This window comes from Coturnix japonica, chromosome 6 (genome assembly GCF_054131305.1).
Source record: "Coturnix japonica strain WE chromosome 6, WE-NBRP24, whole genome shotgun sequence".
Taxonomy (NCBI): domain Eukaryota; kingdom Metazoa; phylum Chordata; class Aves; order Galliformes; family Phasianidae; genus Coturnix; species Coturnix japonica.
The window spans coordinates 27,140,956-27,285,134 of record NC_140668.1 but is presented as its reverse complement, the minus strand read 5'-3'; the positions used below and the strand labels follow the sequence as shown (position 1 = coordinate 27,285,134).

At 35.4% G+C, this 144,179-nt stretch overlaps 1 long non-coding RNA gene across 1 annotated transcript; it reads right to left on the bottom strand.

The window, feature by feature from the left end:
- Positions 1 to 28,551: 28,551 nt before the first annotated feature.
- Positions 28,552 to 139,146, bottom strand: LOC146760539 (uncharacterized). Its single transcript, XR_014947472.1, has 4 exons — positions 139,087 to 139,146; positions 136,602 to 136,649; positions 125,432 to 125,520; positions 28,552 to 28,621 (listed from the first exon to the last, which is right to left on the bottom strand). It is a non-coding gene; the product is annotated as an uncharacterized LOC146760539 (long non-coding RNA).
- Positions 139,147 to 144,179: the final 5,033 nt, after the last annotated feature.

Sequence of the window (144,179 nt, the reverse complement as noted above, 5' to 3'; positions counted from 1 at the left end):
AGTTTCTTAGGAAAGTAAACCAGTGAGAAAACTCTGTCATTCTCCTGCTGCCACAATATGGTTAACTTCATCAGAATTAACTTGAATTCTAAAATCCTTTGCTTGTAAGACTTTACCTGAGATAAGCAACTTAATTTATATAGGAATAAAGAAAGTAAACAACAAAAAGAATTTCTTCCAAGAGGAGAGTAGGAACAACTTTTCAGAGGAGAGACAGATTTTGAGGTACCACTCACACTGCAAATCTGCTGACACAGTCCAAATTTGCCTGTTTTCCAATTGCTCATCCAGCAGCTCACATACCATTACTGCCGAAGAATTAGTCTGAACAAATTAATGCAGCACAGGCTAGAACGCTATGCAAACCTCATTCCCACTCTTCAGTGAAGAATTAAATATGTGCTTCTGTATGCACAGGTGAGTTCTGCATTAATTCTAGGGCATGAATTCTCTTATATCACTATTCTAGGGCATAAGTCATCATCTGCCATCCATTCCTAACACCAGAACAACCACTCATCTAACAGCACTGTAAAAAAACTGTTTTGTAAAGAAGATTGTAAGACATTGCATAAAGAAAGCCCAGGTTAAGCTAGCTGTTATCTATCCACACCAATCTTCAGACTATGCATGAACCCTAAAAAATAGACCATACAGTAACAGTAAAATTAGACTATACGGTGAGGAGAATTTCTCATATACACATTTTATAAATGTACACAATTTCTACCTGCAGATTTCCCGAACAGGCTGAGGCTGTGTAACATTTGTATCATAAATGAAACTTTGTGTACCCTGTTAGCTCCAGTTCAACACCCTCACACTGAGTTCGCGCTGAGTTAGATTTTTAATACTTTGTAACTCACACGGAAGTTTTCTTGTAGTTTCTAAATAAACCATTTCCTCAAATTCTCGGTGAGTTTTGTTTGGTTTCTAAGGTGAATTATTCATTAATCATAAACAAAACATGATTAAATCAAGGACAAATCAGCAAATCTTGTAAAAATGAAAGCCTACAAGAACCTCATATTTCATATTAACTTGATTATATTTTTATGTGAAGTCAGAGAAGCTGGCTATCTCGGCTTCTTTTATAGTGCTTAAAGGGACTGGTTAATCACTATTCTGAGTTTTATTTTTCCCTTCAAGTTAATATTTCCTCTGAACAAAATTGTATCATGTGAGTATTCTTCATGCAGTTCCATAGCTTTATGCAAGTTAATGGTTAAACTACTTCACAAATAGCACTAAAATTGAGAGGAGTCCAGAGAAACCCTGTTAATTAAGTTGGGTCTGAATTACTCTGACCAGTTTTTAATAGGAATAACAAAGAAAACTCACATGGAGATGCACGTGATAGAGAAAAGGAGGTCAAAGTTAATGTGTCTGTAAATGGCAGGATGATCTGCTGGCTTGCCTAGCTCCTGAGTGCAATTCAGAGCAGGTTCTGTAAAAGAGTCCCCCACTTTCTGTTTACTTTCATTTACTAAATTGACCAATTCGTTGAAATAACAACATCTATGTTGCAGCTGCCCCTGAGAGGGGAAACAGGGTCATACTTTTCATAGTTATCATTATTTTTATTAATAACAGTTTTAGGGGGACGTGCAAAGTAATAATTTGTATTCCCAAGATAGACATCTGTACCTATCTCCTTCATACATATTTTATAATCACTTTAATAAGACTGGTGTTGCTGTATATGGAGTACGCAGAGCAAATGTATGGTCTAGCACAGGCTACTGCTGCAGAATTCTGGGAAATGCCCATAAATGTACAAAAGCATCATCAGAATGCCTGTGTCTGTTTGGACATTCCGTTTCAGGAATCATTGGCAAACATGGTTACTAATGAAGTAGTTCACTGATATTTTTTTTCCCTCTCCAAAGAGCGTGTATGTCATATGAATAATACAATAGTGAATCTTCACCTACTAGGACAATAGGACATGCAGGCAAGACAAACTGGTTTGCTAACTATTCTGACAGAAACACTGAATGTGTAAGACCCACAGAGGCTGCATGAGATGCTGCTGATGAGATGATTTAGATACGGCTAAAAGAAGCATTTGGCCTTAGGGTGCACTAGACCATGAAGTCCTGAATCAGGAAACTATATTCCAGGTTTAAAGTGAAATGGAAAACGACGTGAGAAATAGTGGAAAGAAAAAAAAGAAGATAGTAGCTCCTAAAAACTACTGTAACTGGCTTTACAGTATGTTTCAGCATCAAGTTTCATACAGATGGTTAAACTGCAGGGCTACATCCAATACTCATAATGTCCTAACTGCTAAGGTAGCTCCCAGATTCAAAAAAAAACAGTTATTACTACTCAGTCTCATAAGCTACAATGTATGCTTTGAGTAAATATCAAGGCTAACCACACTGAAAACAGAACCACAAAAAATCCTAACCACGAAAGAGATCTACAGCCACATTTTAGTGCCAGATGAACACAGAACATGTAGGACAACTATAGAAGGAACTTACTTTTCAAGGATCTTGAAGTATCCCTCTAAAGAAATGCATGAATGAAAGAAACAAAACCAAAAAGACCTGAAAATATAGTATTGTGTCATACGATTCACGTTCATGTTTTCCACAATTAAGCTGAAGAACTGATGTGAGTCCTGGAGGGCTGCTATAGTATCTTTTCCCACATCTTATCCCCTGAACCTCCATCCGTTAATAATTAGCTACGTAATGCACATGTCATGTGATATAGTCATCAAAAAGTGATGTACCTGCACATAACACATACAAAACAATATGAGAAGATACTTTTAAAAAGAAGAGAGAACCTTAAACATTAATAAGTAGCAAATCTGTGAAATCAAAGCATTTTCCTCCTTTTTTTATAATAGCCTTTCATTCTTTTTATGATTTGTCTTTGAAAGCTCTTAAGCTCTTTCTGTGGATGACAGTTGATATTGTTCTTCCATCCTGCTGCAGACAGCATAAGGGAGGGAGGGAAAAAAAACCCTATTGTACAGCTTTTCGTCTCTGAAACATGATTTTTATAATTAATATATACAACCGAGAAGAGAAAGGTACGTTATAATGAAGTGCAATTAAGAGGTGTTTGTTCCTGTCCCACACATAAGATGACTATAATTTCCTTGGCTGTTTAGAAGTCAACCATTATCATTACATTTCACACATCTTTTCTATTTTTTTCTTTTTTGCACTTCTGATTTTGTTTATTTTCAATTAAAACTCCAAATAAACATGCACACAGAAAATCTGATATTCAGGTAACATCATCTTTTAATTATACCTTGCAATGATCATTAAACCTAGTGCTTATGCAAACCTATTTAGATGTAATTTCATAGGCATGAATGAATCTGTCCGTTTTTGCACTAGATTTAAATTCATGTAAGGGAGAGCACAGCATGTATCTACCCTATGTTGCCTGTAACTACTTATATATTACATAAGAAATTTACATTAAATGCCTAATTTTGAATCTCCTGCTTCTTTTATAATTACCTAAATTCATACCACAGCATATATATATTTATATTTTAAATTGCATTAATATTATTTCTGTTAGTGAAAACCACCTCTAATATTATATTTGCCAAAGAAGTAATCCCTGCCTTTATAACAATACCAAGTGAAGATATAAAAGGGATGAACCATGGAGAAGTAGACAGATTCTGACTGTGATGCTGATGCTGTTGTTAGCCTTAAATGATTCACCACCACGATGGTTACTTAACAAAGACATTGAGGTTGAGTTCAAACTAGGCTACCTAAAGTCTCCAGATCAAACATGGGCGCCCAAAGTCTCCAAATCCAGAAACCAAACCATTGATGAATGAGGAATTTCAAGATTAGATCTGAATCTGTATTTCAAGTTGAATGGTCATTAACACAGTGAGAGATTTAACCAAATATTACCAATCCAGATTAAATTTGGAAAACCATCCTAAACTAAACCCATCAGGTTCTACAAAGAGTCAATTGCTGGCAAAGAGAAGCAGACAGACAAACTGAAAATTATGCCTTAATTATAACCCATTGAAATGTATGGAAAAATTACCATTAAGCACCGTGTGCTTCTGCATGGAGGCCATTCAGCTCAGTAGGAAGCAAATGAAGCAGGTGTTATCCTATCTCCAAATAAGATGAACAGCTTCTTGTTCAGGTATTGCTGTTACTGAATTTACCACAAAATGACTTCATTTGTTTTTTCATTTCTGCTTATTGTTATTATTTTTGAGAAAATTTTGATAGACATAAATGTCATTCTCTATGTATACTTGTGCCAATTAAGCTAAATAACTCAACTATTGATTCAAAAAGAAACCCAAAGATTTTTAACTGAAGTAAATATTTTCTTTCTATTGTTTTTGAATGCTTTTCTTTCTGCAGAACACTTCCTGAGAAAAACAGTCCATTTTCAGTTATAACAATTTCAAGCTATGCAAAACATCATTGCAGCTGTAACTGCTGTTTCTGTTTTAGAACTACATGGATATAGCTGTAAAAAGATCTAAAAAGATAAGTTTAATTAAATTTTCCATCTTAGAAAAATACATATTGTCTTTTCACTCTTTTAAGGTTCCGACTTATCTTCCTGCTTGTGCTCCCTCCCTCTCTTTATATACTCTTCCAACAAGTAATTTGCTTTACTTGATTGAAAAGTTGATATAAATTATAAGACTAGCTTCTATACCTTAAATTCTTTAGAAAACATTATCCAGATGATTGTTCCTCTATTCTCTATATTAAGTGCTATAACTTCTATTTATTATTTTTTTCTGACTTTTAAAACTGCTTTGTTCAGCAATTAATTTAACTGGATGGAAAAGACTTTCTGCTAGGCTGAAATATTCATAGAGATTGTGCAGTAGACCAGGTTAATGTTATCTGCTGTTGATATGCTGTTATGCATTGTTTCACCTTTATCTTCTGTTTTATGTTAGAATAAGTCATAAAAACTTGTATTGTAAAAAGCCAACAGTTCAACCAGCTCTTTTCCAGCACTTAAAAAATCTCCAGTTGGCCGAAGCATGGATCTTTGGTAAGAGGGATTACAATGACCATACAGACTTCTCACTTGTGTGATGAAAGACAGAACTGGTGGTATCTGTCCTTTTCTCATTGATTAGAAGCAAGAATCCAGCCAGAGCCACATTGTTCAACAGCTACTGAAGACGAAAATCTATAATTTAAATATGAGCACACAGCATAGGTTGAAAAAAATAAAATAAAATCTAGTCTTAGTGATTTCATTCTTTGGGCTGCACAGAAGCAGTAAAAAGAAAAACACCTTCCCACATTCTCTAGACTTTCCAAAAGTCCTATTAACCCTTCTTTCCTTCATCTGTACTTCCCATTTTATTCTACTGTCTAAGAAGCATCCAGAAGTCTTTGAGGGGAAAAACTTAAAATGCATGGGATAAATGGCAGCTGCCTGGCAAATCTTCATGCAACCAGTAAACAAAACTCCAGTTACCTGCTCTACTGAGTTCAAAAGGATTATTACTGTGAATAAATGTTCTAGTGTTCTAGCACGGACAAAACCTAAATCTACATGGAGCAGTGAGAGGGACTTTGGTTCCTGCTCCTTCTCCCATTTTGGAAAATGTCTTTGAGCATTTACATGCTGGTTATTGGATTATTTTCCTATTTCTCAACTAGTCAGACTGACTTTTATACTGACACGGAGCAGATCTCTATCATGCTATTAATCAGTCTCACCATTTCTCCTGTAATGTCAGAAAACACTCAGTGAAAACTCAGTGTCCCATAACTATAAGTTGTGTAAATCATGTATAAAAATGCTTGAAGCATTCTACCATTATAAACTGGATTGTTCTGAACAAGAGATTTCACAATGCATTTTCACTCCTCCTCCCCCCAAAGTACTCTTTAAATTCAGGCACAGCACACAGTTCAAGTTGACTTTTGCATAGAAAGGTTCTAAATACTCCCTGTAGCACAGCAGGAAGCTCTCTTAAAGCAGTTCAGATTGGTGGGTGGATAGAGAAGGCATGAGACCACAATTATACTCCACTTCAATGACATGTCTGGAGCTGTAGTTACTCCAGACAAAGATGTTGAAGTGTATGGAAGCTGATATGTCTTCAAGACAGACCTAAAAATATCTGCTGGAGCTGCAGGTTGGAAGCTATTACCAAGAGCACTCCACACACTGTTTTCCTGCTGGGAGCCAAAGATGCCACTGACTCATTTACAACAGACTGTTTGGTGCGCTGGCTGTCACAGAGAGCGAGGCAAAAAGCTTTGCTTCTCTACGTTGTATAAGCCTCTATACCTCTGTTTATACACCGGTAACTACAAAAGGATTTCATTTAAACTCCCTCCCTCATGCTCTCTTTTCTGTACTCTGTCCCCTCAGTATTCTGATAGTGTTTCTGAGGCATAGGAAGGAAAATCTGTGAACATTCAGAATACATCTGAAGCTATGGAAGCAGGCTACACGTGCAGCAGGTCCTCGTCCATTCAACACATCCATCATGCACATCCTACAGAGCTACATTAGCAAACTGGTAAGGGAAGAAGGTATTCACGTGCTACTCACCATGAAAAGAATTTGTGTGCACCTTGAGAGTCATTTGAATTGAAATACTGTTCAGATCAGTTCTATAAATCAAGATAAATAGAAGAGTATAACTTAAGTTGTAACTTAAGTACTTTTACCATCTGATTATTCCCACTGCAAGCTTTTCATTAGCAGCATATCACTCATCATTCATTCCCATTTGCCCTGAAAAGAAGGTATTCATATTTTCAAAAGCTTTATCATTGAGATTTTTTCAGCATTTTCTCGCAAAATTTACAGCAAAGAACCTGTTTGAAATATTTCAACTTTTTTTGTTCAGTGCACACAAATACCACATCCACCAAACAAATGAGAAAGTTTTCCATTTCAGTGAAAGAGTAACATTCGAATATATTTTGAGAGATAAAGTTCTCAAAACACTTTCAGCACTACACACTGCTAAGAACATTTCCGTAACTGGTTTTGTCTATAGACATGCTATGCAGTGTTACTTTTCAGAAGAAATACCACTTTTCTTTTCTTTTCTTTTTTTTTTTTGCATGTTAACCGAGGTACTGGGAATATGGAAGTACGTGATAATTGGCCTTACTGAAAGATATTCTGATCAACCTTAGTGAGGCTAGTGTTTCTTGATGGCAAAGAAAACACTACTGAAAACATATAACCCTCCAGAATTCAACCTTAAAATGGTAACAGAGTAACTGCTGAACTGGATTTCGACAGTGAAATTCCATTTTGCAAAGGCTCTTTAGGATGGAGGTAGATGAAACTTAATTCTTTGCAAATCCTTTCATTAGCAGCAAGACAAACATTAAGAAATAGTCAGAATAAGACAGATACAGACACCAGAAAAATACAACTATAGATGTTGATGTCAGCTTTGACAGCTACACTGCTGACTGGCATGTGCATGTTGACAGCTGAAGATGAGGGGCTAAAGTAGGAGGAGAAAAATATTCCAATTCAATTTAATTGATGCAAATGACTAAGACATAAGTAAAGTATAACATGAGCTATGAAACAGGAACACCAGATGCATGCAAAGTACTTTGTGAATTCTTATAATAAACATATACTGGTATGTGATCAAAGTTACTCTACCTGGAAATGTTTTTCATTTAAAATTAAAAAAAAAAAAAAAGCAGTAAAAAACATTGCATTTACAGTGACTGAAATGAAGGAAAGATGTGAGATTGGTAGAGATACTTCATCCAGAAATCACAGGGTTCTTATAGTGAAACAGAAATGGCTGATTACATGCTGCAGCAACCCGTTTCCTAGATTTATCCCTATGCTCCCATTTATCCCCATGTCTAAACAAATATCCCAACTCAGTGTTTTGCAAACAGGAAAGCAAGAGAGAGATTCCTTTTTCCCCACAGCAAATTAGTTTCTTTTCTTCTGTTTTACCCTGTGCTACTTGGTACACTGCAGGCTAAGGTGAGTGCTTGGAGATCTTGCAGAACTCTGGCAAAAATATGAGAGTTTCTGGAAGATTTTCCAAGAAGGCATTGCCAAACTTTATCAGCACTAACTGCATTTGTAACAGTAAATGAGTTTATCATTTCAGAATGGAATTACAGCGAAGCCTATTCAAAACACCTTATTTATATAGAATAGTCACGCAAATAAACAACTATCAAGCTTCCCAAAACTTTGATTTTATCTCACCTTCCATTCCAATTTCAATTACAAACAAATTAGGGATTATTTTATCCACAGATGTGCTTTGAGGAGAAAAAACAAAATACAATTCAAGAAACAAAATTCAGGATGCATCAATTTTTTTTGATGACCTGGGTTAAGAAAAGCCCCTTCTCTAGAAAACCAAACAAAAGGAAATCCCCAAAAACTTTCTTTGGCACAAATTTCAATGTTTTCTTTGGGATATTTTAATTGCTTGTTAAAAATACAGTCTTCTGCATCTTGTAAATAGAAGTGTGAGATACATGAAGGGAGGAGGGGGCAAACTCACAAAGTCCAAGGACCCCTAGAGAACTTGCAGAGGTTGGAGTCTAAAGCTCAAAGCCAGCATTTAGATGAAGCCAACAGGATGTCTAAAGCCACAGCGTCTCCTTGCCATTTCATAGAATCACAGATTTATCCAGGTGGGAAAAGACCTTATAGATCATCAAGTCCAACCGCAGCCGAACCACAGTACCCTAATTTCCTCCAGTTCCTGAGAAACGCTGCTCTTGTCTGTAGCTACTGGCATCCCCACTGAACAAAAGGGTACTGTTACCTCTGGCTGTCATGTATTACATAAAATCTAGGAATCTCAACACAATTTTTGAATATACCAAAGGAATATACTCAGCATTTCTGTATTTCTTTATATTCTTTTTTCCACTTCAATGTGTTTATTTTGTATTTGCAAGGAGAAAATAAAAAACAATAAAAGTCAACCAGATGTTCTGCCAGATAGAGGATTCTGAGTAAACACCTCAAACTCTGTATTTTAAAGATTTGCCATAAAAGAATAAAAGTAATAGTAGAGTGAACTATAGGAATTTTCTGTCGCTTACAGAATCACCTTCCAACTCTCCAAGATGGTTCTCAAAAGCAGATGATCTATTACAGACCCTTAGGTAAACCACCTGCATGTGCCACCTTGGACAGAAAGCACCCAGGAATGGATGTTTTCCTTTACAGGACAGGCTGTACCTCTGTTCTCTCTTCATGACCCTGAGCAGCCTCAACAGTGAGTGTTCAGAAACACACAGAGGGAAGGAGGACTGCTGATGCCAACTGCCCATGGCTCCATTCTCCCTAAGACCCCACAGTGGGAGCTGAGAATAGGCTGGCTGGGTGCTCCCCAATGTTTCTACAGTATCCTTCCATGACACACCTAGACTGTATACTGATGAAGGCAGGAGGGCTTAGTGGCTATGAGTGGACTCTGACCTCTGTGACACCTGACCTAGACCATAGTCCACTCTTGAGAACTTCATTATAAGCTGTCAGCTAAATTAACCAGTACCTGCTGAACAAGAATTCCTATACATACGTGTGGCTTAGCTGATGCCCAGACCTTACAAGATGCTGCTGCAATAACAGCAGTGCATTCTGCTCTGTAATTCAATGAGAGTCAGAGGACGTAGAGCTGAAAACTGAAATGTGATGACCTGGACCTCACTTAAGTATTAATCTAATAGTCCAATGTTTGAGAATAAGGAAAACAAGGTATATTATTATTTATTTTTTCTTACTTAAACACTGGACACAAACAGAATTAATTCAGGTAAGCATACACCATTAGAGGGAAGCCTGTTTTTTGAGTGCTCCTATTCTGACGGTTCACTATTCATGAATGAAACACTATTTTAGTAAAATCTGTGCACAATTTACTATGAAATGTTGATTCATAATTCTTCTTGAGCTTTTAATGCAGGAATTATAAGTATATTTTAAGATCAAGATACAGGCCACTTCATAAACACTGTCTTTGATGCAAAAGATCAGACAATTCTTACTGGCTTTTATTAGCGGAGAAGGAAAGTGAGGCTTGGCGTCAGCAGACAAACTATTGTATGTAAAATATCTGTGACTTAAGTTTACTCTGACTTGGCTCCTTTTTAAATTCCCAGAGCTCTATGAAATCCAGTGTTGGGGCTGATAAAAACACTGAAAAATAAAAAGGCATCCAAAAAAGCATTTTATAAATGCAACATATTTTATAAAAAGCAATTTCAAATCTGCTCCAGGTAGACACATAAAATCTTATGAATAAGTTCAAAGCACGGTTAGAAAACTTTTATGCACTCCCTTAAAATAAAAAAGAATGCATAAGCATGTTTTGGAGAATCTTTGATATAGGTATGTGTGTGCATACAACAGAGTTTGAATTAAATTGTTTTTTTTTCGTATGAATATGTAAACGTCAGCTTTTGCTAATAAATAGCTTTCATTTTTTCTCTGACAAACAGATGCTCCAACAGCAGCATACACTTATTAAGCACTTTCTGCTTGACTCACAGTATAGTTTGTTTTCTGGGGAGCTCCACATGGACCAAGCTAGCACGATATACTGACCCAATGGCAAACTTGGTGGAACAGCCCCTACAGACTGCTTGTGTAGGGCAGGAGCCACAGTGAGACCTGATTCATTAGACCTCCCAGAAAGCAACTGTGCTGGAGACCTTTGTATATTAAACGTAAAGGTGAGCCTTTGTAGTCAAATCTCAAAGAAGTCGCTGTGTAAATGTTGAGGTATCTCTGTTCTCCTCAGTTCAACCTCAGCAGTAGAAAATTATACCTCTATGTGGTATATGAAGGTAATCAAATTTCTCAGTGCTTAGTAACATAAAGATGCTTTTTTTCCTCCTTTGTAAAAAGTATAATTTATACACTAAAAGTATTTATGACCTCCAAATACATTATTATGGATTGCTTTTAAAACAACTTCCTACTCACTAGCTATCAAAATTGGACCAAAAAATGAATCATAAGCCTTTTAAATTCCTTCCTCAATGAGAATGGGAAGACGGGGGCTGTTAGCATGCTAACTCTTCCACTGAGAGACAAGCAGAATTTGTGTATTCCCATTGATTTATGGTTTTGGTTTTTTTTTTTTAATCATTAAACATTCTTATATTATTGGCTTAACATGATTAGGTAAAGAAGAATATTTTCAGCTTCCTTTTAATGTATACTGCTAAAGCTTTCCAAGCTATATCATCATTTAGCAAACTTGAAGTAATATTGGAATACCAGGATTCAGCTATTTGGCAGAGGAAATGCTTTCAAGGCAAGGACTCCTAACCTAAGATCCTAAATGTGAAGTTCACAAATTACAGCCATGCATGGCATATCTGTTAATAAGACACCTACTGCAAGTTCATCTAAACAGGTATAGTTCTCATAGCCACTCCCACATTATTGGCTTTAATGCCTTCCTACACAAAGCCTGGAACAAGTTGAAGAAACAAGAATAACACAAAGTAGCACTACTGCCCTCTAAAAATGTGCAGCTATTCATTAAAGTCACCCTAATGGAAAATGAAAATACTTTCCTAAAAAAATAATAATTAAAAAAATGCACAATGTTAAGCCTGAGTTTATACGTGATGATTTTCAAGGAAAAAAAACCACACAAACACCCCAAATCCACCCCACAAAACACTAAGAGGTTCTATGAAAGGAAAGGTAGTAACATTTTTGGTTGGGTTTGAAATGCTAATCTTTTAAAATTAGATTTCATTAGTCCAGAAAATGAAGCAAAAGTGAGAAACAATTCCCATTCTTCAGCTATCTAATTTTCTGTTACTAGCAACCACATAATACACTTAAAACATGCTTCTGAAATGCACAAAGAAATACTCTGAGTGAAATAATCCCTGACAGTAACATAGAGAGCATTCAAAGAGATAGATGAGCAGATAAAGTGAGGTACAACAGCAAAATGTAATTTAATCAATCACAATTGCAACATGGCACCCTCTGAAACAACACTGGTACATGGGAACCTCCCATAAACAAGGCAAACAGGAAGAAGGGGAATCATTCATCAGTGCTCCTGACCTCCAGAGAGAAGTAAAAATATCAGAGGCTGGGAAGTAGCTGCTTAACATCCCTTTATTTACCCACTTCATTTAGTAAATGTATTAAATTAAACTGCAGATGTTCTGCTGTCAGCACGGCAAGCTCGCTGCCGTGTCCTAGTGGGCTGTTTCCTGATGGAAACATTTTATGTACTGTAAATAAACAAACACTATTTTGTTAATTAGTAAATGAATTATTTTTTCAAAAATGCTCCATTAGGCTCTTTATAGCCAAGCTACTGTAGTTCCTACTTTTAATAGAGATCTCGCAATAACAGAGGGAAAATGTTCAAGCTCTTTAAAATTGCAGCTCTTGAACGACTAATTATCACTATTGGAACTGTGTTTTAAGTTATTATACATCTCCTGCAGTACTTCTGGAATCAAAATTGCAGAAACTGTACTGGAAAGAAAACCAGACTGAAAGGAAAAAAATACCCATCCTTAAGAGGGATGCTAGAAACATTAAGTTTATATTTCATAAAAAAAAAAAGAAAAACAACACCACCACAGCAGCAAGAAAAAATCCCACCCTTTAATAGCTAATGGAATTCAAGATGTAGATTCACATCAGTTGTGCACGTATTCTCATAATAAATCACAGTGCAAGACTGGGGTAAAAAAAAAATAAATAAATCCATTCATAATTGAAAGAAATTAAAACACGCAGAAAATCAAACCAAAGTCCACCTCATACCTGACAGTTACATTTCATTGCATTCTTGCTCTCGTTTGTTCCAACTTGGTAGCTCAGAAAAGTTTTAATAGACAGATGGCTAATTTTATAATTTCAACCCAATTTCTTACTGGACCAGCTCCAAGGACCCAGTGTTAGTGTAATGTCATGGATAAAGGTCAACGCAATAAGACGAGAACATATGCTAATGTCAGCATTTCACATAGTCGTCTTTAACCGAATATACAGTGCTAAGCTGAGGGATTTGCACTGGCTCAACACTAACACCATATGGGTGGCCTGTTGAAAAGTAATGATGGCCTAAGCATAGAATCTTAATCAGGTACTGATGGCCAATGAATCAAATAGCACCACACAAGTAATCACTAGGTGATTAGAAAAATTACAGAAGATGTATTGCTGAAATTACTCTGCTAAATAGAGAAGTGATTTTGTCTTAGCTAAAGCCTGTCACATCATAACCCCTTAATCTTAACCCCAATCTTTTTTTCTCCTCACTCAAATCTCTCTTTTTTTATTGTTATAAACATTCACGTGCGTAATGAAACTTGCAATTTGATAACTCTCCATTATTTATTACTAAGAATTTCTGGAGGGTGTACATGAAGGGTTTTATTGATAGCAAAAACCAGAAAAGCTCTTTGCAGATTTAATAAACAAATTAAATTTCACTTCAATTTTTTTGTTGTTTTTTGTTTAAATTCAAAGTATTACTTGATTTCCTTAGGTGAGTGAAGTTTGACTCGGTAGTATTCAAATAATAACTGTATTAGACAGGATTACTGCAATTCAGGTTAAAATTACCCCTGGTACACATAGCAGCCTCTACCACTTAACAGAGGTCTGCACTTTACACAGTAGTAGGACTTCTACGTACTTTTTTTTCCTTTAGAAAAAGATCCACGCCTGCTTAGGAGAGCCTTGAAAATGACCAGCAAGGTCCATTATCAGAGGCAAGGCCATAGTATGGATGACTGGACAGAATCTAGTTCCCTGAACCAAACCAAAACAAACCCCCAACTATTAATTGCAGCCAGTTTCTCAACACACTGTGGAATTTCCTAAGGCATTACTCCATCATAGCTGTAGCCCAGAGTCAAAAGTGAATTTTACAACACACCAACAGTTCCATGACATAGCTCAGCAGGAGCAGTGTCATTTCATAGCTAAAGCAATCTAAGTAAATCAAATCTCAGAAGTGGCAGTCTCCCCCATTCCCATCTGGTTAGCTAGCTATTTTCAGCGTTCTCTTCTCAATCAGGTTCAACAGGAGAGACCTATTAGAATACTGATCATTTTTCTACTGCAGATGGAAAAACACAGAATTTGGATTGGCCAGAAGGTACATCCATCTCTGAATGAAATGGGGAATACAGGGGAAGCTGTGTGCAGAGCTACCTCCTTCAACGGTACCATGCAAGCTGACTAACATAAAATGTCTCGGTGGTAAAAGAAACTGAAGCTGATCTCACTACATCTGCTGAGATTACATAATTTCATAGTTTTAAGCAAATAGATGCTTGGCGTGTTCACTGTTGAACTGTAGGCATTTCATGTGGGGGCATGGGGTGAGTGAGAGAGGGAAAAGAGAAAGAAAAGGCTGGGCAGGGAAGGGCAAGACAAGGGAGTGAGAAGCGGAAGGGAAAAAAACGAAAAGGAAAAAGGAAACAGGAAAACAAAAGTAAAAGAATAAAGAAGAAAAAAAGAATAAAGAAAAAAGAAAAGGAAAAAGAGGAAAGTGGGACCAGAATGCTTTTTCTTCAAAAGCTGCATATTCATTTAAAACAAAATTCTTCAAGTAACTGAAGACCCTTAACTTTATGACTGTGAACACAATGCTTAATAATACAAATGCAAAAGATTTTTGTAAATAAGAGTTTTGCATTAAAATCATGTGCTTCTATATGTAGAAACAGGTTTATTGTAAGAAACACTTAGCAATGCAGTCAGGTCACCCTTACAAAAGGTGACAAGAGTCCAGAAATGTCTCAAATCCTCTTTTAGGAAACCTCGATCGACTCTAAATGAAAGCTGCCTCTGCGGATTCTGCTCCCTAAATTTCACTTCCTGAAATGACTACCAGCCCTTTCAGGCATGCCCACAGGAATTTATTCAAAATGAAATAAGTACATGGAACAAAGCCTAGGATTCTGCTTATGGAAACCAGACTTCAATTATGCCAGGAAAATAACCTAAAAACTCAAACTTTGTAAATAAATGTTTGTATTGTACTACTCTGAAAAGCTTATTTAAATATACATAAAGCACGGTATTTCATTCTTACCCAACAGGTAATGAAAGCAGATTCTCTTACAAAAAAAGCCTTTTTGATTTATATTTTCTATTAATCTAACAAAATGAGAGCCTTCCATTCTCAAGAGTAAAACTTCTAAATAAAGTGCAGGATCAACAAAAATAAAAACCCATTTGCAAGAGATAAAAGTGATTTACAGCAGAAAAGCCTCAAGGTAACTCAAAGATTATTCTAAAGTAGTCAAGGAATTAAATCTTTACAAGCATTTTAATATTCAAAACCAAATAGTTGTAGTCTTTCTTTCTGCCGGTAATCTGAAATGTTCTCACTAAATTTAAATATTGTGAAAAAACATTCAGACTAAAAACAAAACACAGCTTAAAGAAACGTCAGACATGTACAAAATTACTGTGAAAGAGGAAAAAGAAGAAAGAAAACCCCCCAGAAATTAGGCCAGTTTTTAGGCTACAAGCCAACTGTTTGCTCTACTTTGCTTTATTTATTAGTTCTTAAGGTATTTAAAACTTGAGCATTAAAACTGGAGAATGATTTGCAAATGAATGCAGTTGCAGTTGTGAAAATATAACTCACAGCTGAATGTGGGTTATTCAGACAAATGGCTGCTTTGTTAGAGGAGGGGAAGTGAAGTTCTGTGTTAATTTATTACAAACTGCAGCATTTCAACCCTGATGTCCAGGCAACAATGTTTTTTATTTCGAGTAATTTATAAGTACTTCCCATAGCACTTAACAGCGATGTCTTTGGCTGTTTCACCATGGTACCAGTGTGTATATGTATTTACTGTGGGAATTTGTTTTTAATAAAACTGTTGTAAGGCATTTTTATTCCTTCTCTTTGTTACATTAAAAACATTCACTGCATAAGTAATGTATTTGATTCCTACTTGAAGGGCAGCATATTATGGCCAGTGCTGTATTTGGTTGTGTAAAATAGTGATAGCCTAAGTGATTCCTCAACCAAAGCAAGTTATTTCAGTAGCCATAATAAGTTTTTAAATTATTTTTTCTTTAAACACTGGTGACAGCACATGGCTTCTGTATGGGCCCCGTGCTGGTGTAACCATGTCAGTCCCCAGACTAGATTTGGTTGAAAACATTAGGAAGAAAAGAAATGCAGTGTCTGACAAATCAAAGGTTACTATGCTATGACCTTCACCAGTTTTAATTGTAGGGAATCTGGGGGCTCCTGGAAACTTTTTCCTACAAAAGATGCATTCATGATAATAATAAAGTCATAAACAAACAATTACTATCATTTGCTCTGATGAAGTGATGGCAAGTCTGACATTTACATAACTAAATTTGCTTCAGAAGTTAATTTTGCTGGTATATGTATATATTAACTAATTAATTAACTAATCTTGATCTAAGTTCAGCTGAGATGAAGATCCAACCAATGAATCTGTTACTCTTTTGTAAGGTCATAAAAAAAGCAAAAAACTATACAGCAGAAATGCCTCATCCACAGAGGTTATGCATCACTTAGAACAGCTCTGGAGTAGGTTTGTTCTCATGCTTTGACACAATTTGTTTCACAAGTTATGTAAAATTGTTTCAGCCCGTACACCAGAAATAATATTCTCACCACACTTCAACTTTGAATGTCCTATCCCAGGGCATTTGAAGAATTGCAGCAACTTACAGGTCAAATACACTCTCTGACACTGGGTAGCATAAGTTCATCTGAACAATTTGATTTTTTGTAATACTAGATTACATTGCTCTAGAAAGAAGAATGTTGTATATAATATTGTAATAAGGGTTTTGTAACTGCTTAAAAAGAGATGACAGATACTGAAATACATTTAAGTTGTAGGTAACTCAGTTTGTTATCTCAGATGAAATAAAAGACATCAACTTTCTGTTCCTCTGCTCTAAGTAGAGACTAACAAAGTCTGAGAGAGACACTTGGCAATTGTAACCAGTTTTTAGGTTGGTTTTTGTTTTGTTTTGTTGTTTTTTTTTAAGTTCAAAATAAAAAGATCACTGAAGTGAAAGACTCAATACTTCTGTTAGCAGAGTCATGCCTGGAATTTTCTTGCCCAGATTCTAACATTCAGCCTTTTGTCAGCTACTTTATTTACTTCGTACCCATCTTAAGCCAGTTTGACATTATTTATGGGAAACATTCTTGGACACTTGCATAAGAATTGTGCAGAAAAGTTCTCATCACAGAGAAAAAAAAAAAACAACACCAAACCTGTTTAATTTGTTTGTTTCATCTATTTGCTTAAACTTCTTCTAAGCCAAGAGAAAAAAGTCCAAAAAGTATTCCATAAAAATTACTTTCAAGATATAATTCAGAGAAATATAAAGCTTTATTTCAGCCTCCAAGCACACATTTTGCAGGTTTTTAAGAGTCCTTTTCATTAAGCTATGTAATTATCTGGAAACTTTGCTCTCACCAGGGAAAACTTCAGCTTCTCTCTTTTTAATTAATTGTAGTGATTTTGAATAAAAATGATCAAGAGGTGCTTCCCCCCCCCAACTCCCCACCACCCTCTGGCCTCATTCAACAATTTAGTGAACAAAGTGAAATACTATTTTTCTCCACCTACTTCTTAATTATTCTAATGTGTCATGAAGGAGCAGGTCCTAAACCCTGCCCGTATACGATTGTACCAAAGTGGCAAGGCTGGCTCTCTTGTGCCCACTGCCTAACCTCAGAAGAAACCCAGGCAAGCAGTGTGGGGAAGAACACAAGAAAACTGGAAGTATTTGCCAATGATACAACTGAGAAACCACAAAATGTGCACAGAACTTCATAGGAGAAGTACAAAATCCACAGGAAAAAGTCCAAAGCATCAGGCAGTACATGTACATGCTCAGAGGGCCGGTTACCAATGTAATGCCTCTTTCAACAGGTGACCTAGCAAAACTGGCTGTTGTGTAGCTCGTCACCTTTGCTCATAGAGAAAATCTTGTGGGACTGTCAGTAATGAGAGATCTAAATGCAGTGAAGAGAGTGACTAACAGACAAGTCTGCTCAGACTGAGGGGAAACAGTATAAAGAAAACCATTTTACAGAAAGAAGGGAAAGCAAGAACTTTATCTCTGTATAGAGAAATGTGCTGTGCTTTCCTGCTTATCGTTACTTCTTATCTTAAAAACTTTAAAATTAAGAGGTTATATCACTGACTGACCAATTTTCAATTTTTATACTCGCTGTCTTCTCAAATTTTCAAATGTTGCCTTTCTCAGGACAGAATTTTCACCCTCTGCTATTCTAAATACGACCTTATAGCAGAAAAAGGCAGTTTTATCTACTTACAATCAATAATCATGTATGCAGGCTTATTATTAATTTATTTTTAACTTAGACAACCTAGTTCAAATGCCTGCCAGATGTAACACCTGGAAAAAGATGTGAACACAAGCACACTCCCACAGTTGTTCCACTGTAAAATGCATCAGAAGCAAGAGGGAATGTGAGGCATGATTTGTAGGTAATTAATGTTTTACTTACAGAATAGGAGAAGACAAGCAAGTAAAGCATCAAGCTTGTGATTGTTCCTGTATGTTCCAAACCCACTAGATGAAACCAAAGAGAAGGGAGGTCCCTTATCAATACATGGCTTCCTATGAAGTTTTTTGAACTTTGGAGTAGATCACAAATGAAGAGTCCCAACAAAATTTGCTAATATCACATGATATGCAGGAACACCTGAGTGTATTCACAAATTCCATGCAGATCCATTGGAATCCTTCAAAATAGAAAACTATTCTAGTGCAACATAGACATTAGTGGAAAGCCAAGAAACGGCATTTAGATGAAAGCAGCAGTCATAAAGGAAGTTCACCACCTTAACAACACACTTGGTACAGAACAAGGAACCTGTATCATGAATATCTTAAACCTTGAATTATGTTGCATTTTAGCAAGAAAACTAATATATTCTTTCATTTACCACAGAAAAACTCATGACTGTATGACACACGGCTTACTCAACAGCTTGGCAGTCAGAAGTATTCATCCTAGTTCTAGAAACTTTGGAAGCTGAAACTTTGGAAACCTGCACATCACGATGGTGTGCCTACATACTCTTTAATACATAGAATACTTTCAGAAAAACTTGAGCCATCTGAGATGATAAAGACCATATATGCACCTCTTTTAAATACATGTCTCTCTTTTAAATAAACTTCTCTGCAAGCAAGAAACTCCCTATGATGAATTCTTCCTGGCAATGTCTAAGTAGTGAAATTCAATACATATTTTAGTGCCAAGTAAGTTTAAAAGTCAGATGCTAGTGGGAATAAATGCTGTTTAAATAACTGTCCATCCACTGCCATAACTGCCTTCAACCCCTTTGTGGAACCACTTTGAGTGTCTCCGCAAAACCCAAAGAAATAGTGGAGTACTCATTTTTAATACATTCTCAAAGTTGGCACCTGTTAAACCTGTGCATGCTTTGTGTATTTTTCAGGAGTGAGTAAAGGAGACAAAAGTAATGAAGAGAAAATATCCCATTTCAGAGTGTGCTTTTTTAGCAGATCAGCTTACATGAAGTTGCACACTATGCTACATTTATTATCTCCAGACAGTCTAGACATGCACACAAAAATTATGACAAAAATTCTGAAGCACGCAAAGTCACTGAAAGTGAGGGTCATGCCAGCATTTCAAGACATCTCTGCATACTTCAGATGTCTTGCTTACATGCTTGATTATACTGCCAGTGTTTTTTTCCCTTCTTGCTTCTCATTGCACTTCTTATTGCTACTAAAAAATCACTGAGAATGATCTAGGAACTGTGAAATAGGCCGTAATACAAAAAGATCTTAATCTGCCTGTTGGGATCTCCACTGTTCACATTTGTGATGTTCAGGGGATTTCCAGACTTTCCTTAGAATTAGATACTCAGTAAATTCTCTCTGAAGAGTTCCAAAATTGTGTGCTTTGAGAGGAACAAAGCACACAACTCAGCACACTGCTCTTTGCAGAGCTGACATGGCTCCAAGATGTTTTGTCATCCACAGTTCAGTGAAGAAGCAAATCTGTAAAGCTTCTTAGAAGGTCAGGTTGCCTGAAGTATTAATAGTATGTTTTACAGTCAGAAACGTGAGGCATTCTGTATGCAAGTGTTGTATGAGGTACAGAACAATTAATCGCATCCACTATTACTCCTCTGATCTAAACTGTAATCTCAGAATGCAGAAAAATGAGATTTACTTCCCAGAAAAGAAAAGACAGATTGAAATGGAGTCATTTGCCCTTCGGACCACAGAGTACTGGGGACACAAACATGAATACTGCCAAGAACACATCCACTTCATCCACCCTCATGCTGCAAGCTTTTCCAATACAAGCATCTTATAGATACAGTCAGAAACTGTTGTCCAGAGACAATTATTTTAAAAACAAAACAAACAAGACCTATTGATTTATTGAAGATGAAAGAAATCACAGCAGCTAACACTATTGCTGCAGAAGCACAGTCCTTCACTATGCCTGAGAAAAAAACACATTTGAAAGAGGAAATAATGTGGTCCATGGAACCGAAGCTTCAGAAAACTCAAATTTGCAAGGCAGTGCTTCTCATTCCTCCTACCTTTGTTAGCCCCGCTAGAAGCTAAGGAGTTCAGTACTAGAATCATTTGAAGTTGGATTTGTAACTACCCTCGCAGAAACAGGATATTAGAAGTATGCCATTTTTAAGGAATTTAGATTTCTCCATTTTGAATGTGCATTTAAATCACTGAGATTAAAGGAGCCCCCTAAGAGACCCTGTGAACAAAACTGCAGGAACCCTATTTGAAGACAAATAGAGCTCATTCTTTTTCTAATAGGCATGCTCACAATAACAGGGCATAGCATTAAAATTGTTACAGATAAATGACACTATGCATACTTCGAATGAATCAGGGTGAAGAATGGAATTTCTAAATACTGGGATTTTAAGAACCAAAGGTCTACACCCAGGTGAAAGCTGTTCAAGTGAGCCACGATGTTCTCAAATCACGAGCACAAATATGTGCATTTTAGTCTACGTTTGCTGTAAGGATGAGCATCCAACAGCACTAAATTGACTGGGATGAATGACAGTGAGGAGATGCAAAGTCTCCTTTTTAAAACCACCCAAGGGCTTCATCTTGACATAAAGGCTGATACTGTTTAAAGTGTGGAAATACAAGAACTGAGAATTTTCAACACTATCTCCAAGGTTTATTGTAAACTCTTCATTCTTCCTTATTTTACAGTCAGATTAAAATACATTAAGCCAAAAGAATTATGTGCCCTCAGCATCTGTACTCCTCATAGTAAGACGGACTGACATTGTACTTAAGCTCTTTTTTCCTACCTATGTTTCTGTAAACTAATGCTAAGTAAATATTGCTGGTTTCCACTAATTACTTTCTTGCTACTTTCTCTGAAAATACTGTAACAGTAGGTTGACACTTCAGAGCCTTGATAAACACAGCCGCACTGAGGAACTAAGGGAAATGACAAAACCAGAGCAACTCCTTGCCTCCCTTCCCAGCAGCTATTTGGCATCCTCTCCAGCTCCATCCTCCAAGGAGCATCTTGCAGGCACCAAGCACACCCATCACCTGGGCAGCACCACGCTGAGCAGTTCTGACCCTGCACTTCCACCTGTTGGGTGCCCAGCTCCGTGTGCTGGGTGTTAAGACCTGCATTGCCTGAGCTGCTGAGATCATATTATGCGCGCTGGAAACTTTCTGCTCCGTTAAAAGTTGTTCATCAGTTGCTTTAAAACCATTTTAAAGCCAGCAAGTGTACATACACAGATTTCTGTGGTCAGGACATCTGCACTTTCTCAACTGTTTCTAAGCAGGAAAAAAATGCCTATTAGTATAAAATTTGAAGAAAAATTGCCCACAGGAGGAATGGGCATTAGGCATGCTTCACTTCCCTCCTTTTTGTTGACATATGAAGCACTTTTTTTCTGTTCTTTTCTTTCCAATTCACAGTGGGTCTAAAGAGGTGAATCAGTGCACAGAGCAAAACAGAGAAAGAGAGGGGAAAAAAAAGAAAAAACCCACAACCCTCTTTTTTTTTCCAGGCTGGGTATGAAATATGAAGGCCCAACAATTGTCTGAGCTCAGTGCATTGGAATAACATTGGTTAAATTATGGATAGTTTTGAATAGTGTCACTTTTTTTTCTTTTTTTTTTTCTTTTTTTTTTTTTTCTCTGCAGATGGTTGTTCACACAAGGAGTCTGGCCTGCATAATTGTATCACTAATAAGCAGTAAGGCAATTAGTTGTGTAAGTGTGCTATAATCATTCTAACAGAAGAGATGACGAAGAGACAAAAAAAGGAGGGGGGACAAAAAATGTCTTTTCTCAATTCATCAACTGACAGCCATAATTAGATATATATAATTGAAAATTCCACAGTAGGGGGGCCAGCTTATACAAATGAATTTTCTTTGCTTCTCTTATGCATTTTTTTTCCTTTTGCCTGAACATTCCCCCCAAGAAAAAGGCAGAAAATTTGTCATTCCAGGGGAGCACATACTGTATGAACCGCAGGCTGCTCATTCAGAGCAATGATGTCAGAATAACATCTTTTCCCCCCCACTAAGAAATAGACGGCTTTGAACTGAGCCTTTATTAGCTGTTTTCAGCCAGTAGCAAATTAAAACAACAACACACACAAAAAAAAAAACCTCAGCACAATCTCGGATGATCTATATCAGTTTGCAGAACGTGAAATGTAAAACTCTGAGAGTAGAGGTCACTTCTTATTTTTTTCCCTTGACATGAAGACGGCTTGTTTTTGGTGCTGGGGGAAGAGTTCTGAGTTATAATAGAGCATTACATCATCAAGTATTATGGGAAGAAGGGGATTTCTTTTGTGTGAAGCCTGATTATCAAAGGCTATAATTAAATTTGGGCTAAAAATGCCCAAGTGCTTATGAGTTTGTGGAAACTATGCACAGAACAGCTTTCCACTGAATTAATCAGCTTGCAAGTTTTCATTATTCTGGAGCTTCTCTTTTTAAACTGTAAGCTCACAATCACAGTCTTTTTTTTTTTTTTTTTTTTAAATCAACAAACTCTCCTAAACTTTAATTAGACAAACCTTAACTGATTTTCTTTCCCCTTAAAGAGAGAGAATGTTAAGGCTCGAGCGTGTTAATTAAGATATTTAAATGCTCTCAGCTGTGCAATAAATTTTCAAAGCTGCACAACTGCATATTTATTCTTTTTTAACATTTGTTGTCTTTCAGTTTAAAACAAAATTTGGACAAATCCCACAACAACAACAACAGAAGATTTGAAAAGAAAATTCTCATATGTAAGGAACGATTCTGGCCGGTCAAAGAAATGGAAGATTACGAAATTGCAGCTGATTAGAATTTAACTGCATGGTATGGATCGTTTTCAAAGACTGCCATTAATTTGTTTATTGTAAAATGTTTTATCTCTAGCACTTTAAGAAGGCTGTGTCAGATCTGCACAAGGTAAAACATCCCATGTAGTTGTTCTGCAACAAAATCCACCTAACATCACTGAAAAGTTGGTTTAAATATTACACAGAAAATTTCCACAAATTCTCAGACCCTATGCTTGATAAGTTAAGTCAACAGAGTTCTATTATCTCCAAAACTATCAGAGGCCTGATTGCAAACCTGAAGGTCTCATAGTAACACCATGGAGGCAACATGAAAAAAATGCATATCAAGATCCTATTGCCAGTACACACACACATATACATACATGTATTCATAATTAATTACCCACATTTTTCTCATTTCATTAGATGTAACATCAAAACCAAGTCATCCTCTGTTTAAAAAGAAAAGTGATAAAATCTGTATCTTGCTGGGAAAATTTATTGCAGGTAATTGTTCATACTATTATGATCAATATCACTAACAAACTTATGGTACTTTTAAGCTGCTCAGAAATCCTTTCAACCAAAGAAATGACGCAATGCCATCAGAGACATCAAAAAATAGTATTTTTTATCTGTCAGATAGCAAACCAGTAACGGTCTGCCATGCAGATTGCCATGTTGTCTCTAAAGGAAAGAGATGAACTGGAGTAGCTGTTCTCTGAGCTGGCTGCAATGACAATGGCCAAGAGAAGACATCATGGCAGTTGACCACTCACTGGTCAAGTTTATCCAAGACTGGATAAGTTTTTCCATGCTCCAGTACTCATTTCACAGTCATTATATTTCCTCTAGACTCAGGTGTAACAATTGGCATCACCCCAATAAAGAAACTGGTGTGTCAACTGATCCCTTTTAAGCACAGTCCCAGGAGCTCTAGTGATGACAGCCCCCCCTCTGGATGAGTGCTTTTTCATTCACAGAAAGAGCAACATATTTTTACTCTACTCGAAAATCTGCCTATGGCTATCTGCCTTGGGGAGCACACACAGGCATGAACCGATCTCATCACATGTCATCCCAACATAAAGAGTTTGGTAGATCAAGACATACAGAGTGAGTTTTTGCCTTTCCCTCTCTAGTTTACAGTCGCATCCAATCTAACTAAACCTAACAGATTCCCAGAATAAATGCCTTTTGCTCCAATATGCCACAAGACAAAAATTCACATTACCACACTTGGAATTAAACTACCAATTTGATATCCCAATAAGCACTGATCAATATGAAGAACATTTCTGAATAATTTAAACTACACCAAATGTTATGGCTGATCCCAACCCACTCCCATGGACCCCACTGCCTGCGTGAATAGACCCGCCATTGTCAAGCTATGAATGTTTCTTGAGTCCCAGTATCAATCACATTACAGAAAAGCACACGAATCCTCAGTTCAGTTCTTATTTGTTCATTATTTTAAGCTCTTCCTTATAAGAAGATATCATTTTTCAGTAGCAACAATACAATCAGACATGCACAAAGGAATGAGACTTATTTTGGAAATGCCTTTTTGAAAAACGAAAAAAAACTCCTGCATTTTTCCTTTTGTTGCAGCAGCTGTCTCAGGTGTTCTCTCTCTTTTGCACATAATATAACTGATCAGATATTCTGAAAATATATACTTAAGAAGTTAAATGAATAGGCATTCTACTGTATTATTTCTCTTAAAGAATTAAAGGTTTTATTTTATCTTAAAAGATTCTTGGCTGCATTTCCATGGTACACAATGACACATTTGGTTCTTTGTATTTCTAACTAAATAATGACATAGTTCCACTAAGCCATGAAAAATGTTGCATTTGACCAAACAAGAATGGATGAACTTCTGGGAAATTCTATTCACAGGATCTTGAATTAGACCCAGAACACCGGGATGAATCCTTTCTCTCCTGCAGCCTCCTGCCAAACCTGGCTATAACTGCAGAGCCACTGCATTGCTTCCTCCTTATTCACTGGGTACCGTGGTATCAACACAAACTGTACTCAACTGCTGAAAGCTTGATTCTCAAACATATGGATATGTTGAAAATTAAATTGCAGGGTTTATTTGAATTTATAGACAGCTCGATGAATGTATTTTTGAGATACAGTCTCCGTCAAGGAGATAGATGTCACCTGCCATGAGGAACATGATTGTATAACGTTAAAATGCTACGTTCTCTTTGTAGGTAATTCTATTCAATCACTTCTTGCAAAGATTTGGGTAATGAACACTTGAACATCTGTGGTTTTTGTTTCTTTCTTTTTTTATTTTTTTCTTATTTATTTATTTTCCAGTTTCTCATTTCTCAAAATCTTGCTTTGGATTTATATTTTGTTATTAAATATGAAACTGCCCAGATTCTTTTCCCAAGCTTCTTTTTGCGTTATATTACTGGGATGTTTCCACCCTGTTGTGAAATTTCCTACTCTTCTAAACAACAACAAAAAAGCATTGCACGACAGAGTAAAGAGGATCCATGTGATGTGGGATTATTGAGAAGTGAGAGAAAAGTCATTCTCTACAGTCAGACAACACTGTGGGATCAGTCTAATAACATCTCAGTAAAAGTGCTCCATTCTCTTGTTTCTTTAAATTCAAAGATTTCTCTCCCTCCTCTCCTCGTCCCTTTAATCATCTGGACAGTAGTAATTTGGCATCCCATTATACAATTTAGATATAAATCATCTTCCTCAGATCTAACTTATATTCTGAAAAATGCAGCTGTTCTTAAACACTAGATTATGTCACAAACAAATATGAGTAAAAAGCTTGCAGTAAGTAATTCAGTGCAAGCAACCCTTCTCCTCCCTGGAAAATTTTCTGTTGCTTTTACCTCTCTCTTCTACAGAAGGCTTTCTGGTTAGATTAGAAAATCCTGATCAAAGTAATTTAAAAGTATTTTCAAACTGGAGTCTAAGATTACTTCAATTGGTGTAGAGCTCAATAAAGAAAGAGGGAACTGTTTGCAATGTATTCACAGGAGATATTTTTTCTTCAGGATTCTTTTATTATTGGAAAGGTCTTATAGAGGTAGTCAAGGTCTTCTGACAAGAACTTGAACCAAGTCAGTAAGATTTGAACCTTGCATTAACTGAGAGAAAGAAATGAAGGTGTAGATAAATTTTTGAGATGCAACTAAAAAGAAATTTGTGTTTTAAAACCATGCAAAAACTTGTTTTAGAAATGCCAAGTATTCAGTTTTGAACACTAAATAGTTCCACAATATCAAGCAACCCTTGTAACCTTAATTTGACTCTCCTATCATAAACATTAATTTTGTGGGCACGTACTGTTTTTCTCACTAGTGATTAAATTAATGTAGCACAGGCAAGAGCCACTGCTCTTGCTCAAGTTCTGAATGCCCAGTTTGGCAACATTATGTTCCTCTGACATGGGTGTTCAGGTTGAAACTCCTAAAAGTAGATAAAGCATTTCCCATCTTCTCATGATTTACAGGCTCTGAAATTACTGTCAGTCTCTTAACAACAATCCCAGCTTTTGGATGCTGACAGAGCTGCAAACTAATGGCAAAATGCTGAAGTGATCAAGTATCTTACAGAGCTGGTATAACAAATATGCAAATTAACCTCCTCCTTACTTCTGCCATCACCCTCCCCCACTCCTAAAACCTTTTCCAGAAACAAACAAAAATCAAAACAGTAGAAAGAGGAAAGTAGCCTATCTTAGAAGTGAAAATGCGACTCAACCAAAATATGCAGAACAAGCAAATATAATAGACAAAGCAGTAAACGCATAAAGAAATTCCTGACTGAAACACTTCACACACTCAAATCTTTCCAAGACAGCAGTAAGGTGCTTTTAGCTCCCAAACAAAGCAGAATGATAACCCAGATGTAGCATATTTGGTATGCTAACATGGTGGCAGTGAGAAGCTGTAGTGAAGCAGTAGGTCAGGCAGTGCCATCTCCAGAATGGGAAGAAATGGGTGGGAGAAATGTGAGACAGGTCAGCTCATCAGGGAACCTTCTATCCCATTGGTTAATTTTTACTAGCAAATCTCCTGAAAAGCTCTGTGCTGTATCAAAAGCCTTGATGTTTTTAAAACAAAGAATTTATGGGCGCTGCAAGTGCAACCTGCCTTCCTTTGTTCACTGAAATACATCATCATTTCATGCATTGTGGTAGCAAAAGTAATTTAGAGGATTCTGACAGAAATAATATATATATCATTAAATCTGTCCATTAATATACTCATGGTATTATAAACATAGCGGTTTGTGGATGACAGAAACTAAAACCAACTCATTTGTTTGTGTCAGTATTAAAATGTAATACATTTTCTTTTCAGATTCCAGCCAAGTGAACAGAGCTTTCTGCACAGAAAGTTGTCACAAAAAGAAAAGAAAAAAGGCACAAAAATCTCAGAGGTTAAAATATAACCTTTGAACATCATTTCCAATTTGCTTCAGCTCTTAGGTAGATTGAGATCAACGATCTTAACCCAGATCTAAGTTCAGGTTGCTCACAAACAAACAATGCTCATTCTCATAAATAATTTTCCTATTTGTAAGAGAGTTATAAACTGTGACACCAATGCTTCTAGGAGGCCAGCCTGACATAATCAGAGACTAGAATTATTAACTTCTATTTGTTAAAAAGAATCCAGTGTGGTAAGACAGAAATGAATACTAAGCTACACAGAATCCATACCAACAATTCTCCAGTCTATCTACTTAGGCATGTTAATACTGTATGAAGCCCACACTAGTACTATCTACCTATACATCGGGCGCAATTATGTGTCTATTAACGCACATAAGAATAATAAGGACAAATATGCAGGGATTTCATAGAGAGAATTTTAGCAACTGGACTGATGATACACAATTTTACCAAGAGGATGTGAAGAAAACTGATTGAGGGCCATCTGAACATTTTTGCACCCCTGTAGGATTGCAGAAGTCTTCTGAAGAAGACCAGCATCAGACAAATGACTGGTTATAAGTAGGATATCACGCACAAAGCTACTCTGGTCATGTTACATTCAAAGGCCATTTTTACTCTGCAGGTATTTCAGACTCTCTTTACATATAATGTCTGTAACATCCAGCAAGCATAGCAACAAAAACCTGTCAGGAAAAGAATCAAATGTGCACTATATCATTATTATTATATATTATTATTAATAACATACCTGGAAAAAATGTCTAATGCATCCTCGTAGAAATCCTTGGTAAAGTTTGTTTACTTTATAGACTTTTGTACTAGAAAGAAAAAAAAGAAAAAGAAATTACAAATGCTGTAATCTCAGCCATGCTCTCTCTCTCTAAGAATTCTACAGAAAGCAACAATATACCATGCCTGGAAACATAATCTAATTTCACCATGGCTATACATCTATTGCCTTTAATGGAGTAACAGCCTTCCGCATTTTTCCATCTCCTTTAGTTTATGTCTTAAGGAACACGATAGTCATAAATATCCCATGGGAAATTCCTAGTGGCTAAAAAATTGACCAGTTATCTTTGTATAGAGTTCTTATTTGTGAACATTTGTCATCTAACAGCAGAAGAGCATACAGATCAAGAAGAAGGACTAGTATTGTCTACAGAAGTGTGAAAATAGTAACTTTTAGTGCCTGTGATCTCTTATTTATTTAATGAAATATCAGTAATCAGGCTTACATGTTTGATTGCCACAGTTCTACATACAGCAAAGCATAGCTGCAGCAGAACTAACTGCTCTCTATTCAAGCAAACAACAATAAAAACAAAATATGACTGTTTGATTTTGTATCATTAAGGAAAAAAAAAAAACCACAACAGACACATATTCTAATAGAGCAAAAATACAACATGGTCTTTTGAATGATTCTAATGACGACTCTGACTGTATGAACTGTCACTCCTAAAAATCATTGGACCTTAGTTCTCAGCAGTTATTTTTCTCTTTACAAACCTATAACACAAACTGATGTAAAAACAAACAAACAAATTGAGACAATCTCTAAAAGAATTTAAGAAATTCAGGGTCAAATTATGCAAACCATTCAGTTCTCAAAATGTCTTCGAGTCTTTGGTCTTTTTTAGTAAATACTGAGAAAACAGGACTATTTTTCAGATCAACACCCTTGTCTTTAGTACTATTTTCTACTAGCCATGTTTACCAAAAGCAGTAAAATTCATGAGCAAATGAAAATCACTTGAAATTTCAATATTTTTTTTCCAAAGTATTTCAAAGCACTTTATCCCATGAAAAAAGTACATGAAGGAGCTCAAAAAAAGATAAGACCACCAACTTGACCCACTGCTATTTTGACTTACTTAGGTTCACTCACCAATAAATCAAACAGTATCTATCAGCAAGGTGCAGAGCTAACACTTCACTTGACTCCTCACAAAATGTTAGGACAAAAAATGCATCCCTAAACCAGTATTTTCAACATCAGTCCTTGTTATGGTACTTGATATCACAAGTATAACTTCAGCTAACAACTGGTTCTCACTGGCCATGTAATACTTTCCATTGCCAAATATTGGATATAATGACTTTTATCTAATTTTTAATATGAGACCAAAATTTAGGCAACAGAAATACTACATCAAGAGCTGAAGAGTCCATGCCAGCAAACCTCTGAGAGCAGAGGTACAATTATTTTCTAATTAAATTCCATGCAAGTAGCATCAACAGGAAGGAAGCTGAATAAATATTGACTAACACAGGTGTTACACCTTTACCAAAATTACTGGCAAAGCTTAATGATAAACTAGCCAAACAATTCAATGTGACAGGATTTGTGCTAAGATCTCCCACAGAGATCTGGCAGAACAGCTGACAAGCAACACGAAGACAGCTGCTGCATTTTCTTGCAGCATGTGCTCCAGCACAGAAATTTGCGTGGCTGAAGAGTTTAACTCAGACAGTAAGGAATCCCCTAGAAAATTCAGTAATTATTGTTCAGAAGCCATTTTTCTCCCTAAAAAAACACACCTTATTCAAATGTTTTGTTTGTTTCAGCATACAATCTGAAGCACCAGTGCTCCCTGCAATAGGAACTAAATAAAGATGTTAGTGTTCTCATTTATGCTGATAATGTAACAAACCCAGAACTACTAATGAGGCACCATGTGTAATTCATTAGTAGTAATGAGACTTGAAATTCACTGCTTGTCAGTAGCAACAGTTTGAGAGAGCAGCTACCAAAAGAAGCAGAGCCACACCCCAACATCACCTGGCACAGCCAGCTGAAAACCGCCCAGCAGTTTGTTCCCCTAAAATGGTGTCACCAGCAGAGATCTGACTAGAGGATGACATTCATCACAAAACATAGTCAAAGTATTAATAACGGTGCTCTGAAGAGTTCCACAGAAGCAGAACTGTTTCCTGGTTCCCATTTTTATTGTATGTGCATGAATGCATGTACTGAACAGCAGGGATGCTTCTGAGGTTGCAAGAGCCAGGTTCTTCCTTAGCCTGATTCAAAGCAGAGATTTTAATCTCAGATCTCTCTACCTCAGACAGAGAAAAGACAGGAACCTTCTATAGAAAGTTTACAGAAGATACCTTTACCATTCTCAAGCTAATCCTAAATATTCAAAAAGGATAAGACGTTTTCTACATCAGCTCTGTGCCTCAAAAACTTTGCCAAAACACACATAATTTAGCAGAGGGGCAGACTTCCACTACTCGGAAATTCTAGCAGAATTGTTTTTGCTAGGTGTAATAAAACCAATTAACTTTCTGATATGGTTAGGGAAATAGATGTGTTTAAGCGTTATCATGATCATCTAAAATGAGTATGGAAGTTCACCTCTAGAAGTTTATCTTTCTAATTAATTCTCCTTTTGTAACATCTGTGCACTGCTCAGTTACATTTGTAATTCAGATCTTCTTTATGTTGGTAAGTCAGGGAAAAACACCATGAAACTGAATTAAAAATACTTGTGGAACAACAGAGAACATTGCAACTAAATTGCAGCTTTTTGAATTCATCACCCTTTGGTAATACAAAATTATTATATTTTAGTATGTTGAACTGCAGACAAAAGTTCCTTACCTGCTTGTTACTGAAAATCTACCTGAAATACTTTTCTATTTTATGTTTTATAGTACATACAGAAATTTAAAACCAACAATTAAATACTCATCAGGGTTAGCTGGATTCTCTACATTTTGTGCAGGAGTGCATGAAAGCCCTACTGGAATAATAAGAGCCCTCTAAGAACCACGTGAAAACGTCGCAAACAAATTTACAGCACATGCAATTAATGTCTTGAAAGCAACATGCTCAATAAATATAGATTTGATTTAGCTGCTGAGTGTTAACAAGATTACTATTCACAATGGCCATCCTGCAAAGACCTGCTTTTGAAATTCTTCTAGAAAAAAAACCTTCCCACAATAAAACATGAACTCCTGGCAAGCTTAAAGTGCATATAACCCAATTTCTATTCTCCCCCTCCCTCTTCCTCCCTGTTCTAGGAATCAGCTATCATAAGTAGCAACCCAGCAAAGGTTTAGATCAGGTAAAGTGGAAAAGGTGGAGCAGATCCACACTGAGGCTTGTCTGCTCTGCTCGGAAGGAAGTTACCTCACTTCACATATCTTCTAAGTGGCTCATAACAAGAGAGTTTTAAAAGACACTGTTTCACAACACTCATATCCAGAATTATTGTACTGTATGGTTTATTACTGCAGGCCTCCCAGTGAACTCAGCTTGCCAAAATCAGAGTGGTCTATCTGTATTCCATTTCTATTAGCCTATAAACAAAGCATCAGTGTTACATAGGAATCAATGTAAAGTGTGCAGTTTCTCTTTTTGAACTCAGATTTGGTTTCAAAATGTGTTCTTTACTATGCTTATATAAATATGGGTATACACACATGCAATCCATAATATTTATAGTCACACCAAGGAGAAGTTGACCCTTAAACTGACTTCTGTAGTTATTTTGCCATTTTATTAAAAGAATGTGACTGAAATTCTATTCTCAGTACAATGTAGCATGCTCTGGCAGTCTTGATATGAGGCATCTTGATCTTTTTACTGAGCCTAATTTAGAAAGGAAAAAAAACATATATATTTTTTGGTCTTTCTGTCCCCTCCTCCCCCACCCAGTGAAGGAGACGTTTTCCCCCCCCTTGTGATCAATTTCATGCCATTTTCTTTAAACAGAGATATCAAATTGTTAAACATTTTAAACACAGTATGTCCCGGTAATTCAATCTTTTGCATTTACTTGGGTGTCCCAAAGTGTTTTGAGTTCAAACAGCACAAGGAAACTGCAGTGCTGGTCAGTCCCCTCTTAAATCTTCTTATGGATTTCATTTGCTGTGTGGCCTGAGAGAGGTCAAAAGGTTTTGGCACAGAGTAGAATTTGAGAAATAATCACCTTATAGACCCACTAAATCAATCATAATTAATGCACTTGCCTAGTTCTGTCAGAGAATTGCTGCTAGAGGGCAAAATAAAGAGGCCCCCTCTAATACAATTTGAAAAGAGATCAGATCTGTCATTTCATCTAATAATTGAGCCAAATGAGAAAAGAGAAGGGTCAGAGTTCATTTGGTGACCTTATGTAAACCCAATAATACATAATTCATTTTCATTTTATGGAATTTATAAGATGCTGTAAACTGTCAGAATACAGACTCATCTGCTTTAGCTTCCACCAAAATCTTCCTGCTCATCATGCAACACACTGAGCTGCCAAAACTTTTAAGTGGTATATTCTGGCAGAATAATCCAAAAGCCTTCATCAGGGACTGGTATTTAATTCATTCTTCCAAGCGTGTGAAGTTAATAACTGAATAAATCACTCGCAGCTCTTTCTGAATGATATAAAACCTGTAATTTATTTACTGAGTGTTACAAATACAGTTAAAACATGTTTTCATGCAAAAGGGTTTCTTTTCTTTTTTTTTATTATTGTTATGAAAGGCTTATTTATTTATTTATGGGCATGGGATGGAAATACATGCCCTCAGAATGGAATATTTCATTCCATCTCAAGTCTCAGTCAACCACATTCAGGACTCATTTCAGTTATTACCTATAAACTGAAAGTGATCCGAGGACATACTTAGTAAACAGTTCTCAAAAAAACAGGATACTTTGTTGTTGTTGGTTTTTTTTTTCTTTTTTTTTCACTCAATGCTAAATATTACTTGAAAACATCCAAAGCATTACCTTTCCAGTGCGCCCTCCCTCCCTTTTTCAGTTTCTCTGCTGAGCTACATTCCTTAATCAATCAATCATGCTGCCACTACCAAGTCAGAGCTCTATCTGAGTAATAAAGGTGAATTGATGGTTTATGAGTTATTCTTCACTGCTTTGTCTCCTTTAATGTCAACACCACCAACACGTATCAGAGCATCCGGGCATTCCCAATAGAATTTCCCAAGGTGAGGACAGACTTTTGGAGAAACAATTTTTTTTAACCAATCAACATTTAATTGGGGGGGAAAAAAAGCAACAGGGAAGATTTGACTGATTCTGCTGTTGGAAACTGAAGCAGCAAACTTTGAAAACAAAAGCTGAGAGTATCCCACAAGAAAAGGTAGTACTATCCATATCATTCTTGCATTGACATAATTGTGACAAAAGTAAGATTACAAAAAAATTAAAAAAAATTCACTAATTCACTCCCCCCTCCCCCAGCCCCCTCCCCCTCCTCTTCTGATCCTACATTTATTTACAGATCAGTTTGGTTTGGTTGTTGTTTTTTGTTTTTATATTGCTTTTTAGATAACTTGTAAAATACCCCAGACTACAGATGGGGATCAATACTAAGTGAGCCAAAGTTACTGTAGACTATATTCTCCTGCAAATTATGCTGAGCAAAAGATACAGTATTGCCTGGTGGTTCACTAGCTGGACACAATTAAGTCTCAAACATCCCATGCTGACCTGATCTGTACAGTTGTGACTAAAAAGCTCCATGAAGTTCAACAGATAATTGTCCTTGACACAACACATTTCTATACTAATGATATCCTACATAGGCCATGTGGAAAGTTGGGTTAGAAACACCTGCAGAATTCAAACCATGTTCAGGACAACTCATACACTGCTCTGTTAGGTTCCATTTATCCAACCAGCATAACCTAGAAATGTCTTAAATTATGACAAAGGCTGTATCAGTGCCTGGTCGGTCAGTGTAAGGGAAGCACAAAGTGGTCTCACATCTTTCCTCTTTTGGTTGAAGATTGAGCCTTTTATGGCTCCATAATAGAGCTCCACAGAGATTGCTATAACCATTAAGAAAAAAAATAGTTCCATACTCAAAGTAAACATACTATATGATGACATGTTTCCAGTTAGATGGGCAATATATGAAACAGCTACTGAAGAGCAGTACGAGTAGCCAGTTCTGAAAGGCTTTACAAGGAAACATATTCACTGATATATATGGAGAAGTAAAAGAAGGTACAGAAATGAACTGTTATTTTGCATGGAATATCAAAACTGAAACCAAATCTTGTGTTGGTTGTTATCTTGTAACTTATCAGTAATCTTCCTTTCCAAGTTTTACCTCATGCAACAAACCATAGAAGATACATTACTTGCTACTGAATTTAAAAGACAATTTTTTATATATGTATAACTGTAAGAAATATGTATGTCAATCTCAAGTTACCCTTTATCTATTTACCCTTTTTTAGTTCAAAATGACAACATCCTTGTATTTGTCATATTGTTTAAATCTGACCTCTGATCCTCAGGGTCACTGCACTCCCTGAGGTCATCTGTCCATCTGATTAACACATTCCATAATTTCAGAGGTGGCCAGTTTAGTAGTCTATCCCATTAATCATGGCAGAGGCACCAGGAGCAGCATGAAAAAAAACACTAAGGTTATCAAATCCCCACAAGAGATTAGGAAGTTAGATAAGAGCACGAAGTTTAACAAACAAAAAGTACATGGACAAACTAAAAGGCATTCAAAGGCCTGAAACCCGACACAAGCAAAGCAGCATGAGAAAAACAAACATATCAGCAACTTTTCTTCTTGCTCATTTCTCTCATAGTAAATTTCATGAAGCTCTGATATTTCCTCCTACAGATAATGCCCCTTCTAGGTCAGAGAACAACATGAAATAATCATCATTGCCAACACTGCACAAGCTTATGGAACACTGCAGAGTTTAGCTGTGTACAACACAGACAAGAAGAGACAACAGCACAGGATTCACCTGCAAACGGCCCCAAACCAGCACAAGCACACTGCAGCCAGCAAGGGGATGCACACAACTGAGGGCACAGGTTATGAGTTTGCTGATAAGGGGAAAAATGCATTTCTCATAACTGCCTACTGTAGAGTAAAATGAGCATCTTGGCTAAAATAAATTGGATAAAGTTTTACAGAATAGGACATAATGCTGAGAATAAATAATGAGGAGACAAGAATCAAAGTGTTATTTAGACAACTTACTGCAACAGTTTCAGCTTTTTACCTTCCTGTGTTTTTCAGATAGCAAGAATAGGGACTTGAGTACTCAATGCTCTCAGTTGTTAACAATGGGATTTTCCTTGATATCTTGAACAAACACAAGGACAGAGTTCAAAAGGAAGTGTTGGCAACTGTCTCACACTGTTGGTCTTCCTTTGCATCTAATAAGCATCCAGATGAAGTTTCCACTGTAGTGACATTTCCTATCAAAGCCAATTTCAATCCTTGAATTTGTTTGTGGATTTTTTACTTATGTTTTTGTTGTTGTTTTTAAATTAAGCACTCAGTTCATTGAAATGTATCCATTCCCCGTGAGGAATTATTTCCCCAATTTAAATAATTAAGTTTCTCATTAAATGCATTTCCAAAAATATGTTTTATAATCAATCACACTCCAGTGCTCTCTTTCAGAGAGCAGTAATCAACCCTTTCATTTTATATATTTATCATTACTTTTTTATTATAGATTTTAGAATTAATAAAGTATGTACATTACAGAACACTTCTATTGGCCCATTATATCTGTATGTCATTAGATGTGCGTTCAAATATATTATACTGCATTATATAATATCGTCCATTCATAACACTAGTGCTAATATTACATTACAGTACAGCAATGAATAGATTACAGTTTGTTTGCTTTAACTTATTTTTGAAATGTACTGAAGGACCTTATCAACATTTTGATATCAAAAGCTCCATTTTGTCTGTCCTAGAGCAATATTTTCTCTTTTCATGTACTTTATGCACTATAACTTTGGCTTGTTCTGAAATTTAAAAATCTGTATAATAACAATTTTGCCACCCAAAGTCTAAAGAAATGCTGATCTAAATGAAATATTTAGGTTTTTTTCCTCTTTCTTTCATAATTATGAAAGTAAAATATACTTTCTGAAGTAATTAATTTGTGGAACCAGCTTTTACCAGCAGGAAGTTACAATGTTGAGATTTGACTAGCTTTATCTACTACCTTGATGGAAATAAGTATGGGGAAGCACATTTTCCAAACATAACAACTCTATTAGCATAGGAGAGCTATTTTGTTTTTCTTTAAAGTCACAAAATCTTTGCATTTTACCAAACTCTTATTTTATAAAGGTGTTGTAATCTCTTTTGAAAAATGCTTTGAAAGTAACACTAAAGAAATGAATCTGGAAGCTTTATTCATCTCTAGTAGTTTAATAAAGGCTCTCACAATTTATAGAATGTAAAATTAATGATAAAGTATGTTCTACAAAGTTGCTCACAACTAACATCCAGGACAAGAGAAGAAATCTCCAGCTCAGAATATTCCATCCAATCCAGTCACACACAGTTATCATTTTCTAGGAATAAAAAGCAGACAAGATGTGAAGGAAACAAATTGCTTGCTCACAACTGGGTGAGAATCAATGTGACTGATTCTGGCACCAGCTTCTTTGAGCTGGAGACGCTGCAGCAAAGTTAGCAGCTTCAACAGTTGTCTGACAGCTCTAACACAACTCTTTGCTTGAGCTGTAAATCTGCCCTAAATGAATACACATCAGCCAGGACAGCAGCATCTCAGAGGAATGATGCTGCAACCAAAAGGCAGCTAACAGATTTGAAATGAAAAGAAAAAAGACCCAGCTTCCAAAACCAGCACTGTAGTTACTCGACTTTTTGTTGCCATTTAGCAAATGCTCATGTCTCTCCTGCAGAGACTTCACCCATCTCTTAGTCCATTCAGATATTATTGGTAAGACTTAAACGTGTGCCCTCAATTTCACACATATACTCATTTGTACTAAAAAATGTGCAACAGCAGCAACTTCTCAGATCATCTTGAAGCCCAACAGTAAAAATGCTAATATTTTCATCACTTCACATTGCTGTGCTTCAAAACACGTCAGGGCATTCACCAGAGCTTGTCTGAAACACATCCCCCATCTGTGGCTAAACATTTAATTGAAGTTTACAAAGAGGTTTAAGATCTGACTCACATGACAGACAGCAGAGACAGAAATCACTATAGATATAAGCAAGAGCAAATAATTCCATTTCTCTTATAAGATTAGGAAGAGACTTAAGCTGCTTGAAAGCATGCTTGCAAACTTTATCTGACATGGGAGGAGGGGGCAGCTACCAGTGTGTTTCTTTAGATGATCCTAGTGTCCCCCACAGCCAACCAAGTGCTCTTCAGCTGCTTTCCCAAGGACATTTGTTTTTCTTTACTTGTAGCTGACTGTAAAATTGAAACCAACATAATCTCAATCTCTCTGTTCATTTTATGGCAGCCTGGAATACTAACACACAAAATTACAGAATGGTGGGAGTAAGCAGGATCTGTACCTGAGGTATGCAAGGCAAAGCCCATCAGGAAGAGCCTTCAATCTCCTATCTGAGCAGGTAAGAAAAAGATGCTGTCCAGCCTCACATGAACATCTGTGTACACAGAAAATCTTTTAGTGGCCAGACATTTCTGGGATCAAACAAATGATCAGAGCAGACCTGAGTGCCAGGATTTCAAGCAGCTGCCCTTATTCCTGATAATGCCCTCTGTGCTGCTTGCTAATAATTCTCTTGCTAGTTGGATACACGGGAAAAAGGCTCAAGCCACTTCTTAGTCAGATGCACAGATTTCCTGAGGCTGTTGTCTACATGAGACACGTAATCATTATACTATCTATTAGCACTGTGGTCATATAAATTCATTTGACAAATGAATTTATAGTTCTGTATGTGTTTCATAGAAGTATGCTGTTGAGAATGTTATAAATAAAACACTTGCATACATTCAAAATTACCATGATTTGTTTACTTGCCCAGCTAAATCTGGGCATCCATCTCCTTGGCTTAGGATGGAGGATGTCTTTGGGATGGCTCAGACATGCTGGTTGGGAAAAGCAAGGCAACTCGTGCTGATTAGTCATGCAGCTATTGCGGAACTACAATGGTGTTCCCCTACTCTGCTCGAAGTAATTGATTCAGTCACTGGAGATACTAAATGCCATCTCCAGCATGAGACACAGCCAAGCACAGGGGCATGCAGTGCTACAACAGAATGGGCCCAAGCTGTTTTCAAGGAAGGCAGGATGAAGATGAGGACAACAGGCACCTTAGCATCGAGCACAGAAAGGAGAACCCACACATCCCTGAGGAACTTTCAATTGGACATTTACACTCAGCCATCAAATTTCCAAAGTTTCAAATACGAACGGTAAAAGTTCCATATTAGGTGACAATTTAAGCACATGCATATCCTTCAATACAGTGAGATTTCAGCAACCATTTTATCACCACTAATATCCATTTTCTCCAAATTTTTCATAAACAAGAGAGAAAAAAAAATCAATTCTCTGCCTCTGAAAATTTGCCTCAAACAAAGTCTTCTTGATTTTTACCCTAAAGCTATGATGAACCTGGACTGGACTTCTGTAGTTTAGCATGTGAGTGGGATATCCCAGGCTCCTAAGTGTCAGATTATATTGTTGCGGACAGTGAGAGGCTTACAGGGACACAGGAAAAAGGCTTTATTCCCAATATTTCCCAAAATTTGTTCCCTGCTATTCTACACTAGTCTGTTCAAGAAGCTACAAGGACAGAGATTCTGAGCACAAGAGACAATGAGGGATTTCAAAATTTGGTGTGGAAGCTATAAAACATTTTATTTGTATGTTGATTGAACTTTGTATTATCAGTAAAATATTCTGTCCTACTATTTGTTAGCATTTTAGTCAAGCCTTTGCTAGTACTAAAATATAGTTGAGAGCTTCTCTGCAAACCTAGAACATGACAGACAATTGGCTGTTACCTGCTTAGATTATAGGAAGACATTATTTTGCCTGTTCTATTTGATTCAGGATTCAAATCCTCTTAAAACTTAAAGATCCCCCTCCATTCAAGGGCTAAACAAAATAAATGAATCAACAATGAGTAAAAAAATGTGCAGTCACAAGCTGATTTGTCCTGACTTTTTTCTTCATAGGAGGGACAAAGACAACAGAGAATGTCCTTTTTTTTCCACAGAAAGGTTCGCTTCACAGTCTGCAAAGTGTAATGATTCAGATGGCTTTCAGTTGCTTTTTGTTCTCCTCTCTTTTTAACATTTCTTCTGTCCTTGTCCCCTAAATTCAAATTTAGTGATACCCTTAACTCTCTACTTATAAACATGTCTATTCTCTCTGAGTACTTTGGAATTTTTAAAGACATTTTTATATCTTTACAACACTGAGATAATGAAATAATATATTATGTTGATGGAAGGTCTTAGAGAATGGGTGTCTAAATCTGGATCTGGATGACAAAACTTGGGCTCTCCAATTCCTATCTCCCAGTTGCCTGCCTGGGTACTTGATGCAGAACTACAATGCCTATATGGCAACTGCTCCTTGAGGACTTGATTTTAAAATTCATATTGCAGAAACCTCAGTCCAGTTACATGGATGTACTGGACAATCTCGTTCGCTCCTAATATCTGCTCACTTTCTTTCAGGAATTAAACACAATTATTTTCCTTATTTCTATCTATGGTTAAAGTCAAACTAGTGGAGCAGAGTTTGTGGAAGGTGCAGGAACTGAGCTGAAGCTTAAAATACCTACATCCCAGACTGTACTGACACTCATATTAGCTCTTATCTATATATACACTCATATGTACAGGTAAATAAATAAAAGTAAATACCCACAAAATTCCATCATTTCTATTAAACAGTTCTTTAGAAAAACACTATTGACAAACTTATATTTCTTCTTAATATGGTAGGTACTCTGCCTAAGAAACAAGAGCTTCCAATTCTTGCTCAAATCAGGGTTTAGGCAATTTAAACAAAGACTTGCATCAGAAGTTTTTAAGGTTTCACAGAAATGCCATTCAAATCACCAGCAATTGATCCCTCCCATGCTGTAGTGATGCTCACATTTAACAAAGCAAATGGAGAATTATGATTGTTATCTAAAGCAGGGGCACAATTAAAGAAAATGAGATTTGTTTATAGAACAACATTGGCTTGTTTTTTTCTTGGTTACTAATCATGAGTTTAATTTTTAATGGAAAAGCATTGCTAGCACAATTAACACTCAATTTACATGAGCATCCATAGACCCAATTAATTAAATTTTATTGATGCCTAGTTGCTCTTTAAAATGCGTTCCAAATGCCTTCAAATTGATTTTAAGTGGTTGATAGTGAAAGCCTGTATGCTTCTGGTAGCAACCCTACAGATTTCCATACCTTTATTTATATATTTTATCTACATTTTTGTACGTGTAGCTTACATACTATAAGTAATCACTGCTTTACACAATACTTTTTCTCAGAACATTCACTGTTCTGTAATAGAATTTAAAACAAAGTTATGGAAGAAGCTCTTAAATATCTTGCAATGAAACACAAAATAGTAAAATTAGAGGTTTTTAAATATAAACTAAAAAATAATTTGAATAAATAATTTGATTTCCATGGGCTGAACATCTTACTGATGTTTGAAAAGTGCCCAAGCAGAACACAAAACAGCAGCATTCAGTGAGATTAGTGGAAGATGGGTTACCTCAGATAAAATAGCACCAGAGAATCTTAGCAATAAAGTTATTGAATGACAGAAAATTGGTATTATTTGTGCTTTACACCTTAGGAAACAAAACACAGAAATTGAAGAAGTGATCTGAGATCATCTGAGGACAGCAGGAATTTGCTGCAGATTTTTGTATTAGGTGATTTTCCATAAGTGACAGAAGAAATCTGAGTGGTCAGAAATTTAACTTACATTGTTTACGCCTAAGCGCAGTATCCTTGCGCTTGATATATGTATTATATATATATATATATATATATATATATATATATATATATATATATATATATATGATATCCTTGCTTGATATATGTATTATAGATATCATTTCAAGTAATTCTATTTCATTCGAACAAGTTTCCTTAATTATCAGTCTGAAAGTCTAGCTTTCAGTCATAATCCAGAATTAGCCCTAATTTAGAGTTAATAGTTTAAAAAACAAGAAAAGTATATAAATGCTTGTACATATATATCTTATATAAATATATTACTAAGATGTATTTCAATTTTATATATTCACACCCACCATTTAAACAAACTTTTTCCTAATTTGGGTTGAGTGCAAGATTAAACCTGAAACAAATGCTACCCAGAGAATTAGAGACTAATTTTTCCTTCACTTAACATTGTGATTTAAGCAATATTAACCATCATATCATATCATTAACAGAAAGACAATCAAGATGAAATCTTAATTACTAACAAACTGTCAAGAGACATGAAGAATTTCATGCTGAATTTTATAAAAGTAATGATTGTCCTATTGCATTTCCAGTAATTTCCTTTCCTGATACCTATGATAGTTTCTTCACTCATTAAGCACTTATTTTCACACTACCAGGCATTTCATAGGTGGCCACATTAAAAGAAACAGAGAATGAGAAATCTTAGAAGATGATAAAGAATTATAAAGAAAAAATGGTTGATAACTACAAATCATGATTATAACCTTAAAGACTGAAACAATAAAACAATTTTTCTTGTCAAAATGGATACCATTATCAAAAGCATGATTTAATTGGTTTGGTGTTAGTTCCACACACTGTTCCTCCAAGAAAGGCTGAAGTATCTAACTCCCCAAAAACATACCTAATCCATTTTGCAACACTATACGTGAATCCCTGGTAGAACAAGAGACTCAGTATCAGCCACTTTGAGGTAGACAACACTATTTCCTTAAAGTGAAATATTACTTCTATTATTTTTTCTTTTTCACCAAGGAGAAATGAAAAATGTTAACTACTTTTCTGCTCAGACCAAACAAAACCTCCATCCAGAAAGACTGTTCAGCATGCAAGCCTAGTCAGGTGGAAGTAACCTTGGTAATTTCTACAACCATCCAGGATAATCATATATTTTTCAAGATCTGTCTCACTCAATTCAGAACAGAGACCCAAATGTGTTTATCCTGCAAACCCAGGGTAGAGCAGAGGAAGTACATTTGTACATACATGAGACTCTGACAGGTCTCATTTCATTTCAAAGAACTTAACATCATAATTGAATTTTTTTTACTTTCACAAAACAAGCAGAAAATCTTGTTGCAGTTTAAGGTTCATTCTTGGTACCTTCTTATTAAAATAAACAACTAAACCTGTATGCACAGTCTCTTATAATAATAGAAATTATTTAATGAATCTCAAGAAACATAAAAAGCTGGGGTTTATTAGCAGCTTTTGTTATTGTAGTAGTTATTTTTAAAGCAATAAAGATAGAAAAAGGAAAATATGGTCACATATTTGGAAATGTTTACAGAAAAGAGGTGAGATCCCCATATTATTTTTCTCTAAATTGAACAAAAAGAAATGCACCAATAGGATTATGAGAATGAAATCCACTTACAGTTTTACAAAGAATCTCTGAATCTACTCAAAGAGCTGTAAAATTAAATTCTGATGCTGTCTTCATCAGCTATCATTTTTTTCTTAGGTTCAGTCTAAAATTAGTTAAGGTCACCAGGTTAAAAATTGCTATGATTCTGAGCAGAGCCCCACTGAAATTTCCATATTAATGATTGGTTTTGTGGGCTGGTAATCAGGTGAGAGAGTCTCTACTGGAACCACTTTTAGAGTGAAAGAAATAACAGTAAATTTTAAAAAAAAAAAACAAAAGATAAAACAAAACAACCAAAAACTAGGAAAAAAAACCCCACAAAACCTCAACCCAAAACCACAAAAGTATATTTTCACAGTTGTTGCTTTAGAGAAACATACTGCACATATGTGAATTGTATGGGAATGTCACACCTAGGATTCAGTTCTGGCTACTTTGGGAAGCTGGATTTACAGAGCCCTCTTACAGAAGAGATTACATTAAAGACTAGGAAACAGAACACATACCAGAGATGCTATCTTTAGCATCTTTAGAAACCCAGACACAATGCTGTAAGTATGTCCAAGCGTGACATAAAGCCCAAAGACCTGCTTGGAATTCAGATGGTGTAAACTGAGAATGTAAAATCTGGGTCATCAGATTATCATCAAGGCAGAATCTAACTGGCTTTCAGGGTTTAGGAAAGATTTTCCCTTTTTCCATATGGAGATTATGCCACCGTCACGATGCAAGAGGGTTTGTGCATTTCATTCACCTACTTCTGAAGCCTGTGGTCAGACAGAAGATAAAGGATCAGAAATACACCCAGTTTAATTTAGCACAGTGGATAAGCACTCTAAAATTTCTACAGGCTCATCAACAAACACCCTCAATACACGCTATATCGTATTACCTTTAATCTGCATCATCCTTTTATACTGACATTCCAAGTAAGTAACAATGTCAGCAGAAAGAAGGACAGATTCAAAGGTTTTATTCAGGCTGGTGCTGCCCAACAGTTGCAAACTACGTCAATTGGCCTCTGTCTTGAGCAGAGCTTCCAGTACTCAGTGCATCTCCATTTTCCAGCTACGTCCAGGGCTTGTGGTGCTCATTTCATCTCCTCTTGACTCTGTTGACTGAATCTGGATGAAGTAGTTATCTGTATTCTGACATTTGGAAAGGTGACAAAGTCCTTTAAAGCCTCTCAGGCCACTACCAACATAGTTCCTTACACAAATGGAGAACACAGTCAAAACTTGTCAAATACTAACTGGGTGCTCAGTCCTGTGAAGATCCCAGCCCGAGAGGGACTGATAAGCTGGGTTTTAGGCAGACACAATCTTCTTGCAGCTCATCAACAGTTTTGATTTCATGGGCAGTGCTCAGGATACTGTGCCATTACCTTGCTGTTGGCAGCCACTTTCACATCCCTAATTCTTATAAAATGCGGCTTTCTGGCACTTAACCCCAGTTCCCAAATCATAAGTGGCCTTTAAGACAGTTTTGTGAAGCAACTCAGCATTTAACACTGTAAAAAATGTAATGTAAATAGCACGCTATGCAGCGTGCTTGATGTGAACTTAAACTTTCGTTTTCCTCTATTTTACTTTTTACAAGTTTTCTTTTAAATGGTCATTGTAGGGTGTTTCAGTTCCAGGTCAACAGAGCAATAGTGATGCTCTCATGGAGGCATGGGGTGGGAAAGTGCAAGTTAGAGTTATCACTTAGTGCATTGAGAGAATATCTTTAACTTTTATTCTAGGGACATTCTTACATTGTATCCAGATTTAAATAACATCACCTGCCTTAAAATGGGATTTAAAACTCATCTATACATCTTTCACCTTAAATTATTGACAGATCTATACTCCATACTGGAATTGCATCTCCCACTTCTTAATATTTTAACAGTTTCACAGTTCCTGTTGATTGATATTAAGAAGATTTGAGGATGCTCCCTCATTTCACTAAGTAAGTGTTGAATTAAGATGTTATAATAAACTTTTTGTGCAAGGTCATCTTTCTCAAATATTCATAATGAGTATACTTAAAACCTAGATGTTCAGAAGGTCCTTGTCTGATTTCATACCTTATATTTCATTTTTAAATAGTCTGTAACTTCTATATTTAATCCTTCTCACCTCTGAGGTACTTGTGCAAACAGTAACATTTTATCTAATAATAAGATGTAATAGGGAAACCATACATTGTAGCGAGTTCAGCCTTTACTGTGAAAATCTGAGGTTAGGTTTTTAGACTGCTTTATTATCCATCTGTTGCACTCAGTTATCTTTAACTTAGTATGTGTCAAGATCCATTAAGTCCAGCTGACATATTAACAACTACAGTTAATACAGTTAAATATCCATCTAAAGCCCTTTCGTACCTAGCATTACTGTGTGGGCAGCAGAGACAGGCATGTACACTTCCACACAGCTATATGCTTTACTAACAGTGAGCTAAATGTTCACTGGAAGTGACATTTTTACAAGACAGAAATTTGGATTATCAAGCACCAGAGTAATTTTCAGCATTATGTGGAGACTTATGAAGATAAATAACATAACATAAATCCACTTATGATTGTAAGCAAGTTCAGCAGTGTTATTTTAACCACAATATTCGAGGATACAAGTAAGGTAGAATACAGAGAAATAATGCCTTTTATTAGAAGAGCTAATATAGATGGGAAGAGACAACAGGTACTTTTGAGTGCAGAAGTTCTAAAGAAAAGCTCTTCTGCAGGAAAAAACATGTCCCTCTTACCCTGCCTAAAAAACCCTTCAGTCTAATAAACAAATTACTTCTACTGCAGCAAAGAAATCGTTAATTGATTATAAAAATTCAAATCATGGGGGAGTGAATAAAGTAGTAATTTCAAAAGATTTTTATGCAGCAAATAAGCTTGTTCACAAACAAGCAAAGGCAGCTTGCAGTATGAAAACAAACAACCATAATGATACCTGTTTCTTTCAGATGACTTACAGACAAATGACAAGATCAGGAATAACTTTGAAAGCATTTTCACTTTGCTGAGTAGGATCCCGTTCTGTTTAAAGAGAAGTACTTCAAAGAAGTACTTCACTTTTCATGTAAGTGAAAAGTTGCATAGATGTTTGTACTATTTGTTTTGAGTGGCCTGTTACCTAAGAAAGCCTTCTAAGAAAATGATCTGTAACACTATAGAAGATTAAGCGAATTACTCAATTCACCTAGCATGCTAAAATTTACATGCTACATAGCAAATAGACTTTTGGTAATTCTAATTGAAAAACTTGACTTCTGAATTCTGAGATTTACATGCTATCTGCTAAGAAGATTTCAGATATTAATGCAAATACACCAGATGGTGGAAATACACAGACTACACATCTGCCACCTTGCAGAATGACGCACTCCAGCCTAAATTTACCTAAAAAATACAGACATTTTCTTATGTCATAAGAAGACCGACCTATCTTACAAGGGGAAATAATGAGAAATGAGAGATCTTGTAACACAAAGTTCTTTAGAAGTTCCCCAAAAGTATCATTACAAAAGCAATAACCAGGGTGACCCTGTGGTAGGGCGCTCCATTTCTTTCTTAAAAGCTTTTGTCTACCTTTTTATTTATTTTTTAAAGTGGAAACTTCAGAGGCAGTTGTTAAACTAAAAACATCCCTCTAGGCTTGGGATGAAACTAAAAATAAAAATCTTCCTCACTGTAGAGCAATATTACACTCCTCCCCTTACAGACTTAATTCATAAAAATGTCAGCCATTAAGTTAACATTATTTAAAGGGCTTTAAGTTGTAGTTACTGAATGCAACATAAGCTATATCCATAAAGGTCTGACATTGATCCTTGGTTGTATAAAACATGATACAGAGAGGCACTAAATAAATAATCTGTATACAGTTTCCAAAGCATCTCTATTTATCACTGCGTTAATGATAAGGATCTGATTTAACGTGAACCTTAGTAAGGGTCAAATCCTAGCACAAGCTGTAATATGATCTACAAGAGTGCTGATAACCTGAAACAATATGAAGAAACCCTGTCAGATAAATAAAACAAACCAGTTGTCCATTAAACCGCTCAAAATGAGGCCAACAAAACCAAATGCGGATGGAGCCATTTCTCTTTTGTAAAGAAGCTGCACTTCAAGAGCAAGCCTGTCTTGGACTAAGCAAATAGTATTGTACAGAATAGCAAAGAGAGATCTTAAACTTTGTATCTCTCAGAGACCTCAAGAAAACCACGTACCCCCAAATAATCAAACACAAATGTTTTTAAAGTATTACTGAATGGCTAATAGTAACTTCATTTTAGAAATAAAAACTGTGATTTTAGGTTTAAATACATGAATTCTCAATATCTCATAACACAGTGAAGCTGTTGACTGAACAAAATTTCACCTGTCTTTTTAAAAAAGAAACAAAGCTCTCAAAGTTCTGGAGGAAAAACATGGAAAAAAGCATTTGATTACAGATCAATCATGCATACGTGAAAAACTACAGAACAAAGGTTGCCCTTTAATCAAACTCCACCCAATTACAGAACATTTGCCTAGCACTCTCATAGTATCAAGGTTTGGTTCGTAATGTCATTTCTGCTATGGCTATCAGCCAAAGCAACGAAGCTCAGGACTGAAATTCAGGAAATCCCATTGCACCTCCAATTCTGCCATCCTAAAAACTTTTCTTGAGCATGTGAAACTGAACAGTAAGTTCATCTTTTTGTTGTTTGTAATTTACACTGCATGGAACAAGGAATGTCCAATAACTTTAGGCACTGTCTGAACAAACAAGTACTTCTTTCGTATTGAAGATCACAAGATACAACATAGGAAAGGGAAACTAAAGCCCTCATAATTTATCCAGCTCTTACACTCATCTTCTAATTTGGAAGGGTTCCCAAAGGATGGTCAGCAGTTTTCTCTGACATTGAAATACCTTTTTATTAAAATGTATAATGGATAAAAGATTTCACAAAAATAATAATTTTAATGAAACCACAGATTTTTATTTTTTTTTACCTAGTAAAATTGATATTTCTGGGATTAAAGCTATTTTGTTCTAGCTTACACAATTTACGTATTTAAATTACAAATTTCATTATTTACTGAATAGTTCCAACTCATATTGAGTTCTAACCTATTTTTCAGACAGCTCCCATCTGTGGAACAGGTGGGATCAGGGTATTCCCAAGTCTTCTTCATGTGTTTTATTGCCATATTTCCCCCGTCTATTGTGTATCACCATTTAAAATTATTAGAGATCATATATACAGAAAGATATAGACTTTAGGCTGAGAGTAACCTAGAAAATCCCCTGGAATAGCAGTTCCTCCATCAGCTTACTTGACAGCCAAATCACAAATTCATAGACTGGCTTAGGTTGGAGCAAACTGTAAAGACCAAGTAGCTCCAACTCCCCCGCTACAGCAGGGTTTTCGACCACTAGATCATGCTGCCCAGGATCTCATCCAGCCTGGCCTTGAATGCCTTCAGATATGGAGCATCTGCAACTTCTCTGTGCAACCTATTCCAAAACATGATATATTAATTTCTAGGAACAAGTTTTTGGTTGAAATGATAGCTAATTTTGGCTCTGCCACTTCTTTATTCAAGTGCCAAATAATTTATTCAACTGAAAAGAGATTACAAACTGGGGTTTGTATTATTGGAGTGGACAGTTCTGTATTTACACTGTAAAACTACATGGTGAAATTTGGACATCACAAAGATACAAGACAATCTGTGAGCATCCACTTCCCCTAACAGACTTCAGTAAAGCAAATCTTTGTAGAAAGGTGGATGGCTTTCCATCCAACTTTATACAGTCCATGAAACTAGTTTATAGGAATATCAATTTAAGATAAAAGCAATGAAAATCTAGCTTTCATTTAAAAAACCTAACAACATATTAGAAATACAGCACCATTAAGGAGGTTACAGTAAAATAATTCTGTGCACATTATTTCTGACCCTGTTTCTTGGCTTTTTATAAAACTCTGCAGCCCTGCATACTGTGTATTTAGACAGAACATCTTGAAATATGGGAAGCCAAAATTTTGCATATTACTGGCCAATTCTATGGTCACTCCTAAACAACTAAATTTATAGCTTAGATCATTCCTAAACAACAAAATCTGATGTAATCAAGGGTACAGTATGTTCTCAGTGTGAAGGACACCTTTGCTAAGTTCACAGATATATCTACAGCTGCTTGTCCAAACAATTTTAAAGAAATGAAAGTTCAAAATAAAAAGATTGATGGAAAGTAATTTATAATTAGAGGAGTATTTCAACTCCATGCCCTGATAAGAGTACAGCCCTGCATGGATGTGCTGGGAGCTGCAAGTCCCATGACAAGAGGTGCCCACAGAACAGGCCCACAAGGGGCAGGCAGGGCAAGGGAGAGAAGGACATGTTGTTATCTCCCTCTGTTTCCCATTCAATGTCTGCTCATCTTGGTGAGCACCCCTATGGGCACCCTGAACTCCTGAGGAGGGCAATATTCAACACCTCAAACATTTAAAAATTTAATGCCAGTGTAGGTAAATTAGGCTCTTTTTTCCTCTATTCCACTGTGCATCCATCCACATAATACTTAATTGTGGCTACTTAGTTGCAAATACAGCCCTGGTTTTCACTACCAATTACCACAACTCATCACATACATATTTACATATCAAACTTTTGTCCCCAAATGTATTTTAGGAATAAGCTAGACTTCAAGCATGCTGACCCCATTATCTACTGACAGAGGTGCTTTGTATAGCCTGATAATTTCCTAAAACTCCCTTCTTATTACTTGATCATCACTACAAACATGCAGACCATAAGAAATGCCTGGAGTATATTGTAAACTCAACCTGAAACACTGGTACAAATGACATATTATTTGAGACCAAGCAAAATGTTTCAAGATACTTCTAAAGAAATCCAGGGACGTGTCAAACTACATTGACAATGATGTGAAGAAGAAAGTCATTATCTTTCCTCACATTTTATCCCCTTCTCCCTGGGAGAACACAAGCTCAAATCTCCCACTTCCTGGGAATGCCCCAATTATCTGGTTGTGGTAAATAGCTCCCATTCTTGCTGTTTTGTGAGCCTGCTCAAGAAGATGCTTATTCTGATGAAGTAGAAGAGGGTCCCATATTTCTATCTCCAGAGTCCCTCATCTGCAGCTCAAAAGAACCCCTTGGAGATAAAAGATGCAGACATCAATCCCACTAAACAAAAGTGATCTGAATTTTCAAACTTTGAATAAAATACTGCTACACAGAGACTGATTAGAAATCAGAATTGTCAGATGGATTTTGGGACCACTGAATCCACATGTTTGTTTGTTTGTTTTGTGTGTCTGTAACACTCAAATCAGTTCCAGCTGCTCTGCCAATGAGTTGGTCAAAATCTTCACCCCTAAAAGCCCACACATTATTTTTGTTTTACTGTTGCACTACATGTGGTAAAAAGAAATTTCAACCATTAATCACCTACAATAAACGTTGAATAATTTTATCAAAGAGAACAGAGACTTGTTTTCCACACAGACACAAATCTGATCCACTGACATTTACAAAAAAGCTACTTTGTGTTTTCTGCACAGATAAGAAATCCCATGCGCACATTCTGTGTCCCAGTGCAAAAGTAAGTCAGTCAGGGATTAACTTCCATATGTTCTTTTAATTGATTTAACAAATATAGATAAGATAAAGATACTTATGTGGTATTGTAAAGAGCACAGACTAAGACCTTGTCACCTTCTGCACCTTCCCTGACAGATCTTTAGGGGTATTTCTTGCAAAAGCAGCAGACGGTAGAGCAGATATTCAGGAATTTAGGAAGTACTGACACACAAGGGGGGAGAGTTTCATTTTAAGTTCTTATATGAAATGAGCATCACAATCATATTACTTAGAAAATAATTCCATAGTCACTTTCTTTACAGCTCAAAATACTAGCAGTATACTTCCAAGCTTAAGGTTTTACTTCTGTATTTGTGCATTCTGCATCTTAGCCCCTCATGCAACACACTTTAAAGTTGAAATCAGCTTTCTAGAAATTCCTGAGAAGCAGGAGCCCTTATAAGAATATTTTTGTGCCCCTTTGCTGACATGCTCACTGCCAGCCTGACTACTTTTCAGCTGTAATCTCTGAATGCATGCAGGCAGTTGCTTCTTTTTGGTCACAGCACATTACATGCTGAGATAGTGATGATCTGTGGGAATTCAGGAACCTGTTCAGAATTCTACATTTAATATGGGAGAAAATGTCAGCTGTGGTCAGCTCCCTGCTCTTTTATGGCTGACTTTTACTATTCACTCCTGCCTCTGACTGCCTACCTCCTGAGCAAATGTTCAAAAATTCTATTCAAATTGCTGAAGCTGGCTTCCTCTTGCAGAGAATAATACAGATTCAAAGGAGGACAAGTGTTGTTTATTAGCAATTACCATGAAAGTCCTTCCTGTAATTAACCTCAGCTTCATGGACACTACTATTTGCACTTCAGCTATCTCATAAACAGGGGCTACATTTCCATCATTGTTAGGGAAGATGAGTCACTGCAGAAGAATGCTTATCTCAAGTCAGTTTAAACTAGCTTTTGTCTGCATGAGATATTAGTCACTGGTACCTACAAGCTTACAAGAAAATCTGTGATCTGGGCTTCTTTTTTAGAAGCCCCTTTCCTCTTCCCCTTCATACATTTGCAATGCAACAGTAACAGCATCAGGGCTGAGAAATATATGAAAATTCTCTTTTCAGATAAACATTCACTCGGCCTGTATGATCACTGAATCATAGCCAACAAGAATTCCAGATTCTGCCCAGCTAACGAGGTCTAAAACACTGAATAACCCAACGTTTGCTCCGTAGGCTGTAAAAAGACAGTGGTGAAGGATGCTTTAATGCTTTCCAAGCAGTCAAAGAGTTGAGCTACAAATCAGAGCAGCAATGTGTGCCTTTTACCTGACAAAAAGGAGCCATAAATGGAAAATGCAATAAAATATGAAAATACCACAATGCACATGCCGACATTTTTGCCTTATACTTTGCTTTCTACTTATAACTGAACAGCCTGGACATTAAGAGGTGTTAATAAAAACGCTTATCACACACAGAACAGAAGCATCTCTCTTAATTCCTTGAAGCAAGAAATGATTTAAAAAAATTCAGTAACCCTCTAGGATGCTACATAGTTAGGTGCAGAAAGCATTTCCACATCCCACCACTGATATGAGCAGCAGTCAGTCCACACGAAGCTGCTGCAGGTATTCTGTCACAAGACTAGGGCCTTCTGAAGGGTATTCAAGAACATCTTTGAATGTTTTGCAGTACAGGAATGAGTTCAGAGGAAAGTTAAAGCTTTACTAGTAATACAGTATTAAACAACAACATAGTTGTGATTCTTGCAATTTGACTGTATCCTAAAGTAAAATCTGAATAAAGGACAAATCATTTGCCTTCCTTGCCTGTTTGGCAATCAGACTATGAAAGAGAACTCCCAGAAATAATAGAAAATATGAATTAAGACTAACTGGGACTTGAATTTCTTCTCACACTCACTGCTCTAAGAAATTTCATTTCACGTTCCTAAGTGCTAATTTCAGACACTTAAAGTACACAAAAGTTAGCATGAGCTGCAAGGTCACAGATGGGAATATTCCTTTACTTTAGACACAAGTTTATTGGGCATTTGTCATTTTATTGTTATTTTTCTCTTGTGGGAAAAAGGCTTTTTTTTTTTTTGCATTGCTAGGTAACAGCGACACAGGAAAGTAGACCTGGATTATTTCATGCAAAAGCATCTGCCTTTTTACATATACACCAATGCGAAGGCAAGTTTCAGAAAAGTCTTTTTCTCTTCCCCTTTTTCTCTTTTTTAAAGCATTATTAATGCTGCTGGTACAGATGACATTTGATCAAAATGAGCCTGAATACCATTGTCTTGATGAGATTTTTTCAATGTATACACTGAACCAACTGCAGACATAAATTGCACAGAGGCCTGTTTTTTGCTTTCCCAGTGGGAGTGGCAACAGAATCCTGGACCTTTGCCACACTGGTTGTGCAATTCAGATCACAGTACTTATAGAGACGGGATGGTCAGTGCACCAGCATACTAATGCATCCGATTACTAGACTGGCCATTGTTAGCATTTTATAAATTAAAGCAAACCCACGATTTAGTGTTGGAAAATACCATTCCATGTGATTTTATGATTGAAGCATAACTTCACTACTTACTTGTAAAGGATAGTTTGGTTAACTCACAGTTCAAGTTTTTAGCTGCTCTAAAAGTGGTGTTGACTTTGAAGTTCTCAAACAAGGTATTAGAAAAAAAGACAAACATTTTCTAGGCTTTTTTTTTTTCCCTCCCCTGCAGCCGTGAGTATGCAAGTCGATGGTTTTCAGTTGTGCATAAAGTTAGGCTAATCCTTCACAACACTCAGTTTCTGGTTAAGACAATAAAGAAATTAGCCATGCAGTAATATAAAAACAAACCTAAAAAAAAAAATAAAAAAAAAATCACTATTCCACTTAGGTAAATCCTGTGAAACATCAAAAGTATTTTTTTAATCAGCCTTCCTTTTTCAGCAGCTACACACTGCCATATTAATCTTAAACAACTTCATTTTGTTCTTATTGAAACATTAATATGAAATAAAACACAAACAACTGGGCTATAGCACATTACTTTTCACACTAAACACTGAGAAACAATCCGTCTTCAACATTTATTTGAAGTTTAAAAGGATTCACATTTGTAAGGTTTTAACCTCATTTTTTTTAAGGGGTAAAAGTATCAAGCAATAAAGTGGAAAAGCTTCTGTGAGGAGCTCTAAGTTTTCACTGAGAAGGGAAATATTTGTTAAAAGATATTTTATTAATTTTAGGAAAAAAAATACCTCTTTGCACAGATATTAGGAGGAAGAAGAACTTCCAGTTTAAAGTAATGGCAAGGATTATACTGAATAAACTTGGTTAGCTTTCCCTGCTGTCTAGCTTTTAAAGTGTACTTAATTATAACGAAAAGGCACTTTGCTCTGTCAACAAGTTGTGAAGCCACTTGCTCAACCTTTTTCCTCTCATTCCCTCTGCTATTCCTCTTCCCTGGTCCTGTTTAATTTTTTGCTTTTCCTGATTTTTATCATGGGAAAACAAAAGGCAGCTGCACTAAGTTACATGAAACAGAAAAGTGACTCTGCTAGTTAGTGATTTGCAGGTTCTAAACAGTGAGTTGTGTGAAATGAAAAGGGGAGTGTCATGTTGCAAAAACTCTTTTCTCTCCCCTTTCTACAGCTGTATTTCTAATCAGCAGAAGATACATCTTGCTTGGAGTCAGCCCCCTTTCTCTCTGCACATTCTTAACCTTCTATCTTATGCATGGATCACTGGTTAGCTTAGAAATGCACAGACACAAAAGGGGGAGCTGACATGTGAGGTTTGATGGCAATAATGGCTGTTTATAAGCCTAATCCATCACATTTAGTGGACACCTCCATTTTTGTCCCTCTGAAAAGGTATAAATAATAAAATGGTATAGCTTCAGCTCAGAGGTGCCTTGGTAAATATTTTAACTATTTACAAGATCACACCAACAACAAAAGAAGCATCTGTACCATCCATGCAGAGGCCTGTGAATCATTAGAATAGTATCCAGATGGTTCTTACAATTCATCCACAATAAAATGTCCTCATGACAGAGCTTTTGTGACATCACTGATATTTTTATGACACTGTTTAGTAAGAAGAAAAAAAAAGTGCAGGTTTCCCTGAGAATACCTTAGCAAATATTATTTCTTTCTCAAGAAACAAGAAAGTTAACTAGAAGGATCCACATACAAGGTAGATTCAGTTAAAATCATTCCCTACAAATAATAAAGTATCCAGCTTATTAATGTTTCTCTTCAAGACATTATCTGGAATACATCAAGGCCAGCCCTGTATCAAATTCCTTGACAAGCTCAGGCTGCTGTTGGCTACTTGGGCAGTAGCATTTGATAGCTTTTCTTTGATTTTACTTTGCTTGTATTAATATCACATCAAAACAGCAGCGTATCACACATAGTCACAAAACAGGAAAGAAAACTCCGTGTTCACAAAATGAATCCAGGATCTGACAGCAGGTCTGGGGATAAAACAATGCTGATTTTCTTCCTTCATGAAGCAAAAACTTTGAAGTAGTATCATATAATGTAAGCAACAGAAGAGTCCATGTTATCTAACGTGAAACTTGGGACACCAATTTTGGGGGGGGGGGTGTGCCAACTTAAAAAAACAAAAGGAATAACCCCAGCCATTTTGTAAAAGTGTTGAACACTGGCTAAACATCCAATAACTTCATAATGTGCCTTTACTCTCTCTGAGCTGAAATCTGTAACAATTTTTAATAAGGTCAGTCTCCAGTTTTTGGTTGCTGTTAATCTTACTCATGCATTTTATGAACCAGGTTAGGCTTTAAATGTTGTTGTCTGAATAATTTAGTCAATTTCTCAGTGTTCCTTAAAGCAGAAGTTCACTTGAGCTTTCAGTCACCAAATTAAAAATCTTTCTTAAATATTACTTCAAATGGTTTAAACTGATAATTTACAAAGTCCAGACACCACCACCGAATCCCAGCTCTAATTCATCAAAACTTTGATAAAACAATTAGAATGCACTCATTGAAGTCACACGCAACTGAAAACTAAAGTAAGAACATAATCAGAGGCTCAAAAGAATATGTTTCGACCCATTTGTTATTTGCCTGCACGTACCCTCACAATCTACGAGAAAGATGGGAAAACGTGAAGCAATGCTAACAGAAAATAACAGTATAACAGCCTTTTACTCTTTCTTTCCCCCTCCCACAACAGAAATATTCTTAGAATTTGGACCTCTTCTCCTTCCTAAAGCTATTGAAACAGTTATAGAAGCAAAGCAATTCAGGAGCATTCCTGAATATCAATGCTACCCCAATTGCAAAATTTGGTCAATAAAATTAACAGCCGTCTTTTGAATGGAATATCACACCTCTAAATGAGTTCAAGCTGGTGCTGTTATTGTCCAGTGGAATGTGAGATTTACATTTCACAGCTCCTCACCAAAGTAATGAATGAATCTGATCCTGTAAACAAACAATTCCAGTTTCATGTTATTTCAATGGCCCTCCAACAATGTGTGCCTCCACAAAGAAAAATATTTATCATGTTTGTGCTCTGCTCCAATTCTAAGCGGGATTGTAATAAAACAACACCATAAAAACCATTTTCACAGCCTAGTTTGCAATTTCATAAACAGATGCAAACAACAGTCTTTGGAGATCAACAGTTAAAAAAGAAACAAAGTAGAAGACTCCCCACATCACAACGGGAACAATTGAAATGGCCCCTAGCAATATGTAGTAGTCACAAGGTATGTGTCCTTGGGACTTTTCACAGGCTTCAACCTTTGAAGTACGCTGTCCTGACATCAGTGCAAATCAGTCAGATAATTTCAGGGAAAGGCTAAAAGTGATTTGTTTTGTTTACATAGTCCTAAATATTGAATAATTATTCCCCCAGCACCAAACACTTTCAGTTCTCTAAGTTTTCCACTGAAGTCAACAGCAACTTTCCCCTCAACATATCTGGGAAGTGTTTTGTTAAGTTATTTGAGTTAAATATCAATATAGTCTTTTAAATTATCATGAGAATCCCCTTATTTGTGATTAAGTTTTGGTGGAAGTCCCATAATAGGTAAATAAAGCATTGAGAGAAACCAGAGATATCCTCATTTAGAAAAGTTCAAAATGTTTGATGAGACTCTAACTCTTTGGATAAAATGTCCTGACAATCCCAAGCATGGAATCATCTTGATCTCCAGCATAATTCAATCACAGTAAGCTTTAGTGAAAGACTAGAAAAGCAGAAAACACAACACATGAAGCATTTTCAAGCTGCCCAGGTCACAAGCTTTGCCTACAAATTTTTGATTGGGATAAATGAGGTGAATTTTGAGGATCAAACCATGAATTCCTTTCTCAGAGATGACTTCCCCGCAGATTTGGATGGAACCATTCTGATAATTGAGCCAATGATTAAAAAAAAAAAAAACTTCAGTCTTCAAATTCTGCACATGCAAATGTAAAGAATCTCACTTTATATTAAAGAGAAATTCTTAAAGGAATCTTAAAAACTCAGGTTGACTGGAGTATAGTAAAAAATTTGCATGTATTCATGAAAGATTTGCTACTCCATGAGTGTAAGAGTTACAGGTTACACAAAAGTATCACAGGAAACAAGCTAAATGGCACACTTCTAAAGTGCTAGATACAACATCTTTATCTAAACACTCATGATTTATGAAGTGCAATATTTAACAGTGATTCAAAAATGTGCCTTTGTAATCCAAAATTAATGCCTTTGTAATTAAGAACCAGCTCAGAAAACAATGCTAACTTATGGCAATCACTAATTCTATCAGATTGTATTTTAAACTATGAAAGTATTCTCTGCTGCCCCCCAAACAAACAAAGTTATTCTGTATTCTTTTATGCTTAACATATGACTTAAAATAACAGGCTGTAAACACAAAACTGCAATGCTTTAAGCATCCCTTCAATACAGTCAGGTAGCCATCTGAGCACGCTACACTCTGCATTCTTAACAGTCTTGTCAGTATACAGAGAAAAATCCAAGTAGTAAATTGCTTCTCAAGTGATTGTTCAGGCTCTGATCCAAAGTTCACTTGTATAAACAGGAGCATTTCCATTTATTTTAACAGGCTTTGGCTCACACTCCAAGAAGTGCACCTTTAGTGCACCTTTCACTTACATTCCAGGTTACCACAAGTCCACTTAATCATTAAACATCTGAGAACTAACTGGACATTCCTATAGAGTAAAAGTTCCAGTTACTGATCAGAAAATAGTTTTCCCATGTGAAATTAATGCTCCTAACAGACGTGGTATCAATAGCTTGAAATTCTTTGCTTTGATATTGGAGGCTCATCCTTGGCCTTGTTGAAGCTAACGGCTGAACCGCTTAAGACAGTGACAGGATGAAGAGTATTCAACATCACCATAACCTCAGATCTTCAGGCTTTTTAGTCTACTGAAACTCGCTCTGTGCAAGCCTATTGTCAAAGTGGAAGATGTTATATTCAACCAATCAGCCGATACACATTAAATGTTGAATCCTCAGAGATGTGAATCTGATAAAAGCTGAGTCTCCATTGATAGATATAGAGATTTAAAGATCTGGAAGATCCCGCTTCACCCACACTAGATCAGTTAATATCTAGACCAGATGGAAGCTGCTGCACAAATGCTTGAGGTTTGACACAATTTTATAACTTCCGTCCACATTAGTGGTCACACATTTCAGTATTTTCAACATTGTTTGTAAGATATTTCAAACTTGAAATTGCTGTTTTTGAGACAACATTACTTATATTCAAAATTTTATCCAGCCTTACAAGCTTATAAATGGGAGGCAAGATGTAACAGAAATATTATCAACTACCCTTTCGCTTTTTAAGTTTTGGGCTCACAGAGGGTACACAGAATCAACATGTAGAAGAAAATGAAGCATTATCTGAGTAGCTCAGCAAGACTGACATTCTGTCCCTTCTTTTACAGCATGTGCAATTGGTTTTGATGTCAAATGGAAGCAATTTTTGCTTTCTCAGAACTTTCTTCATGTTATGGTATTTGTGTTACATTTGTTTTTGTCAGCTTGTCAGAAACAAAAACACAATATCCCATTAAAAGAATTGGTCTGGAATACTTAAGAGTTTCTAAGTATTGTTTTAGCCAATGGAGGAGCTGACTCAAAGGAAATTTGGTGAATTGTCATCAGTATTACTATGAGAACACAATTTGACACCTTAGCTCCAATAATAGCAATAAATTTGCTAGCAAAAGGCCCTTAAAATAAAATAAACTTTAGAATTGAAAAATACTCATAGCAATAGAACATGACAAAGATACTTAAGGATTTTGCCACCATCTTCATTAGGCACTGAGCATAGGGTTAAAAACAAAAGGGAAAAAACAAACTTTTAAGATTCACGGTCTTTCTCTGACAATGGATTCCAGTGGCCAATAGATGTAGCTCATGATTCTATGTATGTTTCTGTTTCCTTACTAGTTATCTGAGATTAATAATTTCTTCCTACAAATAGCCCCAAACTTCTGTAATCTTTGTGCACTGCTTTTAGTTATGTACAATAAATTATTATTTTTAATTTGCCAACAGCCAACACGGTTCAAATAACACAAAATCCACATGTTTTGTAAGTTTAATTTACTGATTTTAGTCAAAAACATCTTTTAAATTAAATGTTGCTATCCATTTTATTGCTCAGTTTGTACTTTGCTTACTGCTGTGAGCCTGCCAAATTCATCTAATCAACACAACAATCTAGCTGCAATCAAAGACAGTGGGAGTATTTATAAATCTAATCTGCAGCAGCAAATATGAAAGGATACAGAGAAAGAGCAGTACCTAGTAATAACAACCTATAGAGAAGCAGTATCTGCTGTTTTAAAAACATTTTTCTATTCCTTTTATAATTTTGTTCGCACTTTTCTTATGGGTAAACAGCCACATTATCTTTAAAAGCATATTGCATATAAGATTTAAACTAAATTAGCAAAGTCAAGAAAATTAGGAACTGCATATTTCCAATACTCTATTCCAACAGGGCTAACTGTTGTGCAGGAGAAGCAGGCCATGTACTTTCTGCCCATGGCAAGGGAAGACCACATGTTGGGGCTTATTTCCTGCCCAGATGTACGGTGCATCTCATCTCCTCTGGCCACAGCAGACAGCAGAACAGCACTTCTAAGGGTACCTGATTTATTGCAGAATAGCAGATCAGTTCTCAGGCAAGACACTGGGCAGCAGCCTGCTCCTTTCTCAGCTACAGACAGTGCTCTGGCAGTAGGGCAGCTTGGGCCAGGATGGCAACTGTCCAAGCATTCTCAGAGCCCTTCACACAAACAAGCAAGGAAAGGCTAAGGACACAGCTACTCATCTCTCCTGAGCTCAGGAGCTCCCCATGTAGAGCTATGTTTGATCCTGATGAAGATGGAAATAAGGGGAAAGAGGCATCCACCAGAAATGACTGACTACAGAGTGCTGATGCACACACAGGATGCACAATTATACAAAAAATGATATAGACTCTGCCAGTTCACTTAGTCCAGGCTAAGTATGCCAAAGGACCAAATACTTAAACTTAAGGTCTCCAAATCTAAGAGTAATTGGCAAACCATTATCATCACAAGAGAGAAAACAAGCACATAAGCTCAGTGAACAATCAGGAAGCTTGGTTGTGATTACTGTCTTGATTATGATATCACAAGATTACATGAGCTTGGCTATACAGCCTGTACAGCAGATGCAGAAGTTTACTTTAATACTTGAGGACAATATAAACCTTCTTTCTACAAGCAATGCACCCACTCTAATTCCTCATCTAGCCTGCTGCATTTTCTCCCCACTTTCCTGACAAGACACTGACTGTTTCCGATCTCAGTATGATCTGTACTAAGCAGAGACAACCCCAGTCAGTTTCATTGCATAAGTACAATCAGAAACCATCCAGAAGAGCAATAAAATTAAGGTATCAGATCAGGGTAGTTAAAAAAACATTTTGTACAGTGCTGCTTTTAGGAATGTTTTACATTTTTAATATGTTGCAGTTTTTAATATGTTGGGCCAGTTTCAGTCAGTGTAGATTAAACAGCCTTTGACTTTGAGGGATGATAAAAGGGATAATTCTGGCTCTCTGCACAAAGCAACTGCAACTTTCTCAATTTCTACCCTATCTATAACAGTTGAAAGACATTGTACTTTGGTGCTTTTCTAAGAAATTATTGGACTGTCACTACAGTACACAGAGACAACTTCTGACCTCTTCTGGCATCAATTCATTTCAATATCGTGGGATAGCCTACTAATTTATAGGGAAGAGCACAGATTTCTCAAGCTTGATTTACTTTTAAGAGGACCTGGGAAGGATTTTTCCAAGGCAACTAAAGTCTTAGAGGAAAAGGTTATTTGTTAACTTATTTATTTCTGACAGGTTATATGTTTAGGTTTGAAAAACATTTCTGTGTTTCTTGGGTTTGTGGAAAGAATTAACCGAACCATAGAATTCAATTGTCAAGTATTACTACACTGCAGTAAACAGCTGTCCTGCTATTACTTTATTTATGATTAACCAATATTTGAATGAACTGTTATTTTTCAGGCTCCTTCTGTCATTGAGGCTTGTGTCAGGAATGCAAGGCTTGCAGTACTTGAACTTTGTTACAAATTCATTAAATGATGCAGCTTGTTAATGTGAAAGGAAAAAGTGCTGCTCTTTGAAATACAGAATGTTACAAAAGGGGAAGATACCTGAATTCTGAAAATAAACATCTTAGGAAAAAGCCAACTGAATCTGCATTTTAGGGCAAGGATCTGATAAATATCGAGTAAATAAGTTCAAGTTCATAGCAGCTGAAGAACAGTTCAACTTCAACCGTATCATTGTCAGGAAAAACAAATACAAACTTGCCCCAGAGCAAAATAACATTAGAGAAATCAGGAAGAGGATAGATAGACAGACAGTAAGTTATGGACATAAAACTCTTTGTACCAAAACCAATTAACCCTAACCTAAGGCAAGCCTTTTTCTTCTAGCCCTTCATTTAAAGGTTTTACAATTTATAGCCTGTGTTTCTCAGGGGAGGTCCAGCTCTGCTCTGATTTCACATTTCACCACAGCACATGTGTAATCCTGCTGCAGCACAAAGCACACAGTCTAGTTGATATCAGGAAATCCTCTTTTCACAAGTTGGAAATACACCGGTGCTGAGCAGTAACCAGGATTTACTTCTACTGCAACAGGCCAGACAAGCATGTTTGCAGAACTGGCAGCTTGGAGAGATATTCATCACAAATCCTGCCAGTCTGATATTCCTGGGACAGAGGTCTGTTGAGAGGCATAAGACACACACAAAACCATCTCATGACATTACCAACTGAAAGAAAAATACATTTAAAAATGATTTCAAAAGTTAAGCTTAGACTTTTGGTAGGTATGTTTAATTGTTATTACTGTCAATAGTGCAAAATGCAATATGATAACTGTTTAATTTCCTTGTGCCTGTGGGAATCCATGAAAAAGCCTATTGAAAGTCTGCAATTGGTAGGAGTAAATCATCAACTTCTTAAAAAAAATTAAGTAAAATCACAGCTTGCATGAAGTTTCATGCTTAATATCTTGAAATTTTTATGTCAAATAAAAAATGAAATACATGTGTACCAGATCTGACTACCAGACAGAATTGTTTCTACAGAAAATCCATAATAATCTGCCATGTATCTTTAGATAAAGGCTGATAGGAAAATAAATCCATTCTACTTAAGTAATTGCAAACACACAAAATCAATAGCCAATAACCAAAAGCTCAAAAACAGCTACAGCCACCCAACTTTACCTTCACTATTCCATATTGTATCCAAAAGCTACATCATAAGCAGATGGCAGTACCATTTTTAAGGCTATGAATTCTTCCCTTCCATCAGAACAATAGAAACACCTGTGCTATATACCTTCTGCTTTCCCATAGTGAAAATTAGTTCTGAAATTATCTTATTTCTAGAGAAGAAATATTGGTCCCATGATGGACTGGAGTAAAATGAACAGGGATACTGGCTCAAAGCCACCTAAAGATGGCAGGAAGGCTGAAGCAACATAACTATGTACAATGAAGCAACTCAAACCAGTAGCGTACTCTGACATGCTACTATTTCCTTCAGAAAGTGTTGTGATACACTCAAGCTAAAATAAACACAACAAATGGAAAGCCGTCTTACCAGCCAAAGATAACACTGTATTAAACAAATTAAGGGAACATTCAGTCCAATCTGGTGAGGGTAAAGCAACCTTATTTTTGCCATGGTCTCACTACGAACACATCCAAATTTATGGTCTGTAATATGTTATCCTTAAAGTTCCAAGTAACTCTGTTTAACTACATTTAAACACGGACACTAGTTCAATTTGATCTCCCATTTTCTGATTTGTTTCTTCTGTATCTGTGGTGCTTCCAGCCAAAATCCACAGATTGATTCATTCAATTCTACAGTACTTTCCATTCATTTCTACAGTACTCATCTCCACCCTGTATCCACTCACTTTTCCTTTACTTACCCATCAGGGGAAGTAGCAGTGCACACAGCATTCATCCACTGTCCACACACAAGTTGGTCAGTTAACACATGATGAATGACCAACATTTTTACACTGTCAGACATAGCAACATGTTCATCTTGCCCAACGTTATCTACATGGGGCTGTTAATTCACTAACCTGCCTATTTTCAATAAACTAGTATACCTGTAATCTTCATCCCTGACAAATGTAGGAGCAAAACAGAGGCAGTCTGACCTGACAGAATAGTTATTACCAGTTATACAGATATAAATGTCACCAGTAAAATCACACAAACTTTGCTTCCTCAGAAAAAGTTAAGCATTTTTCTAATCTTTCATTTTCCTCATATGACATAGTATCTGCATAATCCAAATCTGTAAGAATGTTACTCAGTGCAAACATTTTCCTGTTTAAGTAAACATGAAAATTTATTCCCTAGCTGACAAACAACAGCAACATGTTTATCTTTTTTTTTGCTACAGGAGTATTAGTAACAATATCTGTTTTGATAACACAGATATATTACATCCAAATTGAAGATCTTAGTGCTCTGCCTACATAAATAAACTCAAAACTTTTATGATTTAAAATTTGTAACAAGAAATGACTGAGCTCTTTAGAGAACGTTGGTTCTTGGAGCTGCTCGGGGCAGTAAGAGAGGAGCAGAAAGCAGCAACAGTTAATCTAGAGAATTTCAATGTGATCAAACCAAATACTTGTCCTGGAGTCAGAGATTTCATGATTATACCTTCTGTTTAAGATAAGATTTTCTAACCACTTGAGCAAAAAGATGGCTTTTCACCTTCAATCTCAAACAGAAAATGGGCTACTTGAAAACCTCTTACTACATTTTGAATTTTGGAATCAGTTTTTGTTTGTTTTGTAGAAATTTCTGGGAAAAAACGACTCATTTTTGGGTCATATTCAGTAAATCATTCTGTGTGACCCACAAATATCCCTCCTAAGCACTTCACTACAAAATGTGCCAGGTTAATCATTAGATCACAACCATAAACATTGACCTATAAAGCTTCTCAAGATGCCAAAGATCTTGAACTACTGAGGGATGTTTATATGCTGATCCTTACCTGAAATCTCTCTTACGAACAGCACACATTACTCCATTTCTGGATAACAGTGACGTATATAAACAGATACTGGTGACCAAAAACCAGACTCAAGGCATTTTTCTTCTCTTGTGCCCCGCAGAGCTTTTCAATGATAAGTTTGATACATTTTCAGTCATCTGTTTCACAATACAAGCAATTTAAATTACTGGGACATCACTTAAATCAGGGAACTGCTCATTTAAAGAATCCATAACAGTAATAAATTTTTGTACTGGACAGTAGACAGTATTAGGAATACATTTAATACCTATGTGGGTACTGTTGGTCATCTAGAGCCCATGTAGAAAGACCCCTCAATTTTTATGGTGATACCACCATCATACACTATTTAATTAAAAAAGGAACTATCAGTGTCTTGTTCTTCACGCTTAAATTACTTTATTAGCCCAGTCTCTTCCCTGTTTATAGGAGATCATGTCTGACCATTTTAACTTCATGCATTTCTTTCTGCAACATACTCAGGGTCCAAATAACTTTTCTGTACATTACTTCTGCAAGAAAACAGTAGCAAAGGATCCCTATGATTTCACCCAATCCATACTGTCTAAATCAGTATCAGATATGATCTCATACATATTATGTAATGACATAATAGCTTGATTATTTGGAAGCATTTTAATGCTAATATTCATGCCTCAGTAAGCCTACCTCATAAGTAGTTTCTAAATGAATTAAATCTTATCCTGGAGAGAAAGTATCTGAAGCATTTCCATTTATTGATCTGTTTTCAGTCCGTTGAGTGCTTTACCTAGAGAAAATATATTTTGGAAACAAAGGCAGTAACATCTACTTGATATGAACTCTGAAAAATAAGCTTTCTTCTTATTCTCCAGCCTCTTAGAAGAAACAAAGAAACTAGGTAAGACAGGTGTCAAAGGAGACAAACATACTGATCTACTTGTAATAGACTTCAGACTGTTAATACTTGTTCTGGGTAAGGACTGCGTGTAACAATCAGTTTGCCTAACTACAAATATGACTGGAATGAACTAAACTTCCTATGAACATGTGGCTTACAGTCTCAAGCTGGAAATAGACACAATAACGTCACATTTGGGGATGCAGGGACTTTCCAGACTGTTATGACATCAGAAGTAAGAGAAAATTAATCTCTGCCAAAACCTCATCCTGTATGAGTTCAGAAGGGCTTGCTTACTCAATTCACTTATTTGTGAACAGAGATAAAGAGCAAAAAACTTCTTGACACAAGTCAATAGAGTTGAGTACTCCACAGTTTCTTTGGGTCATTCTCCCATACGGCACTTAACCATTTGTCTTCTATAGCTGCTTATTGAACAGTTGGTTTGATGCAGCTGAACTGTGATGAAACATGGAGCACATCAGTTTTGCTGTTTTTTATTTCTGGTTTAGAAGTTGTGTTTATGTACTTCATCCATTAATTGGAATCTATGCTTTAGCTACAACTATAAATAACGAGAACAGAAAAAATATGAAGAAATCTAGTTGTAAAAGAACATTGAGGGAGTGACAAAATAAAGCAAGTTGGCAGAAAATGATTTAGCAGATCTCATAAAAACCTTGTGCTACTATGCTGTAAGTTAACTAAGACAGATATTTAAAGCATGTTTAATCAACATACAAATTTTCAGCATATACCAACAAAAAGTTTATGGTATAAAAGTACCGACAACTGGAAGTTATCTGTAGAATTTTATAAATAAGTACTTGCAGATGGAGATGTAAATTACTTTTCTGAAAAAACAGCCAGTGCAATGAAAGTGGCTTTTAATAAAACATGAGTGCAGTTGTTTTTTGCCAGTAAGGTTCAGAAAAAGTGTCATTATTCTTGTTCTAGCTAATAAGTATTGCTGAACAACCATACTTTGCTAGGTACCTTCTAGTTATTTTGATTTGCTATATTATTGTTTAAAAAATTGTATTTCCAATCAGAATCTTTTGAAGTTGAGACATTGTTACTTCCAGCTACACGTTATGACCAATAAGTATAAAAATAGTATAGAATTATTCTCACTGTATTGGAGAGAAGATTAAAACAAATTCTTAATTCTTAAAACATCCAAAATATTGCTGATATGGACACTGGGCTTTGCAAAAGCATTAGTCATCATATAATACTAAGTGAAACTCATTTTGGCAAACAAGAGTCAGTGGATCCTAACAGGATCCTTTACAGATAAAGAACCTTTCCAGACAAACCCTCAGCAGATGCAGTGTTCTCATCCCATCTCTAATACAGGAAATGTGAAAAAGGTACAAGAAAAAAAAAACCACAAGAGACATCATACATTACAGTACAATTCATTTTGGCTTCTACATCACAGGGGAAAAGCAACCATTCACATGTTTAAAGTCAGTAAATAACACAAAGCTATTGGAATTACTTGAGCACTTTAGGTAGATGCATTTTTAGAAGCAAGATTACAAAGGTCACTTATTCTCACTAGTGATTAGCAGTGTAACATCAACTCTCAGAGGAAACAGTTCCACAGCCTGTATGAAATCAGCTTAAAGATATAAGCGTGTTTTTAGTTTTTCTCAAATACGGTATCATGTGCTGGATAAGTCAAATATTTGACTGTTTGAGCTCAAAGGTACTTTAGAATATCATATAAAAATCTACGTAGGCTACAGAGGTTACTTATGTAGAATAAGATTTAGAAACTCATCAGACTGAATGCCCTACAAATCCCTCAGCTTGTTAATTTCAATAGATTATTTCTTTCAGAACTGTATATTAAACAATCAATAAAAGCTTTATGCTGTCCTAGATTTCACATTCTTCCAAGTATATTCTAGCTGCCCATCCAAAATCTGAATGTATCACTGTGCACAGAACTGTGTCCAGCAGTGCATCCACAGATGCCAGCAACATGCTCAAAACTAGCCAGCACAAATGGAAAAAAAACAAACTGGAAAAACTGGACTGCTTGGAAAGTAACGTGTCCTATTTTATTGTGTTGGCCCATGACATCAGAGGTGGATGGTGGTATGACAGCTAAGGCTGAACCTTCCCACCAATACTTCGTTGATTGTTGTTGCTGCATGACAGACAGCAGCAGAGGGGCAGTCTGACCAAATGGCATCTGACATGGAAGTGCACAGGAAACAAAGGTGTGACACTGAATTCCCCCCTGAAGAAAATATAGCATCCAATGACATTCACTGACCCTTGGCGAATACTGGAATGGAGAAGTGAATGGGAACCAACCAGTGGACGTAAGCATGGCTAGGTGGTGGGTGGCACAATTCAGCCGTGGCAACAGTGACAGTGGTTCACCTCAGCTGGTGCAGACTTTTATGAGCAGAGCACGCAGGCTCTTGGTCATTGCTGCTGAAAGTGCATTACCAGTTGTCATGGTTTTGTAATTTTGTAATTTTGCTATCAGTATTCCACATCATAACATCATGTAAAGTATGGATACTTTACAGTGGGGGTGACTATGTTGAAAAGTGCTGTTTTGTTGTTAAGAAATTGATTTATCAAATAGCATTATTGTGCTCTTCGAATCTGTTGTAGCTTCCATGGAGATAAACAGGAAGCATTATATTTAAAACAACATACGTAAAAAAGAAATGCCCAAATTCTTCTGTAGAAGAGATCTCTAAGATATTTCAACATGTGTTTAAAATTCCTCTTTGCTTACAGCCTGTACCACCTCCTATCAAACTCAAGCTGCATCAGTACACAAGAATTCTGTTCACCAGCTATGCGAAAGGTACAGTCAACTCAAGATAGTCATTAGTAATACTTCCAGAGCTACAAAAACTGTGGTAATGTAGTATATTAATTTGCTTTTGGCATTTGAGTACATGGGGTATATTCCAGGTCACAACTCTTTAACTCTAATTTCATAGAAAAGACTCCTGAATGTTTCCGTTTAAATGAAAATTCTCAGGATCCCACGATTACTTATCTTACTAAAGCAGAATTCAGGAGGAGCATCAGCTAACAGGGCACAGTAATATTGCTTTCAGTCAAATTGCATTTATGCAAATAAAGGTCACATTTAGTACAATGGATTTACCCAATTCTCAGTCTGGATAGTGACTCATGCATGGGACCTTTTCTAATGAGGTAACATAGGTTCAAAATGTCATTTACAAAGAAGACAAAACAAATCACACACAAAAATGCAAAATCAAAACAGCCCTGGACAGAGGCTGTAACTGATGTCATTGTAACTTCTGACGCATCTGTGAATTTCCTTTTGCTGTTTGAAATCCTTTGCTAACTCTCTGCACTTAAAACTGTCCACCTTCTAAAAACGTTCTAAATGCCTTTTTTTCTAAGCTTTAGAAGTAAAGGTGGGACAAAGGACTTGCACATATCACCACTGTGGTTCCTTGTCTGAAGACAAGCAACATAGAAACCTACACAGCAGATTAAGGCAAAGAAAGTTGCCTATAATGAAACATCATATATATCTATACAAAGATATTCTCAAATAGCTGCAATTACATTTTTCCCTACCCACGGAAACCTACAGTGAAGTATGTTTAAAGACATACAGCACTATTTAGACATGAATACTGTAGGATTAAGAAATTCTTCCCTCTGTTTATGGAGAACAGAATCATGGCAGACCCGATTACTAGAGCAGAAGAAACAACAAAAAGCTGCAGGAACTGCCAGGGTGGGATCTACCAGCCACCAAACCGTCTCTTGCTTGAGCTTCCTTGCAATTATAATATACCTACATTCTCCTCTTTGTCAAGAACAATTGCACAAAACTACTACTGGCTTGACTTTGAAAGAATATTAACAAAAAAAATCATTGTTTAAAAGCACAAATATTTTGGACCTAACTGTGCAACCTATTGTAGGGTACCTGCTTTAGCAGAGGGGTTGGACTTGATCTTTTGAGGTTTCTTCCAACCCCTGTGATTCCAAGATTCTCTAACCTGTGATACTTGTACAATTTTGCCTGATTAGGTACAAGCAAATCACACGCAATATAAATATTTATAAATACAAATTGAATTTGTCTTTGGATTTATACAAATTTATACATATTTTTACAAAAAAACCAGGCTCCCAAAACAGGCCAAAGTAAGCATCAGGTCTCCTTGCTGAATTCATTATCCCCTATTTCAATTGAAGTAACAACATTAACAACTACTGCTTTATACAGGTTTTTTAAAACACTGCTGTAACTAAAGCTTATTATTTCATCCTTTCATTTTGATATCTTCACTTTATCAAATGTGTCAAAGCGTATACATAGTGATTTTATCTGGTATAATGTCTAACATGATATTAAGGAAAACCACATACAGAAAATCTACACCCTCTTAAAATTGATCTCTACGGTCCCCGCATTATCACAAACTTGAGAATCATTTCTCTTAAAGCGGAAAGACTCATGGACCAAATCAATGATTTTCAAGACACAGAGCACTGACAAAGCTCAGTTGTGAGTAGTCACCTGAAATGGACTTGCATTCACCTCTCTTGAGACTCAATGTCAGCATCAACGATGAAAGTTTCATCTACATTCATTAAGCTGACAATGATAAAAGGAATTCACAATGATCACACTTGCTTATCGTCTCAGGAGTCAGCCAACTTGAAAAGGTATTGCCTTCAGGCACTCAGTACCAAATGTCCTTATCTTTAAGAATCAAACTGCAGCCAACAAGTAAAGCTGAAATTTACTACATGCATATATAAGCTGCTATGAATAACAATATACTGTGCTGCTAAACTATATTCTAACATCTGAAATGCTGTTTTACGATCACGTGAGCAACATTTATAGGCTGTTATATCAAATATTCTAGAGTTGTACTGGAATCTAAAAGAGTGCAAACTAAATAATAGTGAAATAGCAGAGATGATGTGATAAGCAGCTTAAATGGAAATCAAATTAAACAATACTTTAGAAAGTAATATTTGCAAATGTTTATTAAGAGCCTGGTATAGTGAGGATGAGAGAGATCATAAAAATCTTTTATGTTTCCTCCTACAAGCACCTAAGAAGTATCACTGCTTCTCTGCTTCTATCAACAATTAAATCTCCATACAGAACTATCAGCATAATACAGATGCCAAAGGTACTGGCTACACCAGCCAGGAAGCTCACACTGTGTACTTCAGGATATATCCATATGGGACTACAGTATGACAACACACAAACTTAAATTTCAAGCCAGCGAGAACCCAGCTGCATTGTGCGATACAAGAAATACGCCACCAGCTGCAAGAGCAGATGCTGTGGAAACTTTGATTTCTCAAACAGTATTGATGAGTGACTTTTAGTAAGCTGTGCTGGATGCATTTGAATTTACCAGCCCAGCAACGCAGCCTTCCTCTGGCCTACAGTACAGTCCATAGAAAGAAATGCTGTGTTTCCCAACAAGCAAAGTACATTTATTCAAACTGAAAGCAAAGGTGAAGTTTACATGTGTAAAAATTTGCTTTCTTTCATACTTTTCATCTCCTTCCCACACTGAGATTCAATAAGCAGAAGATCACTTTAGGGCAGCATTTTCTAAAGATCAGAATTCATGGTCTAATTTTTTACTCCTGGGCCTCACTAGTTTATATTCTGACTGTAAAACCTCTCTTATTATTGCCATAGCACATTGGAAGCAAGATAAATGTTTCAAGACAACTACTCTTTCTAGCACAACACACAGAATATGAACAAACATTTGAAACTAAAAATAAGTTCTATGACTCAGCTTTTCCATCAGCAGTCTGCAGTATTCCGTGTTTCCCTCAAGCAGGGTAACTGATGACCCCTAGTCCCTTTTCTGTATCCTCCTGCTCTGGAAGAAAGAATGGCTTTCGTCCCACTTCATCATTTCTTCTTTCCTTTTTTTTCCATCTACTGAGGGATCTCTGTTAGCCTGCTTTTTTTCTTTCTTTCTTTTTTTAATTATTATTATTATTATTTAAATGAATCTCCAAGTGTCTGTATCTGGGAGACTGGCATAATCAGGCAATCGTGGAAGTACTGACTTCCAAAACATTATTTGCTCATCATTTTGCAATGAGCAGCAATATCTCTTTGTCGAATAATGTCACACAGAAATGGATGACTGTCAATAATTCATTCTTACAGGTATGCAAGTGTCTCAGTAAGCTCCTCAAGGCTTTACTTCAACAAGAAATGCTCTTTTAGAAAAAATGTTTACAATCTTTGTATCTTGACGGATACAAAGAAAAATTCTAATTAAAACAACTCATGTATTAAAACAAACAAACCAAAAAATTACTCTTTGAATTACAAAATACTACCATGGAGAAAAAGAAGTTGCCTACTGTCAAATCTAGCATTCATAAATATTAATTAGTCGAAAGTTAATAAGCAGAAGAAACAAGTATTTGTTGCATTTCAGTCCACAGCAACATGCTGGATTTTATACATAACAGCAAAACAGAATTCTTTTTAATGTCTGAGCACACAGCACAGGCTCGATCAAATGCAGTAGTTGCAGATGTCTGCTGGGGGTACTGCACACATCCAAACCCCGGAACCTAACCTAGTCATAGAGGCATCAGTAGGCTTTTGAGATCTACATGACAAATCTCATTATAACATTGTAGTTGGAAGCATAAAAAAAGATAAAATAATCCAAAAACATAAACCTGTTTCTTTGACTCCAATAATAATTATATAGAGAGCACTAATATTTGAATACGATAATTACAGGTATTTCAAAGTGAACTACAGCTCATGGAACTTATGTGTAGCTCACTCAGCATGTGATACTCAAAGGCAGACAGCAATTTGAAAATGACAATGTTTTCTGATTTAAGAGACAACAATTTATGTAAATTGAAATCATAATTAAAAAGCAATGAATACTTTATCTCAAGGTGTAATTTTAATTCACCATGAAGGCTTATCTAACAATCATAAGCTCTTACAAGCATCTCATCCAACTTCCTTATTAGAAAAAGCACTCCTTCCAATGAAGTGCTGTAGTAAATCTTATGCAACAGATTTCAAATTATGGTTTGAAATTATTCTGCCTTTTCTTTGAAGAATAATTTCACCCTCTAATCTGAATTCTGAGTTTTGCAAAACAGAGGGCCCGCCCACTACACGAGACAAGAAAAGACATTACAAGAAAGGAAAAAATAAAAAAATCACAAATATTCCCTTTTTGGGCTGATTCCCAGTGTCTAAAAGATAATCATCAATCACAGAATCATTACAGCCGACTACCATGATGGAGATGCAGGAAGCATCCAGCCACGAATCTTCCTCACTGGCTGTGCTGCTCATGCAATCCCTGTGTACACTGAGGGTGAAAGTGATCCTCAGTGTGTGCAGTGGAAGGTAAATTGCTCTGATCATGCACTTACAGTAATAGCTGGAAATAAAGCTGTGCAAAGCAGCTTTGACTCAGAGGAGAATTAAGACATGAGTGTAAATCCACTCCTATGATTTATATTTACACAAATTTACATTTTTCTTTCAACAACGGAAAGAAGAGCTGTTCAAATGCACTAAAAAGTCCCTGCAGTTTGTTCTAAAAAAACAAACAAAAAACACACAACAAAAATCTCTGTGCTTTTTTTTTTTTTATTTATTATGCAGAGACTACTTCTATGTCTGCAAACAGAGCAAGAGTATGCACAAATCATATGCAAGAGGCTTTAAGATACAAATAAAGAACATTCTGTGAAACAGAACTCTTTCAGGCTATGCATTCATACTGTTATAATCCCTCTCAACAGGCTAATTTTAATGTGAAAGCAGATGTGCAAAAGTACAGGTACCCCATTTCCACCTAAGACACTCAGTCATATAAGCACAACTGTGTTCTGGGTGGTAGAACACAGATGGAAGCATTAATATAGATGGTGGTTGTGGATTAAGGTTCAAACAAACCCTGACACACAAAATACCTGCAAAATTATTTTACAGCATTGTAAGATTGGAGTTACAAGCATAGTATGCATACATCTGGCTAAACACCCCAAGCTTCTGCTAAAACAGGGTCTGGTCTCTTCTATAGGAATGTCTGGTTATCCTTTTCACCTGACTAAATTTTTAATCCTAATGCTGCTGGAGGTTTAAGGGATTAATAGAACAATTTGTTATTGTTATTTCTGTTAATAACGTCATTTTCATCAATAGGCAGTGCTGCTATAGTATATGGCACTAAGAAAGTAGAAGAAATTTGTGTAGCAGAAGTTGGTCTGTATGTGTCCAATATTAGGAATGAACTTAAAACTAAACCTGAAAACAAATAAATTAGAAGACTACAGAAACTGTATTTATTTTAAATGTTAAAACAGACCAATGTTCTTGATTATTTCCAGTGTATTTCTGTCAAATAAGTAAGAGTCAAAGTAAAGTTTCCTTCCTATTCAGATCCAAGATGCGTGCCACATCTTCAAATAAGCCACTATTTTTTAGTGAAGGAAAAACGGTAACTGTTCGGCACTTAATGGAAGGACAAACTCCTTTCAAAGAGAACAAAATTATTAACATAAAACCATAATAAACTATGATTCAAGCTCACTGTAATTAAAACCACAGCTAACTAGAATATTTTGATCCCAGACTCATGCTATTTAGAGCTGTACTTACTTCCAGTTATTACTGCATTAAAATAGCTACCATCTCAAATGAAGTTAAAATAAAAATACTCTACAATTAGAAGCCATGAAATACAACATATGCTGTGTACAAGCTTCTCTGTGGTAAGGCATGGTAATCTTAAGAATACGGTTTGCTTTCAAGTAAAAATCCTATCACAAAATCATATTTCCTTATATGACTCAGAACTTTTTGTAGAATCTACAATGTCATTATTTTTAGGTTAAGGTATGTTTATAGCATGCTTTGCTTACCCCTCCTCCAGCAACAAGAAAAAACACAAAAAGACATGCATCTCTCCACTCATCTTTTCCATACTGCAGACATCTCACTTGGTGTTCATCATCTCACTGTGAACCTAAGCAACTTTTTAAAGTGGTGGAAAACTACAGTGCATCAAAAGTAAATTAATTTCAAAATGTTTCCATTTTGAAATAATAATAAAAAAAACATTTAAATTTAAGTCTCAGGTGGCTTTATAAAGGAAGAGATGATTAAAGATAGCACTAGTAGCTTTGTACTTCTCTCATTTTACTATCATACGATGCATTTCAATTTTTTTGTATTTCTCTCCAATAGATCGTGCTGTCCCCCAGAAAAAGGGAGAATTATTCTGAATCCTCTCCAATTTATTTCCTCCCATTTCCTCTCTTGTCAAATGTTGTAAAAATCTAGCAAACAATCTACGTGTGTTTGTACAATGCTCAAAGCAGTCAGTGTCAGATCATTTGTTCTTGGTTGAGAGCTGTCTCACAGAGATGGAATTGCTGAGATTCCAACAAGATCACTCCCTCTGGAGAGCAGCAGAAGCTGCTGCTGCATATTTTAGGACCTTTTGACTGTGACTTCTCTGGAGAGAAGAAAGGTGAGATAACACTCTGGGGGGTTTCACCTCTGCAGCTCCCACCATCGACAGCACACTTCATTGTACCTTTCAAGCTTCCCATTTACTGGTACAATTTGTTGCACCACTTTGTATTTAGACAAACTGAAGTAATCAGGTTCTGAAGCTGCAAAATTGAGGAGTAGATCTGTCTATACTCAAACTTCAAGAAGGTATCAAAGACTCAGTGAAAACTTGCCAGAAGCAGCTTTTGGGATGAGACTTTAAAATCACCCATCTGTAGAAAACTAACTACAGTGCTTAGGGCACCACGCTAATAATTGGCTATGAAGATCAATTTGCCTTAAACTCTTTAAATGCTTTCCCATACTGAAGAACTAGAAAAGCAGGTGCAGAGTAAAAATTTACACTAAATACTTTTGAGTGATCATTAGATTTTATGGAGTCCAATATACATGCCAAATCTGTGCTGCAGAAACTAATACCTGGCTTGGCAGACAGAGCAGGACAGAATTTTCTCAAAGACCCATTTGGCCAAGACCTCAGCTTGCCTCTTTACCTGGGCTTGTAATTCATAGGAATGATATTTTTCAAGTGGGTGACTTAAAACATGATACTAATAAATAATATTAGAAAATTGGAGCCAGGTATCATTCGTGCATTTCTAATTTAAGAGGAAGATGCATTGTAAATAAGTAGTTGCACCTTCCAGTTACTATAAATGAACAGAATTAATTACAACTTGGATATCTTATCACCCTTTTGTTTTATTTTCCTCTTTTTTATTCTAATCTGAAAACATTTTACAAGCATTACAGGTTTAGCTGGAGTCCTTAGTGGGAAATTCAGATATTCAGCCTATGTAAAATTCTGCTTCTGAGAGCACTGAAAGAGATTATAGTAATTATTTATGTCATATACTGTTGTCAATGAGGAAACAAAATCTTATAGAATTATTTACTATAGTCTGTCCAAGTATGCAGCAAGGTTAGAGCACCTATCACATTCTGTTAAATTCCCCAGATTAATGAAGGAAGAATTAATGCTTCAAATCAAACTTTGAAATAAAATAGGTGATTGGAAAGTAGGAAAGCACCTGGATTTCTCCTTTGTTACATATTTGCTGTGGAAGCAATCTGCTCAATTTTAATGAGAGCTGACATCATCAAGAACATTCTTTGACATAATTTCAGAACTAGTATTGAATTAAAACTTTATACAAAGAGAAATTAAAAAGAAAAGTTTCTATTATATAATAAAGAAAGTAGAAAAATCCCTGAAACTTCTAAGAGTGGAATGGGAAGACTAAAAATCTGTAAATGGGCTATGTAGATATCTTACCATCTAAGCTTTTTATTATTATTATTATTATTATTTCTAATTGGCAAGTTTTGGTTCTGTTGAATGCCAGCCAGGAAGCCAAGGTGGTATGGAACATTTAAAAAACATTACTTTTAACAATGCTGAGAAAAAGAACGGTACATTTTTAATAGCCATTTGTCATAATGACTATTTTTATTTAGGAAAAACTATTTTAATTTACACATCATAAGCCCATAAGCTATAACAAATAATATATGTATAATTTTTTAACCATATGCTCTGACTTATTGGAAAGAAAACTGTTACTTCTCCTCCCCCTACTTTAGAAGTTCACAAACATATGTGTGTCTGTGTATGCACCTATTTACAGTGAAGGAAGGAAACCACTAAAATCCATTAGTTAAAATAATGGCAAAATACAAGAAAAAGACATCTTCCCTTAGGGTTGCTTCTTCTCTTCCAGTAGCCATTTTACCATGTAAGCCCCTTCTTGAAACCAGTTCACCATAGCAAACTGCTAGCGATGATGGCCATCAACCTAGATGATATGGAAAGTTGCTATAATTCCTTTCATCTGCTCCTTTTCTCAATTCATGCACTGTGCAGTTTTAAGCCAAATTTTCCTCCTCCAGGTGTTAAGAATGGATATATGCATGTGTGCATTAGTGAGCATCAACCTGCTCAATAATGGAAGCAGAATTATGGACTCCCTCTAAATCTTTGAGCAGCATCTTCAAAATAAGTTTTAATAAGACTGACTTCTGTAGCTTCCCCTGCGCAGAACATCAATGAGATGTATGTAGGAGTCTCCCCAAATTAAGTCTGAGACAATCTATCTATTGATAAAGAAATCAAATTATACTGGATTTTTATTGTAATTTGGCATTTGGATTTTCAGGAGCTGATATAATGATTACTTCAGGTGCCCATAACCATGACTATGCACATCTGATACTTTACAAGTCTTCAGTGTAAAACTGAAGATGGTAAATACTGTTCACATTAAACTGCCTTGTGAGCTATGTATGTGTGCAAAGGAACACAGAGAAAGGTAAAAGATTTTCAGTAACTTAAAGTTTTTCCATAAATAATAAACATAAAGTAAGCATGTCATAAACTCACCAACTTTTTCTACATAAAGGAAACAGAAAGCCACCATGTGCTTAAGATTGAATTTCCTTATTTAAAAAGGTTTCTTACAAATTAATTAGCCAGGATCTTAAAATGGTAAATCATATATTCAGCAAAACTGATTGAGCAGTTTACAGAAGTCTGAGAGGAAACTGCAATTTGACTTAAACAGAACAAAATATTCAATAAGCCAGAAACAAAGTAGCATAATTAATCATTTGCACTTATATAAAGTTTGACTAAAATCATGTGTATTTTTTTGTTCACAGATGGGATATAATCCAAACCAAGAGTTTTATATTAGCAAAAGCTGTTATTCTATAGGAAAAATAGCTTTATACTCCTGATCAATTTGCTTCACAGGAATACAGTCAAGAAGACGAGAAAGAAAGCTGATTTCATAGGACAAAACTTATTTACCTCTCCCGAAAATTCTTTTAGACTCCTATTTAAAGCAGGTAGGTTTTCAGTAGAAGAACGTGAAAGCACAAAGTCTTCACTTCATTACCAGTTGACTATGTGCCTTGCAGGATTCAACAGGTAAATTTCAAGGCATTTATAACACCAATAAAATGATAACATTTGTAGTCATCCATCTAGAATCTTATGATATCTAAATACGGCCACTAGCAGATTCAAACAGTTGCTGTCCATAAAAGGTAATTTTCACTGAAATAGATCCACACCAATCAAAATATGTAACATCAACAAAATCAAAACCACATTCACAAGCATAATGGCCCAAACTATAAATCCTTCCTCAGTTTCTATCTCTTGGCAGACTTGTAATTACAGCCCATACACAGAACCCCAGAAGGATTAAAGCCTTTTATATGTATGTAGCAGTAAGAAGCCACCAGCAGCACAAGCAAAATGATTCCTGATTTTGCCCATGAATGAGCCATGTACTACTCTGTTTGGAAGGATATCTATCTCAGAGCAAAAAAAAAAAAAAAAAAAAAAAGTTAAAAGGTCAAATTGTTGGCATTGGTATAACTCACTGTAGCACACAAAAACATCGATTGCATTATCAGACAACCTCTTTTTCTAGTTTGGTACTGCTTACATGAAACTCTTTGGAATGGAAGCTGAACCTGCTCTTCTAAACCAAATGTTTTCGAACTTCAGCCAGACCCCCTCAAACAAATAAGCTGTTTTGAAAATGATTTCCAGGGCGATGCCTGTTGCCATAGAGATGACATTAAGTGAAAAGGACAAAAAATATAGAGGGTGATAAACTGCATGGTTGGATGACACACTTGACTTCCAAGTCTGTGTTCAAATGAGGCATACATGCCAAGATTTTTTATGAAAGACAAAATTAAAATGTATCACTATCAAGCTGTAACTGACAAGGTATTGTGTGGTGGCTGTTAACATAATGCTCCATATATTTATTGTTTGTCATTTTTCTGGCCCTGATAAAGGTCCTTTAGAGCTGTAAATCATACCATTAAATCTGCCACTAGAAACAGAGGCTGTTTGGAGAATGAAAAGAAAACACAGAACTGAATCACTACTTACAGGTTTCTGCTTCATGACAGATCTTAACTATCACATCAGAGATGACATTTATTCTTTGAATTTGGCACACTTTCAAAAGCCAGGCTGCTGGCTTGTGACCTAACTGGAGGAAATATTCTCTTGGAAGACCTGGCTGCTTACCACAGCCATTGACTGCACAGATACAATATGCAGGAATATCCACAGGGCTTAATATTATATGAAAATATTCACAACTTTAAAAATATTAATTCATTTACACCACATAATATTTACAAAATTAGACCTCTCTCCAAAGGTTGTTAATGAAGGGGCTGGTTTATTACTATGATCTTGATTGGTAATAGAAGTAATAAAATGCAATAAAAATAATCTACTTAGGTCCCCACATTAATACTTCGATCAACACTTGCCAAACAGTTTTAGAGAAGCTTAAAACTGACATGTGGCGATCCAAAATGATACAAAACAGAGGTTTGATGGGAGAAATACATGGCACACTGAGGATTAAGACAATGTGTTTCAATCTAGGTGGAAGGCAAAAAAAAACCAAAACAACAAAACAAAAACTTCTTAATACCGTCAATAAGTTTTTTCTGTTTGGTAGAGGAAGATAGTACATATGACAAAATATTCACTTTCCCCCCCCCCCTCCAGAACACACAGTACATAGTAAGCCTACTAAGTTCAGAAAATGTTTTAATAACATTTTCCAATTTAACAGAAGCCAGAGCTTTGGCTGGCTTTAGGAACAATGTGGAACCTGTCAGCATAACTTTACAAGATGTGAGACCAAGAAAGCACAGTATCTGTTAGGAAATACTACTTGTCTAAAAGAGTGGTCAGGCAGCAGAATAGGATGCTCTGCTATCAGTTGGTGGAGGAGTCACCAACTGTTCCAGAAATATTTGGATGCTGTGTTGAAGGACATGGTCTAGTGAGAGCTATTGGTGATGGGTGGATGGTTGGATTGGGTGATCCCGTGGGTCTTTTCCAACCTTGGTGATTCTATGATTATACAACGATCAAATGATGATGTGGACTACACAGATCTTACTTCAGTTAAATTAAATCAAATAATACTGTACTCCTCAGAATTATACTCAATAAAAGGCACATTGGAAGAAAGGCAGATCTGAAGAATAGCCAAAGCCAGCTTAAGTCCCAGGTATAAGCAATAGCATTATTTTGCAATAATATATTAATATATTTAGCAATATATTAATAGCATTATAAAACACAGCTATGTCTAAAACCACCTAGCTATCTAGGTGACAGTTCTATAGACAGAAGATACTTAAGAGTCTTACTCAGTAGTAAAATGCTGCACACCTTGTGCCCAACCAAATCCACACATTCAAAAAACATGCACCTTTTAAAAATTCTTGTTAAGTATTAGCACTTGCTTTCACCCTAAACAATTAACATTTCAGGTGATTTAAAAGAATCACATACAATATAAAAGTATAGAACAAGAGAAACAGAAGGCCAAAATGAAGCACGGTATCTGAATATAATACACATATTCCATTAACTAGAAACAAAATATATTACCAATTAATGTAATTCTCCCAGTAGCATATTCTGAAAATCGCTACTTAAATCCCAGTTTTCCCTCGTGCTAAAAACAAGACTGATAGTTAACAGAAAGCCCGTTATGCATAGTTTAACTAAGATGCCTTTGAAATTGTACATATTGCCAAAGTGCTATATGGGCAATAACATGAAATGCTGCAGGCACAGTAGGGTAGACAGCTGGGTGCTTAGTAATCGGAAACTTTTTGAACATCTGAACATAACTGGGTACACTTTATTGCCTACTCTTATTAATGAAACTTTATAAATTTTTTATTGGATTTGTCAGTTAAAATTAAACAAATAAACAGCTTATTGCAGCGTGAAACCACCCGATTTTATCCCTCTTGTGAATCAATGACCTTTAATGAATAGGCAGAAAGGTAAGAAGATGTAGATTATAGAACTTTAAGGACCCCAGGTTCATTTGTTTGTGCATGAAATTGGAAGTTCATATTTCATGCAAAATTATCTTCAGAGAACACAATTTTCTCCATTGCATTAATATTCAGTAGCTTCCAGTGAATTGGTGAAATGCAATCACCCAGTCACCTGCACTGACTTCAGTTTCCCAGGATATTAGAAAGGACTTTTTTTTTTTTTTTTTGGTTAGTCCTTGAAATTCTCTTAGAATTTAATCCTAAGGTCAGCTTAAGTGTAATTAATATGAAGATGTCATGTTTAATGCAAACAACAGAAGAAAAAAAAAACAGTTATAAACCCACTCCTCCTAGTTTCCTGTAATATAAGTATTTTGCCACTAATTAATTCTATGTTTTAGTGAAGTCAATATGATAGTATTTCAAAATTAATACATACACGAGGAGTGTTCATAGCAAAACAGGGAAACACATTACTAAAAGTGTAACTCATAACTAAAGAAATCTATTTTTTGTGGAAGATGACAGAATTTAACAATAAATGAATGCAATAAAAGATATAGTGAAGCAACTGAGTCTCAGCAGTGATACAGAAGCACTGTGAAGAAGCTAGTTAACATATCTAGCCTCTTCAAGCAAAATTGCAGTCCTTATGCTCTAAAAGAACAGGGACATCATTGTACTTTATCTTTAAAATTGAAGATAGGAACTAGTCTAGTAAAAAATAAAATCTCTATTAAAATAAAAAAATAAAAATCAAAGCCTGGGGAAAAGAAACTCACTTTCCCAAAAGTTTTCCTTGTTCATTCATTAGTGGTGACAGTGATACCTCTATTACCTTTATACATTTTAAAACTTGATAAAGATAAAATACATTGGAAGATTTCAAGATGTCAGCACATGTCTATCTACTTCAAATAGTTGATAAATCAGTAATCAATGAGATAAAGGAAAAGATCTGAAAAGGATCACTGGAATTACGTAATCCTAACTCAGACATATCATCCAGCTGTCTATTTCACCAAATAAAGTCTTCTTACTACATATCCACTGAGCAAACCCACAAAGTTATTCTCTGACTAAACTTAAAACAAACATCAGCATGGGTGAAATGCAGTTCTTCTCTGGAAGTCCAGGAAAAACCATTTACATTCACACACCCTGAGCTCCACTTAAACTCTCATCTTAAAATAAATAAATAAAACACTGCAAATGAAATTAATTTTAACCAAACTTTTAAACAACATATAAAGATAATCATAGTTAACATTGTAAACAAGCTTCCTTTGCTGTAGAGCTGAAAAAGGCCAGTAATTCCCAAACAGCTCCTGAAATCTCACCTCTTTTGTAGTCTAATTGGTTACATCAGTAAATTTCTTAGTGAGTGCTTTAAAAGGATGCAGAACAGGAATAGAAATACAGCTTTATGGGAAGTGAGGTGTGAGGCCATTAAATGCATTCACTGCATCAGAATGTTTCTAATCCTACTAAGCAATTAAGTAAAATGTATCTTGGAGCAAGTAAATATAACAGTCTTGTTGCTGACTGTAATAATAGATACGGCCAATGCAATAAAATGTGAACATTAGTTGTTAATTAACACGATGAAAATTTGTCCTCTGACAAATTCTTGAATCCTTCTCCAAATCACATCAGCAGAAGGAAGAAGAATGAGCAGATCAGTCCAGAGAAGAGCAACCATATTAAGTTTTAAAATCCTAAATAGTAGTGGGTTTCTGTCATGAAAACTAGGTTAAATTTACTGCCTATTTCTGTACAAAAGGATGTTCTTCTTTGAACACTATGCAAACTTGTTTTCTACAAAAACAATAAATTACACTAACACAGACTGCAATGAAATAACAGAAATTCCAAAGCTTTCCTACAATTGCTGCTATGCACTGGATCAATCAAAATCACAGTAAGCTTGTTTAACTTATTTGAACTACCTGCCTTGTTTACGTCCATGTTAATTAGGGACAAGAAACGCTCTTTAAACTTCCTACAGTATTTCTAAGTTCCTAATTTAATGATGTGAATCAATTAGATCACAGCTCTACTGCCAAAATTCCTTTAGTACCACTTCCTCCCCTCTGCTCCAGTTGCTCAACACAGAAGAAGTAGAATATGTATTTTACTTCATAGAGCAGTATGATATCCTTTAAAAGAATGTACTACAGATGCACTCCTTAAATTCAGAAATTAAAATCAACTATGGTGATTAAATAAAATGCTTGGTAAGTAAGGTAAAGAAGTTAGTAATACCTTTAAAGTGCAGAAACAGCAAAGCAGCACATTGGGGATATGTAAACATCTAATTCAGTGCATAAATGAAGCATAGCAATCTTTCAGAGATGCTTATGGAATGAAGACTAAGCCTTGTTCACGTAGTATCAACTGCCTGGCTAGCTTGTTTTTAAAATGAGAATTAAAGCAGGAATTTCACTAAAACAGTAAGATGAACAATGAAATAATTTGATTTCCATTGCTCAATAACCTGAAATTAACCATGCGACTGATTAGAATGAGGTATGTTAGAACAAACTAAAGATAGATCAATGGCAAACACCAAGGCTGACAGTGCTGAATGTTTGACAATAATCAGAAACAGGCCAAAAAAACCAAACAAAAACAACAACAAAAAAAACAGCTTTAAGCTTTTAACCCTGGAAAACCAGTGGACACAGTGTTCTGGCTCTGCTATTTGATATATTTTTTTCCTACAAATATACAAAACATAGAGGTGACTTCCAGCCTTAAATCCAAAACTGATCAAACATGCTCTTTACTGAGGTTGCAGGTATTAGTAATGGTCTTAATAATGTAGCTCATTAACACGTATTCATACATGAACAGTTAATACATCGCTTTTAGGGTCCAGGTCAACATTTCTCTAGAACTGACTTAAATGAGTTAATCAGGAACTAACATCATATTAATGTTCCCTAAGTATTAGGAACATCTTAAAGTATTTATCTAAAAGACATGAGGTAACAAAGATTTGTGAAGATATGAGAAACAAAAAAACCAAAACAGAAACAAATTAAAACAAAAAGGAAAGCCATTGCTTTTTGTTATATTACTTCATGATTTCCACTATTTACTACACAGTTTATTACAGGCTGACTAATTTTTGAGCTACTCTGACAAGAACTTTTTTTCCAGGATGGTAGCCCAACAGAATAGCCTAAAGTAGCATAAAAGCAGACTACTTAGAGCAGCCTCTTTTTCTTAAATAGTATTTAAACACTAATGACAGTAAAATATTGAGCAGACTATTATTTGCTACTAGAAACCAACCAAAACAGAAATAATCCAAAAATCGCAAGAACAGAGAATGGCTTGGGCTGGATGGCACAACAAAGGTCATCTAATTCTATCCTCCTGGACACAACTTATTTTTATAGCTCAATTGGCACATGGCTGTCATAATTCTACTTAATGAATTTCCACAAAAATATTATTTTTATATATATGTGTATATATATACACACACAATGAACTAATGATCAGCCCAGCTCAGATCATACTGTGGCCACCTCCTAACTCTGGGTGCACCCACGGCAGCAGCTCTTCCCACCCAGCAGCTCAGCCCCATAATGGTACTCAGCACCCACTGAACATCAGTGCACTATGAACCCCATCTAGACTAAAAGAGGAGTGTGGGGAGGTCACAGTGCTAAATCAAGCAATAAGAAATAAATTCATAGATTGCAATATGTTGGCTAAATGCAGTCCTGTGAACAGCAAAAAATATAAAGTTGAGCTTCATACTTTGATAAAGGAATTTGAGAACAGGTTTCAAAATTGTGAATAAAAAAATCATCAATTTTGTGGTTTCTTTATGATCCCATTTTCAGTCAACACAAATACATTTCCTGTGAGCTTTCAAATGGAATATACAATGTCAGAGGTTGATGTTGGTGGTACGGTAGTAGAGACTGAACCTTCCCATCAAAATCCCATAACATTTTGCAGCAGAGATGCAGTCTGACACACTCACATCTGACACATAGGAATGAATCTAATATGCGCCACCGATTTCCTCCATCTTTCGTGAATGTTTATGGAGTTCAAAGAGTGCACGTGAGCACAGTGAGGCAGTGGATGATGCATTTCAGCAGTGGTGACAGTGGTCACTTCTGCTGGTGCAGATTGTTACAAGTACAGCATTCAGGCTTCGGTTCATCACTGATGAAAATTTACAGCTAATGGTGGTAACTATGCTGAAGAAATAGTGTTCTGTAGCTGATAGCTTATTTCATTAAATACTGTCATTGTGCTCTTTATATTGGCTGAAGTTTGGATGGGAATAGTTAAGAGGTATTATTTTTGGAGCAGCATTTGTAGATTCTGCCCTAAACAGCTCCACTTCTTTCAGTGCAGCCCAGGCAAGCCAAAGGATTGGACACTAATGAATTATTATTTTGCAAATTCTAATTTATATTTACTAACATGAACATTTTCATTAAAGTGAATGTTCCCATAAAATTTTAATAAAGAGACTATATATAAAAATCCATCTATATTCAAAAAACCGTTATAATATTGGATTAAACTAATTTAAATATCTGTAAAAAAAAAAAAACCAACACACATTAAAGCAAATTTCAATACGTCACAATGAAATAAGTGATTCATCATTACACATTCAGATTCTTCAAATATTAAATTTACTGAAAAAGATCAATTTTGCCTGAAAACCATGATGTAACTGCCACTCAAAACTTTAGTTCTGGCAGGTAATTAGTAATAAGCATTAATGCTGCTTTTGGATGTACTACATGTAGAACAGGAACAATAATTTTTTTTGCACTGTTTAGGATATATAAGTTTCTTACCAGACTCCTACAAGATTTCTAGGAACGTAAATGCAACAGCATTGCCCATATATTCTTAGTATAAGTTTCCTCAAAAACAAACAAACAAACAAAAAAAAAACAGAAAAAGACCAAACCATAAATACATGGTCATTTTATAGCACTGAATTTAGAGAAAGGGCCATAATGTGCAACAATCAACTACAAAAGGGGATTCCAGGCTGCCACCCTCAAGAACACTGAAAACCTGTCCTATCCATGATGCAAAGAACAGCTACTTGAATTTCTCTCCAAATGCGTTCACAGTTTGCCTGTCAGTAGGAAAGCAAGATGAAACGTGATGATGATTTTTGTCTGATGAAACTACGGAAGATACTAGAAACTCAACATTTTCAAAAAACACTGGATGAAGCGGCTTCCATTCATTGCTGATCAGGGCTCAGTTTCAGATCTGGGAGCAAAGTGTGAAAGACCATTCTCCAAACAAAACAGGTTTAGAAAGTACCATTTTTCAGGTAAACTCTTTTTTTTCCTACCCAGTCTACTTGCATATATCCTTCAAGAAGTGCTATGGCCATGCTTAGAAGATAGCATAAATCTAGGAGTCCCAAAAACTAACAAAAGAATAATATATGTAATTCTGCCTTTTAGAAGAAGTTATAATACACAGCAGTGTTTTGTAGGACTAAATATCAAAATACAAGAAACATTATAAAATTGTATTTAAATTGAAGTTATAAACTGTACTCAGCAATTATGATTACATTCAGCTATCTTTCCTGCCACCAATAGGAGCACTATACATTTAGCTTTCTTCAGAAGAAAGGAAACATTTGAAAGAAGTTTACTGGACCACCATTAGCTTTTCATCTGGAGAGGTCTTTGGCCATCAAAATCATTACAGATTAATGTTGAAGCCTGCTGGAAACTATGTTCTGTCTCATATCAAACATGGATAAGTGGTCCCCTGTAATTTTTATGACTACGGTGTCAAAAGTCTTCCATCCAAATCGCAATAAATATTGTAATGAAGTCTGGAAGCAAGGCCATTTGTACTTGCTCGAGGCTGAGAATTAAAATAGCCTGTTTCTAGTTAGACAGTCATTAGAAAGATCTAACGTACACGGTAAATGGTTTCCTGTTCTGAGTACTTAAAACCAGTTTTAGTAAAATTGACTTCCTGAACATTTTCTTCTATCTTCTCCAATATATGAATTTGAATTGTGCACACTTCCAAAAGATAGGTACTTCACAGGCCACCAAATGGCTATCATTAATTTAAGTAAATGAAGAGCCAGGTTCTGTGAGCAGCTGTCTATATTACCATATTTTTATGCTGATCCAAACCCATTTGATTAAAATGCACAATTCAGATACACATTTCCAAAGAATAAAAGTGACACAAAATGTGAAACTAAGCTATAGTTGACAGCAAGTTGACTTTTGAGTGATGAAGTATAGCAAAACATAAAACAAGATTAGTTGAGAACTCACAGAGAAAATAACTCTATATATATATTGTGGTTTTTTGAAGAAAAGCATAAGTGTCTTTGCTACTTAGGGTTAAGACTGGCTAAATAATGAGTCACTTGGGAAAATCTGGTCCATCATTGCACTTTTAAAAATCCTGTTTGAGGTTGCAAGACTTTGCACGGCTAACATAAAAGTATTTTGATACCTGACCACCACTATTCACCTACAAATTCCCAATAAGACAGATGAGAAAATATACAGAGTAGACTTGCAGAAAACTGTTGAGGGTGATGGAGGAAGACATTTAATTGCAAGTAACACCCACAGGCAGCAGTTACTTTCCTGTCAAAATACACATATTAGTCCAAGCATTACTTTCATCCTGCTCTGTGTGTGCAGTTTGTCCAAATTATAACTACAAATTGCATGCTTTGACTGAATTCTAGTTTGGGGGGTTCCTCTTTATATTTCAAAATCTGACCTTCATAGCTTGCCATATTATAATCCCATCTCTCACCTACTTGGTATATTTTCATAGACAAATAAACCTAAGTTAGATCTCAGAAATCAGGATACAAAGTTATGAGACTTTTAAAGATACACTTCCTTGGAGCATTCTAAAAACTCATTGGGCCTCCTCACATTTGAGATCACCTGCTCCAGCTTTCTACAAAATAATTTTAATAGAACATTTCATGCACCTTAACAAACCAGAATGTGAAGTTTGCTTTCTTATGCTCATATGAACCCACAATTCACTCAGTTCTGGATGCTACATCCATGCATATAGCACTCATAATATACTAACTAAAAAAGTCTGTATGTAGCAAAATAAACAGACCTCACTGTTTATACTTATTATAATTCTTCAAACAAAGATAGTGTATTTAAACCTATATTTGATTGAACAAGTTTCCCTTTTTTAATGTTCTTTGACAGGAGCGATTAATTATCGATTTCTGCCATTGTACTCATTGAACAACTGTAATTACAAGTAAATGCTTAACTTAATGAAAAAATTAAGGCAAAGAGTTTCTCTATAAGAATTAATGAAACATTTCCACAAAATCTTTTCATACAAAAACATCTCAATCCTTTAAGAAACTGCGTTTCTGTCTTCAAAGCTCAATAGTTCCAAAAATGAACACTCAAAGGAAATATCTTCTGTTAAAAATACCAGATAATCACTTGGAAACATTCTTCACTAAACACCTTGTTCACCAAATACTTTGTTGATGTCACATTATTCTTAATCACAGCCTCTAATATTTTATCAACAGAGTGGCTTACACTCTAGTCTGTAATAACAAGAAGTGCCCCATTTTCAATGATCGCAACTAATACATATGAAAATGTTATAACCATATATATGAATGCTTATTCTTGACAGCTTCCTAACCTCAGAGACTGTAATGTTGCTCAATATATTAAAATGACAAATACTTGAAAGTACTTATCAAGATAACCAAAAGATTTGCCATGTTCATGGAATTCAAAACCTCTACAGGCAGGAAGAATCACATCTTTCAACCACTTCTGAGCCCCTAGAGGATTGAAACATTCTCATCAGATGATCTGCTCCACTAGCACACAGTTGTGAAATGCTGTTACATAAAATATCTTTGAATAAAAACGATGTGTTACTTTACAAGCTCTTTCTCTACTTAGCCACGATTGGATGTGAGTGGGAAGTTCTTTATATGAGAGTGAGGAGGTGCTGGAAGGGACTGCCCAGAGAGGTTGTGAATATTCCATGCCTGTAGCAGGGGGCTTCAGTCATGATGATCCATAGGGTCTCTTCTAACACAAGATATTCTAGGATTGATTTTATAATGTGAAGAACTATTGTATCCCTTAATTTCTATTGTTAGTGGGGCCTCCTCAAATATTACTTGAATCATGACGGACCCATACATATATATATATATATATAAACAGGAAAAAAAGTAAAGAGATATCTATTAATATCTATTACCCAGCACAATATTAGAGAAGTTTCCTGTTCAGAACCCTTCAAAAAAGTCAGTTTATCTCAGTCCAAGGTCTCTGAATACAAAGTGGAAAAATACAACAATTGTGTTATCAATATTCTCCTACTCCACAAACTTGTGTGCACAATAGACTTAATAGCACTGGATCACAGTTGAAATTCTTAAAGTTGTGGTTATTAAAAATATATGCTTTTTTAAAATGTCCTTTTTCTTTAAAACAAAAATTGAAATTGGCATATTTTGTGCAATTATATATTAATATAAGCTAATGAACTGTTCATAGAGGCAGTAAGAAATTTGAATATTTTTGTCCCAAGTACATAAACTGCTCAAGGGATCAGTTTCTATGAGAAAAATGAAAAATATAAAATGTTCCCCCAAACATTTTCAGTTATGCATCTGAAAAGGGACTGGTTTAATCTGAATAAAGGTAATACATACCTTCATTATTTCTTGTGCCCTAATTTCAGAGAAGTATAGGATACTTCCAATTATGTCAGCATCCTCTAGGAGTTGCTTGTATAATATAAGAGACGATCTATGATTACGCCAGCTTTCTCCCAGTTGACTATTAGCGATAGAAGATGAGACAACAGAACTGCAAATATGCCCTCATTTCAGTCTACAATCCTGTGGTTTGTATTTGAGGATCTTTCCTATTTCTGCCTCACATAATCACATTAACTCCCATCACCGAAGAGGGAGATGCTTTAACAGACTTGCAAACAACTGTCGCCAATATAGAAGACATGCAAGAAGAAAGCAAGGTTCACTGTATTTTGTTTCTGAATCAGATTCAATTTCTGTTTTGGTTTGTAGTGAAATGAGCGAATGTTTTCCAAGCCCAGAGTCTCTCCAGACACACTCCCAGAGAAGTGATTTGCATAGGAGAGATACCATTAGGCCAGAAAAGAACTCGTTCAGTGTTAAGGAAAGCATTACTACACATCTTAAATGGATCGTATTTTGTTAGTTGTAGAAGGGACAGTAGTTGTAGGGCCTCCCTACTGAAAGGGTCAGATACTGGCAGTAGAGAGAGAATTCCACATTAGCAGCAATAGATTTTGTATGAAATATAACTTACATAGCAGAGGTAGCAAGCATCCTGTTTTTAAGGGGAAAAAGACCGCCTTCTTAGAAGAGCTCACAGGGCAACAAAGTATCCCATAACATATATTATTTACTATTAGTCATAGCTGAAGTCAAAGGCAAAAGTGCCACTACTAGTACTGCTGACAAAAATGACCTTTCCCCCTCAAACTTGATTTGTACATCTCTGAGTTTGAACAAATTTCACTTCAACAAGAAAGCCCTTTAGAAATTTTAATTAAAAAACACATTCTTAAGGGCTTCTTTAAGGGTTTACTTGACCATGATCTTTTATTATTGGTAATTCCAACCATACAGAATGCTTCAATCCATTCAGGCATTACCTAAGCAACTGCACACTGAGAGGGAGAGTCCATAACTATTAAGTACAAACAACCTGTCCTCTTCCACCTTCCTTGTAGGTTTAGGAAAAAAGGCTATCTGGAATAACAGTTGCAGAGAGTGAGCAATACTACAGAATTCAAATGAAACACTTATAAACAATGACCTAAGAGCAACTCCCAGCTAAAGTAAATGTCTGTTTAGAAACTTCAGCAGGTATTATGATGCTAGTTGCATAAATACAATTTCTTAAATAAGTAAAAATTTTAGGTTGTACATAAACGTCAGCAACAGGCATTATTGCTTGCTATTATACTTCAAGAACAATCAATGCTATACTACTGTCATTAATAAAAAATGAGTCAATAGGCACAAACTTTTAACATAAACCTAATTATGAGCATCTCTTTGCACAAAACTAAAGCTATTGAAAATGTTGACATTGGTGATATGCCCTTGGACCAAAAGCCAAGCATTAGTCAATAATCTATTATGATTTTCATTTTACAGAAGTAATGCCATTATTTCAAAAGGTCTCAAAAATCAATTTAGCATTTAGTATATCTGTGTAATAATGACATCCTAATTAAAAATCCCAATCTGAATAGCACAGAGGATAATGTTTAATCTCTAATCAATGAACACTGAGAGAAGTTATAGGAGCAATAAGCTTTTTAAATGAAGTTTACTGTTTTTTTCATAGATTACATATTCATATTTGTTGACAGCCACTTTTAAAGTCTGAAAAGATATGGTTGCAGACGTTCTCCAGCTACACTCAGCAAATGTGATTGCAAGTTATTTAGAGAAAAATAATAAAGAAAGTAATCCATAGTAGCTGAAGTGATCAAGTTGCAACTGTTATAAACAGAACTTGAATGATAATTCTAACATGCTAAAGATCTTCAAACTGACAGGCCATCTCCAAGTGAGTGCAATTACTCATAGACGCTAACAGCTACTTACAGAGTTAAATCTAGAGAATTTGTTTTTAAACATTTATTAGTAAGGATGGTGTTATATTTGAGAATTCTCACTTTTTTTTTCTAAATAATCTGTTCACTTCCCATTTATTCATATTAATTTGGAATAGCAGATCCTGAGTAGTTACCAAAAACACACACACACACAAAAAAAAACCCAAAAAACATTCTGCTTCCCTTACAGCATAAAACATCTCATATGGCAATGAATTCATTTCCTTACAAGTGTTCATCAGTGCCCTGGATAGCTTTTCAATTACCTGCATGTCAAATGATTATCTGAGAGCTCAATTTCATCCTCATTACCTTTCCTCCACCTCATACCTCATATTTAAAATGCTACTGGAGTGTTAACACATCTTTGAACCTGCTATTTCTTCAGTTAATTTCCCACTAAGAGGTGCTGGAGTAACGGATGTAATAATTATTCAATTATTATGCATATTTCATATTCACTCTCTCAAGGCTTTGTAAAGGTTGGGCCCATTGGATGTTAAGTTCAGGAGCAGTGCAGTCTTACACCACTACAGCCTGCTGCAGTCCTTGTGTGCAAATAAAAACGAGTCTAATACATGAGACTACTGCAAAAGTCTGTGAACAGGGGAAGTTTAGGGACACACTGCATATTCTGTCACTTTGTAAATGTTTGAGGCAGTGAAAAACACACATTACAATTCTTCCCTGAACCCCCAAGTTAAAAAGAACATGAAGGTTTTCAATGCACTATATTTTGAAAGTCACAATCAAACCTAGTGAGTTGTTTAAAGGCTTAAAGCACCATCCAGACAAAGTGAAAGATCACTGGGAAGTATTGGTAATGGTTGGACTAGATGATCTTCCAGGTCTTTGCCAACCTTGACAATTCTGTGATTCTGTAAACATACAATGACAGTAATATTGCTAACGAGGGCCCATAGAACCCTAAAGCTGGGAGTAACTGTTTCCACACCATTCCCTGTAAGTGATGATAATCAAATACTACAGCACAACTCACTAGGATTTCATGGAACATACACAAGGAGATGAGAGAAGAGAGAATGGCATCCAGATGGAATACGAGGAGAAAGTTGTGATAGAGCTCTGCAAACTCTGAGGAAAAACTTAAAACATGCTAGATGTAATGTTACTGTGTAGTAATCCTTTAAAACAAAAGCTAGCAAACGAAAATTGCTCAGTTTGTAACAATGCATATGTTTTGAATTTAACATAGCACTAATATACACATTTAGTTTTCTGCATTAAATGTACAACAGATCTCTGACCCTAACATCAATGTCACTTCCCCTTAACATTCTAAACAATCAGAAGTCATTTGTAGTATTAAAACAGGAATCAGGGACTTGCTAAATAAAAAGCAAGCATCATTAGTCCCTAGACCGCATCCAAAAGGATGCCAACCAGGCTGAATGCTTCTAGCCTAGGAAGCATCTTCTCCATCCTTACTTTCCCTCTACCAATCTGGGACACTAGACCTGTTCTCAGTATGTACATACATAGGAATTTTCTTGTTACTTTTGTGAAGTTTTATGCATCAAAAATGACTATTTTTATATGCTGTCCCCTCAGGTTGTATTACAGTATAACCTATACATATGTGCTTTTATGCATAACATATTTGTAGCCAAAATGTGAGACTGAGTATAAGAAAATTTAACAGAATAAGAACTGCCACATGCTCCACAACCCAAGAAAATGCTCAGTAGCAGCAATGGGATTTAAGCAGGACACTCAGTTATTCTAAATATGAAACCAAAATATCTGCCATACCTCCCTTATTTGTTACAATTTTTCCACATTTAGTTAAATTCATGTATTATATACCCTGCAGTGATAATAGGATCCTTTTCTAGTCTTTTTGCAGCAGAAGCTGTTGGTACAAATAGCCTGTTTGTGGGGAAAAAAGCCAGCTTGGATAAGACTACATACATTGATTTTATACTGGCATCCTGACTGTGCCTAACAACTGCTCCTAAATGTAATGAAACTCTGCGGGATTTATTCAGTTAAACAACTTTGCAGACTCTGCAAAGACATGCATTTCTTACAGGTGCCTATGTTTTTGCATCTGTTTGATCATAGAACAACAGTTGCAATACATTTTAACTTTTGAAATTGACCTTTGAACCAAATCTTCTTTGGAAATACTAAATATTTGGGTGTGCATACATTAAAAACTTACTAATTTTCTTCTTCTCACTCAGTTTTAAATAATACAGATCATGTCCACAAATCTCTCATGGCTTTCTCATGTACATCCTTAAGCAGAAGGTGTGAAACGAGCTCTGCCTAGAGATTCTTCCACAATTGCACAAGTGCTCCACAGCTTTACAGTCACTAAAATGTATACATTTTCTACACTTAAATAAGCTTAATACCTCTGAGTGGCACCCACTGAAAGTGAAGGCAGAAAACAAGTCGATCTTTTAAATTTTTCCTCACAATAGTGAGATTAAAGTGCACTAACCTTTCTTCCCCAACACACATGCACTCTGCAAAAGGTAAACTGTACTGGTCCAAAGAGCGAGATGACTTACATCCATCTCTGTACTGCACAGAGCTCTATGTGATTTGGAGCATTAATACTCAGCCTTTACTCCAGGTGAGCCCAACCCACACTACTCAATTCCAAAAAGCAATTCACAGGTGATATTCAAAGGGCAGAGACATTTGTATTACTCCTAAATTCTAAACAGTTGTTATGTTACCCGTTCCTCTTTATAAACACTACAGGTATCTTATAACTAGCAGGACATGGTCAGGGCCTTTTATGATTGCTACATAAGGAAAAACAAGAGTAAGCACAAAAACATTTGGGCTTATTTCAAATCAGAAGATACTTGTTATAAGCCTTTCATTGGTGTTTTCAAAGACAGTAAATTCAGTGTGAACTTCAGTTATGAGTTCTGGGATGAGAAACACATACTTGGGAGAAATAAGAAAAGTTCTCAAAGAACTTCCTAAGTTCCAGAAGTAGGTCTTTAACCACCTCTCGCACAAGCAGATAACATTAGGGGAATGCTTATACTTAGAGAAACATGAAACAGAATACATGGTCATAAGAAATTTTACACATGCACACATACCTCATGCAGACTACACAGCAAATGAGCAAAGTTTGCTCTTTTAATCAGAAGAGCCTATGCTAACAATCTTTATGAACACACAGTGAAAGCACTTGCATTCCTCAAATGAATGCTAATATAGCAATGGCTATTCACTTTACAGTATCTAATTAATAGTGCACTGTCTCATAACAGAAAATCATCCTATAATTTTCCATAAAGACTCAAAATTTTGTCTTACTCTGTGCACTAGTTGGTATGCAGGTTGTTTTTTTACCACTGGCAAAAATACAGAACTAATAGTGGGGACTATATTGAAAAAAATAGTGTTTTGCAGTTGAAAATTTACTCTATGAAAGTGTCGCTGTGCTCTTTGCATCTGTTGTAGTTTCCATGTCAGTAAGTAGGAGGCATTGCCTGTGGCCTACATACACTTTTCTTCGCTTCCTCCTCTGCCCCCCAAATCAGCTTGATTTTATTATTCAACTGCAGTGGAAATATTTTTTGAGTTCTAGCAGGAGGAACCATTATTTCAAATTAGTAAAGAGCATGTACCTCTGCACTGCACTCCAGAAAGTTACCAGACAAAATTACTTAATTTTACCAGAAATTTTGGAGCAGCTGGGGAATAGGAAGCAGGTAGGGTAACTTTAATAAAATTTAGCAAAACTGTTGGTGATTTAAGAAAGAGGAATCACTTTGTGTCTTGTAACATAACCTTGTAACACACAAACACCCCAACACATTCATTGTTTGTGTGTCAAATATTAAAATGAAGATCACTTCAGGTTTACTTCCTTATCTTTTCTGTATATACATAAATATTTGATTCCCTGTTCATAATATAGTATAGCAGCCTGCTATGGAGGACCAGAAAAGAAAAAAAAAAAAGCCACACATTATCAGTGAACTAAATTTTTCTCCAATTTTTAGCAGCAATTCCCATGACACTTAACTAAGTTTAACAATTCATTGTAGCAAGCAAGCTACGGATGCTTCTTATCACGAGAATACTAAAAACAGGAGAAAAAGATCATTCCTATTAGCAGACAGCCTGACAATGAATTGCAATGATTCAAGACTGGTTATTTGAATGCAAAGAATGCATGGCTTTTATACATCTACTCATACAACTGGCTCCTCCATAGCCAATCAGAAATCACTGATTGAGACAGAGAACTTTTAAAATACTCCCCTTGTGTTTTTAATAGAAAGTAAAAATCTATGATGGTTTTCTTAAGTGGTGAGCAGTTAACTGCCTCTAAAAGGACTACTCACCCAGAATGTGGCTGAGTCAGTGACCAAAAAGTTTCTAAAACCGTAATCAACTTTCATTTTGGCAAGTTCACAACTTTTCATTTTTCAACTACATCTTTACTTAAATCTCTTGCCGCTTGACAGCTTTTCTTCATTCTTAAGCATTCACAAAACACACACAAGAATGTTCAAACAAGCAATGTATGATATTACAAATTAAAGACTTGCAGAAACCAGAAAACACAATGTAAAACAACAGAAAGTAAAACAACAGAAAGCACAGCAATGACAGCATAGTAGCAACATCCTATGCCACAACAAGTGAGGGAATACTCAAACACAGCAGCCGTAGACACAAACAAAAGAAAGAAAATGCTTACCCTTGGAAGACCTCAGGTAAGCAGGGATCTCCAAGAAGATCCTTTTGAGGCCCACTGCCAACCCTTAAATGAGGTCTGGGAAGGGGCGCATCCTGGCTCCACCCCTTCCAGTCACCCAGGTACATTGCATGCACCTGAGTTCCTCTGGGTTGGCCCTGCCTTCCCACCAGGTGCTCCATTATTGGTTTGAGCTGTGATCTAGCATTTCCATTACACACACAAATACTTTTGAGTGACTGTATTATTCCTAATATATTTTCTTACTTTGCTGTGAAGAGCGATAAAGCACAGCTCAGTGTAGCCTAGTTGCATCAGGTAGCAATGCTTTGGGTGACAGCAGTAGAAGTGCAGCACTGAGTCAAATCTTGCGAGAGTGTTAAATACTGATGTCAAAACAACAAGGCAATCCTACTCCACCACTCTTACTAACGAGGTGAATTCTTTTGTGTACTGATTTTAATTAATTCACTTGTGGAAAAAAGGCTTATGTAGCATAATTAAGGGCAGCAGTATAGCCTTGGGTAAGGATCAGCCTTACTTTAAAGTATAACATAATCCACAAATTATCAGTATCATAAAGTCTAATTTTACATACACATATGAATATACTAGAGGAATTTTTAATTTTAATTTCAGAGGACAACTAGAAAATTTGAAAGAATACACTGAATATATATACCAAGTCCTAATGCAAGATACTAAGTTTCAACATAGGACAAATGATTGGACCATGTGACTAATGGGAGAATGGGATATGGCTCCAAAGAAATTTGTAGAAGTGCTTACAGATGAGAAGTTTATGAGATTGCCTGTAGCTGGGAGAAATTGTGTAAGAATTATATGCATTATACGCACATCAGACCTGCATTTCACTGATGTGTTTAGATGAACATCTGATACAGCAACTCTTCAATTTTGTAGCATTTGCATGTATACATGTTATTGTAAGCTGTATTTCACAGAGTACAATACCTGTAGCAATTGCTGAAAGGACCTATCACCAGAGATTAGTTCTGTACATTAATGGCTAAGCATTCCTATAGAACACACACCTCAAAACATATTATACTTGTGCACTAACAATTATTTTGCTTGATAAATAAAAAGCATCTTCATGTCTTCCTGACATAATGTTCTCAAATGAATATTCTACAAGGCTCTAATCATTCAAGTTTGTAGGTGTACTTCAAAAGCTTCCTTTAAGAATCTTACATTTGATTTCTGGGAAGTATTTTCTCGTTAACGTCTAACATATGTACCCTGTAGGCATGATTCACACAAGCCTCTGGAATTCTAAGGAAATGATGATCAGTCACAGAAACGTGTAAAGATTCAAGAACTCTGGCAATTTTCACTTCAAATGTTGTCAGCAAGTTACTATTATAAAAGTACTTTTCTCACCATACCACTAAAAAAAATGATGTGTATTGTACAGCTATGAGAGAAGTTACACATTTAATGAACTCTATCACCTGAAGGTATAATTCCTCGAAGTTGATAACTGAATCTGTTACACTCAGAAAAATGGTAAATATAGATATAAGATATGCTCAGAATATCCTAAATAAAGTTTATATATTGATAGAGGAAGCTGGGTGGATAAGGGAACAGCTAGCCAATCAGCAGATAAAATATGTGCCTCAACATTCTTGAGCCTAATTAATTGAATAATTAAGTGCTAGTGTACAACAATAACCTACATATTGACAATATATTTTTGTTCAATAGCATCCTTGGAAGTGTCAACAAACACACCTCATAATAAGGAATAAATTTAAATGTTTGATTTGATTTTCAAATGTTGAAAACTATTCATTGAATTACTAAAGCGATGGTAAAAATTAAAAGTAATGAGCTCATTTCAATAAAATTTTATGAGGCTGGTTTCATGCTGACAAAATGGGTCCTGCAGGCAGTACCCCTCCACCTGCCTGCCAGAAAAGGAAAAAATCATCTATTTCAAAATATTTTAAAATCTTTTAATGAGGTACTAAAATACAGCTTCATCTGTATAGGCAAAGTACAGGGATTCTGTGTGTCTTTGGCTTTACCAGCAGCAGCCGTTTATAATACAAGGATTTTTTTATTAAATCAAAATTAATATTTGTCAGTTGTAATTACCAAAGATGGTAAATTCACTTGAAGGTGTATTAATAATAATCAGAGTGAGTGGTATTGCAACATCAATGGAATCTCCCAAATCATTTTTAGTAAACTACTGTCTATGTATGTTATAAGAGGGGGAATAAAAAGCACAGCTAAACTAAAATGAAGAATTCAGTTCAAACAGACTAAGAAAGATACTGTAATAGAGAAAAGCAGAAGTCTGAGCTCTCATACAAGATTATCATATTCATAAACATACAATTACATGTAAAATACATGATTCCAACACCAACTGTTGTCTGAGAAACAAAATAAAGTAGTAAAATAGCCAAAACCATTTATATACAATATGAAAGAGTCAATGTGCGAATGCACTTTAAATATGTGCTGCTGGAACTACTTACCACTACAAAGCAAATTATTAATTCTATTTTCCGCAGTACAGGTGTCTGTTTACATATCATAATGACATAGGTTATAAAATAAATGGCAGAATTCTTATTTAGATGTTTGTTACAACTTTATCAGCTTGAAATTGTTAGTATGAGGCACTGGAAATTTAAAAAAAGACTGCTTTGAATTTGTTCTAGGTTTAATTCATTTCATGTATATATCACTGTACAAAAAGTGATTCAAATTTAGCAATTTTTGTGTTCAATCAGGCAAGTTACAGTGAAAGAAAAAAATGACATGTATGTTTTAATAATATACTGTGACATAGGGCCAGTATGAAGTAAAAATGAGATACCTTTAATAGATAAAGTCTGCATGTGTTAGGATTACCACTAAACAGCTATTAGCCTGTTCAAATAGACAGAAACAGAGAGGTCAAGATGGACTTCCTGAAAATGACCACCACCACGGGGATGAGATAACCTCTGTCCCCTGAATCATTTTCTTTAACTTCTGGCTTTGATTTATTTATTTACTTATTTTAAATGTCAGTGTGTATCAGAGACCACTTTAGATAGAAGATTTTGGGAACTGCTGATTACCAGACTGCAAATCTGGCTGTAAGTTGTTTCTTACTCTGCCATGCTATAAGGTAGGTGTTTGAACAGATTTACACAACATATGTACTGAAAAATATAACCACATATACAAGAAATTCAGAAAAAGTAGACAAATATTGTCATCTCAAGTAAAATAAAACTTGGTCTGCTCCACTGCCATGACTGTTTCTTTGAGTAAAGTGGGACTTCCAATATTACACTATTTTTCTTCTCTGTTCTGTTGTTGACACTCTCAGAAACATCTTCAAAGCACCGTATGCTTTTGTGTGGTGTAAAACCAGTATGCTTCCAATTTTGCCATCAATCATCTTTAATAGCATATGCTATTAATGTAATTTTGTTATTGAAGATTCCTAAATCTATTCAGAGGTTTGCACAAGACAATTACGTTTTTTGTTACATGCATGCAGGCAATCAGATAGCGCCTTTTTAAATTAGAGCAATTAAATGTGGTCATTATAAATGGTAGTTTATTAAAAAAAAAAATCATGAAGTGTCAATATGACATTCTTTGATTTAAAATAAAATGGCAACAGAACGAGCAGAGATGCATTTTAATTATTTCATTTCAAAGTGTATTTGAAAGATCTTTATGAAAGCCTTCTCATGTTGGGAAATGTGTCCACAGCTTTTATTTGGCTGTTGCTGGCTTCACAGATATTTCCTAAAATCCTAAAAATCATCTGGAAACTTTTTCCAACATCGAAAAGTCCTTCACACATTATAAAGAAGAAAAAAGCTACACATGCATGCACACAAAAACATAATTCCTGCACAGTAGCTCCCCCTTACAAGTAATTTGAAGGGCTCTTAATTTAATTTATCTAGTTATTTTACATATAGCATAAAACAATAAAATAAAAATAAATCCCAAAACCAATAGTTTAATTCAGATTGAAAAATGAATGTGTAAATACTACAGAGAAGTGTGAAACTGTTGTACTACAGAGTAGAAAAACGGTGTTCACTACAAGCTCAAAAGTAATATTTTCCCCCTAGAATAGACAGAATCTCCCAGTTTTGAGAGATACATCCACCTGCCACCGATATTTTCACACTAAACAATGTCCCCTAGCACAACATCTAAACAATTCTTGAATGCCTTCAGGGAAATTGACTCAACCACCCACCCTAGAAAGCCTGTTTCAGCACCTGACCACTCTTCTGGAGAATAAATTTTTCCTACTATCCAACTTGAACGTCCCTTGCTGCAACATGACGCCATTCCCTCTTGCTGAATCACTTGTTGTACAGGAGAAGAGGCCAGCCTAAACCTCACAACAACCTCTTTTCAGGTAGTAATAGTTATAAGGTCTCCCCTGAGCCTCCTCTTTTCCAGACTAAATGCCCCCAGTTCCCTCAGCCACTGCTCCTAAGACTTGTGCTCCAGAACCCTCACCAGCTCTGTTGCCTTTCTCTTCTGATATTGGTACAATTTTCTTTCTGCAAAGGAATTTCCACTTGACACCATGACTAGATGCCAAGAAACTATCCAAATAATTCACATTTATGATAATTTTTCAGTTATTTTGCAATTAAAAACTTCAAATAAATGAAATATTTAGCATGAACCATTACAGAAGGAACTACAAACACATCACAAGCACTTGGTGTACAAACAAGCAAAGAGAAGTTCCCCCTTATGAGGCAGCTATTAAACTTCAGAGTGACAGGTGGGATAACAGCAAAAGGTAACAGGATGAGTGAGGCTGGTAATCATTAAAATGTATCTATTAATATTATTGACAGAGGTAGTTCCTATTTAGTGGTCCAAGGACAGAACTATTTTTTCTTCTGGTTTAGCTAAGGGTAGCCTTTCCCTAATGCCTTTATCTACAATTTAATTTCCAACTAGGAATTAATTTTTGGCAGATCCTCATAATGACAGCAAAAGGTTTTTCTACACATCAGAAAAAGCACATCAGCCAATACTTGGAGATTTTTGTGAGAAAAACAAAGCATGAAAAGAGGAATTAAGTGACAGGACAAAAGAAGTTATTAACATCAATTTTGCAGCATCAGAGTTAGTCATCACTGTTCCCTATATAAAGACTGAAATGACAAATGTACAAAAACCACTGGTCAAGCAGAAAAAACTTAAAGGGGTCCTTCAAAAGGAAAACAATTAATTTCTGCTGAACAAAACACTTATCAGTGTGTGAGTACAGTTAATTAGAACTGTAGACAAGCATATCTTTCAGGCTATGAACCAGAAAAATGATGCTTCTAACAGTATTTGGAATGCCAAGAGGCAAAGCAGACTGCGATTTACCAAGGACAGACAGGAGGTGGTTGGCTAGCCAGCATTTGTTATTATTAGCACATGTATGAAGGTTTTATGCTCATAAGTATGTAACATGTTTATAAAAAGGTATTTTTTGGACTTTTTTTTAATATATTTAACTACATTAATGTATATTCATATATGCTAAAGAAAAATGTATTACCCTTGAAATAATTGCAGGAAGAAGGCTTCAAACAGAATGGAAGACAGCATAAGGACTGGAAGATTAAAAATCAAAAGAAGGCATTTAGAATTGTCTACTAATATGGAAAAAAACCCTCACTGATGTTCTTAAATGCATGAATTACTACATTTACTATTCCAAAAGAGTTTTGACCATTAAAAAATACGCCCACAATAATGCCAAAAAATAAAAGCAACACAATGTTATAGCTTTCTGCATATTGAGTGTTTTATGTTTATTTAGTTTTAAATAATTGACGCTTACCTACCCAGAAACACTGCAAACCTAACTGAAAGTGAAAATCTAATAGTTACACTATAAAAGACACTGGATTTTATCAAAATAAATAAGGCTGTAAGCAGAACACGGATGGCTATTTATAGGAATCAGTGAAAAATTCAAGCCTGTTTCTATTTTTCACTGTATAAAAATTAAAACCTTAGCACCACTTAAGGCAGTGAATCTAATATAAAAAATAATCTTTAATGCCAGAACACGCCTGTTTATTACAAGACTACCATCTTTAAGTGCTAAATAGAGATGAAAACACTGACTTTTTTTTTTTTTTAATGGGTGGGAATTGAAAGGAACAGGATGTCCATCCACAAGGGGCTATGCTAGGGTTAGCAAGCTAATTTAACTTGTGACCTGAGCTGGACTTTTGAACCCCTTCTTTCAGAGGTGAAGAACTAAGGTATTAAGCTTGATTCATTTCAAAGTGCTCTAGCAACATAACGAATGTTTTTAATAAGATCTACAACTCTACTGGGAAAACAGCACAAGGAAAGCCCAAGTGCTCCTTTAATGTTTAAAACTTGATTAAATATTTACAGTAGCATAAAACTGAAAGTCAGTAAGCTCCTCCCTGACTAGATTACATCAAATCATACATATCAGAGCTTATGAAAACTGGCAGTTTTTATCATTTTCAGAAAGAAATTCAAAAAGTTTAATTTACATAAGCAAAATCTCTGGGTCATCTTTGTCATACGCCAATGTGTCTTTGACTGCATATGCATGATTTTACTCACCTTTCAAGGGAGGAACAGCACTAGGTGTGCTTACTAAAAACACTTTTTACTTAAAAGGCTACAAGACATTTGAGAGGAAATACTTATTTCACCTCCCGTGCTTTACACACTCCTTCCTTACACTCTGAGGGATTTATCAAGTCAGCAATTTTCACTTTTGTTTTAGGTTTACAGATTTCTTTTACTTTCTATAAGTGTAATGAACACTTTCCCTTGGAAAGAAAGCTTGTTTTTCTCAGCTGCCCCCTCCCTGCCCATATAGTATAGAGACAGCTTTCAAATTACGTCAGTACAGACCCTAGACAAGCATTCTGATCCCCAAACCTCATCAGCATGGATGAGGAAAAAAAATAAGTAAATCTGTGGAAGCTTATAGATGTGAGAGTAAAACTGCATTCATATTATGACTGAAATTATTATTGTGAGTGTATTTTGATTGAAAAAGTTTATAACTTCAGTGTATCAGACAGAAGTAAGTGAAAGAAAGCTCAACATTTTAAAAATACAAAACTACAACAGAGAAAGTGATCTGGTCAAAGTGATACTACAGAGCACAGGGGCCATCTACTCAAAACACCTGCACAGAAGTTTTAACAAAGTTTCTGGAGCTACAAAAGCCTTAAGAAAAGAACAAATGCAAAATGAAACTAAAACAAACAAAACGCCTAACACATCAACTTTCTCAGGATGGAGTAGTGTACTATAATAAATATTGATAAGCAAAAGAAGATAAAAAACATGGTCAGCTCTTCGCAAATGAAGTCACCAACAACAACAACCAAAAAAAAAATTACAGAGAAATCACCATAGTTACAAAAAAACAATTTGATTCTATTTTTAACAACAACATCTGGTGCCCTTGGGAGGTTTGCTCTTTAAAATGATTGCCTACAGGGGCTTTCAAAAAGCTAATTTTTACATTGAATCAATTTTGAAGTCTGCACATTCCCAAGTACTGATACACCTATTCATGCCCACAAGTCTGTCTCACAAGAACACACTAAAGCAGGGAGCCAAGAAATCTTGAGAATATCTTGAATGCTCCAGGCGTTCCTGAGGAGAAAGGCAGAAAAACTGATGCTCCAGCCATGCTTCAGATAGGCTGCTGGAAACTCACAATGGTTTTCCTGTTTCCAGTCTGAAGTATGTGGAACACACTGGCTTCCATAAGATACAAATCTCCCAGCCAGATCTTCCAGCCAGTGTTACTCATGTTAGTAAGAACGAAGACTCAAAAACATGATCTATTTCTTTATTGTACATTTTACAAAGCCAGAGGCAAGCAGTGTGACTGAGCAAGCAGAGCAAATCACACCAGGACTATGAAACCAAGATTCATAATCCAAGTCAAGCCGTCATTTTGTGCAAGTTGCTAACTGCTTGTGCCTCAAGCTTCCCAGATGTACCGTTTGGCAAAAATATATTTTCAATGAAAAACATATGCTATGTCAAAAAAGGTGAGCTCTCCAGGATAAATAAACTTTAGATTTTACTACACCAAAGATTTCCACATCTCTTCTAAAGAAACAATCACACTATTTGGGTTTAGTTTGAGAATCTGGGGGTAAATAAGAATTCCTATAAGGAAACCTCATTGCTGCCACCTTGCATCCATTCATGCAACTATGAAGAGCATTTATATGGCACTGCAAAGCAAGCAAACTGTTCTTTGTGAATTACTATACTTTCTTGTAGTTTTCAGCTTTATGCACTCGGTTACAAATTACCATCTGCACCATGTATGTTAATAGCTAGATGATAGCATTCATACATAGAGGCAGCCACATTCCATCTGCTCTGCAGTTAGGCCACACATAACTCAGTCCCACCTTTAGACAAAACAACTGCTGTTTGCTCAGACTGACTATGAAATTAAATGATTGATGTCACTGGCAGCTACCATCTAACATTCAACCAAATGTGCATTTAGCATTTAGACTTCACCTGTTCCAGGCATAAAAGAAACCAGGCTTTTTGCTCAATAGTTACTTGTAGAGAAGAGGTCTGACTGAGATGCAACTTCAAGGAAGCACCAGAGGAAGGCTGCCTCTTAAACCTCAGTCCCTAGTTTGAGACACTGCTTTTAGTTCCATATTTATTAGGTATTTACTTTTCCAGAACTGTTGAGCGTATAACAATGTAAAAATATCCACAGCATTACTTGAAGGTAAATTTATTATTGATAAATTCACATTTGCAACTGATGCAGAGTATGATATTAAAATAAAAGGTTATATGTAATAATTATGAAAAATCTGATAATCAATATCACACACATCAACTAACACTCAACTCCTAGAAGCAGATAAGATTCCTGTAAGGTTTCAGTGCATTCTTGGAAAACAATCAAAGGACTCTTTTTTCCATAAGTCTGTTATTTATAGAAAAGCATTTGATTGTTGCATTGAAGTGTGCACTCTATGTATAAAAAGGTGTTTATGGGTTTTAGTACAGTATAGTTAATACCCAAGCAATACCTACCCTTTTATAATAAAGAACCCTTACTGAGAGGATATATTTTGTACTTTTCATCAAGTGCACAGAATACAATTACATTTGCTGGTGGTCTATAATGTAAACCCCAGTTGAGCTGGCCAATAGGCCTATAGCTTACAGACTTGTTGATTCACATTTAACAACAGTTTCATTTTTGTACTCAAAATAATGGTAAGATTTGAGAAAAACATTCATAACTTATTTCAATGTATCATGAAAACTTGAAGAACAATTTAAAAAAAAGCTAAAATGATCAGAAAAAGATATATTCATTATGCTGGATATGGGTGGACTGCTGCACATTTTAACAGGAAAAAAAACAGGAATAAAATGTGCAATGAACACAAAGAACAAACAAATGATACACACAAAAGGTACGATGACATCAAGTACAAATGGAACAAATGTAGGCCATGCAAAATACTTATTCCACATCATAACTTTAAGTATCTTTAGGGCAATCTCCCTCATTACAAGAAATCTTTCTCACTACAAGAAAATCCCAATAACGCATTACCAGTCCCCAGACATCAAGAATCAGAAATTAAGATTAGCAGATTAGCAGTTTATGAGGAGCCTCCTTTTGATATCTACTGGATTTTTTTCAGGGCACAGGCTGAGGAACAGGATCTTAGAAGTGACAAGCCTTTTTAAGAGGTGCATAAGCACACCTAGAACTTACCGAGATAGGTTTCCTAACAACTGCTCTTTTCCCCTCATATCTGATAACCAGCTTTATTCAAGCTTTGCATTCAGTAAGGTGAAGTGAGGAGAATGGCAGGATGCACAGGCAACACCTGGAATGTGCTCCCACTTAGTTTAGTGAACTTGTCACATCCTTTACCATATTCCTAATCACCAGTGATAGATAGATGCTTCATTTCAAGACAAATTTCAGTTCGGCATTTAATTGGACAATGTTAGGTTTAAGAAGTTCCCACGATTCATTTAATAGAAAATACGGTTGAATAAATATTTGTAGTTTGACCAACTAAGATATCTTCTAGGATTTATTCAATCATAAAACAAAACAATCTGTTTATACAGATGATTAAAGATTATTCTTTATTACGTGCAAATTTAACTTGGTTTGTGACTGCTAACAGATTACCTTTACAAAAACTGTTTGCTAGTAGTTAAATATTGTTCTTGTAGAGAAATTTAGAATAAACGGGTGAAGTGAAATCTGATAGAGTATGCACAATCCAACACGCTGATATTGTACACAACTTGAGCCATGTGTTTGTACAGGCGAATATATTAAATCCCATCTGTTTTAACCATTTTTAATGTTATAAATTAGGAAAACATCAAAAATGTCAGGAGACAATGAACACTTATTTGTTGTCTTTCAGCTCTATATTTATTAGACAAGTTTGTTATCAAACTATTCCTCCAAACATGAAAAGAACAGCAGGCCTTCTGGAAAACCAGATGGCTGCTGTGGTTTCGAAACATGTTCTGGAAGGGTTATATAGTTTACATTTTTTCTTTTTCATAAAGGATTGCGTGGGATGCAGCATGGTTCTCAGACACAAAACTCCTGCAAAATAACCCACGGGGTATGTGGGTGGGAGAGAGGGACTACTTGAGGGTGCAAAAAGAAAGCAAAGTTATCCATGTCACTGAATCTAGGAGACCTTCCTGTAAGAAAAAATAAAGTACTTCAGCTACAAAGGAAAAAAAGAAAAAAAAAATGCTTTTAAACTGCACAGTCTTAGGCATTTTGCTGCCTTTCTCTGAAACAGAAGGGAACCCCAGACACTGAAATTAAACAGGGGAACAGAAAGAATGAATGGTGAAACATCAGAAAATAATATGTTTGATGAGATGAATTACATGCATGTCAAGAGGAAAAAAATAAAATAAATGAAAAGGTCACTCTATCAAACTGTGATCATAATCATATTCCAAAAGGAGAAATGTTTCATAACATTTGGTGAATCATTAAATCAACAGACAGCCGGAGGAGAGCCCAAATATAAAGACGACTCAAATCCCAATTTAGTGAAGAATTAGAAAAACAAAGAACCCATGACTCTGTCTGGTGCTTCGTATTCCTATTGTTTGTCACACTATTTTCTATTACGACCTTTTGTTTTTTGAGCAGAATAACCCCACACATTTTTTAAAAATATGTATTTCTTGGTCAGTCTTCATTCCAAGCACACACACAAAAAACCTCAAAAGCAATAGATAAAAAAACAAACCACTTATATTTAGAACCTGGTTAGCCTCTGGGACTAGGATGGTCAATCTGCCCAAGTATGACTTTAATTCCTGTGTCTTCATGTCACAGAGATTTAACACAGATCTCAAGAAGCAGAGAAGTCAAGCTGTAGTGCCAGCACTTTGCTGTTTCCTCACTGAGAAAGACAGTGGCTCCCTAGGGCAACCATTCCAGTATATACTGATGCTAAAGCTGATGCCAGAGCTTGCTGAGATTACAAAGCCACACTCTTAACAAGGACACATGGCAGAATAACAGGAGGCAATTAAGTATACGTGTGCAAGTATAGGAACAGAAATGAAATCTGATTCTGCAACACAGATTTTTGCTCTAGAAAAATAAAACCTTGAACTTGGTTTCCACTGTCTCTAAATGGCAAATCCTCCACTTTGTGAAAGAGTAGTTTCATGTAAGGATAGTTAAAATCTAACTAGAAAAAAAAAAAAGTTTTGATATTTTTCTGAAAAAAAAACCAATAAATAAAAGCCTCCACAATACTTTTATTTTGATATTAAAGATTTAAAAAGAAAAGCCAGTTTCTGACATTTTCTACTCAGATCTGCATCTTTCCCTCTCCCTTTTGTAAAATGTACAATTTCACTGACCTTTAGACATTTAATGTTACAGTGAAAAAAAGTCACTTTTTTGTATTATGCAGAAATGCACAATTCCTGTAAATGTGCCGCACACTGTGCATTTTATCAAGGTATTAAGATGGAAACACCATTCCCAAAAGTCAACCGCAAAAGCAGTTTTTGTGAGTCCAGGGCATCCAAGGATTAAGAACATGCATGCCAGGATTTTCAGGCAGAGGCCATGCAACTCAGTGCAGTAAAAACTATTACTTCAGTCCATCTGCTTTTGGATTGCTTCAAGTGAATAACTTGACTAAACATCTTAAATTCTGCTTGGATAGAAGTTCTAGTGGAGATAAAAAGGACATGTTTGGAAGTCAGAGGGGCTTTACTACTGGCCAAAAGAAAAACATTGGTCAGTGCTATTTTTGCTAAGACCAAAGTAGTAAGACACAAACTCAGTTTCCATGCGTGTGGTATTACAATTTACTGGAACAAATAAAGAAAATGCAAAGCTATTCTCAACCTCATCAATTCTGATAATTAAGCTCAGAAACAATAATTTTATTCAGCTGACCTGATTCATCTGTTTCTCAGCACAAAACATCATGGAAATAAGAGTCAAACGCAAGCTTAATTCACTTTACATAAAAATAAGTATCACAGTAACCAAACTGTTCAGGTATTTGCCACATGCACACTTAAACATTCTCATCTTTCAGGGTAATTCAAGATTTAGAAGACTTAGGAAGAACTAATAGATGTGGGAATATTGCTGAGGAAGACATTTTACAGAATCTGTAGAAGAAAATCATAAAATAAAAACACACAATTAATTCTATAATTGCCAAGTGATCAAGATAACGCAGTAGAAGACTTAGCAGAAAGGACAAGATCATTTTCAACTGCCCCAGCAGCCTTTTTCATGAATATTCTGTAAAATCCCACATTTTCAATGAACACTACACATATCTCAGTGTAAACTTCTTCATTTTTCACTTAAATGAAAATTAGTATGCAAGGAGAATATCCGTAGTCACAGCATGTGAGGAAGACTGAGTCAGATACTTGTATTTTTACTAACATTTCTTAATCAGAAAAAAAGCCCAAACAACAAAAACCAATCCCACAAGTAGGCATTTAAATCTTCCCAAAATAAGGTTTCAAAATTGTTTTTTCTTTATCTCTTGTCCCTGTTTTGTAAAGCTGATTAAAAATGTATCATTTAATCTTCATGTTATTATTAAATCATACTTGAATTACAGTACTGTATTTTAGTTTTCATCACTCATCACATTTACCTACAAATACTACTACATTTTATTCACTCAAAACATATTTTATTGAAACTGTGTCTGTGATAATGATGCAGGTGAATTTTATCATTCCCTTCACCCTACTAGTAATGAACAAATTCACTGCTTATTACTCTGGACTTGATCTCTGGCAAAACACTACTGGAACAAACAATTTGATTTGTCAACACCTTTACAAGGACTCCTCAATCAATGTCACAAATCCAAATTTAAACAGCAAAATACATTTGACTGCAAGACCCCAGACTGATTAGAGCTCCGAGTTCAGTGAATTGCACCAGACAGGACAGCAATCAGATTATTAACTCCACTTGAAAATACTCTCTGCTGCCTGGGATTAGCATGCATATTTTGATATAGATCGATAAGCAATCTCCTTTCTATAAGAAATGCCTGCAACATTCATTTGGCTGATCAAAGGTATATATCAGCCTGTTGTGACAGCCAGCTATTGTTTCCCTCCTTCTTTACAGGAGAGCCTCTATTTAAAAAAAAATGAAAAAATCCCTGGCTCCCTTTCACCTAATAGTGGAAGTCAACAGTCACAAAACTCCATCTCCTTCTCAATACCCAAACACAATTAGTACAGAAAGGACATTTGCCTTTTTTGAGGTAACTTCACTTATGTTCACTTCTTGAATCTTTTTTTTACCTCCCTCTACTTCTAAAACTGTGAACATCATTTTCTAGCCTTCCAAACATTTTCATGCTACTGATTTCTACTTCTCAGATAATTTGATTAGAAATAAAGTGAAATTTTGGGATCCGTATATTGTAATTGGGATAATCATAAAATTTTCCAAGCTTAGATTAAAAACAAAGAAATCCTCTGAGCATTGTTTTCACAGTATAGTCTACTTCTAATTAAGCCATCAGAGAAGGAAGGCAGGATCTTTTCTCCATAAAGTAACACAAACTCTTCACTGAACACTGGATTTTGTTGCATCTACCAGGAAACAAAAACTTATCTGCCACTTATTTCAAGATAAAGGTGTAGGCATTTAATCCCTCCTCTAAATACACATGAAATAACCACTATCTCATCTGAGCTTTTTACCTTTTTTGATAAAAATGACATACTTTTAGAAAGATGTGTACAGACTGAGGAGCCAAAGAAATGGTTTAAAATGAGATTTTCCTGAAGCAATCTATGTCACACCTCAAGACTTGTGCCATCAGACAGTTGATGAGTATTTCGATGTTCTGAGGAGATGCTCTATCAGACCAAGAGAAGGGAATTGCAAAAATCAAAGCTCTACTCCAGCAGCACCTGCAATAGGATCTTGGAGGAAAGCAAAACTAACAAGATCAGCTGTGCTACTGAAGAGCTGAAGCACAGCACAGAGGATTCTCCTGCCATGCCTGCCATTCAAAAACAGATACAAGAACCAAGCAGCTTTCACTATTGGGCTTGTTACTTTTTCAGTAATGATTTTATCTTTCATCTAAAAATTGGGTGAGAAGAAAAATGTTTCATGTGAAGGTAATTTTAACTGCTCAATATAAAAGGGATATTAAAAGAAATATAAAAATCATACAATAAAGTATTGTTTGTGAAAAATAAACAATTCTTCATTTCAACTTCATTGGATATTACTGCATATGGCATGGTACAGCATAGCAGTTCTTTGTTGGATTGGATTGGTTGATTTTTTTTTGCTTTTGTTTTTTTGAGTTTCAGAAAGCTTTTGACAAGTGACACAAAAGGAGAATAATTCTGCACATACACAGTAACCAATTCTAATTGTTTTCCAAGTTTCTTTTTTCCTTCAGATTTCTGAAATCAACATCAACTTCTCCTTGTATATCACATCAATAAATCAAAGAAAATTTTGTATACTAACATTACCTGGAAAGATACCTCTTTCTGAATTGAAAGATTAAATTTAAAATGATTATCTAGATTATTTAATTGCTAAGAGGATCAATGGATTTAATAATATTCTTAATGCAGAACAGGATAATTGCTAATTCTTGCTGAATAAAAGTGGAAAGAACAAGTACTACTTCTCCATGTTTCACACAACCATGGAATTAAAACTGATACAGAACTCGTTTTCTTTAAAAGGCTCTTCAGAAGTTATCAATTTAAATCATTAGTTATCATTAGTTATCAATAGCAGTTTCGTATTTGAGTAAGAAATTGTGGATGGTAAATAAAGGTTCAAGATTCAGGTTCTAAATATTTATATAGTCATGATTTCGTTAATGTAGTAAGTCAAACTCAATAATATATATTGATTTTTGTTGTGAAATTCTATAGAACACTGTTGTGCCTGAATGAGAACCTTATTAGACATAAACTTCCTTTTGCCGCTATTTATAAGGCTAAATTATACCTTTTTTATTCATCCAGTAAGTACCTTCTTAAAGAGCATGACCAAATGTTCAAAAGAACCCCTAGTCCCTCAAAAGCCTTATAAGACAGATTACATACAATCAAATTTTAGTATACCACAACAAACAGTCTGCTGGATTTTCTCAATTAAATCTAAAAAGAACAACAACAAAACAAACAAAGAAAAAAAAACACCCTAACTGATATCAGAAGTCTGTGAAACCTTTGTAGAAGACTTCTTGTTACTACTTTTAAACATGTATTGCCTTTCCTTCAACACAGGTAAGATGTAAAATTTTTGCAGGTAACTTCATAGCTCAATACACTGATAGAAATAACTTTTGTTCATTTCTTATCACTTATGTTGCACTCCTTTCTCAACATCATGTCAGCCTAACTGATAAGAGACTTTGAAATCAATCCATAATGGTAGAATAGCTTCTTTTGAGCAGAGGAACGCACTGCTGGCTGCCTTCCCAAAAGCAAGCAGTTTTCTAACATTTGTATTCACAAATAAGAAAGGTGAAGGTAGAAGTCCCTCCCATTCCATCAGTCATTTCTCTCAATTACAATGGAACAACTTGAATAGTATCTTGACTCAGTCTTGTATGCCTAAAACCACACAGCAGATCATGAAGAGGGTATTTAAAGCTAAAAGATAACCCAAATAACAAAAACACAAATAATAAATGGTAATTTGCACTTTTGAATACTCAGCCTGCTTACAACTCCACTAAACCGACATTCATTCACATTTTTCACCTATGACAAGAGTGAGACCTTATGTAGAATATTCATTCTGAAAGAAATTAATCTTCATTAATTACAACAGCTGTATCACTGATGCAGTCCCTACATAAACTCAATTAGATGGTGTTCCACACCAGTCATTTACTATTTTCAAATGGAGGCTATTTTGTGATGACAACATGGGAAATTATTAGGAGAATGAGATCTTCATCAGGAGAAGAAAATAAAAAAGATGAAAGGATGGATTTACAAATAACATCACACTTACCACAGTTGTTGCGGGATTGCTTTTAAAATTGACCCTATCAAACTTCACGTCTCAAAATCTGACAACACACTACTTCCAGCTTCAGTCAAGAGCTAGGTTCCGTGCTATTAAAAATGAAGAAAAACACTTTCATGCACTAAGTAGGGAATCTTCATCCGGGACTACTTTTCACTTGCTATCACACTGCCGCACATTTCCCTCACTCCCCAGCAAGGAAACAATTAAGCTATATTGTAAACAGCTGTGTACCTCTATAAACTACCTGCAGTTGTATATTCTAGCACTATCTAGCCTTTAAGTAAATCACAAAAGAGTTAAGATCGGACTATTGGAGGTTATTTGGTCCATCCTTCTCTCAGTTATTTTTTAATATCTCCAGGGAGGGTAAACTCCAGAATTGCCATTTTTCTTACTGGAGAAGCTGTGTAAACACCACCTTAAAATTACAGTTTTGACTAAAATAGCCCCACTCAACTAACCAAAGCCAACCAGCAACCAAAACTTAAGTAGAATTCATCATATTAGATAACACCATTAGCAACTTAATAAATAGCATCTAACATGTAGGGTCTAGAAAACATGATCTCCAATTCATAAATTCAAGACTTTTTTCCTTTTAGTTCCACCTTAGAACTAGCCTAGCCTAGCAATTGGAAATAACAAGTACTGCTTGTTTCACTTAGAAGTTTTATCATGCATTAATCTGAGAAAAAATAAAGAAAACTCAAAAACTTTACTAAGCCCCCCAAATCTTAAACTATAGACCATCTCACTTGGTATCCATTCATATTCTTAAAAAGAAGCAACTTCAGCAGGTACAATTTGACAGACCCAATATCTTAAAAATCAGACATCTTCCATCAATACAGAATCACTGCCCTTTAGTATCACAGCCTTTTTCTGACGTAGGATGTAGAAAGCAAGGAACAGTAGCTAAATGAAGCACAATTGTCTATTTGCAATCCGATGCAGAACTTTGGCTTTTGGCATCTCTCAGAAATGAAGGTGACTACTTTTTCAGGCAGAGGGGAAGAAGCAGGAAAAAAAGAAAGAAGAAAAACCAAAACACAAAGAAGAATCACAGTCTCATTGTTAACTCTCCTTACACAACCAGTGCAACAAGAATTCTCCAGAGGCTTCACAGCACAGCTGAAAATCTGCCCTGTAATACATGCAAGAACACAGCTCAAAACGTCAGAACAGCACTGGCAATGATCTGGGCTTGATCTTTTTGACTTATACCACAGTAAACCAAATTGAATTACATGGAATGAAACAAAACTACTTGAGTTCTAAACCAGTACCCCTTTAGAACAAACATCGATGAAATTATCCCACTGGTTGGACAGAAGGATTCAATACTTTCAGTGATAATTTCTTTGAACTAAAGGTTTTGGATATAGGGCATAGGATAATGTTGCTTTAAATAAACTTATATTTAGACTGTCATATTGGAGAAGCTGGATGTACTGAAAGGAAAGTAAGATAAGAAGATTAAATAATGGCGATACCGTGGAACACATATGAAGGGAGACACTAAATTTGTATTTCAGATACCAGAGAATGTAGTGCTTATTTTTTATACCCACAGCGCTGTAAACGCTCAAGAAATCCCTGGAGGTCTTATAGGTAGCAGAAGGTGTAAAGAGATGGGCTTTCAAATGATCACTGCTGAACTTCTGTATGCAAGAGGAAAAAAAAAATTAATCTGCTCAGGACACTTACTACTTATCATAGTGTCTTCAAAAAGAGATTTAATTACTTAAGCTTGGATATATTTGTCAGTATATAGCATGTTACTATATTGGGATTAATGCTCTGAAGCATCTTTCCCTGTCACCTGAGATTTTCCCAGAACATGAGACATCATGTATAACTAAATACCACATTTAGCATTTTGAGTCTTACATAAGAGCCCTTCTGTTTCCACAGAGCTTATGCTAAAAACAAATGACTGATTTAAGCAATGCTAGTAGGCCCTTAGAGTGTAATTCTCTTTATTGTCTTATCAGTGGTCACACATGGACATGTGAATCTTATCTAAGGATTATGTCTGAAAAGGATCATGATTAAAAAGACACTATCATAATCTATTGCCAAGTGTTTATTTTATTTATGCTATTTATTACTTACCATACGTTTGGAAGATATACCTGATATACAGGTATGTAATTTTGACTGTGCACTTACATAAACAGTACTAAAATTTCAAACTGATGATCCCCTCAAGAGGAGAACAAATAGCCAGAGATCCCAAAAGAAAAAAAAACATATATAAATATAAAAATACACTTCATTGAGCAGAAAATAAAGCAAAAAAAGTCATAACAACCCAGGATGGGATGAAGCACAGTATCTGTGCAGAAGTACAGAGAGAAGCAAGAATATGTTCTCCCCGATATCAAAGAATTTCATTAAATAAGAATTAAAGGGCTGGCGAAGCACAGACTTTTTTTACTCTGAAAAAATTCTCAGCTCAGAATGATACTGAAGAATTGTCTCAGGAATACAAACAAATGTCCACAGATCTGTAACACTTGAACTTCTTTATTATCTGTAAACTATTTCAAGGTTATCAAGCACCTGTTTCCTTCAGCCTGTTTGGAATCTTTTCAGTCCAGATCTTTACAAATACAACACAGCATCCCTGCAGAGCCCTAACCGTTTCATTAGGTGTTCTGCGCAGGTCCAGGGGACCAACAGAGCAAACTAAGTGCGCAGATATAATCTGAAGAATTAATATATAAATTGGAATCCTAATTTATGGTATAATCTGAAGTCTAGATCAATACAAATTACCTACAAATGAAACCAAAGTAAATTCCATTTCTTCAACACTTATGAAATTAAATCACCTATATTGCTTATGTTACAATTCCTGGGCACTGTGGACTGACTTAGCGGCAAATATACCTATGAATTTTCTGGCATTCCCACAACAGACATTGGGTATAAAGTGAAAAAGCATCCAGTTATAAACAAACTGCCTAAGAGCTTAAGTCTTATGAAAAATTCTGCACCTTTGTTGGGTTTAACCATATGATAACTCCTGGTACTGATAGGAACCTTGGTTAAAATTACGTGTTAAAAAACATTTTGTTGATATTCAGTTTGAACTCAGACACATGTGAAAGGCATGACTATGCACCACGCTAAGGGAGCATATCTGTGAGGGAACTGCTTCATAGCCATCTTCCTATTCTATGCTGAATTCCCAGGTAGAGAGCTCACTGTCTTTGGTGTGCAAGGAAAAGCAGATTTGGGTTTTGTTTACAGCAAAAGCAAATGACACACTAATTCTTAAGAGGCCTTTAGCCATCTAGTTGCCACTTCATCTAGTTATGTGATACTAAAACATTTCCTGGTATGCAAATCTCATTTATCCTTCCTTTAAGACAGAAATAAATTATTCATAAATTTAAAAAAAATTTAAAAAGAAGCCTTCCAACACCACCAAGCTTGTAAAATAACTCCCTCTAAAGAAAAAAATTAACACAGTAAACTGTCCAGTGGTTTTTCAACATTAAGTGGCCAATAACCAACCAGCTGTTTGCCATACCATTAAAGAACTCTGATAAACTCCTTATGGAAGATGTAAATTAGAAGGTGATTTAATAACTGCCAAATGAATCATTTATGAGAAACCTTATTTTAACTGGATTGCTTTACCTTATAATGCAAAACTACCAACACAGACTAGAACTACAAATTATAAATATTTTAGGATAAATAATTAAAAAAATACATTGTGTTCTTCAAACAAGAATGGTATTGTGCTATTACCTCAATGACAATAATTTTCTATTTCATGCAGCTCACAGCAAATTTCAAGATGAATTACAACAACCGCAATACATAGAAGGCAATCTTCCTATACAGAACAACTCAATCTGTATTATGTGGGCTGTAAGAAGCAATTAAAAACCAACAAAGCTAAAAAATCACCACCCAACTAAAAAACAGCTCGCACAGAAGAATCCACTCACCCGAGAGTTTTAACACAATACTACCTTACACATTCACAGTATGCCTAAAGTCTGGTTTCCTATAAGACTGTTAATTCACAAGCCACTAGAACTTTTGCTATTAAAATATCTCACCAATAAGCTGCTATCATCTTCCTATTAATAGTTTGCTTTAATCTAGGGGGCAAATGTTATTTTGTAATAATATCTCAGGCTTCAAGAGTCATTTGAATTCAGTGTTTACCAATGTTAGGATAAAATGGTTGGAAGGAGGAGTTTACTAGAGGAAAGAAAGGGCAAAGAGCAATTAATGAACATCATTTATCTATATGTTAAAGTCTTAGAGGCAGGAGTGCTCAGAATAATTACAGTACTGCTTGAGTAAATGAACATACTTTTAAACTTAATCCTGATTCACAGGCACCACCCACTTAATTGCTTCTTTCATAAAGTCTTCACAATCCATACATCACAAGAAAACATCAAAAAGGAATTTGCATAGCTACATTAAAATGGAATGTTATGTTGCAATGACTCACCTGCTAAAGGTAAAGCCTCCCACTGCTTGTAACTAGAGCCAGACTCATCATCTATTTTGCAGGCAGATTAAACTTTTGAGAGCACAAGTGAAACACGATTGTGTGTGAAGTTATATAGTCCTTGTCTTCCGTTCTTACTGTTAGATAAAAATCTTTTTGGTAAATGTTAAGAATGAGGCACATAGTTTCTCAAGATCTGAATCTCTGAATCTAAAGGCTTCTTTCCCTTCATCTACTTACTGTAGCAAATCACAAGCCACAGATGGTAACTGATATATGAAGAAGATATCTTTCTTACCCCATCAGCACAATAATAAAGTACAAATTAAACTGAATTTGGCCAAAAAAAAACAACCAACCAACCAACTCTACAACACAAATGAAAATGATAAAAAAAAATACAGCAAACATGCATAGCAATCCTCCCCCCAAAATAAAGTAAAAATCACCAAACTTTTCAAGAAACAGAAGTATCTTGGAAATTAATGGTAACATTATCCTGAAAAACAGATATTAAAGAAACACTAGATTTTCTCTAGTGATACAGTGATATAACAGGCTACTGAAATCTCTGGGATGGAATTTACTAAAGCTAAAATAAGGAAGCACTTCTGATTTTGTTTATTGTTTATATTGGCTTTTTAATTTTTGTCAAGTTTTTATCTTCCACGGGCATTCTATTCAATTCCATTGCAGTATTCAAAGGTTTGAGACACTCACTTATTTAATCATGCAGAGAATTAACATGATTCTTTCCTATAAGACATCAAGTAGTTGATTACTTTTAGATTTGGAACATTTCTTCCCTATGCCCTCCTGATCACTTCACCTGGGGAAAAAAGATCCAGCTTACTGACTGTCAAGTAAACATACCATCGATCTACAACTCTTATAGCTATAATGAATCCCATTTTAGTGGAATGCTAATAAAGCACAATGAAAATGAGCATACGGTACATAGGCTAGACTGTTAACAAAAACTTACCATTGCCTAACAATTCTAGAAGCTACCCTGGTATCTGCTTCTGGTAAGAGTATGGACCATGACAACAAAACATGAAGAAACAGACAGAAATGAAGAAGGGAGGGACAAAATAACACATATGGTGGAATTTTATGGGGCAGACTTTGCTATGAGTTTTGGAACATGGAATTTAGAGTTACCTACTTCTTTTCAGGACTAAACCAAAAGACATTTCCCCCAGCCAGCAGTTCAAGACAACCTCATAAAGTATCTAGAGAGCATTGCAAAATAAATTCTTAATTTTTCACCATGTCATGATTTCTAGGCAATTGGAGAACTCAATTTAATTACATTGCACAGACCTTTGGAAAATATTTTCAGATATTCAGAAGCACAATCCCTGTTGCTGTCTTTATCACCACATCAACTCATGTGCCTCTCTGTTGTCTTAAAGGGTTTCAGAATCCAGTATCTTGCCAATAAATAGAGCCATGCTTAGTATTTACATCGGGAATTCCCAACACAGGCACGCGACATAAGAAGCTTCAATAATGGACAGGTTTTGGATTTTGTTTTTGCCTTTTAATACAAACTACTGCTCTGGATGGGACCGATGTGATAAGCTTTTATTATGACATTTTCCCATTCATTCTTCTCTGTAATTTTCATTTAGATTCTTACAACATTAACGATGCTCTAATTTGTTTTGCATGAGCACAAGAATCCTCACAACATAAATAAATAAATAAATATACATCTAAGGTAATAATTAGTATTTTTAAAGCTTTTTAAACTATAAGATGAGAAAATTTAAACAGCAAAAAATCCTAAGCACACTCTGTAGGAACAAATTTGGGACGAGGTGTGAGGGGCTTAATGCTCAGATGCTGTAGTGCACTCCACACACAAACAGTAATAAAAATCTATCACTTAATCATTTACATGTTGTGTAAAACAGCAGTCTCCTTTTAGTTAAGAGCCGCTTTATGTTGTTTTCATCGATACAAATGTTGCCCAAGTGATTGTGTGGGAGAATATAAGAACAGACTGTAATAAAATTAAAAATAACTTTCCAAGGAAATAGTATTTGGAAGGATTAATTACAAAAGTTCAAACAGGAGGCCATGTGCTTTCCCCTCTCTTTACTGTTGAGCATACAGTATGCCTGTAATAAAACAGGGAGGGCAAAGAAAACTGATTCATTTACCAGGTAAACAATTCAAGATATTTTTGTGAGCTCATGTGCCTACATATAGTTTATTTAGTCATTTCACCTCTTTGTCAGTATTTCTATCAGCCCTCAAAAAGATCTGTGAAATAAACATGAAATTGTTAGCCTTTTGCTAAGCCAAGTGTGATGCGACCAAATAGTCAAAATTCTTCAAAAATTCTTTATTATGGGCATTAATATTTTTTACTCAATTAAACCTACGTGACTTTGAATGATGGGTTCCTTATTGGTATCTTAAAGAGTAGATCAACACAAGAAAGATTACTGTGAAAAGATAATTTCATTATTAGACATGTATGGCCTCAGAACATGACGCAAAAAGACCAAAGAAGTTGTAGTACTCACAGACATACTTGGCATGAAAACAATAACAATAACTACAAAAACTCATCTGTGAACTGACTTCAAATAAAGGACAAAAGTTGCATTAAATCATAAGAGCCAATCTGGGAAAAGTGATTGAAGTCTCTACGCCCTGCAAGAAAGTAGCTGTATAGGAAATGCACATCATAAGAAATGTCAAACAATTCTAGATAAAAATATTCTTTAAAAAAGAAATAGCTGGTCAATAGTACACATTTCAATGGTATTTAAATAAAATCATAGCAGAGAAAAAACTATAGAATTAGTAGTATTTTCTAAATGACAGGAAGAAGTAATTTCAAATCATTTTCTTCTCAGTGTTTGAAATTCTATTTTATGCAGTAACATAGTGATGCACAGAAAGTTTTCCAGAAATATAAATCCATCAGGTCTAAAGTGAAAAATCCACTCACAGTAAAGCTGGTTTCTATACTGTTTAAACATAATGCACTACTCTGTCTAAATCATAAGGGAATAAAGCACTTAAAATAGGGTGTCACATTTCGAGGTAATAAATAGCAGATTGATTCAACCTCCCAGTTGATCCTGCAGTTTACTTACATACAAGATGGAAAATAAAGTACTGAAGCCACTGTGATTTACTTCTCAGAAATGAGATACTCTGTATTAGTGTAAATGAATGCAAAAGTCCAGCGCTGACAATTTATTACATTCTTAGTACAAGTCCTGATTAGATCAAATTGCAGGCTTTCTTAGCACAATGCATATACACTGCTTTAGTTTCCAGTAAACATTATCAGCTATGCACATATTATACAGAAAGGCTGCTTGGGAAGTAATATATCCTATTTCATTACAACGGCCCATGATAGCAGAGGTGGACATTAGTGGTATGGCAGTAGAGTTTGAACCTTCCAAACAATATTCCATTACATTTTCTTGCTGTGCGACAGACGGCAACAGAACGGTGTCTGATGTGAAAGTGTGTAGGAAGCAAAGATGTGTCCCTGAATTCCTCCATGTAGAAAATATAGCACTCAATGGCATTCATTGATACTTGGAGAAATTTGATGGAGACTAACCAGTGGATATGAGCACAGTGGGTGGTGCATTTCAGCAGTGGTGAGAGTGGGTCACTTCCACTGATGCAGATTTTTACAAGTGTTGCATGTAGGCTCTGGTTCATTGCTGGTGAAAATGCACAACTAGCAGTGGAAACTGTGTTGAAAAGTAATGTCCTGTAATATAATATAATGTTATGTAATAATATTAAGGGTATGGTGTTCTACTTCAAAAGAAAATGCGTAACTTAGGAATAGTTACATATAAGAATTTTTCCTGGAAAATATTATCTAAAACAGGTGGATTTGGAGGAATTCTGGCATTTGGTCAATCTCTGAAGTGGAAATCATTCTCTACACACACTCAGGATAAAAGGAATTGGGATATAAAAGGACAACTAACACTATTATATGATTCTTGACAGTATCTTGGGTTATTTCATTGAACTGGCTGAGTTTCCTCCATTCATCCCAGGCATTCTGGATGATTTCACACTGGAATTTTAATTGCTATGTCAGGAAAAGATTGTTTAACATGCCTTAAAATAGATTATAATTTCATTTAGATTTTAATTACCTTACTAAATATTTTCATTGACATACATTGATTTAAAAATTAGAGAAAATTTGCAGTGAAATTTCTAACTTGCATCCTAATCTAACCCACTTTTCTAATATAATGTTTACAAGTCCATTTTCATCTAACTTTCCTGTGCTTATATGATTTGCATCCAAAGAGACTACACATTTTAGTTAATGTCAGCTATGGTTCTCCAGATACAGATCACCTTTAAAAAAATTAAGTGGTGCCACTCGGTCAAGCTGCTGCCCCTACTATAGAAAATGTAAATGTGAGCTTCATTATTAGAAACAATAAGCCTACAGTAAATTATTTCCTACTTAAATGAATTACTAAAAATACCATACTTCAAAAGAATACATGCTAATGTACTAATACTCTTTTTTTAATGTTACACACAACAGTATTTTTTTCAGATATTTATAAATCTCAGAATATAATCTTATATGATTTTCCCAAAAAATATTCATAGCAATACTATAAGCAATATTCTCAGCAAACAAATTCATTTACCTCTATAAGTTTTAGGACATACAGGAAACAGTAAACAATTCTACATCAGTTTATATTATTACTGAGATTAATGTTATCCAACTGTTTCAAAGAGCCCTGCTTTGCTTATTCCAGAAGGATATTCCTTATTGCAAACATTGAGTTAGATGTTCAGTTTTTAAAGCAAAGCGTAGGAAATTTGGAAGCAGCAAGATTTCCTATCAAACTGCGTAAGAGATGAAGAAAACTAAGTACATGGGATAACAATAAAAATCACACAGGTGACCAGTGTATCTGCACAGCTACAACTCCAAGACCAGCATTCTGGGTCACAAGACTCCACAGAAATTCAGGGCCTTCAGTCGAGCTAGCAAAGCACAAGGTTCCCTTTTAATCTAAAAAGCTTTACTAGTAAACTCATAATATTCTACCAAAAATATTTCAGAAGTCACATACTCACATCACGTCACTTAAATAAGTGCCCCCACAGGGTTTTACTTTTCACACAATAGATAACCCATCTTCGCTGTCCCTCTCCCATTACTATTGCTTGGAGAACAATATGGGTGTTTCACTTTCCCCCCCCCTCATCTACTGGCTTAACAATCTGCAGATTTTTACTTCCTTCATATTTTCTCAACCTTATACTACCTGGCTTTCATAGAACAAGATCTTAGCTTTCACTTGTATTATCTTCCCAGGCTTCTGTAATTCTTAGCTTTTTAAACTATTATTCTCACAGTGTCAACTGAACTCTGAGGCACTCAGCCTCCTTTTCCACTAAAAATATCTTAATGAGAATCCCAACCTGATTAAATCTCCCTAGACTGTTACTCACCCATCTTGGCCAATCAAATGCCTTAGTGCTAAAATACCATCTTGTGGATATCCTTTCATTTACTTTGCCATGTAGTTAATACAAATAGCCTGTCAATGAATAGATTTCATCATTCTACTTTTTCATCTGCTGATGTTTTCAAGTCAATTCTTCTTAATTAATAAGATGCATAAGAAAATTTACAATGATCTCTCTAGTAGAAAAGAAAAATAAAATGAAGAAAGCACGATTTAGAAAGGAACCTCAGGTGGTGTCCAGATTGCTTCCACCAAAAGCTCTCCATTAACCAGTGTTCTTTGGAGCACTTCTATATATACATATATATAAAAAGAAAAAAACATTTACTTTCAGGTAGATTATACTGTTTCTTGGTTTGCAAATAACTGCTTAGACTGCATCTTCCATTCCACCAACTTTTTAATATTAGAAACTATACTACATCTACCTTGAGATGCTTGTGGAACACAATACTTTCTGACAACCACAACAAAAAGAATATCTGAAGAACACTGTTAAAAATGCCAGATAGTACTATGAAAGGGGACTAGAATCGGTGATATTCTCTTATGTAGTTCTAATTAAAGAGCATGTTATTAACCATCTGCTAATTTTTTGTAAAAGCTCTGATGTCTGACATTACGTTACTACAAATGCAAAGTCCTTCTCTTCAGAAACCAAACTAGCAGAATTTTTTATAATATCAAGGACCTGAAAGGAGGAGTGGGGAGTAATTCAGTACTTTAATCTACTAAATATTTTAAAGGTTTGTCATCTATGCTTTAATGTCTATCTTTTAACCAGGTGCATAATAGCTTTAACGCTGGAAAAGAAGGATCTATACATATCTCTTATGTCATAAAACACTAATCAGTGTAAACTTCAAAGCTTTTACTTGAGAGTGTAAACTTCTAAGAAAGATTAGATAACTACTGAGCAGATGCAATCCAGGAATAAAAATAGATGGAAGCGTAATAAGGGAAGCCAAAGCTGTTGCTAAAAAAAAAATTCCATCCTTATTAAAGAAGCAAGACAACACGTAGAAAAGAAATTAAGATGCAATTAACATACTTTTAAGGACAGTCAAAGATCTTTCAGATATTTCTTCAAAATTTCAGTTCCTCTTACAAAAGCAAACGGATTTCACCTTTGTGCAGGCAGATTAAATATTCCCCTCTTGCAGTCATGCTCAACATATTCTACAGAAATTAAAAACTTAACCATATTCACATTAAAGAGCATCACACATTTTATAGAAAATTTGTCCATTTTCTATCAAATATTACATTTTTAGAAAAAAGCATTCAACATTTGAATTCCAATGCTATAATTCACTGAAGTCAAAATTCCCATGACTTCTTAAAACATAATCAAATAATCATCACATATTGAAGCATTTACAGAATCGCTGAAGAATTTAAAAAATTTAATGAGATTACAAGCACACTTCAGAAATTCAAGTACCATACACATCATACTTTCCACTGTAAACTGGCTCTAAACACAGAGGTAAGTGTGAGCTAGATACCTGTGAAAACTTCAATACTTTTAATTGCATGAGAATATATTTCAAATACATCCAAACTGAAGAACAGAAAAACTATCTATATTCTGTAGTTTGCAGACAAAATGTTTCTCATACGTGATGAAATTGACCATTAGCAGGGGTTACTTATGATGCAAAAACAAAATCATGAGTCCACTGCCATTAATCTCTCCAACACCCTTACTATAGTCTCCATTAGGAAAGGGATGTTTGCAAACAGCTGATGACACACCTTTTTTCAAGTGTTCATCTTAATACTTCTCTTTTCCTTAAATCCACAACTCTTCTTACTGTATGTAAATGCATACTTTTCTCCTTTCCATATTTTTTTCCCCTCTATTCCAGAAGCTCAGAAAGCATGGTTCAATCAGTCAGGCCAATTACACTGCTTGCTTTGTCAGCTATGGAATTCTGACACACAAAAACTTCAGGTCTTTAGAACGCAGTGTCCCTCTTTCTATCAGAATAAACAGCCTGTTTTCCTGAGCGATAGAGTTCTGTCCTCATTACTCCTATTAACCTGTGAATTTAGATCAGCTATCAATACAATAAAAAGTGAAGGGAGCAGCTACGGTCAGAAAAAAAGCTTTCATTATCTTTTGTTTTAGAAAGAAAATAGATTTCAGGTGCCGGCTTCCCCACAATTTTTATGCAAGTTATTAAACTGGACATTTAATTATAGTCAAAATACATTAAATTGCAGAGAGCACAGCACAAACATATTCTACATCGATATTCCAGTCAATCCTTCAGAACAATGTCCTGCCTCTCAGAAAGGGGTATCAGGTACCTCTTTGCAGTGTAGGAGGCAGACTTCAGAAAATTTTGGTCTGTACAAGAAACAACCCACTTAAATTTGTAAAACAACCATCACATTCAGGTGCATATTTCTGTTTGCAATACCCCATACATTAAAACAATGCCTAGTACAACATTCACAAACTGCTTTTACTGCAATGGGATCTGAAAAAAGCTGCTCGAGTTAGCCAGCAATGGGAATCCTATAACTAAAAAAAGAGCCTCATGTAAAATACTGGACATACTCCCCCAGACAGGGTAATTTATAGTGGTTAGTGGACAGCAATACCTTGCTCAAGTAGCTCTTCTCCTGGTGCATATAAACTAAATTAATACATTCACATCAACAACTTACATAGAAGATCTTTATCACACGACCGCCGCTCCATCTTTTCTATTGGAATATTGACAGATTTTCACTCCTGGAGAATTCTTGGCATTAAACTGGAGAGAACCCAAAGTATTAGAAAATGTAAGACCCTGATCTTGAAGTTAAAGAAAACAAACAAACAGTACCACACAACAACACTAAAGTAAATTTGCAGCAATTTAGTAGGAATTACAGATACATTCTGAATTTTGCTTTCACTTACAACAGAATGTTTACAGACAGTTGAATTTCTGGAGTCATCTACTCATAGCTTACCTTTCTAGTATTTAAATAGAATGGATATATGAAGATGGAAAAACATTCAGTCAAGTAAACATTTTTCAAAAGATGTCTTCATAGTTTGGCACAGAATCATACAATAATTTTCCTGAGTATGTTTTATTTTTATTCTTAAGAGTGTATAAATTACATCATACGGAACAAGGTTACATCTCCACTTATTCAACACCTGCTACGCAACAACCATCTATTTTATATCTGACTTGAAGTATAAACTGAGAATCAAGGAAACATTTATTTATTATTCCCATAAGACACCACGTCTAAAAGTAGTTTTTCATTTTTCTCGTTTCAGAATTGCATGTAGACATTAAAATATTTTTTATTTTCAAGTTTAACATCCACAGTAATTTCTATGCACACACTTGATTCAATTGGAAGTGAATTCTCAGCACCAAGCATAAAAATACTGCAAAGTATGCATGCATGCTGGTCCACAAAATTGAAGGATGTTCATTCCTTTCTAATCCCATATGTATATTTAATATTCTATGATTTACTTTTAACTTATCACTTATTTTGCACAGTTAAAATAGCTAAAGTTTAAAGTCTTTCTTAATATGCTTTGTGCAAAACACATGGATATTGCTCATTTTGTCAAATGAGTATAAATCTTCAGAAAGGGCCCAATCCAGATAATAGGAAAAATGGACAGTGGCCTCAATCAGTAATCCATAAAACTAAATTAAACTTTTCCTGAGCTAACAGACTATCAAGGAAAACAGAATACCGAGCTTATGAATATCTGTGTCTCCAGTTATTTTGACTGAGCAGATTTCAGTCCTCTCTTGTATCACTTAAGCCTAAATTCACAGAAGAGTCTAGTTATCAAAAATCTTAGCTCTTTATGTAACGGAACCTAAGAAAAAACACATCTAAACGATATATCTAATTTTCCTATGTAGATTCCTTTCTGAATCAACACAGCTATCCTACTAAACTCCTACCTTCTCAAAGGACAATAGGAAAAGGACAGTAGGAAACACTAAATTATGCCTTAAAAACAACACTCTTCCCCCAAATTCCATCCGATCGAGATTTATAGTTCTGATCAGTTGTGCTGATCAAGAACTTCCTTCCAGAAATGTCTCCGGAAAAAAAAGAGACTGTAATAGGAATTTTGGTACAAATCTTGAAGCAATAGCATGTTCTTCTGGAATTTATACCCCTACTTGCTTAATTTCTAATTGTCCTTTCACTGAGGAAAAATATATATATATTTAGGATGTGTGTGCAGTTAGAAATTCGTTCAGCTTTCCCTAAATCTCCAAATATCTGTGCGTTTTTTTCCTTCCAATCCAATTTTTGCCCCCTCTCCCTCTTATTTTTTTTTCCGTTTTTTACTTTTTTAAATCTCTTGCAGTTGTGCTTGTTTGTTTTGTTTTTTGGGTTTTATTTGTATGATGAAAAAAACATTTTAAAAGGAAAACATAGCCAATAAGTTCCAATTTACCTTCTGCCCTTCTTCAGCTCCAAGACAATAGTGCCAACATCTAAAGACAGAGTAATGCTTTGAAGTATCTTGTCTACAGGTATAGAAGTGCATCATGCACTGCTTTACCAGAACTGTAAGTACAACACAGCAGTTCACACCATAAGGATCCACATGTACTCATTATGGTTTGTATCTGCTGATAACACAGCTAACTCCTTACTAAGTCTGCAAATATCCTGTAGGTTGTCATTCGTATTTCACCTTGCTGCTTTTCACACAGCAGAAACTGAAATTCACCTTAACAACAAAGTTATTGCAATATTTGCCAACAAATGAGCTTCCCCTTCCTGTGTTCTGACCAAGTCACACAGAGAAGGGAAAGGTGAGTAGCCATGTTAAAATGCTTTCTCTCCTCTAAATCCCTCAGGGAAAGGCCCTTACCACTGTGCCAATGAATTTCTTATGGCTGCTTCCATCATAAATACTCTGATTAAAATGTAAATTCAACCAGCCTATCAGCTTCCCATTAAGAGGACTCTTTAAAAACACCATTAATCAGCTGAGAGATATGTAGTGAAATACCACTTATCAATTCTAACTGCTTATGACAGTTAACAAAGCTTTATATTTGCCCCAAACATGTGCTGATCTATCAATTATGCCGGGGTTCACTCTCACGCTAATTGTACATTTTCTTCTCTAATGCATTTTTGCTGTTATCTCATAGGCTAATGAAAGCCAGGAAATCAATACATATAAATTATACATGCAAAGAAGGACTGCTGTGAACATAAAGTTTCTAATTAATTGCACTTGATTAATTTATATCCTTTAATTATCTTGCTAAGCCACAAACAACATAAATATCCTTGCAATCTGGTTATTGCTATGTCAGTCATAAAAAAAGCAGACACAGTAAATCTATGAAATCTAGCAAATTCCATTGCCAAAAAACATGGTATGGCACAGCACATAAATATAACAGGGCTTACTCAAGACACCTATGAATAATTTTAGTGTGACAAATTACCACAAAATATGTTGTATAGTTATTTGACCAGGGGTATAATGACGTTATAACTTTACATGCAGCATACAAGGTAAGCAAAATGTAGGTTTAACACATGGGATTATGGATACTGTTAGCTGTATTTATCAAACAACTTTGCAATACAAATGTAAGTTATATCGGTATCTGATTGGGCAGATCAGTGAGCAAATTATCAATATTTTAAAATCAGAGCATTGCTGATTTTCTGTACTTAGATCTCATGGCAGATTGAAGAGTTAGCTGAAAGCCAGAAATGCATACAATCAGGGGACAATGATATACCCAGCTCTAAGCAGAGTTAAATAAGAACTACCGTATTGTCTTTTGTAAGAGGGAATTGGCCAAATATAAAAATCTTCCATTATGTGAATAGCTGTAACTTGGTACATGCTATTTTTTTCTTTCAAATTGTGCCCACTTTGATAAACCAACCATATGTCACTGCTCTGAAATCTAATCCTATCAGTCCACCAGGCTTGCTCTTTGTCCTACACAACAGCATTATTACTGAATATCTGTATCTACAACTTTCATAAATGTGTAAAAAGAAACTGTATCTGTCTACAGAGAGTCTCAGACAGAGACCATCTGTCAGTGACTAAAGCTATTCTTTAAAAAAGAAAACATTCATCTGGGATTTGCCCTTTACAGAGTAAACCCACTTAACCTCCCAATAAGATTAACTGTTATTTGTTTCCATTAAACAAAAATGACCATGCTAATATGCATTTAATAGTACTAACAATGAGAGAAACATGAACTTAGACAATCTACAATTCTTAAAAATTCTAGATCTTAATTTTACCTAATAAGAGCTATTTTGTTATACATAAGTGGCCATCATCCTTCTCTGCATGCTTTCTTTCTTGAAGTTGACAGAGAAAAAAATAATAAAAAAATCAGGGTAAATACTGAAGCTATGACGGCGTACTCGAGTCTACCACATACAACCAAGAACAACGGGTGCATATAAATTAAGTCTGAACAATGCATATAAAACACTATATCTATGGAGCACTGATGATTTTCACCTGTGCCCTGAACATCTATGCATTTATGAGGAAAAGTATTTAACTAGATTGATTACATGAGGCTGCCTGAGTAGAATCAGTACACTGTAACAGAGACTATACTGCTCTATATAGCAACACCAGTCACTGAAACAGCCTAAAGCCATACTGAAAAATTCCTTAATGCCTCTTTCTCAGCTACAAAACACATTACTGTCATGTAACATTACCTGTCCAGAGGTAGGTGAACATACTAGAGGAAGCCTTTACATGTAGGCAACCCCTTCTATCCCTACCTCATATTTACGTTCTTTCTGCCAGCCTAAGTTACCAAGATGTGTAACGGTGTAGCAGTACAGATCATCCTAATACATGACTGACAAGGAGCAAAGTTTATCATAAAATTAATTTTTAATTAATTTTCCCCACTCCTCACTTAAAAGACAAGTAAGTACCTAGAGAAACTTGCTGAAGCTGTACACATCCCCACAGGAGAAGATGCCTGAAGAGTCTCCATGAAGCCTCCACCAATTAACATTACAATAAAATAATCATAAAATCATTTTCCTCAGTGAGAAATTGATACATATTATAAATGAGAAGTATTACATTGATAGGAGAGGAATTATCCCAATTAAGTACTGGTAAGATTCGTTTCTAAAACAAATAGCAGCTTCTTTCCTCCCAAGCACAATAATAAGAACAAGAGGTGGAGGAAAATATTCCAGACATACAAATACTCTCCTCTCTAAGGGTAAGCAGTTGATACATTAGCTGTATATGATATATGTATGATTCAACAGTTGAGGAAGTGGGAAATTCACCTCACTATATATGCAAAATGTTATGCAGAAGTAGATACTTTTAACCCCTCTTCTCGTAGAATTCTTAAATTTAGATGAAGACGAATCATCAGTCATCTGAAAACTGCTAAAATGCCTCCTGTTGGACAAGTGATAAAGACTACAATATTTAAAATAGTCAAGATCAGTCCATTGACAATGTTTATGTTGGCTTTTCTCTGTTTCTTCCCTGCTAAGGTCTCAGATTCAGACTGGCGTTACCCAGCACTATCTGTAATGCTATGGACTTCATGTTTTCGTTATTCTACCAAAAGAAGAATAGTGATGAGAGGTGTGAATTAACAAGAACCATGTCCAGTTGCTGATTAAGGTCTGATGTGAGAATTATTGTGTGCCAGAAAACTACCGCATCAAATACTCATTGGCCGCTAGGAACTAACTGAGGACATCCAGAAAAGCTTTCTTCATCTAAAACACATATCACTTCATCAAAGGAAAAAGGAAGAATATAACTTCCACTAGAGTTCACAGGGTTTGTCACTTCAGATATAGAGCACCTATATAGAAGCCAAGTACTGAGGTTTGACTACAATTACCTTATCTTTCCTATTTTTAGTGACAGGACCAGATTATTTTAAGTGCATTTTATGGAAAACCTTTCTTTACTGAAATATAAAGACTGTAATAAAGACAATACAATGTTTTGAAACTGTTTTAAATCCTTCACTCAGCTTTGCTTCTACAGATTTAACATGTAGGGGTTCTAATCTTACTGCTACTAATTAGAGCTTTAGTGTAATTGTGCCAACAGGGTGCTTGGCATAATAATTACTATTGAGAGATTCTGGTGGAGCTGTAACATGCCCACATAATACAGATATGTCTAATATTATACAGCAGTCACCTTTATATGTTGACTCTTAAGTTGGATTTTAACCAAGCAAGAGGCTACTTTGCCTTTATTTTAAAGCTCAAAAGGCATATACATATGTATGATTTCTGCATTCAATTTTTTTTCCTTCTTTTGAATATTAATTAGAAAGAAAACTAGAAGGAACATTTTATTCTACATCCTTCATAATTTAGTCTAGTTTGGCATGAGGAAATGCACAAAAATGCTTATGTTGGCAGGTCATGCTCATAATGTAATATTAAACTTTCTTAGGATAATTGCTTCAGCAGCAATGTTTAACACAATATGTAGTAAACTGAACTGAAAACTGAGGATGAGTAAGACAGAAATCAGCTTTTAGAAAGTGCCTGTGCTGCTTTCCATTAAAGCTTCCTGATTTTGAAAGAAATCAGTATGTAGCTGTTTGAATAAATGTGACCAGTGAAATGCATAAAACTTAAATCTAAGGGACACTGCAGAGGAAAAAAAAAAAGACAGAAAGACAATAGAAAACCAACAAAATAAAAGAGAAAAATTTCAAACCCTAAAATAATAATAATAATAATCTTTTTTATCATTTCATAATTCATACTGTCTAAAAACTTCCTTGGTGCTTTAAAGCTATCGTGAAAGAATACTTTGTTGCATTCAGTTGTTTGGTTCTGTGTTTTTACCTCTAGAAATATCAGCTTCAGCCATACAATCATTATCAACAAAATTCTTAATTACAGATATTTGTTAAGAAGGGCTTCAGAAATAATTTAAACACACAAAATCTGTACAATACAGCACGGCAAAAACTGAGACTGTTTCAATCTAACAGCAGGTTTTTTTGTTTTGTTTTGTTTTTAGAAGTGAACTTTCTAAAACAAAAATTATTGCACTGAGCTTGAACCAGAGCTCCATTTAGAACAGACAGGCTTGTTTTTACTGCCCCTTAGTGCTTCCCTTTTAAAGTGACAGGAAACCCATTTCTGACTACAAATCAATAGGTTAGCATGTTGCCATCAGACAGTAAATTCAGTTGTTGATATTAAACCACAGAAGAGGATATCAGAAAAGACCAGGACTTTCCATTTTGATGCATTAGTCTTGCAAGAAAGCCCCCCAAAAACAGTATTGCCTTTCATCAGAACCATATTTTCAATCAATCATTCTTAGAGTACCAAGGAACACATGGCCTATTTATCATTTTTGGGTAATCATCAGCATAAAAAAAAACACAACAAAAATCATACATACATACGTACATATATATATATATATATATATATATATACACACACAGTGCTCAAGTTTAAGTTTCACAAATTAGGAACCACTGAAATGTGCTGTATTAGTTAATATAATGGAAATAAGAAGTATGTATGCTCCTGTCACATGAAATACCTTTTGATGAAGCCTTTTTTCTTTAAGCTTTTAAGATAATCTTAGAGAAATCATCAAACTATAAAAAGAAATCAATAAAACAGAAAAGGTTCCCATCACCCCTAAAAAAATCCATAACTTTTGCATTTTAATAGAGACACTACAAGACTATACCAGTCATTTTCTTTCTGATGTGTTCCTTTGATTTCACTCTTATCTCACAGGACTCTTGACTTTCCTGAGAAAGGGATTATTGAATTGTATGTCTCCCTCAGATGCTCTTGATCATTCAAGTAGTCTGTACTTAAGAACGTTACAGAGTCTGTTCAGCTGCTGGCTCCTCAGGAAACTCATCAGGGACTGTCATCTTAATATTAATTGGGTTTTGTGCAGGAATCTGAGTCCCACAATGAAAGGGTTTCAAGAGGGAAGATTATGCCCAAAGCCAGATATAAAGACAAACATATTTAGCACAACAATTATGATAATTGCAGAAACACTCTGAGAAATAACTAAATCTGATTAAGGGCACTTCTACATGATCAAATATTAATCTGATGTCTTCACTCTAACCTGGTTTGAACATAAGAGGCTTCTTATGGTTTTATGTATTAACAGATTTGTAGAAGCTGAACTCATAGTACCTAATAATATGGTACATCCAAGTCAATACAGTAAAAGGATCTTTACGGAATGTAATCCACTTAAATTAAAAATAGACACAGATTGAATCATAAAGCCTAAATTAAAATTGACATACAGTCAATCAATAAAACATTTTTTATAAAGTCTAATCTAAACTACCATAACGTTTTTCAATTTCATAACATAAAATGTTATGTGTATTTCTTTTTATTTAATAAAGACTTCATCACTTTAGAACGAGTCATCATAAATACCACCCGGACAATGACTTCAAACTTTCCAGGCACGTATAATATCCTGTTAATTAAATACACCTACATTTGCTGATGTCAGATTTATTTCTCTTTTAAAAAGTGTATTAGTTGTCATGACTTGAATTATCTGATTAAACCATTCCACCTTTAAAATCACTATGATTTGTAAAAAACCTGGGCAAACGCCATACATGAGTGATAAGTCAGTGGAAACAAAATTAAAAAAATATTATATTTAATAACATAATGAAAAGTATTTTTAGATTCTTATGTACAGAAAAATTTTGAATAAACCTTAAGCTTGCATGTACACACTATGTACACTTTTTAATGTAAATTTGCAGATGTAGAAGCTACTCCTAAGAGCATTTGCACACTTACATAATAATTTAACTGGGATTAAATCTTCCTTGTATAGCTAAGTTTTATTTGTAAGTATTAACCACATGTAAACCTTATGTGAAAGGTAAACCTTGCCAGCATGGCTTACCTCCCATAGTAATTAGGCTTGTGTTTCTGCTTTATTAACTCTGATACAACAGTGTCCTGCCCTCTGTCACCAGGGGTACTAATAGATGATAATCACCACGATTTGGAAACCATACAAATTAAATGACAAAGTGAGATGAAGTGTAGTAATGCAGTGAGTTCATGGATAAGGGATTTAGTCATTTCGGTTTCAGGATATTAGATAGGTAATAAATGAAGAAATTAGACCATAGTTTATCACAGAAAATAATCATTCACACTGGCACATTAAATACACGTATTTCTGAAATATTCCTGCTTTAATGCTTATATTAAAAAATTGCCTTGTCTCTCTGAAAATAAATATTAAAATATATTCCTTGCATATAAGTACAGTGAAATCTCTAAAAGAATTCACACTCACTGCGAGCAACTGTAATGTCATGTGGACAGTAAGTCCTGTAAATCAGCCTGAATTAAGGCATCAGAAACATATTTTTATCTGCATTACTAAAATCTTGAAGATGTGATACTGATTCTTAGCTCCTAACTACAATTTTAACCCACTAATCTCACAGCACAAACGTGGCATACCCATCATTACCTTTTTAATCCAGTGCTTAATTATTCAGAAACAAAAGTCAGATGACTGAAGTAATTTAAATACAGTAGTTTGTATTTTTAGAAGTTTTTAACTGTTAAATCCTATGTTGAATAACATAAGTTCACATTAAGTTCAAGAAGCTTCAAATCCTTATATGTCTGTTTAAATGGCAGACTTCCTTAAAAACAGACTAAAACTGTAACACTCTACCAGCTGACATGAAGATGCTAAATCTGAGCACAGACAGAATCTGTCTTTTTCAAATCCGTGCTTGTATTCTGTAATTTATCAATAGTACATACTTGTGTATTCAAAAGGATAAAAGCAATAACAAGACATTCAGAGTATTACATGGTTTGAGTTATTCCTAAGGCAGACACATGTTTAGAAGGAAGAGCAATATCTCAGTATATTTATTGAAAGCCATATATTTCAAGACAAGATAACTTTTTTAAAATTACACGATTATTATTGAAAGACTACATGTCAAAGACTTTTTGTATGTTTATTTTTTAGGTGAATAAACAGGTGAACGAAGCTATATAAGCATATATCCAGATATCTAAAATAATAAGAAAAACTTCTCAGGAAAGCAATCAGTGTTATTCAAATCAAAGTCACATTTACCTACTAGTTTTCTAAAGCAATATGTTCAGCTACAAACTGATTTATTTATATCTTATATATATATATCTTATTTATACAGATTTAAATTTTGTTAGAAATAAGTATCAGTAATCACAATGCTCTGCAGAGACATAGTTCTGTCTGGGCCTGTATCGTATGCTTTGAAAGCAAATACCCAGACTCCACATCCTTTTTCTATCTAAGCAACTGCAGTATACTTTTAAACATTACTTAAAATCAAGGTATACAAGATACTATTCATACCTTGTTCATGCATATTGATATTAAATATATTATTTCCCACTTTAAAAAGTTAAGAAAAAAAAAATCACTATCATTTCTCAGCTAAAACTGAACTCTCATGCTAAAGCTATTTCAAATTGTATCAAAACTTATAGCTGTACAGGTCTGCTCTCTACTGATCTCAGATTCTACAAAGGAACTACTTTTCTACAGCACAACAAATTCTATATAGCTCAAATAATGTACTCCCATTTCATATTTAAAAGGCTCAAACCATCCAATTTCAAAAAAAGCATATTAAAAATCATAGATTGCATCTTTGAAGGCTTAATAGACAAAAGAAATACATATACTTTCCTAATAATCATCCAGCAAGCTACTTTTTGTTCTAAAGAATTGTGTTCCACAGTGAGCATGTTTACAGCCATTCAGTTCCCATCGCAGATTATGGCAACTAGATATTTATCCTCCTTAATGTACACTGTTTTTATTTATGTTGAACTTGAATCCATTATCAGAAACAAAGCTGCATACATATAACCCCAACCAATTGCTAGAGATGCACACAGACTACTGCTTGTTTTCTTTGGGCAGACTAATCTTATGGCATGCATTAAAAATGTTGTACTTGTCACTGACTAATACAGCAAATTGAAACCTTGGAACAATCTTATTTACAATTCAAGTGCTCAATATTTGATTCTTGCATCAGAATCTTCACTTAACCCTTTTGCTAAATAACTGAATGTCACGGTAATGTAAAGCTATGTTGCAATTTATAACTGAATACAGGGCAATTTCTTCTGGTATGGAATCACTAAAAGATACATCCGGAGTGTATTACCTTGCTGAGCACTTTTTTTGAACCTCAGTTTTTATGCAGCAAGTAACTGAACATTTCAGCTGTTTTCTACTATTCATACAGCTAAGGGTCATTGCTGAAAATCAGAAAATAAAAACCTCCCTTCATCTGTAATCCATAAATAAAAAGCTTAGCTGTTGGTTTTACTTACAGTTCCCAGAATTTCTCTCTCTTCTAAACCAATTTAGCTCTTATATGAAAGTTTTATTGTTACTGTCTAAGAAAATTCAAACCTTTACTAAGTCATACAAACAGTTACAGTTGCTTTCTGTGTAGCTGAGCACCCCTGATTCCATCAGGAAAAAGAGGAAAACAATGTATGGCCTATGTTAACATCTAAAGACTGAAAACATACCCAGTAAAAGAGTCCCCCAGACTAAAGGAAATCACTGCTGAATTTCACGAACATTTGTTTCAACTCAGGAGTTGCACTAGAAACTTTAAGTAGTTTTCTGGTTCAGAAAATACTCAAATTGATAACGTGGACTCATAAGATGCTGCATAGCACCATCTGCTGGTTTGAACAATGGGCTTTGGAAAAGAGTCCAATTACTAGTGCTATCTGAAACCTAGAAAGATGACATTCCACTCACCTTAGTTTCACAGGATTTGTAGGATTCTGCATAGATTCACAGTACAAACTGAAAGAGAATGACAGAGAGAAAGAGTATCATACCATGTGCGTGTTAAGACATCTGAAAATCATACAGAGATGAAATTTGAGCAGGAGGGCTTCATTCAAAGAAAGAAGAAAGCTGAATTTCCTTTGTCCAAGCCCTGGGAACAGCTCCTTTTAAACTGCCTCATAAACATAATTTGGCCTTAATCTAGATTTCTTTTGGAAGGAAATTTAGAAGGCATTTAGGAATCTTTTGAACACTGAATTTTCTTTGTTTTCTTAAGCAAGAATGTCGTAACAGCTTCTATCCTAGATTAATCACTACTTAATAAATGCTGCGTTCAAAAAGAGTTGTTTTATTTTTAGTTTAAAGATGTAAAAAAAATATGCACAAACAGAACCAGTGAGGAATTCATTTTCATTTTGTCCAGGCTTCATTTGTGCAAGCAGATTAAAAAGGAGCGACTACTAGAACGTTATCATTACATGACTGTGAAAGCTAAAACAGCTTCAGGAATATTTTATGACAAATGACTGGTGAACAAGTTGGAAAATTGTTTCTTTTTTATTCTTTCATTGTTCTTTAAAAGGAAAATACAACCAACCTCACTTTAATAGAAATTCTTTTCCACATTAACACACAAAAATAAATAAATAAATAGAAAATTTTAAAAAAAAAATCCACCAAAAAAAGAGTGTCCAGACCTCTGAATTGCTAGCCTTTTTTCCTATGCAGATTACATATCAGCATTAGCCATAGATGTGACACAAAAATGAAAGCCAAAAATCCTGAAGCATTAGTGGAGTAGTTCACGTAAGCGCCACCCTCACACTGTATGAGTACAAATGATAGGACTGGGTCTGAAACTCCTTCCTCAGTGACACCTCCCTAACTGTGGCAGTGGAATTCTACAGATGGGAAACCCAAGTTCTGCTCACACCTCTGACTGCTCCCCGTAAATTAATTTGTTTACTTGATGCCTGTTTCATGAGGTGCGTAGAGGCCTTAGCTGGTACATACCAAAAATATCACACGTTTAGTACCCACTGTGGGGTCCTGGCCATAGCACTCTCTGTGACAGCTTGATGATAAACAGCTGGCCTGCTTGTGGGATTTATAGAGCGCACTGGGCAACATGAGCAAGAAACAGGTAACCTGCATTAGCTGAACTCCCTCTGCAGAGTAACAGGACAACCTCTTGGAAAATCCTACTGCTGAGTTATCCAAGCATGGTAAAAAGTCAGTTCAGTGCCTGGCAAAGCAAACCTACTCATACCAGATTCAACAAGAGTTGGCTCACATCTTTAGTGCAAAAATTAAGAATCTGAAGTATTATTTTCTTCCTCTACCTTCTCTTCCCTCCCATAAATCAAGCAAACAACTTTTTGCAGTGACAAAGCTGAAACAGCTCTGGCAGCTTTAAGCATATTTAGCTTTTCACATTTAAGCCAGTGCAACATTTGAGAAAAAATAAATAAATAAAAGGAAGATAAATAGCCAAAAACCTCTGTTTTCTATTTTGTAAACTAAGAATTGAACCTGTCTGCCTGTTACCTCCTAAAGCTAGCATGAGTTTCTACAAAACTATGCATATCTAAAGGGCATCATCACCTGTCTGTCTATACCACAGAACTGAAAATACAGTAATTTTGTCTGGTGCTGGCAGTAGTATGAAAAGAGTAAGATGATCAGGTAGCAGATGGCTGTTAGTTTAGAAAACTCTCAACCCCAGATGTAGTTTATGTGGTAATGCTCATGTCATGATACAGTTCATTAGTATATATAGTATATATAGTAGTTTGTCCCTGTAGTACCACGTGTATTTCTCTGTGTGACGTCACATGAAAATTTGATGCACCGGTTTTAAGAAAACTAGTTGATAAAACAACCATCACCACCAAACAAAGACAACATGGCAAACATGTTACCATAGTAGCATCTCCAGCTGAACTTTACCTATTTGGTAAAACTTACAACGGAATTCTTGTACCATATTAACATATAGCATAACTTTATTTCAATTCCTTTTTATCTCTGGAAAGATACAAAATGTAGCAAGTCACCAGTACCAAGGGGTGTCCAATGAGCTATTTCAAACATCATTTATAAACATTTCACTTGTGTTCTTGTAAAAACAATCTACATTCTTGTTAATGTATAATATTCTTAGAGATGTTTTAAGCAATGCAAAACAAATTGGCTTAAGATGTGTAAGTTGACCCTTCTACACGCGTACCATCTTGCTGATATATTCAATGTCAACTTGAGCTCAGAATCCAATAGCCCAGATGAAATCTCTGGGCTCATAAGTAACAGTAGAATTCATATAACACATCATGTTGTAGAAATAAGAGACTTCGCTTCCAATAAGCTCTAAATAAAAGTTTTCTTTTCTTTTAAACCTTTAAAACAGCTTCTGAAAATACATTAAATATATATATATATATAAGTTACTTACCACAGGAGATTCTCTTCCTCTAATTCCATGAGATTTAAGACATTGTATTACAGCCTACCTGGGACAGAAAATGTTTGTTGGTTTTTTTTTCCCTCCACAGTTTTGCAAAGTACCCCAATAAACAGAGCTTTTAAAAACAAAACAAAACACCACCACCAACAACAACCAAGCAAACAAACCTATCTCAGTGTTAGTCAAGATAAGATGTGTCACAGACTGCATTTTAATTAAACACTGTTCAAACTACATCAGTGAGAAACCCCAGTTACTTAAAAGCTTCACTGAAAACAGATATGTGAATTATAAAAGATAAAATTCAGCTAGGTATGGCTAATTAGGATGTAAACGCCATTTAATAGCATAGAAATTAGGTACATATGCTTTGAACTAATGTAGAAATATTTATCCATGACAGTTATCAAAGACTAACATTCTCCAATAGCTACTCCCCACACTGCCAAGAATCTAAAGTTAAAACTGAAGCTGGCAAACATAAAATAAATACATAAATAAAATGAAAATTGTGGTTTGTGGATATTACTTGCTGAATATATGATTGCCCACGGACTCTTGAATATTTGAGACCACTACATCCTGACACTGAACAAGTCTGAATGGTTGCTTATTTATGGACAGCTACAACTGTAAATGTCTAGCATTAACAAACACATCATTGTTGTTCCAGAATAGTGAAATGCACTTTTTTTCCACTAACACAGTATCATAAATGCTAACTTCAGCAACCAATTAAAGAATTAGCACTAACGATCTCAAGTAATACAAGCATACTGTGCCCTCAGCTTGAAAAGTTTTGGGGATGTCTTAATTTTTGTACACTACGTTTGCATAATCATTATGAACACAAGCTTTGAAATGATATACAATGCTATCATTGGATAAAAGGGTGAAGGAAGAAAATCTTGTGAAGTCCCCAGACCGTTATATCATGGTACGTCTTACAACAGTGATCAGTTTTCAAATAAGCAGTAACTAAAGGTAGGGACTAGGGTAGATTTCATATTTCATATTTTACTCCTTTGACCTACCTCCATTTAAAGCTCAGAACTTGACTGGGGTTGAAACTAGCAAGCAAAATGAACTGGTTTAAAAACTAACAGTGTCATCCATGACCAGCATGGTGACATGCAAGTTGCCCACATTTTTTGTATATGATGCCAAATTGGTTGTGGATGGAAACATTTTACACATATTCAAAGAGATATCATAAGCCAGGAAAACTGGAAAAATCTGAGAATTCAAATGCAGGAGGGAAAGGCTCCATAGAGTAGTACAGGCTAAGGACTGAGTGATTAGTTAGCAGTTCTGCAAAACAAAGTCGGCAGAAAAACGCCTGGAGATGAAATAAGCATTTAATCACTACAGTAGATACCTAAAGAGACTCACCTCCAACTTCTGAGATATTCTGAATTAAATTGGATAAGCCATGAGCAACCTCACCTAACTAGGAAGTCGGTCTCACTCTGAGGAGGTTGGAATAGACAATCTTTCTTTCTCAGCTGACCTCTACATCTTCTTCAACCCCCTTTTCCCCTAACATTCTAATAAAAATTTTGCTAACATCTTCAGAAAACATAATCAGATATAACCTTATAGTATCAGCACAGGATTTGTGGCAGTGAATGCTTTTAACACCATTAATCAGGAATTTATTCGTTGTAAATTACTTACTCTCAAATCTGTGGCTTGTTTGTGAATAACCAGTTGTGAACATACACAGCAGGGAGAGAGAAAATATTTTCCTTCTTTCCTTCTATATTAGCATGCACATTTGACAGCATTATTTATAGCGAGGTTTTCTAAATTAGCTGGTCAGTTTTTGTGCCGCTTGTGTGGGCTTTTTCCACAGTAATAAGAAGTTTTGTTTTAGGTAAACGTGACTCCAGACCAAGCCAATCATTTTCTGGGGGAGCAAAACTAATGAAGCCTCCTATCCTGCAGGGCTGTGTCCTACATTTGATGGCTCACATGGCTTCCTTGATTTCCCATGAAGGCTAAGATTACATTATAATCTTCCCTTCAGTGGAATAAAGAACTTTTATTCTAAACATCACATTTTGCTAGGATTTACAGAACTGAAATATCTTTAAGGTTTCTAGCTCTCCATTAAAATTACTACAGAATGAGCAAACAAAACATTTGTCAGTAATGGACATGCAGACATTCTCACCCACTGTCAACCTAACTGCTCAAAGAAGTCATCTCTATGTTAACAATGTAAACAATGCGAGATTGTCATTTAAGTCAGAATTTCTCTCAGACTTTTCAATAATTTCCATTTCAGAACAATAGCTGCTGTTAGTTGATATCACCTAATCAAAATTATAATGACCTCAAAGGACTGCTTGCCAGAATCTGCCAGAACTGCTTGTTGTTATCACAGGAACAAGCACATTGCACAGTTTAAATCACCCTTAACTGAATGTTTGGATGAACCCCATGAAAATAATCTCTTAATTTCTTAATCTACTTCAGAAACTGAAAAATAGAATGATGCAATGCAGCCTATTTCATAGAAACAGAGGATGATAGTATGGATTGGGTAAGAAGGGACTAACACCTAGCTTCTATGACACAACTATAACAATATGAATTTGAAAAATAAAAAAAGAATATAAGAAGAAATTAGTAACTCAAATTTTAGTTCTCATTTTTATCACAACTGTTTGCACATTCTTATCCAATCAAGCAAAATCACTGTGCAACATACCAGGCTAATCTCATCGCAAGGAAACTGTTAAGTGTTAACCAGTTCATACAGATGGGGGAAAAAAATCACAAACTCAAGCACTACCATTTGCTAAGGATTTGCTGAATTTGACCACACCCCACTGAAAGGTGAAAAACGTAACTGTTGAACTGCATTGCTCTTTCCAGAGTTACACAGTGAAGCAAAAATGCATCATCACTTTTATAGGTTGATCAGATCAGCTGCTGAGAACAAGAACTACATTTGAGAAGGACATCTCCTGAACATAGAAATGCTACAAGCAATTCACACAGCATAAGATCTTGCAAATTTATGCTATTTTTGCGCCTTTATTTCATTTCAATACCATGTTATTACCTAGACTAAATAGACTAGATATGAAATGAAATATAGCAAGTAGAGATTAAACATGGAAGACAGATGGAAAACTGCTTGTCAGAGTGCTCATCTTATTTCACTAGCGCTGAAACAGTGAGTCAATGAGGAAGAATTGAATTCCTGTATTTTCAATATTTTTTCCATTCTTATCATACTCAATATTTTGGATACTGATAACAGTATATTGAACACACCAGCAGTGGTGAATGAGTGAATTCCAAGGACCTAGCTCACTAGTTTCTAGCTGTAGTGAACAGTTTTCTGCAGCTCTAAATCTGATGAGCTATTCAAAGGCAGTCACAAAATGAGTATCAAAGCACATAAGTAATCCACATTGGGAAATCTGTCAGAAAATAGTTGGGAAAACAAAGTGAATCAATATTATGTCTAGAGACTCAAATGGAAAAATATTGAATATTCATTTTCTTGGTTTCAGAGGGTTAGGGATTTACTAGAACTAGAGTTGCTTGAAGGATTTTCACTATTGAAAACATTCAAGATATATATATATATACGCTTTGGATTCAAAATTTAATTAGTTCCCTTTATAATTAGGTTTTGTTACTCCACGTTGTTTACTGATACATACACAGAACAATCAGGAGAACTGGTCTGAACTGCATGACAACTTTTAACTACATTGTTGCAAGAAAAGAAATTCAATAACAAGTAGTCACACTTGCTTTCTACCATACAGAAACATGTGGATACCTATCTAGAAGTGCTACTACAGGTGTTGCTAAGTAGAAGCCAACATAAAAATAAATAAATAAATACCTGAGTTAATTTCAGCTGTTTAATGAGATTTACAGGATATAAAATACACACATATATTGTATATATGTATACATGCGTACATATATATATTATATCCTTTAAATATGCAATATATAATTATATATATAATATTATATTTATACACACACACATATGTTAATCTGGTTCACATTCCAGGAAATCTGATATGCTGACACAAGCAACTATTGATGTAGGGCTACGTTTCTGCAGGCTGCAGACTTGCTTCTTCAGTTTGCAAAATAGCAGTAAATATACCCCTACACAGGTCATATCCTTCAATATCAATATCTGCATAAACAGAAGCACCCATCTATTAAATTTGGAGGGAAGAAAAATGACTTCCTGTTCCTCCCCTTCATCTCAGCATTGCGAACATAACCAAAAAAGAAGGAATTTTGGAATAAATGCCACAAATTCTCGATCAGAGATCAATCAGCACATCACAAAACTTACCCAACAGCAAACCCTTGAGCCCCATATGTTATACTAAATGAACCTGCCCCTTCTCTTTGTGAAGGGCAACCTTTTCATTAATTGCTTTAAAATAGCAATGGATTTACACCTCCATTTTAAAAACTCTATCCTGATTTACACCATATACATTTGTTATAGTTCTCCAATTGGCAACACTCTTCCATGTATATATAGAAATTGAGGAAACATTCATAAAAATTAAAATATTTTTGACAAGACAGGGAAAATCTAAATTTACTTTTCAGAAGTCAGAAAACTACTCCAGTTATTCTTAAGGAACAGCAGAACTCTTAGAAATTTCTAGAAATCACTTGTAACATAAAATATTCTATTGAAGAGCTGTTCTGCTCCTTGTCTTAGAAAACTGACCTTAAAAGCAAGTGTGAAACTTCTTTTCAAGTAAAAGAGAAAAGAAATCTGTAAATACCAAACATTTGCTCTCTGGTACACAAAGACAAATGAAGATAAATTTACCAGATTAGGAAAGTATTCTCTAAGTAGCAGTAGATTATTCATTATTTAATAATTTAATAATCCACATAAAAAAGAAACAAAAAGCCACCTCAATCACTCAACCATTACTCCAGTGCCCTTTGCTTATCAAAATAACCCCTAGTTAGCATGCTTAACAAACCGTTCACACATTCAGGTTATTCAGTGGGTGCCCAATCAGAGCCTTTACTGCTGTGATGGAGCTCCCTGTTTCAACACAGAA